The sequence below is a fragment of the Schistocerca serialis genome, chromosome 6 (assembly GCF_023864345.2).
Source record: "Schistocerca serialis cubense isolate TAMUIC-IGC-003099 chromosome 6, iqSchSeri2.2, whole genome shotgun sequence".
Classification (NCBI taxonomy): domain Eukaryota; kingdom Metazoa; phylum Arthropoda; class Insecta; order Orthoptera; family Acrididae; genus Schistocerca; species Schistocerca serialis.
The window spans coordinates 134491399-134598897 of record NC_064643.1 but is presented as its reverse complement, the minus strand read 5'-3'; the positions used below and the strand labels follow the sequence as shown (position 1 = coordinate 134598897).

General features: G+C 43.1%; 1 protein-coding gene across 1 annotated transcript; it reads right to left on the bottom strand.

The window, feature by feature from the left end:
• Positions 1-42280: 42280 nt before the first annotated feature.
• On the bottom strand, positions 42281-97783 carry LOC126484290 (B9 domain-containing protein 1). The gene is made up of 5 exons (XM_050107717.1): positions 97347-97783; positions 53147-53258; positions 52956-53064; positions 47233-47351; positions 42281-42450 (listed from the first exon to the last, which is right to left on the bottom strand). Exons 1-5 carry the CDS (start codon positions 97467-97469, stop codon positions 42347-42349), a joined length of 567 nt encoding a protein of 188 aa, XP_049963674.1. The 5' UTR covers positions 97470-97783; the 3' UTR covers positions 42281-42346.
• Positions 97784-107499: the final 9716 nt, after the last annotated feature.

The following is a 107499-nucleotide window of genomic DNA, read 5'->3' as shown; positions in this document are numbered from 1 at the left end:
GTAGGAGCTGCATACATCAGAGGTATAATCAATGTCATGTATATGGACCTCGACGCCTTCCTATTCAGGATACTTTCCTAGTTCAATATTGGGTAGACATCAAAGAGGTAACGTACATTATTAAGTGCTCTGCTTAATCACTTGCCAGCTATTAACTTTCGAATTGGTGAGTCATACTAAAGTAATTATTCTATGTACTTGTCACTTCATCTACAATAACTTTGGCACTTTGTCAAAGTTTTCTTTTTTTCTTTCCCCCAGTACACAAAACAAAAGGGGCTAAAATGGCCAAAACAATTGTGAGCGTGTGGATTGCTATTCTGTCATTCTGTGCAACGGATTAATGTAAGATGTATCCTTCACCCTATGGCTCCTGCAAGATGCAGTTTCCACCCCCCACACTACTACAGAAGTCAGACAGACGCTCCTAACGTTCTAAAGAGAAATGCCTGGAAAAACTTTCACCAATAAATATCTTCTGGAGTCGCCCGCTGTAAGGAAACGAACAAAAATTCACAATTTCTTACGTAACTAGTGGGATACTTGGGTACTGGATTAGTGCTAGTTAGTGTAAGAAAAAACATGAAACTAACAAATTATTTATTTTTGCAAAAGTTCTGAGGAATCGCAATAGAACTTTTAGTTATGAACTGAGCAAGTTATTTCCGGTTCTTTTACCAAAATGTGAAGCTGCCTTTTAAGGATAAGATTCACTAACAAAATTTCAATACAAAGTTTGAGATTGTTATTGACTTAGCAGAATGGCTGAAAGCCGTGCCTACTCAACTCGAATAATTCTCCTTTAGAATGTTGCTAGGTACAGTTGAGGCTGTCGAGTGTGAAATGCAGTGAACTGTACTGTTATGGACGAAATATGGGGCTCGCAACAGCTGTAACAGAACAATACCATGAGCTGTGATGACTGTCTGCGCAGCTTACTGCTGACAAACTAGGTAACTCTCGTTCTATCTGGATTGACCTTCGCCAATCACTCTCCCTACGCCTTGATGAAGTTGAGGACTCCTATTCGCCCCCTAGTCTAACTATTGGCCTGGTACACTGGTCAGATAACCAGTCCACCGCAATGCCACTTAAAATTCGCTCGCAGGCGTTTAACTATAACTGTCCGTTCACACCGCACAATGAGTGTGGTGGCCAACACAGTGAACAACGCTTAATCGCAAGGACTCGATATAGAGTCGCACTTTGATTCGCTCTCGACAGAGGTGCTCTCCCAGTGAAGTACTGAGGAGAGACTTGTCCCTCGCTCTTTGAGTACACGTACGAGCGCACACGCTCTCGTTACGTGTTCTCGCTCCAAGAGCGACAACGGAACGTCCCCTCCCCACGCCAGACGTGAAGGGGTACATATTTCGGTCTCTTCCATTACTCCTTCAGCTCAAGGTGTCAGAAATGTTGTCTGCCAACCAGAATTGCTCTTCTAAAACGGAAGAAACGCCTTTCGTTTAAGGCGACCAATCCGGAAATCTGTAGTATCGGCGTTTGGCGTTTGCTGTCTCCCTGAGAAAATCTCTGAAACTGCGTGCGATGTGTAAAGAATGCGTAGGCTGGCCGCTCCCACACAATGTAGCGGAATTTGCTATTAAGCCGAACATGGGGTCGTTCCTCCTTTCCCTTGGGCGAATGCTGTCTGCTCCACAGGCGTCCACCAGCCGACATAGATGGGTTGGGACTGGCCTCCTGTGAACTACAGCTCCTGTGACCGTTGTCTGAATGGTACGTGTGTACGCCAACCTCGAGTATTCAACCCCGGTGCGCACTTGTTATTTGCATATCGTTTACATGAATTCGTACATTGACTTTATCTTATCGAGTTTGGGTTCGAATGAAGCGTCTTGATTTGCGGAATATGATTGTGAGGGCGGAATATGTAAGCAATGAAGGTCAGGAGACCATTACGTCTTACACAATGTTTGCTTACCAAGTTGTTCAAAATGCAGCTGTCCTGGTAGTGGAAAAATTGCGAGGACGCTGCTTGCCAGGTTTCGCGTGACTCGGTGTGTCTCCTTTTTCAGGTACGGAGACAGCTGCGACGGAGACGTCGTCTTCTGCGGCACGGACCCAGACGACGACGACCACCACCGTCGCCAGCCCGACTCCTGCGCCCCCTGCGGGCCACTTGCGGCAGGCGCTGCGGCTGGGAGCTCGCGCCACCACGGCGCTGGCCGCCTTCCAGGTGGGAGCAGCCTTCTGGCTGCTGTCGCGGGCGCCGCTCGGGGGCCGCTTCTTCAGGGAGGCGCCGGCGACCGCACCTTCGCAGTCTTTGTCCTCCAGTGGCGCCTCATTCCCCAGACTCCCGACTCCAACGGCTTCAGAGGAGCAGCCTCCGTTGTCCACAGCTCCGTCCACCGACTCACTGCACACGCAGCAGTTAGTCTCATTGCCGCAACAGTGATCACCGCCAGATATCTTCCCGTAACTCGAAAATTTGCTTAATGTATGTAGTCCACAGAATTGATTTTAAGTTATTTATTGGTGAAATAAAACAAAATACTGGCATCCATGTGTACACTTCTTTCACTCGTATTACTGGAGTAATGGCATACTAATGCGCGCGTCATTTACGACGGCGGCCGAGTTTAGGTTCGTTCTGTGCATCTGACGTCACAACACAGTCAGTGAACAGAGAACAACGTTGCCAGAGCTCGACTGCAGTGCAGAGCACGGACGACTGTCTTCAGTCTTAGAAACGTTCCGTCGTAAATAAAGTAATTCAACAAAGCAATGTCTTGATAGCAGACTTTCTTTTACAGAAAGTTTGGAAAAAGCATTCTTTATACCAATTGCTTCGTATTCAATTAATTAAACCAAACAGGCAATAAGCCTCCTAAGGAAAGGTGTTAGTGAGAATGATACAAACAGCTTTTTCGCAATAAAGAACAGTTGTAATGGCTTATTTCCTATTGTACTTCGACGAAACGTAATTAATACCAACAGTGTTTGTCCGTATTTTGCGTAATATTTTAGTGCTGCAGGAGAACTATTGAACAAGCTGCATTGGCGTAATGGTTGGTGTTTGGCTGCTAAGTGAAAGGTTCTGAGTTCAAACCGTGTCCGGTGCTTAATATTTTATTTAAAAACAACGACGAAGTGTCTTACTTCATGAATTTTATTAGTTTGAATGTAATTTTTTGAAATTTCTAGTGGCAACTAAAATGGACCATACGGAAAGTATACGCTATGGACTTATGACCGGTTAGTAGGGCATGTTCTGAGGCACCAAAGGATCACAAATTTAGTATTGGAGGGCAGCGTGGAGGGTAAAAATCGTAGAGGGAGACCAAGAGATGAATACACTAAGCAGATTCAGGATGTGGGTTGCAGTAGGTACTAGGAGATGAAGCTTGCACAGGCTAGGGTAGCATAGAGAGCAGCATCAAACACGTCTCAGGACTGAAGACCACAACAACAACATGGACTTTTACCTCTGCAGACTCTTCAAAATTTCGAGCAATGGTTTACTACATCTAATGCTGCGCAATAACTGCGTTGAACATCGAAACAAAATTCATCTATGGGGGGAAGGTATCAGTCAAGATGTGTAAAAATCAAATTATTTGGGCCAAATAGTTTTCGTGAAATCGAATGATAGTGTCAAAGCAGTCGAAACACCATTGGTCTGGACAGGCGAGCAGTGCAGAGATGACAAAATCGCGCACAGCGCGGAATGCGGGGAGCACGTGTCTGTAGCAGCGAAAGGGTTAATGCGGCCGTGGTGGCTTTACTTCATAAATTGCGCCCTCCCCCTAAACGTAAGTTTGCGAACTATACTATGGCGCTGCTTCTGTTGGCGCGTACAACTGGTAACGTAGCAATCTCCCGCGTCTGAGCTGGCATTCGCGAACCGCCAAGATAAAAGAATTGAACTATAGAACGCTTTCAATATCGCTGGAAATTGAGCAAGCTAACGTGCCGTATTAAATCTGTGGGCAGTCAAGTTGTCATAAGAACTAAGGTAGAATTTGTTTTTACTTAGTACACAAAGCTTGCCTTCGCAACTAATATTCTGCTTTAACTAACAATGTTAATTGCGAAGTTGTCACAATCGAGTATCAAGTTTGCAAGCTATTAGACACAGAAGGAATTAAAATTAGTGGACGAACACGAAACTGTTAAATCATTCAGGATGTAATGCAGTTACTAAGATCCTCACTTGTTTAGAAAGTATTAATTTTTTACAATGTCAGTGTGTTTTGGCCAACAAATGAGGTTCATTTTATTTATTTCAGTTTGATAGTTTCTCCTGTGGGTCACTAACGCCGACATGCCGTCCGATCGGGAAAAATGGCCACACTACACGTCGGGAAATGTGGCTAAAGTTTTCACCCCAACAAGAGTTAAGTAGTACCAAAAACACGCATAACATAGCAGATAAAGCTGACTTTAAACTCTTTTACATTCAAAGCTATCATCCGCATTTTATCCCATTGTGACAATTTTAAATTAATTTACATTATTTAAAACCTTCTGTGTTCTTTTATATTTAGCCTAATACAAAAGTCCGACTGGAAGCGTTCTATTGCAGCCGCCTGGTATGGTCCCAGATATTAGGGTGTGAAGACGCATAGAAAATGTGCCTGGAAATGTGATTCTGATGCGATGGCATGGCCACAGTACCCTCACAGATACGGAAAAGCCTTCAAGAAATTCGTGTAGTTGCAATGTATTACTACCTGTTTCTTTTAAAAATATTTGGTGTGCTACGTATTATAATACGTAGATTCAATATGTGTAAAGTAGTAAGCGTCTATTACTAGGGCTGTTCAGTAAAGAATGATCATAATTTTCATGGTCATAATTTCTCGCGTTTAATATGATATTCTGTTAGCGAGAGGCAGGCAAGGAGAGACATGTTCAGTATCGCCTACCGCTGCAATGGAGGTAACACGCGAGGAACAATAAAGCGTCTTTGAAATTCTGATTACGTCTCAACAAATCTACAGCTGAAGCCTATACAATATTACAGGAGGCCTATTGAGAGTGTTCTTCCCTACAGCACAGCTCGAAGGTGGTTTAAAATGTTTAAAGGGGGGAGACAATCAATTTCAAAGGAAGGTGGGCCCGGTGCTCCAGTTACCGCTCTTACGGAAGAAAACATCAACACTGTTGCTGTCATTGTGAGAGAGGATCGACGAATTACCTTAAGATCACTTTCTGAAATAATGAACATTTCATTGGGTGCCACCCATACGTTGGCGACAGAAAAATTACACATGACACGTGTTTGTGCTCGATGCGTTCCAAGACTGTTTATTCCCGAACAAAAGTATGTTCGTGTGCAGGTCTGCATGCTGTTAAAGTTAGTGTTGGAGGAAGATCCGGAGTTTCTTTCAAATGTAATCACTGCAGATGAAACTTGGCTACATCATTTTGATTCTGAGAGCAAACAGCAAAGCTCAGTGCGGAAATCTCCTTCATCGCTAATCACCAAGAAAGCAAAAGTGGTTGCTTCTGCTAGGAAAGTTATGGTCATCTCATTCTTTGATATTCATGGAATGGTTTATCAGCATGTTGTACTGCACACACATCAGTAACTGGACAATACTACAGGGATGTCCTGAAAATATTGCCAAGTCCTTATCAGGCACAAAAGACCACGTTTCCGTGAAGCAGGCTGGATTCTGCACCACGATAATGCGCGGCCGCATATTGCCAATGTTGTTGCTGAATATCTTGCAAAAATCAACGTGATGTGCATCCCTCACCCTCCCTTTAGTCCGGATTTAGCCCGTGTGTCTTTTTTCTATTCCCTAGCATGAAGAAATGCTTTAGTGGGAGGCATTATCAACCATCAAAAGCAATGATAAAGGGCGCGGAGGCAATTTTGAAGGACCTCTCAAAATATGGTTTCCAGCATGTATTTGAAGACTGGCAGAAACTCTTGGACAAGTGCATCGCATTATGAGAGACTACCTTGAGAAGGATCATCAAAATTATGAGGATGAGTATAGGTATGTTGTCAAAAAAAATTATGATCATTCTTCATTGAACAGCCCTCGTAATTGCCATGGTTGGTGAAAGCTAAATTTCTCTTTGAGTGGTGACTTTCTGCCAGCATCCCCACTCCTTTTCCTGCGCGGCCTCAGGTGTAGCCCAACAATGTCAATATTGACTCTTAAGCACAAAAGTTTGACGATCACTGCCTAAATTCTTCTGAATCTCATTACTGTATTAATGTGTGGTCTCCCTCTACAATTTTTCCCCCCACGCTCCCCTCCAATACTAAATTGGTGATGTCTCAAAATGCGTCCTACCAACAGATCCCTTCTTTTGGACAAGTTCTGTCAGAAATTTCTGGTCTCTCCAATTCTATTCAGTACCTCCACATTAGTTACGTGATCTACCCATCTAATCTCAAACATTCTTCTGTAACACCACATACCCGATGTTAACAAATTTCTCTTCTTCAGAAACGCTTTCCTTGCCATTGCCAGTCTACGTTTTATACCCTCTCTACTTCGCCCGTCACCATTTATTTTGCTATCCAAACAGCAAAACTCATCTACTGCTTTAAGTGTCTCGTTTCCTAATATAATTTTCTTAGCATCACCTGATTTAGTTCGGTTGTGTTTCGTAATGCTCGTTTTGCTTTTGTTGATGTCCGTCTGACGTCTTCCCATCAAAACAATGTCCATTCCGTTCAACTGCTCTTGCAAGTCCTTTGCTGTCTCTGACTAGGTTACAATGTCATCGGCAAACCACAAGTTTTTATTCCAAACTTGATTTCCTATTCCAAATTTTCCTTTGGTTTCTTGTACTTCTTGTTCAATGTGCAGATTGTATAACATCAGGGATAGGCTGTCTCTTCTCAACCGCTGCTTCCCTTTCATCCCTCGACTCCTGAGCTACCTTCCTATTATATTCAGGTGCAAATCTTCTGGTACATAATTTAGATTTGCTCTTATCTGAAATGAAATGATTTTCCTGTTACGAGAAAGTTAAATTTTAAGTGTCGTATTTCGTGAATCGAGTGCGGAAATATGTGAGGAACAGTGGAAAAAACGGTGGAAAACTTAGCGAACAAATAAGGAAGAACATTTATAATCTTTTGAGGTCAGCACACTTTGGTTTATTTATACTGCCGTCATCTCAAAAGGTTAAAAATGGTCTTCCTTGTTTGTTGGATACATTATTCACTGACGAAATAAGTCTCGGGTGAATAGTCTGGTATGAGTGTGCATAGGACACACTATTTCGGCAATCGACCACGTTGCATCATCAGGCGCACCTGATGATGGCAACATGGTCGGTTGCCGAAATAGTGTGTCCTATGCACACTCATGCCAGGCTGTTCACCCGCGATTTATTTCGTCATAAAATACGCCTGGAGAAATTGTTTCTCACACATTTCAGCACGCGATTCACGAAATTCGAAATCTAACATCTAACTTTCTCTTAACAGGAAAACGAATTTCGCCTCAGTCAAGAGCAAATCTAAATCATATACTAAGGCGATTTTTATCTGAAGATGGGTCCACAAGTTCCGAAATGCATCGTGTGATTTAATAAAACACAGAAAAATTGTTACTGAAGGCAAACCGACCGTGTATAAATTAATTAAAAAAACATCATTATTTTATTTATATTTATTGTTTCTATGGTACAGTTTATACTTTTTCTCAAACGCGAATGCAATCATTTTAAACCGTGCGGCCGTCCGCTAACCTCCGCTTCCACATGGTGGCCCCCGAAACAAAACAATTGCTCAGCATTGGCCTACCTGTGGTTTCACGGTCCTTCAAATACTTTCCACATATGATCGCAATTGTAACACACGAACGGCCGACCGCCTTCGCCGTTTTCCAGATCCTCGTTCCCAGGCGCCGTACTATGACAATCCGCCCCTTGTTAAAAAGTCGTTTACGTTAACGGATTTCTCATTCTCCTCTGCTCCTCCTCTATACTTTCCTTACCACGTAAAAGAGCCACAACGCCACTAGGTGACGTTCGATCTCGCGGTGGTCAGCGGTCACAATGTTTCGGCTCATCGGTGTATTCTGACCTCATCAGAAAAACGTAAATTCCGCTAGCCGATCTGAAGAGAATTCTCAGAATTGATCACGAGGTCGAGAGTAGTGAGTCTACGTACGCCGCTTGTAGAAGTCCGCATCACTTGTACATGCTGCCAGGCACAGTCCTAAAGCACCCACTTCACGACGCTCCGTAATAAACGTCGTGTTTCAGCGAGTAATTACCGCACGGTAAATCCGCTTTTACACTGCATGCTATCAGCTAGCTGCGGTCACCGCTTGCGGACATTCCACCCTAAGACAAAGTCATACATTTCCTTTCATTAACTCGCTTCACACATGTGTGTGTGTGGGGGGAGGGGGGGGCAGGGAGGCAATTACCGAGGCAGCGACATACACGAGCACTTGTCTTACAGCTATCTATAAAACAGATTTCGTTGTTCGTCTAGAAAGCTTCAATTTTTTTAAAATTAAATGAACCGATTTCACTTCACCTAAACTGTTCTCAGATTTGTAGATCTGAAACAAAATACCTTACCAACATACACTCTACGACATGCAACACTGCTGTTATACTTAAACCTGAAATCAAATGTTCCAGAACGAACCTGAGTCCGCAAGGCAACTGCCAGCAGGCGGAGCCTGACATGTGAACGACGTAAATTTTACCAACACACTATTTTGTCTTGCGACGTAGCATGTATAGTTTTTCTATTAAGTTCGACTGTTTACTCTTGCAACCGGTACAGACACTTTCTGGAACATTTCGTTTTAGATTTGGTATTGGCCCAACAGCGATGTTGTATATCGGATGTTGGTTAGTATACATCGTTTCTTTAAAAGAAGAAGACAGCAACCAGCCATGATTTACTTACGTAAATAGCGCCATAACCTGTTCGCACCGGCAAGTTCAGCTTCAGACGGCTGTTGGCATCAAGTTACACATCTGTTGAAGTTTACGTAAGTTTTTGGCTCTTTATTCCCCTTTGTGGTGAAAGATTCTTGGGATGGCGGTGCCACCAAAAATCCCACGTAATTTTGTTGGAATGTTGTTAGCTTGTATTTACGACATACTGTTAAGTATATGCAGAACTATTTTATTTAACCACATTGACTAAAGCACCACACACACACACACACACACACACACACACACACACACACCAAAAAAGAAGTTTTTGCCACATGGAAAATGAACACAAAGATGGTAGTATCACAAATACAACTGTGCAAAAGAAATTTTCTCACACAGCACACAGACACATTGATTTAACAGTGCAAAATTTACAAAGAATAAATGTTACATTACATGCATTTAACACTCAATGAGCATTAGTTACAAATAAAGTCAATAGATGTAGCAACCATATTTTCAGGAAGTGTTACTTAAATAATAATATGTAAATATTGTCATATACACAGGGAACAAAATAAGTGATGAGAAATAAATATTGCGACAGCATAAACTATATTAACATGTAATGGATAGTTGAAGGCTTAAATTCATTTAACAATTGTATTACTGTGTGACTGAAAAGGCTGCTATATTTCATTATACTGTTTGTATTGGATTACTGACCGCATGTTGTTGTCAAAAGTAGTGGTGTTTATGTTTTAAATTGGAAAGTAAGTGGTTGAAATTTTGTAGAAAGCCTGCATTGGCTATATTTGTCTGTTTATTGAGGAGATGATGTGGTGATTGGTGATTCACTTATATATATATATATCTTTGAGTAGGTCCATAAGGCTACCAATCTCAGCATAATGAAATATCTGGATTTAGCCTTCAATGGTTTTTACTTCATGTCTATTGAGAGTTGTATGCATTGCAAATGCAGATTTTGATGGGTTGTTCAAACATATGACATCTAAATGTTCTGTGAAGCTAATCTTGAAGCTTCTCCCAACTGAGTTTATAAATGTACCAAATCTTTCCTATGGGAGACTGTAATTCTTTAAGTTATGAATGGCTGGGTGCTGAAGTTTCTGGTTTCTGTGGAAGCTTATAATTAGGTTTCTGTTTTTATACAGATTACTTATTTTGTAGCATTTGCTTCCTAAAAAAGAAAGTCAGGCATATTTTCTGCAGTTTTCTGGTATCTTTTGTGTTAATTAGATATGTGTCTGATGTGAGACTTTGCTGTCCGATATTTTTTGTGATAGTTTATCAATCATGTGAGGGGTATATCCACTGTCTGAAACTATGGTTATGATGATTGTTCAGATGGTTCAGGTGGAATTTTATACAACCGATTCAATGTGGTCCTAAAATATGCCATCTTATGCTGTTGATGCACACATGGCTACATAAAATTCCACTTGAACCCAAACCAGAGGTGGCAGCATATACTAATGACCATCTAATTATATGACTACACTCAGAGGTAATGGTCTCTGAAAGAAAGGGAACCACTGATCTAGTAGGTTTTCTGATTTTCCTCTCAGTGGTAACTGTCTTTTTTTTATAATTCTAGATGTCCTACATGCAGCCTTACCATAATGTCTCTGTCAAAGGTACCTAATGCTACGAGAAGTGGTTACAATGCGGTAGTACTGAACGCACAAGTGAGCTGCATGACTTCCTGCTTGCAAAGTCTGCAAAGCCTGGATTACACCGGAGCAAATGAAATCGAACACAAGCAAATGTGCTTTCGGAGACAGTTTGCCAGTATTCACTACCATTTGCTTGTGTACAGACTTTGGCTCTGCCAAAACTATGGTTTGGTAGGTTTGGTACACTAGATAAACGACATAGTAAATGGTAGGACAACCAATAGTATTGATAAGGAAATGAACATACATAAATGTGTAACAGAAACTGGGAGTCGACGATCTCTCTTTGGTTATTTGTTTGTTTTTGCACAGAATTAGAACTGCACATCATTCAGTGTTAGTCTAGTGTGTATTTTATGTCCTTATATAATATAAATTGCATTTTATAGGTAATAAAAGTTAGTTGATCGTGTAATTTCTGCACTTTAATGTAACCAAAGCAATTACATTCGATACAAGTACAGTTTACATGTACATTTTGTAGTCAATAGAGCGTTCTTCATCATGATCAAAGCCAAGCATTTCCTATTACTGATAAATGCGAAAGTTGTTTATGAATAGCAGAAACGCGTTTTATAAAACTTTGAGAAAGTATTGAAGTGATGTTTGATATATTTTTGCTTTGCGTTTTTGTATTTTACCTCTTTGTTGAGCAAATGGCTTTTTCTAGCACTATATGATAAAGCCCTTGGTTTTCTCAATTTTTACTACAACAACCCTCTGTTTCACATTATAAATCAACAATTTTCGAATAAAACATGAATTAAAGATTGACAATTTCAATTTTGCCATAAATACTGTTTACTTTGAAACACCACACAGGTTGATAAATATGGAGAACAAAACTTTTGTGTAGGTTACCAGGCTCTTTATATATCCTCACTCAGTTTCTAAATGGTTCACCACTTCTGGTTTTTGGGGGAATCTAGTAAGGCACAGATCACAGATGTAAAGCAGGAGATTGTGATGAGGTAACGCCTGATAGATATGCAACACACCTAACTTCGAGGTAACGCATGTATGACATTAACTGACCAAAGCTACCACAGTCTATGCTTACTTCTAATAGTCTATGGTATCCTACGGTAGTTTTACGACTGTACTTGTATATATGAACGAGTGTTTACACTAGAGGGTACAAAGAGAAGACGAGATAACGTGGGTAGCACATGAAGGCTGCACTGTTGTTTTCTGACAGTAATAGTCGGCACACAGGATACATTATATAGGGTGTAACTAAATTCCCTTAACAGACTTCGAGGACTTGTAGTGGGGACAAAGACGGTTAAGAATGAAATTTTCACTCTACAGCGGAGTGTGCGCTGATATGAAACTTCCTGGCAGATTAAAACTGTGTGCCAGACTGAGACTCGAACTCGAGACCTTTGCCTTTCGCGGGGAAGTTCGAGTTCGAGTCTCGGTCCGGCACACAGTTTTAATCTGCCAGGAAGTAAGTTCCAAAGACGGTTAAGTTTGGCATAGGAACTCGTGTCGTAATCTGGCTTCATTGAGAATGTATAGCAAGTGGGTACAGCAGTCCATCCACACTATCTGATCAAAAGTATCCAGACACGCATTAGTAGATACTAATATGGGGTGCCCGCCCTTCATCTTTATGACGACTTTAATTCCGCTAGAAAGACTTCCTGTCAGGTGTTTTATATCTCCCTTTCCTGTTCCAGTCGCGAGTGATTCGTGGGAAGAATGACTGCCGGAAAGCCTCCGTGCGCGCTCGAATCCGTAACGCTATCACGCTTACCAAATAACCCTGTGACGAAACGCGCCGCTCTTCTTTGGATCTTCTCTATCTCCTCCGTCAACCCGACCTGGTACGGATTCCACACTGATGAGCAATACTCAAGTATAGGTCGAACGAGTGTCTTGTAAGCCACATCCTTTGTTGATGGACTACATATTCTAAGGACTCTTCCAATAAATCTCAACCTGGCACCCGCCTTACCAACAGTCAATTTTATATGATCATTCCACTTCAAATTGTTCCGTACGCATACTCCCAGATATTTTACAGAAGTAACTGCTATCAGTGTTTGTTCCGCTATCATATAATCATACAATAAAGGATCCTTCTTTCTATGTATTCGCAATACATTACATTCGTCTATGTTAAGGGTCAGTTTCCACTCCCTGCGCCAAGTGCCTATCCGCTGCAGATCTTCCTGCATTTCGCTGCAATTTTCTAATGCTGCAACTTCTCTGTATACTACAGCATCATCCGCAAAGAGCCGCGTGGAACTTCCGACGCTATCTACTAGGTCAGTTATATATGTTGTGAAAAGCAATGGTTCCATAACACTCCCCTGTGGCACGCCAGAGGTTACTTTAACGTCTGTAGACGTCTCTCCATTGAGAACAACATGCTGTGTTCTGTTTGCTAAAAACTCTTCAATCCAGCCACACAGGTGGTCTGATATTCCGTAGGCTCTCACTTTGTTTATCAGGCGACAGTGCGGAACTATATCGAATGCCTTCCGAAAGTCAAGGAAAATGGCATCTAGCCGGGAGCCTGTATCTAATATTTTCTGGGTCTCATGAACAAATAAAGAGAGTTGGGCCTCACAGGATCGCTGTTTCCGGGATCCATGTTGATTCCTAAAGAGTAGATTCTGGGTTTCCAGAAATGACACGATACGTGAGCAAAAAACATGTTCTAAAATTCTACAACAGATCGATGTCAGAGTTATAGGCCTATAGTTTTGCGTATCTGCTCGACGACCCTTCTTGAAAACTGGAACTACCTGTGCTCTTTTCCAATCATTTGAAACCTTCTGTTCCTCTAGAGACTTGCGGTACACGGCTGTTAGAAGGGGGGCAAGTTCTTTCGCGTACTCTGTGTAGAATGGAATTGGTATCCCGTCAGTTCCAGTGGACTTTTCTCTGGTGAGTGATTTCAGTTGCTTTTCTATTCCTTGGACACTTATTTCGATGTAGCCATATTTCGTTCGTGCGAGGATTTAGAGAAGGAACTGCAGTGCGGTCTTCCTCTGTGAAACAGCTTTGGAAAAAGGTGTATAGTATTTCAGCTTTACGCGTGTCATCCTCTGTTTCAATGCCATTATCATCCCAGAGTGCCTGGATATGCTGTTTCGATCCAATTACTGATTTAACGAAAGACCAGAACTTCCTAGGATTTTCTGTCAAGTCTGTACATAGAATTTTACTTTCGAATTCACTGAACGCTTCACGCATAGCCCTCCTAACTCATCCCAAACGTGTCCCACAGGGTTCAGGTCGCGACTCAGGGAAGGCCAATCCACTTCGGGTATGACATTGTGCACAAACAATTGTCTCACAGACGCTGATTTACGACAGGATGCACTGTCCTGCTGATACCAACAATCTTCATCCCTGAACCGTTCCTGTACTGTACATAGAACACAGTGTTGTAAAATGTGTTGTTCACATCTTTAAAGATTTAGTATATTCTTAGGTGTATTAAGAGGACCAAACCCTAACCACAAAAAGCGCTTCCATAGCACCACCTCATCCATACTTCACAGTCAACATTGCATATGATGGCAGGTAATGTTCTCTAGGCATTCACCAAACCCTAATGCCTCCACCACGTAGCCACATGGTATAACGTGATTCATCACTCTTGGCCAGTCATCTACTATCCAGTTGTGTCACTCTTTACGCCACCTCAAGAGCCATTTAGCTCTGGCTCATGAGAAGCTGCACAACCTTTGTACCCCATTATTTTTAACTCCTTGCTCATAGCTATTGTGTTAGCTGGCCCTGTCTGTCAGCACATTAGGTCTGCCTGGCCTTGTATTGTGTACTGTGTATTGAACTGGGGACCTAGAAATGATGGAGAGGCTTGGTCCCGCTCTAGCCCTCAGTGGTTCACAACCCCACAACAGGCCAAAGCAGTCCACCCACGCCACCGCCGCCTCACACTGAATCCAAGGTTATCGTGCGCATTGGTGCCGGGGACCTGCACGCCTTCCCGCTCGGGAAGCAGCGCGTTAGATCGCGTGGCTAGCCCGGGGGGGGGGGGGGGGGGGGGCGGCATCTGCCTGGTGTTAGTTCAGCTGTGATTGTTCCTGCGAGTTTCCATTTCACAATCAGAGCACCAAAAGTCGAGTTGGACAGCTTTAGAGATGTTATAATGCCCCCGATGCGTTCGTTACTCAGGTGACATCCAGTGACTAGTCCACGTTAAAAAGTCACTCTGCTATCCTGACCGACCCATTCTACTGTTACTGCGTCTCTGCTATCAACGCTGTACTCTCCGCCTCCTTTTATACTGGCGGGTCCGCCTCAAGAGACTTCTAGTGGACGACCCCGCATTACATAGGAGTGTCCAGATATTTTTAATCATATGATGTATGTACCCAGCACACTCCATAGTAGTTTACGGTGTTGTATAGCCTGAGGGCGCATTCCAGAGCGTTAGGCATATGTTTCTTTCCTCCTGTTGGTGCTGTTTATAATATTCCCGTGACGGAATAGAACTGTCTGTGTAGGTAATTTAAAACCAACAGCAACAATAGCTAAAATATTTGTACATAGTTTATAGAACTTTCAAGCAGTAAAACCGAGACCTTAAAATGGGTAAAACTGGTAAACAATATAGCCCAATGAAAGTTCGTTAATACTCTATAGCTGCATTGATTGAAGTCGTTGTAGAGTCATACTACCAGCTATGCATCATGTTTAGTTCCATCTTCTGGCGAATCTCACTATAAAAATTACCAATACTATTGTAAAATCGAATAAGTAATTACATAGCAGGAATAAATTATTTATGGATTGACTAATTAAAAAACATACGAAATTAGACATGGAAAAGTGTACCAATCTGCTTAATGTTAAATGTAAAGTTGTTGCATTATGAACCCCTTTATACGGTCTAGTTTCACCTATTGATTTTTAACGTATATTGGCCTGTTGCGGACTTAACCTACATTGCTGTTACCTGTAGCTGTTGTAGTTTACGGCTGATGAGGTGTAATGGTCGACGCTGAGCCGCAATTGCTGAGAGCAGTTGTGAAAATTAAGACTTGAGTGACCAGCTTTCCTGTGTATCGTATCGCAGGAATGCATACGAAAGATAAAACTGACTTACGCTGAGGTAAAAACGTACGGCTTATTCGCCCGAAAATTAGTTAAACTAACCTTAAAACCAAATCCATTGAATAACGGTGTGCAGATGCCCTGTGCAAACAAGAGCATTACTGGTGCAGCGTGTAAATGTTTAGTCTGCATAACGTGAGTGGCCCTATAATAAAACTTCCATTCTGAGATGGTAACTATAGCGGGTACTCTGTTATTCAAGAGTTGGAAAAGGATTAATATCGCAACCAGCATAAACATACAGAATTGAACTTATTAATTTTAATTGCTGGTGCTGTGGTAACCTCCTTAATTGATGAGAACGGTTGCGACAGCTGTTCCATAATATCAGTATGCGGTGTGCTGAAGCGTGTCGGTGACGACGTGAACCATTAAACCCAGTTTCTCGTATTACACGTTAGATTAAGTAACTAAACTAAATATAGTATAATTAAAGCAACTAAACATGCCTCGTAATTTATAATCAAATAAGCTCACCGTAGCTTATGCCGTGAACTATTAATGTTTTTTACATTGAAATTACATTTGTCATTAAAAATTCTAAAAAAATTCATAATGAACGTGATAGTATTATAATCAAAAAGCTTAAGCTATAGGGCCTCCTAATTTGCTAAGTAAGCTTGCTAATAATCCGTTGTGCTTTAGCTCCATCTGACTGTTTAACGCGTCATCTGGAGAAGGTGCGATGGACCTTTTTATGTACACTCGTGTCCAAAATCAAAGCAGCAAATGGAAATTTTTGCAAGATTGCGTTTATTTTGCCACAAAACAGAATAAGCAGGTGACAGCAAAGTAGAAACAATGCAAAGAATTCAGAACTTAAACCACTGCAACATGCATAATGGTAGACAAAAATGTTCTTCGCTTTTTCCAACTTAGCGGATTTTCACGTACGAGGAGCTTTTGAAAAGTCTGTGCAAAAATAAAAACTACTTACGTGTTTGGGGTAAACGTTTTTTTTTATTTTTTGACGTAGTCTCCTTTTAGGCATATACACTTCGTTCAACGCTGTTATAATTTATTGATCTCTTCCGAATAATAGGAATTGTCCAAGTCTGCAAAATAGCTATTAGTTGCAGCACTCACCTCCTCATTTGAATAAAATCTTTGTCCTGCCAGCCAATTCTTCAAATTGGGGAACAAACAGTAGTCCAAGGGAGCCAAGTCTGGAGAATAGGGGGGATGTAAAACGACTTGGAATCCTATTTCCATTAATTTTGCGACCACAACTGCTGAGGTATGTACTGGTGCATTCTCGTGATGGAAAAGGACCTTTCTGCGGTCCAATCGCCGGGGTTTTTCTTGCAGTTCGGTTTTCAAACGGTCCAATAACGATGAATAACATGGACCTGTAATAGTCCTACCCTTTTCCAGATAGTCGATAAGGATTATCCCTTACGAATCCCAAAAGAAAGCCGCCATAACCTTTCCGGATGAAGGAATGGTCTTCACCTTTTTTGGTGCAGATTCTCCCTTCGTAGCCCATTGTTTAAATTGTTATTTGGTCTCAGGGGTATAGTAATGTATCCGTGTTTCATAGACAGAGACGCAACGACGCTTAAAGTCCTGTGAATTCTTCCTGAACAGCTGCAAACCACCCTTGCAACACTTCACACGATTCCGTTTTTGGTCAAGCGTGAGCATACGCGGAACCCATCTTGCGGATAGCTTTCTCATGTCCAAATGTTTATGCAAACTATTATGTACCCATTCATTCGAGATGCCCACAGCACTAGCAATCTCACGCACCTTAACTGTTCTGTCATCCTTCACCATATCATGGATTTTATCAATGATTTCTGGTGTCGTAACCTCCACAGGGCGTCCAGAATGTTCAGCTTCACTTGTGCCTATATGGCCACTCCGAAAATTGTGAAACCACTTATAAACTGTTCTAATCGAAGGTGCAGAGTCACCATAATGTTTATCAAGCTCCTCTTTAGTCTCCTGAGGCGTTTTGCTTTTCATAAAGTAATGGTTAATCGCCACACGACACTCTTTTTCGTCCATTCTTGACAGTCACTCGACTTCCTTGATTCACACGAATGCCAAACACAAAGAAATAGACCAATATGGCTGAAACTTGGTATGCGTTCTTTCCAAACATGCTACTAATCAAACATGACCTCGATACGCGCCGGTGGTGCCATCTCTCGGACTTTTCAAACGCCCCTCGTAGATTACGACAACCGATTAATGGGCTTAGTATGGGGTGTAACCCCGCTGGCATCAATACAGGCCTGACAACGACATGGCATGCTGTGGATGCTGTCATCAGCCTTATTTTGAGGCAATAAGGTTCAAATGGTTCAAATGGCTCTGAGCACTATGGGACTTAACATCTAAGGTCATCAGTCCCCTAGAACTTAGAACTAGTTAAACCTAACTAACCTAAGGACATCACACACATCCATGCCCGGGGCAGGATTCGAACCTGCGACCGTAGCGGTTGCGCGGATCCAGATTGAAGCGGCTAGAACCGCTCGGCTACAACGGCCGGCCAGGCAATAAGGCCCATTCTTTCAGCAGAGCTGGTCGCAGTCTTGGAGAGTGTTTGGTGGAAACTGACGTAATGGAAGTCATCTCCCTAGTGCATCCCAGATATTCTCTAGGGGATTCGAATTGGGAGAGCGAGCAGGCCACGCCATGCGTGCAGTATCTACCATTTTCAGGAAAACATCAACCACACGTGCTCTATAAGGTCGAGTATTATCGTCCATCACTACGAAGTCTGGTCCCACAGCAGCTCGCAACAACTGCAGATGAGGTCCCAAGATCTCGATATCCGACAGCAGTTAAACCTTGTCGATTCACCCTACATTTTCATGAATAGGGGATCGAGTGGTAAACATAATCCCTGCACACACCATTTCACAATGTTTGCTTCCAGAAATCGTGTTCCACGTTCCCTCCAGATGCGAATCCAACGAGAATCACTCTCCAGACTAAATCGGGACTTATCTGTGAAAACAACATTGGCCCACTGTTCGACTGTTCAGGTGGGATGATGACGACTGGAATCTATACGTTCCTTTCTGTGAAGACACATCAGAGGTAGACACACACCAGGGTCTCCGACAATAGACACTCTACCGAAACCTTCTGCACACCGTTTGCCTCTATGCAACACGTCTAGTGCTGCACTAAGGCGGTACTGTCGTGCCCTTACAACCAAATGACGGTCCACCTTCTGAAGTCAAACGTGGTCGGTGCTGCCCTGGTCTTCAGGATACAGTTTTAGAGTCTATAAGCTTTCATCACATCCGAGAAACCAAAGAACGATTCACACTAAGCCACCGGGCTACATCAGTTTGTGATGTTCTGCTTCCATTGTTCCTATGGCCCTCTAACGTTGAGTGTCTGGTAGGCATCTTCTCTGTGCCATATTGCACCGTCTGTGGCTGTGTGCACAGCGATTATGGACGTGCGACTAGCCGACAAACACTACCTCTTTTCATAGGTGCCCTGACGTCTTCGTGGCCACGATTGTCCGTCGGCCGGAACGGCATCGTCCGTGCAGAACAAGATCGTACGAACATTTGGGTGACAATTCGTATGATTATATCGTGAATTAGACACAGGTCAGGGAAATAGCGGTTTGTTGCTTTAATTTTGGACACCAATGTATATTTCTTCCAGTGCAATGAAAACGTTAACCTTGCCCTCTTTATGACGTACTTTTAAGTCATTCTCTGAGCTTGTAATAGAATGTTGGTTGTCCCGCAGGTGTGTAGTCAAAGCAGATCTGGCAGCTATTTGCTTTAAGGTTTTCTTTCAGTCTTATATAAAACGCTGTAGCCGTTCGTCCTGTCTTTTGTTTTGGACAGTCGTAGGTGGTTGAGTGTAAGTGGTGTCTGTATCTCGTTCCTACGTTCTGTGGAATAGAGAAAGCTGTAGTTATATTGTTCTTTTTGCAATTGTTTATCCAGCTTTTCAGAGGAGGAGCCGTAGTACGGAAAACGATTAAAATTCTTGTTATTTTTGTCGTGTTGTATTGCTGTTAACGAAGCCAAAAAACGTTGTCGAATGGAGAATGCGTTCTCCCTGTTCACTATTTCCGCAATTTTTTTGTGTACGAAATCCAAGTCATTACCATTTGAAAGCGCGATACATTGTATTACTTTATATTGACGATCAAACGCTTGGGTTGATAGGGGAACAGTATGAAGGCCCTGAAGCAAGTGTTTTTATTGGGTGGGGATGAATTTGCCATTTGGATATCCATTCTGGCGAACTGCCCTTAAATACTTTCAGTACTGTGACACTACCTCGTATACTTTGGTATCATGAAAATAAACCTGACGTAAACAAACACAAACGCGATGATTGGTCAGAAGCCTTAGCATACGTACACTTGTGTTGTAACGCTCTTCCAAGTAGGTCCTACTGATGTACTAGTTATCTTATTACTAAGTTACTTCAACTGAAACGTTAAGATATTCTAATGTATTAACAACCATCAACGTTTTTCTCTTAGTCAAGCTTTAGCTGTGTAGTTTTTATTTACAAAATCATGTACAGTCACAGTCTCTGTACTGTTGTGCTCTGATTGTCGTACCGTTAATATGCAGTATGAACATTGCTGACGCTGCTTCCCCTACGTAGTGAAACACGCGTGTCGAACACAGTTAAAACGTGCCGAGAAATGAGTTGTTCTTCATGTTTTTCGTAAATTAACGGAAAAATTGGCTCTGAACTATTCTGGAGGACTGTATTTGATACAGCTGAGATAGTCACATAAACCGCATGTATAGTGGAATCGGTAGAGTAGCGGGTTCATAGTCTGGCGCTGTTCATGGATAGCTGGTTTAAGTCTCGCCTTGATCTTCCCTGTTTAGGTTCAATTTTAAATACCTGCATTTAATAATTGTAAAATTTATCACCATTTTTAATGAATAATGCACGTCTTCTTGTTCCTAATTACATACTACACGTGAAATTCCTGGTTTCATTTCAAATATACATTCTTAATTATCGATATTTTATGATAGGTTGTTAAGAAAGGTTGCTTAAATTAAGAAAACATAACAATTTAATTTTTAGGACAAAATTGAAAAACCAAATAGTTCTTATTGTTTTATACCACAGATGTAGTATCTAAAGAACCAGAGTGATACGTGTCGTAGAAACATCAAAACCAATCATTCTCACAACTTCGATCGCCATACTGTGTTTTTACAGTTGTCATTGTACCATTATAATGTGAACCCAACAGAATTGATATGGGGCCAAGTTACGGGATGTTTTGCGAGAAATAACAAGACAGTTAAACTGGCAGACGTACTGTAACTTAACACACAGCTTTTTCACATGCCCCTGCCGAACGCTGGCGGTATATAGACTGGCAGGTCATAAAAGAAGAGGAAATGCGGCGCCTGGGTTGCTTCGTGGATTCTGTTGTTGATCGACTCGTTATAAACGTAGCACATGCCAGTTCTAGAACTGAAATGTATTTCTCCGATTCGGATAAGGAAGGAGGTAAGAGATTACAAAACAACTGACTGTAATTAATACCTTCAATAGCTTCAGTATTCAAAAACACGGTGGATCCCTGCAGTACGCTTTTGCATCACACACAGCTCTCTCAGAAAAATTACGTTATGTTTAAGTTAGGAATCTTCATCACTCTTGTTTATAATTAGAATACTATGTTAGGAAAGAACGAGAGCATTTTATGCTTTCTGTCTGGTCATCGTGCGGTAGTGCTGAAGTTTTGCCCAATACTGTTTCATTCTCTCGAAGCTATATTGTTTGTGTGTTCTCTTTTTACGTCGGAACTGCAACTGCTCACATCATTGCAGGTTGGTTGGGCCGCTGGCTGGCCAGTGCTGTCCAAGTTAAATGCGCCGTAGAGCTGTTGTTTCGCATTATCCCGCAGTGTATGTGCGTGTAACACATCTTAAAACGTATCCTTATCCCCCCAGGGGCTCAGCATTCATTTGCTGAGTACGGGCTTGGCGACCCCGGGGTCCTGAGCTGGGGACTGGTCAGCTCCGCGTCTCCTGTCACCGTAAACCCCGGACATGCTTCAGCGACCACCGCATGGCGCAGCGGTGGAATGTTGTGTGCTGCAGGGAATGGTAATCTTGGCTTGACCGCCTGGATTGCGAGGAAGGTAAACGTCTATAAAAACCCCTCAATCTTACGGCGTGCTGCGCGCCTATAAGATGCATGGCTGTTGGGGTGGAACGGTCGCAAGCGGGCAACCTCTGGGGCACCTGCCGCACCCCAGTTGTATAAGGCTTACTCAGGCACGCAGGGCTCTGTCTGAGTGGACCTTTAGATCCCTAGCTGCTCATGGGACCACAATGGACCCTTCGACCTCTACGTTTCCCCCTACCAGTGGATTGGGTGGGCCACTGGTAGGAAAACGCACCCAATCGAAAAAGCGACTTCGTGCTGGGAGTCCTCCAGCACCTGGTGTTACTAGAGATTTATCAGACTGTCGTAACAGAGCACATGCTGATATCCAGAATGTGTTTTTGATTGTCAAACGGAAGGAAGGTAAATTTGAGAGAGTTTCTCCCTTTTACATCCACAAGGGTCTTGAGGGAATTGCAGGAACACTGAAATCTGTGAAGCGTCTGCGCAATGGGACTCTGTTAGTTGAAACTTCTAGCTCCCGTCAAGTCACTTCTCTTAGGAAAGCAACCTGTCTCGGAGAGTACGCTATCGAGACCGAGCTCCACTCCACTTTGAACTATAGTAAGGGTGTTGTGACATGTAGGGACTTGGTGGATATCCCCAAGGACGAGTTGAAATCTGAGTGGGCTGACGAAGGTATTGTCGACGTGCAGCATATTATGAAACGAGTCGATGGGGACCTAGTCAAATCCGACTCATTTATTCTCACGTTCAATTGCCCAAGACTCCCAGAGCATGTTAAAGCGGGTTTCTTACGTTTGCCAGTATGGCCATATTTCCCCAACCCAATGCGCTGTTTTAAATGTCAGCGCTTTGGGCATACTACGTTGGGGTGCAATGGGATAGCCACTTGTGGTAAATGTGGTCAGCCTGCCCATGAAGGAGCCGATTGTTCATCGCCTGTGAAGTGCGTGAATTGCTCTGGGAGTCACCCTGTCTGTAGCCGGGTCTGCCCCATCTATCTCAAGGAACGGAAGATACAGGAGATCAAAACATCTAAGCGCATCCCCTATGGTGAGGCCAAGAAGCTATTTAAGGCCATGCAGCCTCCTGTGTTTACAACATCTTTCGCTTCCACTCTGCAGAAACCGGTACAGTTGGCCACTGTTGCTACACAAACGGAGGTTGCTAGTGTCAGCACTAATACCTGAATCTGCCAGTGCACTTGTGCTGCTGCGGTTGTTTTGCAACCTGCAGCTCTCCCCACAACGTCGGACAAGGCCGTGGTTGCTGACATTGGGGTACTTCCTGCCCCTCCCCATATGGCACCTTCTGCCCAGGCGAGTAAAGCTCCAACTGTTGACAAGGTTCTGCATTCTAAGCCCCCCAAGACGAAGACGCCGAAGGTGAAGGTTTTGCCACCTGAGGAGACTAGTCAGGGTCAGTCCGATGACGATGCCATCATACTATCTGACATCTCCCTTGGGTCGCCATCGGAGCTGATGGACATTGATGTCGACCGGAGGCAATCTTCTCTCCCCAGGAATAAATCTCCAGCCAGTATGGGCTCTCCCCCAAAGCACAGGGGCAGGGTGAAAATTCAGCTACCTTGATCACTGGCTCCCATATTACAGTGGAACCTGAATGGGTTCAGGATGCATGTGGCCGAATTACAACTCCTTGTACGAGAGCACCCCTTGGGCTTATGTCTCCAAGAGACACATTTCCGGGCCACTGATGCTCCTTCTTTACAAGGCTATACCGTGTATCAAAAAGATGATCTGATGGGGAAAGGGCAAAGGGTGGTGTTGCGGTTTTTGTCCATGACATGCACCACTCATCTGAGCTCCCTCTCGTTACGGACTTGCAAGCAGTTGCAGTTGACCTTCTTGTGGGGCGGAGGCTCACAATCTGTTCCGTTTACTTACCGCCTCAGGATGCAATAGACCCTGAGGCTCTCACAGACCTTATTACCCAGCTCCCCCGCCCATTTCTCCTTCTGGGGGACTTCAATGCTCATAATGTCTTATGGGGCTCTACAACTACTTGCCCCAGGGGTCGCATTCTGGAAAGCCTCATGGCATCCGAAGAACTGTGCACCCTCAACTCTGGTGCTCCCACTCATTTCTGTACTGCTTCTGGGTCGTCGTCAGCTATTGACCTTTCCTTTTGCTCTCCAGCACTCGCAGATTCTGCTCTGTGGGAAGTTGCCGCTGACCTCCATTCTAGTGACCACTTCCCCCTTTGGATTCGTCTCCTGGATGAGACTGTGGCATTACCAGTGCCGCCCAGGTGGCACCTCTGCAGAGCTGACTGGACACTTTTCAGCCATTTAGCTGTTTTGGAACACCATGCCAGCATCCACGAATGGGTCGACCATGTTACAGCCATGATCTCCCATGCTGCTGAATTCTCGATCCCACGGTCCTCAAGTCATCCCAAGAGGCGTCCTGTCCCTTGGTGGACCACTGAGTGCCGCTCAGCGATCCGAGCCCGCCGGGCAGCTCTGCGCCTTCAAGTGCCATCCCTCAGCTGACAATCTTGCGGTCTTTCGGGTGGCAAGGGCCAAGGCGCGGCGAGTGATTAAAGAGAGCAAACGACGGTCATGGCAATCGTTCCTGAACTCCATCTCCCGCTCCACTAGTTCTACAAAAGTATGGGAAGCCATCAGGAGGATTTCCGGGAAACGCAGCCAACTACCCGTCGCGGCATTGCTGCATCGGGGTTGTCTACTCACGGCGCCGAGAGACGTTGCCCAGACACTGGCCATGTATTTTGCCGAATCTACTGCCACTATTAACTGTGATCCAGATTTCTGCCGCTACTGCACTGCCATCGAGAGGGATCACTTGGACTTCCGGTCTCCAAATTCTGAACCCTACAACTGCCCCTTCACAATGTGGAAACTGGATTCGGCGCTGTCTGTGGCTCATGATACTGCGCCAGGTGATGATCAAATCCTGTACAGCATTCTGCAGCACTTGTTGCTGCCATCCAAGGAAGTTCTCCTGAATTATTTTAATATGATATGGTCATCCGGCACGTTCCCTGACTCGTGGAGGGAGGCAATTTTGGTTCCCCTCCTCAAACCGGGAAAAGACCGAATGCATCCCAGTAGTTATCGGAGTATTGCCTTGACGAGCTGTGTCGGGAAGACATTGGAATGCATGGTCAACCGTCACCTAGTTTGGCTGCTCGAGACCAGGCAGCTCCTTAGCCACTCTCAGTGTGGCTTTCGGAGATGTCATTCAACTATAGACAACTTGACCCTGCTTGAGGTGGCCATCCAGCAGGCCTTCCTACGTAACCAGTATTGTCTAGGTGTATTCTTTGACATTAATAAGACGTATGACACTACTTGGCGCCACCTTATTCTCAGTCAGCTCCATGAGTGGGGCTTTCGTGGCCATCTCCCCATCTTCATTCGGTCCTTTCTTTCCTGCCGCCTCTTTCGATATCGGGTTGGTAATGTGCTATCTGATTTGTACGTGCAGGAGAATGGTGTTCCTCAGGGAAGCGTTTTAAGTGTCACCCTCTTTGCCGTCGCCATTAACAGTATCACATCCACTATCCGGAGTCCTGCCCAGTGCTCCTTGTTTGTGGACGATTTTGCTGTTTTCTGTTCTTCCTCCAGTCTTGTCACTGCTAGTCTGCAGCTGCAGCTTACGATAAAGCGATTAGAGGCATGGACTGTGAAGACAGGCTTTACCTTTTCTGCAGACAAATGTGTGTGTGTTCATTTTAATCGTTCTCGACGTGCTTTTACCTCCCCTGAATTGCGTTTGAGGGACACCATTCTTCCTTTTAGAGACACTGTGAGGTTCCTGGGCCTCACTTTTGATTCCAAGTTGTCATGGTTCCCGCACCTTAAAGACCTCAAGGTGCAGGCCCTGAAGGCGCTGAATATTTTGAAGTGTCTGAGCCATCGGTCCTGGGGAGCAGATCGGGCGCGTCTGCTGCAGCTTTATAGGGCTTCCGTCCAGTCGCGTCTTGACTATGGATGCACTGTGTATGGGTCAGCGAGGCCTTCGTATCTGAAGATTCTTGACGCAGTACACCATGAGGGTATCAGGCTGGCTACTGGTGCCTTCCGTACCAGTCCCATCCCCAGCCTGTGTGCTGAGGCAGGGGAACTGCCGCTCGCCATCCGGCGGAAACTCCTCATGGTGCGACGGGTGTGTCAATTCCTTGCCTGTCCTACATCCCCTGCGTACCCTGCTGTTGCCCAACTGCCAATGGAATGTCTCTTTTCCAGTCGTCCAAGGGCAATGAGACCATTTGGGATTCGTGCCAAGCATTTGCTTGAGTCCCTTGGTGTGGAGCGTGTGGCACCCCAACTCCAGGGTTTTACCCGCCTGCCTCCCTGGTTGCTCCAGAGGCCCAGCGTCCTTTTAGACTTGTCAGAGTACCGGAGGAGCTGCATTCCTGCATTTGTTTTTACCTCCTTATTTTACGATATTCTAAACCAGCATGCCGACCATGTACCAGTATTTACGGATGGCTCTAAACAGGGGGACTCTGTTGGTTGTGCTGTTGTTTTCCCTGATCGAGTCGTCAAGTTACGGCTTCCTGCGGCGTTTACCATCTTTGATGCCGAATTGTTTGCGATCTTGCGGGCATTGGAGCAGATGAGATGTGTTCCTAGTCTTAAGTTTCTCATCTGTTCTGACTCCCTGAGTGCCCTTCAGACCATGCAACACTTGTACCCAGCGGATACGGTCGTCCAGAACATCCATGATGCCCTACTCAACCTGCAACGGCAGGGGAAGGATGTTTCTTTCTGCTGGGTGCCGTGGCACGTGGGTATTAGGGGAAACGAACTGGCGGATGTGGCTGCCAAAGATGCATGTTTCCTCCCTCACGTTGTTGAATGTGCCGTCCCCCTCCATGCTGTTACCTCCCTTTTGCGTTTTCGTGTTATGCGTCAATGGGAAGAGGAGTGGCTGGCAGTTGGTGAAAATAAGCTGCGTCTGGTCAAGGCCACCACGCGGCCATGGCATACGTCCTACCAGTCATGCAGGCGGGATGAGGATCTCCTCACTCGCCTCCGCATCGGGCACAGTCCCTTAACGCACGGTTTTTTACTCCGGCGGGAGGACCCCCCAATCTGCAGTGCTTGTGGCATCCAGATATCTGTCCGCCACATTTTACTTGACTGTCCTTTATTCTCTGACCAGAGGGCGGTGGTTTCCTTGCCACCGGATTTGCCCTCTATTTTGCAAGACGACGCAACGACTGTGGTTAAGATCTTACGGTTTTGTGTCCTGTCCAATTTGTTGCCTCTGATTTTAGGGAGAGGATTTTAGTGTGCTGCTGGGTGCCTGGCTCACCCAGGCTTTAGGTAAGAGGTCCGCCAGTCACGATTACCTACTTGTTTCACTTCGATTGCTGTTCTCTTTTCCTTGTGTTTCCTTTCCTTTTTTAGTGCATTTCTTCTCCTCTTGTTTTGCCTCTGTATGTGAGGATTTGTAACTGCGTCAGGTCTGTGTCTTTTAGCCATTCTCCTTGTTCGCTGTCCGTCTTTGTCCCTTCACTGCATGTGTTCCTGTTTCTATGCGTTTGGGCGCTGATGACCACGCTGTTTAGCGCCCAAAAACCTCAAACCACACACACACACACACACACACACACACACACACACACACGTATCCTTATGATCGTAATTGACTGTACTGGACAAAGCTTGGCTTCTGCTCCAGGTGAAACGAAATCCAATGAGATTCAAGCAAACGCGGAAGAATACATGGTACAACGTTTACATCAAAAAAATGTTCAAATGTGTATGAAATCTTATGGGACTTAAATGCTAAGGTCCTCAGTCCCTGAGCTTACACACTACTTAACCTAAATATCCTAAGGACAAACACACACACCCATGCCTGAAGGAGGACTCGAACCTCCGCCGGGCCAGCCACCGTTTACATCAGGTTTATTCTTATGATGAACACAGTATAGATGATGTGGAACAGTTATAGCACTTCGCCGACCAGTATCTCAAAGCGGAGAGGATGGCCACTGAGGGCAGCGGCCACACTTCGAAGACCAAACCACACAGACGCTGAGGGCCGTGCTCGACTTCCTGTTAACACCTCGTAAAGCCGTCAGCCCCCTCTTCATATGATCATATTCACCATGTCCAGCAGTCTCACTAAGCTTTGTAAGCCCCTCCCCCCCCCCCCCCTCGCACAAGAAAGAACGGAAGAGAACGCGAGATAACGAATATAGCCTACGAACGCTGTGTTATTGTTTTTTGACACTCATAATCGGCACACAGGATACAACTTGTGATCTACCCTTTCCATTGAAGCATTTTTTACTGTTATTCGTAATAAGTAAAGGAAATAAACTGAGAATGGGCAACCTGACTGCCTGATGGCAGTGGAAAAAACCAGCGAAATTTGTGGTGGTTGTTTCGTCGTTAATGAAGCGATGCAGGACCATGAAAAGACAATTAAGAATTTCGATGTCTGTATTGATTTTGTAGAGAAATGACTCTTCAGAATAATATCGGACTTCATAGAAAAATATCTAACTCATGGCCGGTTCTGACACCTATCTTGCGATTATGGCAGCTGATGAGTGGCATCAATGTATTAAGACGCCCGACCTGATTCACGCTCTCCAACATTAGTTGCTGTAAAATATTTAGAAAAAATAGTCAGGACAAGGAAATGTTTAAAGTATACATAAGAGCTATATGCATCTCACCAAATTTGTAATCAGCATAAAGTGTACAACAAACGATGAAACTAGCCCATCTGGCTAGCCGTGCGGTCTAAGACACTGCTTCCTGAGCGGGAAGGCGTGCCGGTCCCTGGAACGGATCCGCCCGGTGGTTTAGTGTCGAGGTCCGGTGTGCCGGCCAGTCTGTGGACGGTTTTTAAGGCGGTTCTCCATCTGCCTCAGCGAATGCGGGCTGGTTCCCCTTATTCCGCCTCAGTTGCACTGTGTCGGCGATTGCTGCGCAAACACTGTCTCCATGTACGCGTACACCATAATTACTCAACCACACAAACATCTGGAGTCACACTCGTCTGGTATGAGACGCTTCCAGGAGGGTTCACTGGGGGCCTAACTGCACGATGACCCTGGATTCGGTGTGGGGCGGCGGTGAGGTGAGTGGACTGCTGTAGCCTGTTATGGAGTTGTGAAACTACCTCCTGCCCAGCTTGCAGTCGAGGGGAGCGCTAAGAGAAGAAAGACAATAGCAGATCCTGCCGCCCCAGCATTTACTCTTAAAGAAAAATACTGCTGAAAAGCTATCTCAAAATAATTTTAAACTACATAGACATTCGGTCATACGAGGGTCACTCCAAAAGAAATGCACACAATTTTTGTAAAAATACAGTTTTCATTCTGCATGTGTGAAATCCTTCCCGCTTGTTTTCAAACTTAGTTCAACCTGTTCCCGTGAGTCACGCCGTCACAGCATGTCTTCAAGATGGCTGCTACACTTGACGTTCGTCAGAAGCAACGTGCTGTCATAGAATTCCTGTGCTGTGAAAACGAGACAGTGGGAAACACCCACAAAAGGTTGAAGGTTGAAAAAGGTGTATGGAGATGCTGCTGTCGATCGCAGTACAGTTAGTCAGTGGGCAAGCGGGTTACATGATGAAAGCGGGCACGGCAATATTGAGGATTGTCCTCGCAGCGGCATGCCTCATACTGCACACACTCCAGACAATGTGCAGAGAGTTAACGAATTGCTGATTGCTGGCAGACGCATCACAGTGAACGAATTGTCACGCTACGTTGGGATAGGGGAAGGAAGTGTTTGCACAATACTGAAACTGTTGGCGTTAAAAAAGTTTGTGCCAGGTGGGTTCCCAGTGTTGACAGTGGTTCACAAAGAAACAAGAAAAACGGTATGCAGCGAACTTTTGGAACAGTACAAGAATGGTGGAAATGAATTTCTTGGAAGAATTGTGACAGGTGATGAAACATGGCTCTACCATTTTTCACCAGAGATGAAGAGGCAATCAATGGAGTGGCATCATGGAAATTCACCCAATAAAAAAAATTCAAAACCATATCTTCTCCTGGAAAAGTTATGGCTACAGTGTTTTTCGATTCCGAAGGACTCTTGCTTGTGGACATCATGCCAAATGGAACCACCAGAAATTCTGATGCGTATGTGACGGCACTGAAGAAACTTCAAGCTCGACTGAGTCATGTTCGACCACATCAGCAAAAGCAGGATGTTTTGCTGTTGCACGACAATGAACGGCCACATGTCAGTCAAACAACTATGGAAGCGATCACAAAACTTGGACGGCCAACACTGAAACACGCGCCTTACAGTCCAGACCTGGCTCCATGTGACTGTCATTTTTTTGGGAAATTGAAAGACTCTCTTCGTTGAACAAGGTTTGAAGATGATGACTCCCTTGTGCACGCTGCCTAACAGTGGCTCCAACAGGTTGGTCCAGAATTTTACCGTGCAGGTATACAGGCGTTGGTTCCAAGATAGCGTAAGGCAGTTGAGAGGGATGGAAATTATGTGGAGAAATGAAAATATTGTTCCTAAAGGATATATCTACACATTGTAAAACTTTCCGACATGTAGAATAAAAGACGGATTAAAAAAAAAAAAAAAAAAAAAAAAAAAAAAAAAAAAAAAAGTGTCCATTTCTTTTGGAGTGACCCTCGTATAATCTCTGGATTTGAGAAGCTGCCAATCTTTCTATAAATATTTTATTATGAATGCTATTTAGTTCGAGATACTATGCAAAATTTTGATATTCAAACAGATTTATTTTGAATAAAGAGCGCACTGTTTTTGACGAAGTAAGCAAAACGGCGTACGAAAAGGAAGAAGACTTTAGATATCTCGATTTGTACGTGAACTGCGTGGAGGTATTACACTTAACGCAGAATTTCAGCTTTCCTTGGTATTATTACAGAACTTTGCATGTCGCATGACGCTTTTCGCTGGTTTCTCATTACAATTGAAAAACGCAACACTAATTACCGACGACCAACGTAACCTGAAGAAAGGCTAGTATTTACACTTCGCTGTTGTTAGCAACTGGAGACATTTACATTACTGCAGTGATTGCTTCGCATTTCAATAGCTGCTACTACTTTGTGTGTGTGTGTGTGTGTGTGTGTGTGTGTGTGTGTGTGTGTGTGTGCGCGCGCGCGCGCGCGCGCGTGCGTGCGTGTGTTCCTTCATTTTCATTTCTGAAGAAGGCTTTGGCCGAAAGCTAAGAGCGTTTTAGTTGTGTCTGTCTTTGCTCAACGTGTCGTGTTTATGGTAAGTAGCAAACCATCCTTTTCATAATACTGTTGGTATTCCAGTCAGGACTTTTTATTGTTTGGATATAGCTATCGTACGTGGCTCTGAGATCTAAGAAAGTTACAACACAAATGCCAAGGGAAAAGAAATATGACTGGCACAATATTGGCGAATCACTCAAAGGTCCAATAGCGGATGTGAGAAAGACGATAAATTCATTAGATCAGGCGGGAACGGACTGAATGGGAACAAACCTTCTTTTTTTAAATTGCAAATCAAAAGCACAAATTTCCTTAAACGTAAACAAGTGCGGATATATGTGTGTTTCGTTGATTAAGATATATGAAAGACCTGACCGTTTCCGTTTCTTAAATTGGTAGCTATAATAATGTGGCTAATGTGTCACTATTATGTTAGGGTTTTCAATGATAAATAAAAATGATTTACAGTGAAACCTCTTTATAACGTTCCTACATATAATGTTTTCTTCTATGTTACGTCCGTTGTTTTTTTTTTTTTTTTTTTTTTTTACTGTCTCGACTAAAAGCCCATATAAACAATGTTAAGTTTTCCTCTTTACTGCGTTTCCTCTATATTACAATTTCCTCCATGTAACGCTCATATTTTTGGAACCCTGGTCAATTATTTACTTCTTTATAACGTTTAAGTGACTGGATATAGGCGCATCGTTTCCGTTCTGTGGATTCACAGTTTGCACCAGCTCGGAAAGCCCGCTCTCAGCGTGTTTCATATGTCAGCGGCAGAACCCGGTCATGTGACATGTGACGCACATTCTGCTTGCGATCATTTTGGCGCTATTTCAGTCAATGCTTTGTATTCGTAGCGTGTTGTGTGAGCTGAGCAGCTAACAGTTCGTGTGTCTAGTGAGAGTGTGTCTTCGATATAACGATAACCGGGAAGCCAGCAGAACTCACAATTGAAGGTGAATATTTTACAGGCAATATGTACCCATGGAGGGAAGTCAGTGCTGAAACTATTAAAAACTGTTTCACAAAAGCGGGATTCTGTGAGAATGAGATGGCAGCTCCTGTGGAAGATGTTGCAAGTGATTTGCAAGAGTTTCAGGAATTAACAGGCAGTGATTCTGTCACTTTTGAGGACTTTGTGGCTGTGGATGATAACGTGGTAACCACAGGATTACAAAGTATTGAGGAGCTGAATGCAAAGAGAAGCTTGGAGAATAGTAGTGGTAGTGAAAGTGACAGTGACAAGGAAGATGACCCTGCGCCCTCATATACTAAAGCAGCTGAAGCCTTTGAAACATTCAGGTGATATATGATGGCCCATAGGCTTGAGGACAGAACAGTAGTTCAACTTGCTCATTTGGAGCAAGAAATGATTGCCATAGAGTCTAGGAGAAATAGAAAACAAACATGTTTGCTTGAATATTTAAAAAAAATCATAGGTGTGTGATTTTCAGATTGCATAGGTTCCTAGAGTTTTGTGCAAATTTATGTTCCGTTTCATAATTTAACTATTAAAGTTAATTTTTTTGTAACCAATTCTTTTTTTAAATCTGTACCATTTACTGTCTTTTTATGTAATATGTTCAGTATGTCACAAACAAAATTTGGCTCATATTCTATAATTGGGTCAACTGAAGAACGGGACACCACCTGTCAGCTCTGGACAATGATGTCGTATCTTAAGAATCTGTTATAACTTTTTACAGTACAAACTGATCCATTTACTTTCATCCATCCACCTACCGGGCCCCATGTTTTAATTACAAAAAGCTAATCATTTGATACATTGATCATTTGCAATGAGTATCATATTACAGTGTTGTGAAAATTTAAAATGTCATCTATGGCACCATTTGTCAAAGATGATCAGTGGTATCCCGATCTTCAGTAATGCCCTATAATTATTATTTGGAAGCCTTCCTCCTTATAGTGTTTTCCTTTATATAGTGTCAAGAATTTGTGGTTCCTTGAAAAACGTTATATAGAGGTTCCACTGTACTTGGAATGTGCTGTCTGCCCGGTAACGAACTGTACAGGGTGAACATTAATAGAACCGACTAATTGCAGGGACGGATTCATGGCTAGATATAGGGTCCAATGAACAAGTGTCCGGAAATGCATCGTTACCACAGGAGATCGCGCTGACGAATAACAGTTCCTCTGACCACGTGCCGTGTGTTCCTTGAGTGTTGCAGGCTTTGTGATTGACGCAGCGTGCTGTAGGCAGCAGAATGGTCTGGTAAGCACCTTCACAGACACCAACCACGTTACACAACACTTTAAGCCCTTTTTGGGCGTTTATGTGATCACGGGTCCTTTCAGACAGACGAACGTACAGGGAGGCGGCGGACTGTGCGTACACCACATTTGGAAGACCAGGTTCTACCCGATATTGAGACAAACCCTAGTGCAAGCTCCAAAACTGCTGTAAGGACGATCCGCCAACCCCCTGCACGTTCGTCTGTCTGAAAGGACCGTGATCATACAGACTAGCAAAAAAGGATTGAAATGTTGTGTGATGTGGTTGTTGTATGTGAGGGTACTTGTTCCGGTATAGCCGTGCTACCTCTCAACCACTTCCGTCTGTTTGGCCGTACACAAACACCATCTCAGCTTGTTTCCGACATCATCGTCATGATAAACTAAAGGCTATTCCTTGTCGATTTAGCCACGTCCCTCTCTCCATTCTCATCCTCTTCAATTCTTCATACGATTTTATCCCCATATCTTCTTTGATGTAATTTAAATACGTTGCTCTTGGCCTGCCTGTTGGTTTTTTCCCTAAAACTTTTCCTTCAGATACATTCTTTAGGAACTGGTTGTGTCTCATTATGTGCCCTATAATTTTTGATTTTCTTCTTCCTATATAATTTAGCAGTGTTCTGTTCTCATTCACTTCTCTTAAGACCTGTTCATTACTTTTTCTATCTACCCAGCTTGTTTTGTCATTCTTCTCCATATCCACATTTTTTTCTCTGCCTTTCCCAGAGTCCACGCTTCACATCCGTATGTTAAGACACTCCAGACAAAAGTTTTGGCAAACTTTTTCCTACTTTCTAGGCTTATATGATTGTCTGTTAGTAAATTCCTTTTATTTTGGAAAGATTGCTTTGCCAAGGCTATTCTCTTTATATTTGTGATACATTTATTGTCATCAGTGATTGTGCTCCCCAAATAACAGAAGTTCTCAACCTGCTCTACATCATCATCTTCTAGTTTAATATTAACTTTACAATTTTCTTTTTTCTCCCCTACTACCATAGTTTTTGTTTTCTTCTTCTTTTTTTTTAGATAAAATTTTCTTAGGATTTCGGCAAATTTTAGCAACATAAACTCCATTTCCTTTACTGAATCGGCAAGTACTACTAAATCATCTGCAAAACGGATACAGTGTATTCGTTCCCCGTTAATTTTAATTCCTTTGGTTATTCTTTTCAGTTTTTCAATGGTTTTTTCAATAAATAAGTTGAACAAATATGGTGATAATAGGCATTCTTGCTTTACTCCCCTCGTTATTTTTGTTCTCGACATGAATACCGATATTCTGCTGCTTACAGTGCGCTGCGTCAATCACACAGCCTGCAACACAAACACGTGGTGCATGGTCAGATAAACTGTCATTCATCGGCGCGATCTACTGTGACAAGGATGCATTTCTGGACAAATGTTCGTTGCACCCTACATTCAGTCATGAATCCGTCCCTGCAGTCTGTCGGTTCTATTAATGTTCACCTGCATATTTTGTTCACGGACAGGCAGCACATCCCAGGTAAATCATTTTTATGTATCAGTAAAAGAAACTCTAATATAACAGTGACACATTAGCAATATAATTACAGCTAATGTGAACTTAAGAAATGAAAATGATCAGGCTTTTCGTATATTTTTAATTTTAATCCAGTCATATTTCTTTTCCTTTGGCTTTTGTGTTGTGGATCTCTTAGATATCAGAGCCATGTTGTAGTTTTACTTTCTAGTTAGTAGTATTTATTTTGCTTTTAAAATTATTTCAGGCATTTACGGAGTCAGAGATTCCGTATTATATCCTGCCTTGTAGTTTCAGATGTGTGTACTTATCGATGTATCTGCTGATGTACAACCTCTGCTTAATTTCGTTAGTCATTTTTATATTTAATTCTTTTGTCTAGCGTCCGCTGGTTTTCTTCTGTTCTGTTCCCGCTCTGATTAGGTAAGGACGCATTGTCATGACATTCTATATGAATCTATGTTAAAATGTACCTTTATAATATAGTCAAAGTTAACTTTACTATGATTTTCATTTCTAAATTTCAACCCTCCATGTCACTTTGTTATTAATATTTTATGATTTATGATTTTTTCAGACGATCACGGCAGGAAAAGAGGCGCCGATGGCCCATTGTTAGTGGACGTATATGGCAGAACACTTCTCGTGTTCAGTCATTAATTTCAAACCACGTATATCGCTCCACGTTTCTGAGATCGGTGCACCACTCATTTCATTTGCATCTTGCCACAGTTTTCACGCGAGCGACGGAAAGAATGATTCGGCCCGTCGTCCACTAACAGTGAGGTCGTTGTGCTCAAAAATGGCTCTGAGCACTATGGGACTCAACTGCTGTGGTGATCAGTCCCCTAGAACTTAGACCTACTTAAACCTAACTAACCTAAGGACATCACACACACCCATGCCCGAGGCAGGATTCGAACCTGCGACCGCAGCAGCAGCACGGCTCCGGACTGGAGCGCCTAGAACCGCACGGCCACCGCGGCCGGCCGTCGTTGTGCGACCTACACCAGTCAGACACAGGCCCCGCTTCGTTCAAATTATTGATGGCGGTCCATGTTTTATTTTTTAATTTACCGCTTCACGCCGAACTCGGCACGGAGCGTTGCAGTTTCAACGCGCTGCGTCGTTCGTATTGGGGGCGACGATACGCGCGCGACCGCCATGTAATGGCACTTTCCTCATCCTCTATTAATTTGGAATGCTAAGTTACATTTTTGATTCCCCTTTAGGGCTAGCAAACGTGTCAACGTACGATAGTTATATTCAAACAATGAAAAGTCCAGAATAGAATATCAACCATATTATGAAAAGGATAGATTGCTGCTCACCGTAGAGACGACACACGGAGTACAGCCAGGCACAACTAAAAGACTGTTACACTCTTATCTTTCGGCCAAAGCCTTCTTCAGAATAGAAAAAATCTCTCTCTCTCTCTCTCTCTCTCTCTCTCTCTCTCTCACACACACACACACACACACACACACACACACACACACACACACAAAGTAGGCACACTTACCACACACATTACCGGTATTTCCAGCTGTGGCTTTGGCGAATGGTTCATCTTCGGACCACTCCCTGATCGTGCAGCTCATGCGAACAACAGAAGTATAAGACAGCAGACTAGTAAGCCTTCTGTACTGTTAACACCGAAGCGGACAGAACATGAACTTCCTTTGATGGCTCGCGAAAAGACCAATAACCTACAGAACACAAGCGAATGCGACCAGAACATGGCCGAATATACAGTAGTTCTCTCGCGCTCGCCTACCACTTATCTCAGAGATAACAACAGTCAGATTCCCCTGCATCGCTCGATGACTGTAGTGTGGTAATTCTCTCCCCCTCTGATCCTGGGCAAAATGATCGTCGCCCCACTACCATCTTTGCTGGAGCAGCGTGATGCGGAGATAAGATTATCTTTGGCAAAAGATACTGTATAATCTGCAAATTGAATGCGTAGCTGGTTGGGACTTTTTGTTGTAGGGTCTAGCAGCGTCTACCTCGCCCAGCATGCAGAGTCACAGAATAAGTGGGGCTGGCACGTATAGTCCACAGAACTAATGCAGCTTGTTCGTTTTGTTGCTTCAAATGGTTCTGTCACCATCTAGAACTCATCCGGATGGAATTTCTAAGCAGTGTTCAATCGAACGACCATGTATTATAAATTGGCGGGTTTGCAATGATCAACCCCCACCATTGTGTAAGAGTGGGAGAATCCATGTGGACTAATACTTTACGGGGCCTAAGGCAGGGGCGTAATGAGGGTGGTATAACCTAGAGCTTTGTATATGGAATGTAAGATCAACTAGCTGGCGGCGTCCATATTGGGCCTGATATCCCGCTGCTGCTTATCCCTTGCTTGCTGTCTGGTGTCCTAGACTCAAAGGCTCTTAAATACAAATAAACAGTTTCAATGTGGACACAGAATTCTCATGCTCCAGATATGCTTTTTGTGTTCTTTTTATTATAACTGGGCAAAATATTTATGGTCATATCATGTTACTAATACAATAATTTGAATTTTTTTTCAGTGGGGTCAGAAAATACTCCAGATATATAGTGTGATTTTCAGTGTTATATTTAAACTTTATTACGAAAATAAAAACTTAGCAATACTGCACCTTATCAACCAGCATTTATATATCCACTGTTGTAACCAATTTGTAGAAAATAAATACATGCGCATGGTTGGAACTAGTTCACAGTCAAGAATTGCGTTTGTTGAAGTAACGCGCGGTATCACATTTTATTCATTATGGATCGCGATATATGATTTGAAAGCTGTTACAGGCTCAAGCAGATTTTAGCAGATATATGTAAGAGTGATAATGATAATGAGTCAATTTTTGGAAACAGGAATGAGAGAGACGCTAACGTAGATGTGGCAGGAGGATATACAGGTCAAAGATGAGGTGAACGTAAATAAATGTGAAGATGATAAAGGTATTTAAGAAACTAGTGCGCCTACTCTTGTACCTAGAAGTGGACAGATAACGTAAGACATAGAACCAACAGATATGTGCAAGCAGCCCTCCAGTAGTACAGGGTATTTCAAAATGAATATACGGGTTTTAAGGCTTTGTAGCACATATTACATTCAACTTACAATACACCAAATGAAAGAGAAACACAAACAGTTTTTCTTACAATTATTCAGTGTGAACACCGATCACACATTGAGTCGATAGGCGAGTTGTTCTGAAACATTGATCAATGTGTCAGAGTAACTGTTGCAATAACACTGTTGCTAAAGTCGAATAGATCAGCCGGTATCGGAGGTACATACACATGATCGCGTCAGATCGTGTGTGAAGGTGGTCATGCATAAAATACCATGTCAACCGGTCCCTTGCGCCCAATCCACCGGGCGGATACAACGCCGTTTAACCAGTCGCGTACTGATTTCTGCCAGTGAGGTGGCGCACCATCTTGCTTCCCAAATAAATATGTGTTGTTCAGCTTCTTTCCATTGAGGCACGGGCCGTAGCTGTAGCACATCACAATAAGAAACATCAGTTACAGTTGATTCACCGAAAAAGAAAGGCCCATAAACTTTCTGCGGAGATATTGCTTGGGCTAAATGTGAAAGATTCGCACTCGTTCAACACGTTTTTCAGTCACTCTTTGTCATTCCATACTCTTCCCATTGCGCACAGGTATACAAACAAAACCGTAAGTTGAACGTAGTAAATGCTACAACGCCTTAAAACCGGTATGTTCATTTTGAAACACCCTGTAGAATACATGGAACTGCACATATTCCACATCACCTTAGATCACAAATGCAGACAACGGCAGATTATCTCAGACTTTTAATCAGCAGTCACATGCAAAGTATACTAGTAATGCATACCAATAATCATGCAGGAGACATTAAAATTCTACACCCATACCTTGAGTACTGGATTGAACTTGATTCTACAGAACCACAGACATTCTTTGGTCTCCTAATAATAGCTGGTTTACATAAGGCAGGGCGGAAACCTCTGAGCAAATTTCGATCAGATGAGTATGGCTTGCCCATTTTTCGAGTCATGATGAGCTTTTCATGACTTCCTGATTTTCTGATGCATCTCCAGTTCGATTATAAACTTACAAGAGAAGAGAGAAAAGCGGTTTCTGGATCAATAGCTGAAACTATACGGGCTGTGTTTGAAATTTTCATTGATACATGCATTTCGTCTTATATCCCTGGGCCTTATATTACAGCTGATGAGCACGTACGTACTTTCTGGGGATGATGTCCACTCAAGTTGCACATTCCCTCAAAACCTGGACATCAGAGGATAAAAGTGTGCATTGCTGTAGATTTTAAGACCAATTACCTCATAAACACACAACTACATACAGGGAAATCTGCTGAATGAAGGGGAATAGAGCTGGGGAAACAAGTGGCACGTTATATAGTTGGTCACCTGAGGGGAAGTGGTAGGAACATTTCCACTGATAGTTTTTTATAAGGTTGAAACTTAATTATGGCTTGCAACATTGGAGTTTTAATTTCAATAATGCGCATGGGTCTCACAATAAGTCATTGTTATTTTTGTAGAAATATTTTACATTTTGTCTCCATAGAGTTAGTAGAATCGCTTTGGTGTCAAATAAGACCCCATACATATGTTTTCCCAGAGATGATGCAATGCTAGGGGACAAACAAGAGCTATGTATAGGGAAAGTACGACCAGGTAGCTGTCGGTGGCCACAATGAGCATACTAGCGCGCTGCTGTTTACACGTTGGCTGCTACAGCCTACTTAGTTATTTATGTTAAAGAAGTGATCTCAGGGACCTCACGCATTAATAAGGTAGAGTACAAGTTTTAAACTGGAAGTCTCGAATTTTCAGCAACAAAAACCGGAAGCATAATTGGTCAAAGAAGTATACTATGTGATTAGGCCAAACTTAAGTTTTCGTCCTGGTAACATTCATCAACGGCGAAAGCGATGATAGATTTCCTTGTGCCTGTTTCAGCAGCAAGCTAAAATACTTAGTGTTGCCATAAGTATCTGTAGCTTTCAACTGAGTCATCTTGAATCCTCAGAAGCAGAAAAGGGTATCAATGTTAGATACCGAACCATTGTTTTTACGAGGAAAATTTAAAGCTGTAGCACATACACCAGAATTCTGAAGCAGTTGGCAGTATATTAAACTTGTTACCTTTGGCAGCTTTATGAATATTATTCATACTACGGCGTATGTCAACTACTTTATATTTAGATGTGCAAAAATGGTCCCCAAAGGTAGTTATGATACGTACGCTTGTGTGTTCTCTGAAGCGGGTGAAAAATGATCTCCCTGTCCGGCCAACATAAAAGCCTTCGCACTCATCACTGTGCAGTTTGTACACACCAGCACTTCTGTACCCATCGTGCTGATTTCCTATTCAGTTTAGAGCGTAAAGTATTAGTTGTATTAAAGACAAGGGCTGTATTAAAATTACGAAACTGTTGCCGAGTTTTGTCAGAGGGGGGCCATTGTAGGCCATAGAATGTACTTTTTCTCCTTTACCTTAGTACAAGGGTAATTCCAAAAGTAAGGTCTCCTATTTTTTATGAGTACATAGACCTGTTTATTTCTACAATGGTTTACATCAGTTTACATCTTGAACATTTAGCGATTTTTCGACATAATCACCATTTCTGTCAATGCATATTTGTAGACGCTGTGGCAGTTTTTGTATGCGCATGTCATACCAGCTCGCTGCCATGCTGTTCAGAAAGTTATGAACCTCTTATTTCACTTCGTCGTTGGAGCTGAATCGCTGGAACCACAATTAACGCTGAAAGGTACTGTGAGAGTCTGAAAAAACTCAAATGGGCAGCAATTCAGAGCAGCAGAAGAGGAATGTTGAGCAAGCCCGTACACATTCTCCATGACAACTCTCACCCACGCATCGCTCGCCAAACCATTGCTCTCCTGCAACAGTTTCAGTGGAACATAATCACCCACCCACCCTATAGTCCTGCCTTGGTGCCCAGTTCCCTAGGTTAAAAGAACATTTGGCCAGAGAGGGATTCAGCTCCAACAACGAGGTGAAAGACGAGGTTCATAACTTTCTGAACAACATGGCGGCGAGCCGGTATGACATGGGCATACAAAAACTGCCACAGCATCTACAAAAATGCATCAACAGAAATGGTGATTATGTCGAAAAATAGCTAAATGTTCAAGATGTAAACTGATGTAAACCATTGTAGAAATAAACAGGTCTATGTACTTATAAAAAATACGAGACCTTACTTTTGGGAACACCCTCGTAGCAGTTTTATTCCTGTCTTTCTTGTTTTTCGCTTGTTTATAGATGTCATCGACTATAGGTGGATCATACCCAATTCTATAAGCAATATTTTTATACATTTCCTTCTGAGGGGAGGGATGAAAATCAGCAGAGTAACTGGCGGCTTACAAAAGAAGCTCCATGGTGTGCACCAAGCATAACTATCACACATTAACATAAATTATAAGATTAAGATTACTGTCGAGTGCATCACATCGCTAAGACCTGCAGTGTTTTAGTGTGAACAAATATGCGATGAAAATTGTTGCGTAACCTTGCAGGAGAAAAATCTACACTCTCCTCTCTTTTAAATCTTGCTGGCGCAGGAGCACAGCTACTGTACTACCTAATACTTCATATTGAAACATGGATACAGAACTCACGTCCGTGTTGTAATACAAATGAGAAAATCCTATCATTGACAATTTTTTAACTGAATCACATGAAATATGTATTGTGATGAAAAGTACACCCAGAATTAATAAGAAATAAATTATTGATACAGCACCTACTGATCACACACACACACACACACACAGGGATAATTTGACTAGTATTGTTCCAAAAGTGTCAGTGCACTAAAGAAGAGAGACAATTATACATATTTACATAATTTGATCCTCATCAAATCAGTCATAGTGTTTATGTACTTGCAAAATGTTTTTAGAACAGTGCATACTCTAGAGTACGTGACAATGCACAGCAGAATCACTCACACTTTCCTGTCATGCACATTCTTCTCACCAAGCCAGTAGTTGTTCTGTGCTTGCTTTCTCCCCCCCCCCCCCCCACCTCTCTCTTACTCTCAGAGATGGTTTCCGTGTGTATTTACAGTGATCCAGTAAGTTACGCAATGCATACGGAGCCATCTTGACAAGTTAGCTAACCATAGCACACTAGTGGCTTTGTGTGGTGGTGTCCTAATATTTTTTCTGTAGTTACATAGTTGTACACTGTAGAAAATAAATAACTTTGTAGTGCTTACATTTCCTCATGGCATGACAGATGCTCCAAAGGTACAAATCAACTAATAACTCCAAAATTTTCTTTGCTCTGAGATATACTGTTCATTGTAACTTAATGAATACTGCACGAAGAACAATGACATTTATAGGATACCAAGTTTTGACAAAATGTGTATATTTTGGGCAAAAATTGCAATAATAATAAGAAATATCTGAAATAATGAAGAGAAACATGTTATATACCTTATTGCCACTATCTTCTAATGCATACGTAGGGATTCTGTAGGTTTCTTGTGAACTGCATATTCATATAATTTATTTTCTCAAGTCTGTTTATTAAAAACAAAATTATGTATTTACAATAATAAATTAAATTTCTTCTACTGGTGTACATTTACATGATTTGAGTACCCAGATGCAGAGAAGTTGTGCATCATTACACTAAACTCGATCTGGACATTCCCTCGAGACTGAACATGGGTCACTGAAAATATGGAAACAATAATAAAATACCAGAGGGAAGAAAAGTAGCAGAAGAAAGCAAAACAATAACAAAATATTACAGTATAAGGTGATGACCTTCTTCTTCTTCTTCTTCTTCTCCTCCTCCTCCTCCTCCTCCTCCTCCTCCGAGATGAATATAAACTTAAAATTATGCAGGTTTGACTGGTTTAGAAGATTTTAGTGGAACTGCAGTGTGTGCTAAACACCCTAACAAAGGAAGACTTCCTGTGTGCGTTTCAAAAGTAGCAGAAACACTGGGATCAGTGCAATCACACTCACGGAGTGATTGAAAGTGACTGTATGACAGAATTTTAATCAGTATATTTTGGTAGCTTTTGGATATCATCTCATACCACACACACACACACACACACACACACACACACACACACACCAATGCAACAAACAAACAAAAAAAAAGATGTTAGCAAAATGTCCTTCATATAACAAAGAGGTTTCAGTGTAAGTCACACATGAAAACTAACATTTTAGTAACCTGTTTTGACGAAAGCAGAACATGTCAATTAATTAATGAACTGCAAGAATTTTATTTCATAAATTATCTTTTTCTTGCTACTCTGTATCATTGGATTTTAGAATTTTATGTTTTGACGATTTTGTTGTTATTGCCTTCAGCCTGAAGAGCCTGAAGACAGGTTTGATACAGCTCGCCATGCTAGCCAATCCTATGCAAATCTCTTCATCTCCACTTAACTATTGCAATCTACATACACTTGAAATTAAGTCTCCCACTTCAATTATTATCCCCCCCCCCCCCACATACACATACACACACACCCTGTGAACATGCATGCAAGCATACACGCAGGACATTACCAAAGTAACTATTCATCACGATACGCCCCACCATTTTACCCTTTCTTTTCGTCATTTTGTACCACAAATTTCTATTCTCCACAATTTGATTTCTGTAGCACCATGTTTCAAAGATTTCTACTTTATTCTTGTCATTTTGTTTATCTCCCACATTTTGCTTCTGTATAATGCTACACTCCAAATACTTTCGGAAAAGACTTCCTAACACTTAATTACAAGTTAACAGATTTATCTTTATCATAAAAGATTTTTCTTATTACTGCCAGTCTACATTTTATATTATTCTCAGTTCTGCCATTGTCAATTACTTTGCTGCCCACATGGCAAAACTCATCTATTACTTTTAGTGTCTCATTTCCCAAACTAGTTTCCTCAGTGTTACTCGATTTAATTCAACTACCCTTCATTATCCTTGTTTTGCCTTTGTTCTTACAACCAATTTTCAAGAAATTATCTATTCTGCTCAAATGATCATCCATGTCCTTTGCTGCTTCTGATAAACTCACAATATCATTGGCCAACCTCAAACTCTGCATTTCTTTTTCATGGCCCTTCCTACATATTCCTTGGTTCTTATAAATGCAACTTGGTGTCTGTAAAAGTTGCAGATAACTATTCTCTTCATGCATTGTATCCCTGCTACCTAAAATTCAAAGACTGCTCTCCTGTCTACAGTACCAAAATCTTGTTCTAAATATACTAAACCTGCAAATGTGAGTTTCCTTTCTTCACTCTTATCTTCTGTTATATAGTCAGTATTGCCTCACATGGTCCTAAATTTATACAAAAATGGAAGTGATCAGCCCTCAGGTTGGGTTCTACCACTCATCCCACTCTTCTGTACATAATTCATGTTACTATTTTAAAACTATGATTTTTTACCCTGGCAATTCAATAAGATGTGCCTTGTCAGCACCTGTCTTCTTTGACCATGGGATTATTACATTCTTTTTGAAGACCAAAACTATTTTTTCTGTTTCATGTCCCACATACCAGGTGAAATTGCTTTATCATGATTAGCTAACCCCAAAGAGTGCCTGTTATCTGCTCCAGATTCTTTGTTTCGGATTAAGTCTTTCAGTACACTGCCAAATTCTTCTTGGAGCACAATATCTCTCATACGGACCTCATCTACTTCCTCTTACTTTTCTGTAATACTGTCTCCAAGTTCATTTCCTTTGCATAGCCCTTTCAATTATTCTTTCCTCCTTTCAGTCTTCCCAACCTTCCCTCATACTCATTTCTTGATATTCATATAGTTCTACACCTACATACATACTCTGCAAACTGCCATATGGCAGAGGGTATACAGCACATTTCCTTTCCCATTCCACTCGCAAATTGAGCAAGAGAGAAACAACTTTCTATATGCTTCAATACAATCCCTAATTTCTCATATCTGATCTTCATTGTCCTTATGTAAAATGTATGTTGGTGGCAGGAGCACTATTCTGCAATCAGCCTCAAATGCCTGTTCTCTAAATTTTCTCAATAGATCTCCTCGAAAACAATGTCGCCTTCTGTCCAGTGATTACCAAAGCATCTCTGTAATACTTACGTGTTGCTCAAACCTATCAGTAACAAATCTAGCAGCAGCCTATCTCTGAATTGCTTCAATGTCTTCCTTCAATCCCATCTGGTACAGATCCCAGCCACTCGAACAGTACTTAACAATGGGTTGCACTAGTGTCCTATATTTGGTCTCATTTACAGATGCACCACTCTTTCCTAAAATTCTCCCAATAAATCCAAGTCCACCATTCATCTTCCTTACTACAATCCATATATGCTCATTCCATTTCATATTGCTTTGCAATGTTGTGCCTAAATACCTGGTAACCTCCCACAGTCACTCAATGATGCCACCTTCCCATACACCACAGCATCATCAGCAATCAGCCGCAGAACTACTGATGTCCACCAGATCATTTATGTATACAGCAAATAACTGCTCTCCAATTGCAGTTCCCTTGGGCACTCCTGACGATAACCTTGTCTCTGATGAAGACTTACATCAAGTACAACATACTGGATTCCATTACTTAAGCAGTCTTCAAGCCACTCACATACCTGGGAATCCATTCCGTATGTTTGTACCTTTGTAATAGTTTGCTGTGTGGCACCGTGTCAAAGGCTTCACGTAAATCTAAGAATATGTGCTCCGCCTGTTTCCCTTCATTCATGGATCGCAGGATTTCATGTGAGAAAAGGGAAAAGTGAGTTTCTACTACAGCTCTGCTATTTTCCTCTAGCCATTCCAGTTTTGCCACTTTTCATTTACTGTCAATCTCATTTTTAGGCATATGTATTTCCTTCTGCCTGTATTTTACATTATTTGCATTCATCAATTAAATTCAATATCTAACAATAGAAAGTCCAAGTTCGAACATAAACAATTATGAAAAGGATAGATTGCTATCACTATAAAGACAACACTCTGAGTTGCAGACAGGCATGACGAAAAAACTGTTTGTTCTTCCATCTGTGATTTTCAGAGAAGCTGATGGTGGAGTGTAGGATCCAGATGGTTCGGCTTGTGAAACAGCCATTGAAATCGAGCATGCTTATGTTCAGCTTCATGATGTGCGACAGGATGGTCCACTTTGCTCTTGGCCACACTTCGGCCATGGCAATTTATCCTGACTGACAGCTGGCTGGTAGTCATACTAATATAAAAATCTGGGAGTGGCATAGGGATGGACTATGATGTCATGGAGGTTGGGTGGACAACAGAACACCCCTTTAGAAGGGGTGCACTACCACTTTATTTCCAAAATATAAGCACAGTTTTGTATTCCAAACTTTTTCACACTGTTCACTATGTTTCTCCTCTTTTTTGTGCTATACTAATATTCTTTTGCCACTAGATACAGTGATTTGGTGTACTATTACTATTTTGCCACTAGATATAGCTATTTGTTTGAACACTGTGCTTTTGATAACGTAAATATTGTAACTTCATTATGTGTTTCCTCCTCTTTGGTTTGTTTATCTACATCTACATACTGCCAACCTAACAAAGTATATGTTCAAAACCAACTTCTATTCATGGTGTTTGTATCCCTGTGTGTGTGTGAGAGAGAGAGAGAGAGAGAGAGAGAGAGAGAGAGAGAGAGAGAGAGAGCTGAAGAGTTTGTATATAAGTCTTTTTTTTTGTGAATGTAATAGCTGTTAGAGAGTGGTTGAAAGCTTTGGTGACAGCTGATTTGACTTTTGGTTTCAAAGTTCTGTGGATAAGTGAGTGAAAAGATGTTGGGTGGTATTCTTATTATATTGGGTGGTGGTATTATTATTATTATTATTTGACATGTGTACTATATCATTCAACAGGTTTTCCTTTCTGCTTTGTTTTTCTGTATTTGGTAATCTTTTTGCAGGGTTAGGTGGTGTTTTTTATTGTTGACTCTAATTATTTTCATGTCTTCTTCTCTAGTGGTTGGTTTGTGGTTATGTTCTCTTAGGTGTTCTGCAAATGTGGAGTGGTTTGTCCCACACTTCCATGCTCTCATGTGTTCTTTGTATCTAACATCAAATGTTCTACCTGTTTGTATCTAACATCAAATGTTCTACCTGTTTGTCCTATGTATCTGCATTCACAAGTGTTACACTGTAGTTGATGTATACCTGGTTTCTGGTGTATGTGTCTGTTTTTTGTCAGTTTTGGGATGTATTTTTGTACTGAATTGTCTGTTGTGTATTTTGAAAATGTTGGTGATTTTTTGCATGAGTCTGTGTTTGTATGACATTGTGTACCATCTTGTGTTTTCTTTCATCTTTTTCTAATTATTCTACATATCTGTTATAGTACTGCATGTTTGTGTTTGGTTCTGTCGGGTTGTAGTCTCTGTTTTGGTGCTTTCTGCTTTATTTTACTTTTAATTTTGTTGTTTAGCTTTGTGGCTACAACACAAAATGTGAAAGTTACCTTCTCGACCTTCACCTTGGGCAAGCACTCTGGGGTCAACATACTCAGGTCGCCTTCCAGTCAGCCAACATGTAAATTTCTGCAGAAGTGATGCTGATTCTGGAATGAACAATGGCACACTAAAAGGCAATTAGTCTGCTCATACATGAATGCACAATATAAACTTATTTCTTAAAGCAATGAGATTTCAGTGTCAATATAACATTTGGACACTAGCTTCTACATATTATAGAGATATCTAGTACAATGATATAAGACAAATGAACAATAGATTTTTACCAGAATGAGGGTGAAGTCAATATGTTAAAAAAATTCTACAAAAGATAATATGTATTCCTGGTGTACATTCTAGTAGAGGAGAATCAAATTATACCAGCTGCCTCCTCTTAGTCCTTGTTACTAGCACGGATATGACACTGAAATTCTCTCTCTTAACATTAACAGAACTGAATAACATCTCCAGTTTCAAAAGACAGTTAATGACATACTTACAAAAACAATACTGTCTACTTTGTCCTGTATGCACCACTTACCCAATTACAACTAAATACCGTTATTTCCCACTAGACCTTCATTATTCCCCAAAGCCTTAGCTTGTGCACTATGTCTACATTTCTCTCCCTCTGAGCTTGCTATGTCAAAAATATCACTTTTGTACACTCAAAAATATCACTATTATTATTATTATTATTATTATTATTGTTATTGTTATTACACTCAGATGACAAAAGCTATAAGACATCTCCTAATATCACTCGGACCTCCTTTTGCCCAACGTAGTTCAGCAATTCAATGTTGCATGGACTCAACAAATTGTTAGAAGTTCCCTGCAAACATACTGATCCCTCCTGCTGCTATAGCCGTTCATGACAGCGAAAGTGTTGACAGTGCAGGATTTTGTTCATTAACTGACCTCTCAATTATGTCCCAAAAGTGTTCGACAGGATTTACGTTAGGCAATCCAGGTGGCCAAATCATTCACTCTAATTATCCAGAACATTCTTCAAACCAATCACAAACAGTTATGGCCCAGTGACATGGCGCTTCGTCATCCTTAAAAATTACATTGTTGCTTGGGAACATGAAGTCCATGAAGGGCTGCAAATTGTCTCCAAGCAGTCAAATATAACCATTTCCAGTACTTCCATCAGTTCTTCATCAATACTGTTATTTAAACTGTCATCAGACATTACAAAATAGATGAAAATTCACTTGGTAACTTCCTAAAAGATAGTCTCCATTCCTTCCATATTAACTATGTAGGCATCAACCAAATGTGGTTTAAATTCAAAGACTTTGTGTTGACAGCAATGAAAACTTTTATACCAAGTAAATTAATATGAAACAGAACAGATCCCCCATGGTACACAAAGCAGGTCAGGATACTGTTGGAAAAAAATTATGCGTGCCGATTTTAAAAAACACAAAATCTCTGATATTGGTAATGATTTTCAGATGCACGAAACTTAGTGCAATACACAGGTAATCAAAACATTCAGATCACCTAAAATAGACAAAATATTTTTACTGGAAACTGCTGTTCACTGTATTTACAGAACATGCTACATGTCACATTAGAAAGCCCACTGCATTACTCAAAAAACACTTTTAGCAATTAAATACAACTGCTCCCTCTTCAACAGATCCATACCTAAAGATATGAAAGTTCCACAGGTCAAATCAGTGAACTAAAAAGAGTAACAGATGTATGTGTTGAATTATAGAAATTATCTGTTAATACATAACCAGCAGAAATTCATACAATATCATTCTTGTGAAACACAACTGGCTTTTTATTCACAAATGTAATGAGTGCTATCAATGGTGGATCTCCAGTTAATTCCTTATATCTGTATTTTCAGTAGGTTTTTGACCATGTTCTTCACAAGCGGCTTCTATCAACTTGTATGTCTGCGGAGTATCATCACAGTTGCGTGACTGGATTTGTGATTTCCTATCAGAAAGGACACAGCTTGTAGTAACTGACAGGAAGTCATATAGTAAAACCGAAGTGATACATGCAGTTCTCAAAGTAAGTGTTATAGACTCCACACTGTTCTTAATCTACATTTCATGGGGAACCAATATTTTTCTTAATTTATGTCCAATTTTGAGCTTGACAACATGATAAGTGTCCTGCAATATACGTCTACGTGATTAGTCTGCTATCCACAATAAAGTGCCTGGCAGATGGTTCAATGGACCACCTGCATGCTGTATCTCTACCGTTCCACTCTTGAACGGCACGCAGGAAAAACAAGCACTTAAATTTTTCTGCGTGAGCCCTGATTTCTCTTATTTCATCGTGATGATCATTTCTCCCTATGTAGGTGGGTGGCAACAGAATGTTTTTGCAATCGGAGGAGAAAACTGGTGAATGAAATTTCATGAGAAGATCCCGTTTCAATGAAAAATGCCTTTGTTTTAATGATCACCACTCCAATAAACGTATCATGTCTGTGACAATATCTCCCCCATTTCGCGATAATACAAAATGAGCTGCCCTTCTTTGTACTTTTTCGATGACTGCTCCAGAACAGGGCGGACAAGCGTTGTGTAAGCAGTCTGTTTAGTAGACCTGTTGCACCTTCTAAATGTCCTGCCAATGAATAACAGTCTTTGGTTTGCCCTACCCACAATATTATCTATGTGATTGTTCCACCTCAGGTTATTTGTAATTGTAATCCCTAAGTATTTACCTGAATTTACAGCCTTCAGATTTGTGTGACTTACGTGTAATCGAAATTTAGCTGATTTCTTTTAGTACTCATGTTAATAACTTCACACTTTTGTTTATTCAGGGTCAATTGGCACTTTTCGCACCATACAGATATCTTATCTAAATAATTTTGCTAGTCGTTTTGATCATCTGATTTCTTTACAGATGGTAAATGACAGCATCATCTGCAAACAATCTAAGACGGCTACTCAGGTTGCCTCCTATGTCGTTAATACAGATCAGGAACAGCAAAGGGCCTAAAACACTTCCTTGGGGAACGCCAGATATTGCTTCTGTTTTACTCGATGACTTTCTGTCTATTACTACAAACTGTGACCTTTCTGACAGGAAATCACAAATCCAGGCACAACTTAGGTGATACTCTGTAGGCACGCAGTTTGGTTAGAAGACACTTGTGAGGAACAGTGTCGAAAGCCTTCTGGAAATCTAAAAATATGGAATCATGATTATAAAGAGCTAGTTGTGTTTCACAGGAATGATATTTTCTGAAACCGTGCTGAATATGTGTCAATAAATCATTTTCTTCGAGGTACTTCATAATGTTCGAATACAGTATATGTTCCAAAACCCTACTGCAAATCGACGTCAGTGATATAGGCCTGTAATTCAACGGATTACTCCTACTTCCCTTTTTGGGTATTGGTGTGACTTGAGCAATTTTCCAGTCTTTAGGTGTGGATCTTTCTGTGATCGAGTGGTCGTATAAAGTTGCTAAATATGGAGCTATTTTATCAGTATACTCTGACAGAAACCAGACTGGTATAAAATCTGGACCGAGGGCCTTGCCTTTATTAAGTGATTTAAGCTGCTTTGTTGCACCGAGGATATCAACTTCTATTTTTCTCATCTTGGCAGTTGTTCTTGATTGGAATTCAGGAATATTTACTTCATCTTCTTTGATGAAGGAGTTTCGGAAAACCACGTTTAATAACTATTCTTTAGTGGCACTGTCATAAGTGATTTAATCATTGTTATCACGCAGTGAAGGTGTTGATTGCGTCTTGCCACGGGTGTGCTTTATGTATGACCAGAATCTCTTTGGGTTTTCTGCCAGATTTTGAGACAGAATTTCGTTGTGGAAATTATTAAAAGCATCTTGCACTGAAGTACGAGCCATATTTCGAACTTCTGTAAAACTTTGCCAATCTTGGGGATTTTGCGTTCTTTTTAATTTGGCATGTTTTTTTCTTTGCTTCTGCAGAAACGATCTGACCCGTTTTGTGTACCATGGTGGATCAGTACCATCACTTATTAATTTATGTGGTATATATATCTCAATTGCTGTCAATACTATCTCTTTGAAAACATTCCACAAATTTTCTACACTTACATGATCAGATCATGATATGTTAAAGACGTAAAATCAAATACTTGAAAATAGCACAAAAGGCCAAAACTTGGGTTGTACTTAAATAAACAATAAAACAGTCATATGGGGGTGTGTTCCTTTTTAAAAAAAATTAAATTGTGTAAAAGTACCGCATTTCCTATACTGTTATAAATGTTAATATTCTTTGAAGATTGTAACTCAATAGAAACTCTTAATTTGTTGATTGATGTTGGTGTGTAATGAATGTCTGACGTGCTTCCATTTATTGTCATACTTTGATGTTGGTGTGTAATGGATGTCTGATGTCCTTTCATTTGTTGTTATACTTGTTATGCTTAAAACTAAAGGTTTGTTTTGTTGCTCAATGTGAAGCTTTTGCTATGCATAGGTGAATGCCTAACTGTTAAAGATATTTCGGACAAACTGTGAAAAATAAATGATGTTCACTCGTCGAAAACATCAATTTGCTCCAACACAAATTTCATAATATTGTATGGGAAGTATCCAATGTTGCGCAGTCAGCTAGCAAAAGTTTACAAAATACAAACTCAACTATATTTGTTAAACAAGCCAATCAACAACAGCGATCTTTGTGCACGAGATTGTGCACAATTCTGCAAACTTTGCATAAAGAGTTATTTTATATTTATATTACATGGTATGACTCCACTTGCTGATAAGTTACAACGACAATGATTAAATTATGAGTTGAGAATAACAGAGTGACGATTAAAGTCTGGCGATGTGTAGGCAGTGCATCTGCAGTGACTAGAATTCCCTTGTCCAGTGTGCCGACAGTCTCACTAAGGCCTCCACAGACAGGCACTACCTCCACACCTAGACCAGAGACTTCCCATGCCATTTCCTTGTAAACCCCTAATCCCCCAACAACCAGATGCAAAGGACTCATCACCTAGTATCATCCTGGACCAGACCAATTGAATCAAATCCCTCGCCAGGCTTTCAACTATTTACCATTGTGCCCAGAAATGAGGAACATCCTATCCACGACACTTCCCACCTTTTCTAAATTAGTATTCCACCGACACCTAATCCTTGTCTATCCTTATGCCACAACCACTCCCAATGCTTTGCCACATAGATCATACACCTGTGGAAGACCCAGGTGCAAGACCTGTCCAATACACTCACGCAGCACAACCTACTCCTATCCCATTACAGACTCATCCTATCCCATCAGAGGCAGGACCAACCCTTCCTCTTGCCTCCTTTCTTCCCTCGTTCTCTCCACCAGGCACAACCCCTAGCCACAGTCAAGATGCAGAACTGCAATCCTGGCGCAGTGTATTGAACACCTCTACTAATCTGTGAGTTGTCACCTTTACTCCTAAATTATTTATGTTCTGCCAGAAACTTCTGTTATCAAAAATATGATCTAATACTTCAACAACTGGCAAATATATAATTTGATTACAGTGAATTCCCTCATTTTTCATACTTCATGACTTGCCATCAGTTTTTTGTTGTTGGTTCCTCCTTTTAGCAAAAGCCAAAATTTGATACTCAATTTTAGGTTCTGAGTCAGGGCTTCTTTGCAGTACTGTTTCTCACAATGGTCATAATTTGTCAAAACTGTATAATAAAGATATAAAATAATATAATCCTGGGAGAAATATGAATGTGAATACATACACTTTCTTGTAATGTCCTGGAGCTATAGGTAGATGGCAAAGACCATACCCTCTCACAATATCATTTCCAAACAGGTCAAGTCCATAAACACTAATAACTAATTGTGGCCCTGCAAAAAATATGCAATTACACAGCATTTGGCAATGGAAACTCTGTAGCAATCAATCATAAAAAAGTAATTAGTTACCCACAGCCAAAGGGATTCGTGCTTTTAAAAGTAATTTCTAGAGGAAAATTCCAGGTACATGTTTGTCTTTCATCGTTGCTTCGTTTTGATAACTGTGAAATACCTTCTTCAGTTCCCTGGGGCAAAAACAAAAAAAAAAGTGCATCATTGCAACAACATAACATTGCATTTAAAATTTAACAGTGCTTCAGCTAATGCTAGACTTAAGCAGTTAATATAATGCAAAACTAATGAAATAACCAAATATAATAGCTGCTGCCAAAGATATGCTATGAGAAATAAATTGTAACATCAGAAGGGGTGATTTTAGATGATGTTCCAAGCAGCTATATTAGGAATTGAACAAATTTGAAAATATATAATGATTTCACAAAGTATGCTAATGTTACTGCCATTTAAGTGATGAGAATGATAGGGACTGTTAAGATATAAAATATGTTCAATATAAAAATCTAGAGACAGGAGAAAGATGATTATAAAGCATTAATACAAAACCTGTAAGTGCCCCACAATTCTGTTTGTTTGTAACATGATTTTCTGTGGTAATGTTGATGAAGAACAATGTCCATATTACACAGTGATGAATACCTTATTTCATAAAGATTTCAACTGCAGTGTAATGCAAGTGGTGTAACATCCAGCAACATTAATAACATTAACAGTAGCTGCAAAAGACATAACACAACACAAAAAGCCATTCATAAGAATGATGTTCTGAACAATGCTCTCACAAGCATAAAAGAAAGTAGTAAACCACCTGGTGAACTTACTCCTTAGACAAGGTGCTTTGTTATCAAGATAGGTGACACGTCAACTTGTAAAGTACGCCTCATGACTCAGTACAATATCTGCAGATACTGTCCAGCAACACAAAGTCAGATTCAAGAAAACCACAAAAGCTTTCAGACTTCAGTAGTAAACACAATGATTTGGAACCCATTGCAAGGATTGGCACACATGATGTTTGCTTTTAGCTAAGCACAGAATTCCGTTGTTTCTTTTCATGACAACATGTCTACCTTTGTAAAGCTGTCCTACTACTGAATGAAGATTACTGCCAGTGTCATGTGGTGATTTCAGAAGTTCTAAGCTCCACTATATTGCGAAATCTGCATCAGTCCCACAAGGGCATTTCCAGAAAGCAGACTCTGACCTGGTGACATGTGTACTGGACACAGGTCAGTGAGGATATTGTATGCGTCTTAACAGTACCAAGCTTGGCCGTTGCAGTGAGTTGCACTGCCCCCAACCCTACCAGCTGTGGGCTACACCTACCTAGCTATGGGGTCAAGTGTATGCGGACTACACAGGTCCATTTCATGTGGGCATGTAGTTCAGTTTAATAAACACATACTCTCATTTGCTATATATAATCAAAATTCAACAGACTATGGTAGAGAATGCCACTAAAGACCATGCCCAGTGTTTTTTCTTCTGAGGGGGACCAATGAACTCTGCTCACTGATAACTAACTGCAGTTGTTTCCACTGGTTTTCAACAGTTTTGCACCCAAAATGCAATCAAACATATTACTGCACCTCCACTTCACCCTCCCTCTGAACAGATGGAAAAACTATTGACATCCAAATCCAATGATTCTGCACTGCTTTCCTTTTTATCCTTTTACAGTAAACAGTGATCCACAACTGAAGCCAAGCAGAACTATTGTATGGATGCCCTGCTATCATCATTCCTTGCTAGATCTATTGCTGCCACTACAACTGCAGGATGTAGTTACACCTCTTAGAGAGGGCAACCTTGTCTGGGCATGCATTTTCAGACATATGCCTGGCTGGATACATGGCTCCATTACTGCCCAGTAGGGGCACCAACTGGTCCTGGTAGCCACATCTCAAGGGATCCTTCATCAGCATCAGAATCAGCTCTGTTTGCACTGATCCGGGGCAAGATCTGCAACTGGATCTGTCACACTGGCACGGACAGCCTGCCTCACCCACCTTCAAGGCTATTAACAGCTTATGTGGGGCTTATTTACAAGACAACAACTCCAGCAACAGCTTTCAGGCTTCTCCAACTGTCAGATCTGAACCCAGACAATATGCAGGAGGCCCCACAGTCTGTGCCAGGTCACTTATCGGACCACACCCGCCTCCTAACCAGCAGCAATTTGGGAGTCTGCACCTCTGTTGCCTCCTACCTCTCTGGTGCCAAGTCCAAGGAAGCCGAAGTCACACACCACCCATTGTAGCAGGCCACACCTACTTCATCATCCCTCCACACCAGATAAGATGGTTCTGACCCTATGGCTTGATTCGAGAAGGGAAATCTTGTAATCCCATTAGATGTATAAATGAATCAGTCATCATAATTATGCTTACATCCAGTGAGGTCACTAGGTGAGGCATGAAAGGATACAGCTGCTGGGTCACTTAGCAGCAGCTGCAAACTGCCATGGTCTCACATGTTTAGAGCAAGCTCTGCTGTGTGCCTACTAATGACAACACTGTCCCCCCCCCCCCCCCGGACTGTGATTTGGATTTTATTGTCACCTACCGACAATGTTTGGTTAATGTATGGATCTGCATGCCTAACTAGGGAGTGTCTTCGCTCACTGTTCAACTGACCTTTGTGTTTCCAGTGAACAAATGGTAGCATATGGATGCACCAAGATCACTGTTCATGTCTGATTTTTCCCCATTTGAACTTACATACAAACAGTTTTCTCTAGTACTGACATGTCAGTTATTCAACAAACATTTAGAGAATGTATTGATCATGAGGTATCTGTGCCATTAAGTCTTTTGTTTTGTGTATTTCCAGAAGAGTCAAGTACTGTTACTTTTTGTGATTCAGTTGTAATTTGTGTTTAGTAAAACCTGTGTTGGTGAAGAAGCAAATTTATAGCAGTCACAGATGAGGGGAAAAAAATATTTCACTAGTTTTTAATGTTATACACCAGACAATCACAGTTTTTCAAAATAAGAATAAGGATCACCTGTTTTACATGATCTAAGGAAAAAACCTTTTGATTGTATACCTAATGAAATATTGCTCGAGAAGCTTAAATTTTATGAGGCACAAAACACACCAATAAAGTAATTGCTTCATACTTAAGAAACAGAGAACAATATGTCTTGTTGAGTAACAAACATTCTCTGATGGTAGTAGTCGAGACTGTTATTAGTTCTTGGACCATTCTTTTTCATAACTGCAGTCGATGATCTCCCACGTCATGTTCCCTATTTTGTATTCTACTATGCAAACGACAGAAAGATAATTACCACCATCAAGACACACTGGTATTACCAGTAAAACAGATGCCACTGGAATCATTAGATGCTATTGTGAAATGGTTCTCCTTCAACAAACTTCTGTGTAAACCACATTAGATCATCAGCTCCTGTTATGGCTATATAATGTTATAGAGAATTAATCAGACAAACTTTTAGAATTTCATGTGGACCCAAAGTTGACATCTGAGAACATATCAATCACATTTGCCACATAATATCAAAGGTAACATACCTAATTTGGAAATTAGTCAGTTCTGAATATCCAAGACTGACAATTTTGGACTGTCCAGTTTCACATTTCTTAGGGACTGACAGTACGGGGTCACTCTTCACATATTAATTATTTGGGGAAGAATAAAAAAAGAACACGATAAATGTGTGTGGTTGGCCAAGAGATCACTGTCAACTTCTGTTTAGAACATTTGAAACACTCACAAGTGTGAGCTTGTGCAACATATGTATCTTTACTATATGTTAAACTGAACGTAAAAGAATTTCATTTAAGAGAAGATATCAGTCACCAACGCTACATGAGAGACAAAACTAAAATCCATATTCCAAGACACAGATTGGTAAAAACAGCCCACTCACCCAGAGTGAGCTTCCTAAAAATCTTTAATAAATTATCACCCTTAGCATGGTCCATGTCTTGGAAATTATTTAAAAGAAAATTCTATAGCTAGTTGGCTGAAAACCTATTTTATAATATAACAGAATTCTCTGATGTAAGCACTGTGAACATATGTTCAGGTGGGATGTAATGGATTTTGGCCCAAATAATCGATTTTCAAAAATATTATTTTCTTAATCTACACAGTTTAATCTATGTTGTGTGAGAATTTTATCATGATAACAGCTTCAGAAATGCTTTTAAATTGTTAAACTGATTAACTCCGCACTGGCGGCCGCCCCCACTTTTTCCGACATTTTGGAAACTGCTTGCTTCAGTGGAATTTTTGTCAGTGTGAAGGCTTTCTTTAGATATCTTTGCCTGACATCTATATCTCTGGCTGAAAACTTCCTTGCATGTGGTTTTATTTACGTTTTGACAACACTAACACACATTACTAGGTGGAAGGTTGAATTCGCAAACCTTTACGTGGAAGTCAAGATTTATGAATAATGGGTCGTGGAAAACCTGTTTAGGAAACAGAGGTTTTATGGAAATCGGTTTAACAACAAAAAAGAGAAAGCAGCTTGTAATGAAGAACATAAGCTTTCAGCTTCAGCATTGAAACTTGGGACAGGAGAATTGTACAGGTGCGTGAATGATGTGATATGGATTACACTGGATTCAGACCTACTGATTTAGAGCTTCTCTGCCAGGCTATAAAGTTTTCATGTTCATGTGTTAGTTGTAAAAATACAGAATGCATGATTGTTGTTGAAGAAAGAAGAGTGGGAATAGGTTGGGATTTTAAATTAATTTGTAATTCGTGTGGCTATGAATTTTCATTTTCTTCCTCCACAAAACACTGACACTGGTACCTAGGAAAGCAATTTTAGATTAGCATATGCTCTGAGATGCTGTGGACAGGGCAGGAAAGGAGGTAATTTAATGTGTGGTTTTCTGAACATGCCTCCACCCCATGCAAGGTTTGAAAAAATAAATAAAGAAATATCTGATGCTGTATGTGATACTGCCAAAGTTTCTAAGAAGAAACTAGTAGATGGAAATAAACCCAACAGAAATAGATTCTGGGGTAGATATTCATGACTGTGAATCTCCTACAAATGTTACTGACCTGTGTGTGTCTGAAGATGGGACCTGGATGAAAAGGGGCCACACATATCTGTCTGGAGTTGCATCTCTTATTGGTATTGACTCAGGTAAAGTTTTAGATGTAGAAATTATGTCTAAACACTGCCACCAGTGTGCAACAAGGAAAATGTCACAGAATGAAGGCAGTGAAAAACTGCTGTAAGAAAATCATGCAGTAGCATGCTCTAAAAATTATAGTGGTTCAAGTGGGGGCATGGAGGCTGCTGCAGTTGTGCAGATGTTCTCCGGTCTGAGGACCAGTATGGTGTTAGATATACTAAATACCTTGGCGATGGGGACTCCTCTTCGTTCAAAGCTGTAACAGATAAAAATCTGTACAATACAATAGAAAAGTTGGAAGGTGTTGGCTACATCCAAAAGAAGCTTGGTGGTAGGTTTCATTGTTTGCTGAACGACAAGAAAGGTGAAGTACTTGACGATGGAAAACCACTAGGAGGAAAAGGCAGGCTTATTCTAAAAGAAACTGATTCTCTTCCATTATTTTATGGGAGAGCTATCAGGAAAACACACATAATTCAGAGGCAATGAAGTGTGCTGTGTGGGTAATCTTTTTCCACAAACTATCCACTTCTCAAACACCAATGCACAATCTGTGTCCAAAAGACAATTCGTGTAAGTTCGACAACAGAAATTAGACACATTCACATAAACACTCATTACCAAAACCTGTTATAAATGCAACTAACCTCACATTCTGGTTTCTTGCAAACCCTGATCTATTGAGGAAGTGTCTTCATGGAAAGACACAAAATGCAAATGAAAGCCTCAGTAATTTAATTTGAATCAGATGCTCAAAAGGACATTCTGTGGACTTTAAGTAGTCAAATATGTGTCTATGATGCAGTTTTACGTTACAATAATGGAAATAATGGCAGAATTGAAGTGCTCAAGAGAGCTGGTATAGATCCTGGTGTGTTTACAAGAAAAGCATTTCACACCATTGACGAGAGTAGGGTCAAGACAGCTAACAGATCAGTGTCTCATCTGCAAATACAAGCCAGGAAGATTCGAAGAGGAGAGAAGAGTGACCTGGAGGATGAGGAGTATTAGTATGGAGGATTTTAAAATTGAGGTAAGATTATTACATGTAGAAGTATGAGAAGAAAATCTAACTGTTTGCAATGTGTAGCTCTTTCCTTGGAACTAAAAAAATACGAGATCCTGCAATTACATTCTGATTTTTAGATGGTTGTATGCAGAAAAAAAAGGTTAATTTTGGGTGTGGAAATTAAAAACTCTGTTAATGATACAATTTGCACCAACAACTGTAGTTCAGTGGTCTTATAACCTTCTCAGGACATAGCTCTTTTTCCTTTACACATGCAAAATTTTAGATTTGTATATTAATAAATATGTCTGTAATGATTTTTTAAACAAATGTTTACATTTTCTGTTACATCCAGCCTTAACATTCAAAACACATGTTTAAATGCCTGTAATTATGTACATTTGTAATTAAGTAGGTCAGTAACTATATATGTCTGTATTTATGTACGAGATGAATCCTACCCTAAAATTTAAAGTCCAGGATGAAATAGCAACAATATAACAAAAACGATAGATTGCTACTCACCACACTGTAGTGCACCAACCATATTCGATCAAAAATGTGCAGGGTAAGACGTGGATTGTTGCAGCGCCAGCCACAGGCAGCTACAGGAGTTATGCCTTACAAAACACAACACAGCCATGACAATGCTGTGAACCGAGCCAGTCTGGCGAGGTATGAAGACAGCTGATACAGCAGTACCTACACAGGCAGCCACGGAAGAGTTTAGCATATGTGCTGCAAGGCACAAAAAAGCCTGAGCAAGTGCAGCCTGAAAGCATATTGTCTGATTAAAATTACTTGATAGTCGACGTCTATCGCTTGCTGCTACAGCGTTGCCCCATTGGCTGCTGGCTACTGCTCTGTTACTGGTGACACACAAACACTGCAGGTCACTTCGTAACTGCTGTTAATGCATAACGCGGAGCAATGTGGAAGTGGGCATTGTGAGATGCTCTGTCGAGAGGTGATTTTAAGTGACCAATGACTCTAATGTAGCAGAAACCCATCTTGTAACCCTGAATGTAAACTCATGTTTTAACCTAACCACAACCTCGTGATGTGCAATGTATCTGAGAGAACAGCAGAACTAAAATCATGATTGATTTGTTCACAGCAATTAAAGCTAACCTTACGAGCAAACTCAATACAGGAAAAAATTCAGGTTCAGCACTAAAAGCAAACTGTAATTTCTCGCCATCACTGGTTACCAAGAACTGCCACAATACTACACGAAGAGCAGTCATTGTTGGCAGTTGGTTGCGGATTATAGGTGATACAGACAGATTTCAAATGAAAAAAAGGATGATAAGATGAAATATAAGAGCAAATAAAAAAGTCAATACAATGATGAACATGAGACAGCAAAGCATCAGAAATAAAAAAATATATATATTTAGACCAATTAATTCAATAAAAAATAATAATCTAACTCTTTTGATTATATTTACAAATAAAAAGATTTGCTACATTTGAGCGTGATTCGAACTTACGACCTTCTACACATCAAAACAAGATGATGTAATAAATTGCTGAAACTGATAACCCACGAAAATAATGGCTTGAAAATTAGACTGTTAAAAGGTGTTTGATTTGACAAACATACAGAGTTCGACAGTGCAGGTTTATACGCTAACGATTGCACTAAGTCATAACACTACATTAAGTAGTTATATTTATGACTGTGGTGACTGGTGACCCAGTCACAAATACAAATTGAGGCCTTAAAAAAATTGGTTTCACGCAATGTCGTGCAAAGCTTGTCTAATGTTAGCCGATCTCTATGATTATGATAACTGTATGTGTGACACTGAATCGTGTCTTGTGTGAAAGCATCCAGTAGTGTTTGGTTAATGCTGATGTGTATTTCATTAGCATCATTGTGTGTGTGGTTTTTATTGTGGTTATCATGTGTGATGAAATACAAAATAAAGGTGCCGGAGGCACGATTCGGGATCCAAACACTTCAAGAAAGAATGCCGGACAAGGAATTGGAAATGATCTAGCCAATTATTGTGTCAGTTTGGCAATGGCGAACAGTTTGAGTGTGACGCTGAGTGCTCCAATTGGAGGAAATCAGCTCCAAAACGTGAAGTGCCAGCTATCAAGTAATTTTAATCTGACTATAGCCATTTTGTACTAAAGTCACTTGTGCTTTTATCACAGCTCTCCTATCAAAGGCCTGTGACACCCTGACTGCCATCCAGAATGCTGTTCGTAGACTGCAGTTTGACCGTGTGACAGAGCAATCCGATCTGAAACTATGCGAACTGGAGGCGCCACCACATTGAGCCAGCACCAGCCTGGGAAAGCAGTTTGCTGCCCATCAATATGGGGCAGTGGGTCACACGTATTACATCACCTGCTTGCAACATGCTGGACAGCACTGGGAGCACAAGCTGTGCCACGGCACTTGAGAATGAAGCACGGAGGCTGCCAGGACAAGAGTTGTCAAAGTCAGAGACAGTTGCATCAGGTGCCACCACTCAGCCAACACTCTGTCTATCAGCACTGCTGGATGACATTACACTGGAGGCCACTGAATGTCTCAGCCATGCCACTGCTTCCTGCATAAAACCATGGCGGGTAACTGTAGTAAAGCAATTTGGGGACTTTCTGCTGTTTGACTGGCACCGCATTGTGTCCCCTGCACCCTATCAACTCCAGATCACTTCACTGGTGTCAGAGTATTGCCTTTTCAGTACAACGTCTGAACCTACAGCCCATGATGCAGTGAGTCAAGAAACTTAATTGTTGTTGTTGTCAAAGTATCTTGGTCATGGAAAATAAGCTTGACTACCATGCTCTTTGTAAGGTGAATTTTGTTAAAAGTAAGGAGCCAGTGAAACTGATACACTTCACAGGTAATAGGGGTCACAACTGTCTAGCAGCTGTCAGATGTATGAAATGTAACTTGGAAGGATTATTCAGCACTGTGTGCAGAACCAGTATCAGTAGTGTCTTTCACGTGTAATTGTTACGGGCATATGACTATACAGTGGCAAGAATCAAACAGCTCATAATTAAGACATACAAATTATGCTTAGGTATTCTTTTGTGTGTGTTTAGTAATTGTTTGTGTTTCAAAACAAGTGTCAAGCTGGGCAAGGCTTTGGCAGAGTCAAGAATGCAAGGAGTATCAGAAGCAGACACAGTATCTCAGACACTAACAGGCAAATACCTGAAACGCTCAGGGAATAAACATAACAGGACACGAAGATTATGCCACTGGCAATCCCTAACAATGGAGGTTGAGCATTTGGTACAGTTGGCTGCCATGCACTTCTCGGGATATCGCTGGAAAGTCGTAGGTCCTGCTGTGGTGGCTTCCAACCGAGCTCTGACTGATGGGCTGATAAGAGCCAGCACACGAATAGGCCTAGAGCTTTGGTGGAGTGAACTGCTGACATGTTGGCTTGCATTGCCCTACACAGCAGGGGTGCAGAGAAATTTGTGCGAATCCAGTTCCTCACACAGAGGACTTCCGGTGGCGTTTGTCCTGCTGTCTGTCGTCCATGTTGTGATTGACACAGTCCGGAGAGGCAACGCTTTGTACATGTGCAACCCCATCATGCTTCAGTGTCTGAGGGGTCGCCGATCCCTTTAGGCGAACAGTGTGTACGTGGTGGCAGTAGCACAACAGACAGTAGCTAATACCGAGTTATGTAGTCTGGTAAAAGCGCAGTTGCCACAGTGATATACAGATTTGGCAGATGCAAGTTCAGTTGCTCCTTTCTCTGTTAAATCAATTGAGGATGTGGACCTTAGGAATTTGGCAAACATGGAAGGGTGGCCTGATGCAGAACTTTTGACAGTAGCAAAACTGAGATTAGTGAGAGCTTATGTGGATTATACAGAGGCTCTCGCGGGAGCCAGAACATTTGAGGAATTTAGAAAGGGTTTGGTTCAAAAGTATACAATGTAAAACAGTGTTACATTTTAGGGAACAGTGGGACACGGTGACAAAGAGGCATGTAGAATCACTAAAAGAATTTGTACACAGAATAAGGAAGACCAATGGCTGTACATACAATTTGGGGCAGAGTGTTATGATGAATCAAGTAATTTTACGAGAGGTTGAGCAGAGTGCATTGGACACATTTTCAAGAGGGTTGCCTGCAGAACCATCAGGAAGACTACGGGCAGGGGTTCCAATTGATTTACACACAGCTGTCAGATCAACAGTAGAATGCGAGGAAACTGACATGTCAGCCAGACTGCAAGCTGGTCGAACAATTTTTTAAGCCAATAGAAAATGTTATACATGTGGACAGATGGGGCATGTGCGGAAGCAACGTCACCAACCATGGGACAGTGGAAGTAGAGGCAGAGGTCAGCATAATGATAATGGTAGTTTCAGAGGTAGGGGACCAGGAAAGAGGCAGACATTAAGTGCCAACGGGGACCCAGGCTCACTTATGGGATTTCCAGCACAGTAAGATTGGACTGTGTGGTTAGAGGAATGGTAGGGAAAAAGAACTGCAAGATGTTGTTGGACACAGGGTGAATGTATCAGCTGCAAGTGGGGGATCTATTGGAACATAAGCAATGGAACCACCATGGTACAGATTGCATGAAGCAGGGGATAGAGACGTCACATCACTGGGATCGGTCGACACAGATCTTTGTTTGGGCACTGTCCATTTCAGACAAGGTGTTGAGATTGTGCCAAATGTGAGTTAGGGCTAGGGCATGGACTCTGGGTTTGGATTCCTTGCATCAGCACTGTGCCAAAATCAATATTCATCAACATATGGTAGAGCTTAATGAAAAAATGTTTAACTTGGTTGAAACCACTGCTGCTGTAGCAATGTTGCAAGGTGATTCTATTGAGTATTATGAAATACTTTAACTGCAAAAATTCACGCTAAAACTTGATTCACACAAATGAATACCTAAGGATACCGAGAAATCGCTTTTGGATAATATTAAGTCTAAACCTCCCGGTAGGGATGAAGTATTGCCTGAGGAGTGTTACTTATGGGAAAGTAGTGTTGTAGGTGTACAGAAGGTAAATGGTGAAAAAATGGTACCTGGATTAATGGATGACTTCAGTGCCGAGGATATGACGTTAACTAAAGGGTTGTTGATCGCTAACATGGATATGCAGGAGGAGGAACAGTGAGACACGACGGAGTGTCAGCCATGGAAAAATCACCAAATGTCAATGAAACTGCATTACAAGGGAATGTGAAGCACTTAAGTAGAGTGATAAAGAACACATAGGACAATTACCACTGGAATTTAGGGATTTGTTTTTTCCAAAAGGGCCATTGCCAGTGATGCATATTATGCAGCACCAAATACCACTGAGCGAGGTGGCACAGCGGTTAGCACAATGGACTCGCATTCGGGAGGCCAACGGTTCAAACCCGTGTCTTCAAACCCACGTCCGGCTATCCTGATTTAGGTTTTCGTGATTTCTCTAAATCACTTTGGATAAATGCTGGAACGGTTCATCTGAAAGGGCATGGACGACTTTGTTCCCCATCCTTCCCTGCTCCAATGGGACTAATGGCCTCACTGTTTGGTTCCCTCTCTCGAATCAACTAACCAACCACACACCAACAGGAAATGAATCACCGATTTCCCGTAAACCATACAGAGTTCTGAGGTCCTTGCATCCAATTCTGGAGGAACTAATCAATCACCAGCTGAACAATGGAATCACTGAAAAAAGAAATACCCCATGGGAGGGGGGGGGGGGGCAGAATTTTCATTGTGCCCAAGGAATCATTGGATGGATTAAAAAGATATACGCTTTGTTGTGACTGTAGACACCTGAATGCCAAGGCTATAACCAATGACTACCCTTTGCCAAACATTCCGGAAACCATAGACTATTTAGGCCAGTGCAATTATTTTTCAAGGATGGATCATCAGTTAGAAGTCACTTCAGAGGACCAACCAAATACAGCATTTTCTTCGCCATTCAGGAGGATGCCTTTTGGCTTGAAGAACACAGCTGCAACATTACAGAGATTGTTGGGCAGAGTTCTCAGGGGACTGAAACCACTTCCATTCATGGTGTATCTTCATGATACGATCATCTTTGCAAGTGATACGGAGCAGCACATAAGATGCCCAAGTAAAGTATGCCTGAGATTGAGAGCCGTCAGGTTCACATTGTGTACAGAGAGGCGCAATTTTTTGTTGAAAGAGGTGGCATATTTTGGTCATATAATTAGTAATAACAAGGTTAGGTCAGACCTGAGGTTGGTTAATGCCGTATTTGAATTTTCCATACCTGAATCAGTGAAGGAACTACAATCATTCCTTGAAGTTGTGAACTGTTACTGCAGATTCAAAAAAGGATTCGCAGATGTTGCCAGACCATTGACACAATTACAAAAGAAAGGTTCAGACTTTTTTGTTTCATCCGAGGATTGTCAACATGCTTTTGAGAAACTGAAGTTAGCTTTAACAGCGAGTCTGAACTTGGTATTTCCAAGGAGTTACTCCACGATGGAAAAAGATTGTTGAGCTTTATCTGCGGAATCGCCTATTTCAAGTGCTGTCTCTACGGAAAAAAAGTTTTGAGTGATAATGGATCAAGCAGCACTGAAATGGTTGATGGAGTTGAAGGACCCATCTAGTAGGCTGACACGAATGCCAGTACTAGCTATTGAGTGAGTTTGATTTTTGAGGGCATACATGAACCTGGGAAAAAATGTATGTAGGAAAGCAGTAGTGTTATGAATAAGTGGTAATGAGCTTAAGGAATGGCAGAGCGTACAAAAGAAGGATGGCGAACGCAAGCAGTTCAGTAAGCGGTCTCAGTTTTGTATACACAATGGGTTGCGGTGCAGAGAAACTAAGCTGGGACCATGAGTGATGGTGCCAGCAAAGCTGACAGATAAAGTACTACAGGAGATGCATGATCACATGTTACCAGGTCATGGGGGATGTACATCCACCAAAAAGAGAGTGGCGGAGTGATACTGGTGGAAGAATAGAAATTCGGACATGGACCAATATGTAGGGATTGCGTACACATGGTCTAGAACTCTCCAAAGTCTTTGCTATATGTAGAGGACTTGTACATCCATTTGTGCAAGCCATGTTAGCAAAGCCTTTGCTACTGCGGTTTCCAACCTTGAGGGACAAGTGCAGATGGAGAAATTTGGAGGTGCGGATTTGTTGAGATGTATGTGGTGTTTCACCTAGTGAAAATGACATATAATTATAGCTCCACTCATGACAGTGCTGCCATACCACGTGTTGCTGGATGAGTTTCAGCTGTTTCTTTAATTCTGTCCACGTCCACTTCTGTTAAAATGAATGATATACGTCGTTTGATTCATAAGCACTTTCCTGTCGGACATTATATGAGCAAGTGGAAAATAAATGCTTGGAAGACTGACCAACTCAAAAGACTGGAAAGTATGGCTTCAACCAGCAGAAAGTAATAACTATAAAACAAGGTTTATTTTGTGCGACTGTGACTTTGACATTAGTGCCAGTAGCATTTCACGTGTAAAACACATGAAAGAAAAAAGAGACATACAGCATTGGTTCATTCATTAGTTTCAAAGCGACAAAACAAATTACCTTTTGCTGTAGTAAAAGCAGTGCCAGCAAAGTCACAAGTTTCTTCTGAAAAGAATTTGAATGACAGTAAAGAACTGCCATCACTTGCTCCTCACACAAATGATAGAACTTCAGTTGAAGAGAATTCCAAAACAAACTCATTGAAAATGTTTTTAGTTATTGATGAATAGTAAAATCTAAAATTATGTACGCTATGAATAAAGTCATGCCTCATCTTCAGTAAGAAGTTCTGGAAATATGACACAGATATTCTAAATTATAAACCAGTTACCCAAGAATAAGTTGTCACATGTAATTAGTTATGGACTTGGCTCTCATTTTCAGAATCTCCCAGCTAACAAAGTCAAAGGAGTTGGATTGTTGTGTGTGTTACATGATGAGAGTTGGAACAAAATTGTCCAAAAGGGGCAGATGGATTTGACGTTTGTTTCTGGGATGAACAAACTCAGTCTGTATCTACAAGATATTTAACACTATGTTTTTTAATTGTCACATCCTCTGATATACAGTCAAGTTTCCTGGAGGGTCTGAATAGTTTGAATTTGTCAGCTAAGAATGTAACTCACATTTCAAAGGGTGGGCCAAATGTGAACTTGAAAATATTGTATGATTTGCCAGCAGGTCTAAATAATGAAGAAAATAATCAACCACAAATGTTTCATTGCGACACTTGCTCACTTCATGCATTGAATGGAGCTTTAAAAACAGTTCATAATAGAAGTACTGGACTGTCCATGAATTTCTTAGGGAGGTCTACAATGTAGGAAAAGATAGATGTTACTTACCATAAAGATAACACGTCAAGTTGCAGACAGGCACAATTAAAAGGCACTTACAGACAATCTTTCAGCCACAGCCTTCGTTGGAAAAACAGAAACAGAGAAACAAACACCATTCATTCACATAAGCACACAGACCTCATGCACACAACTGCCAATTCTGGCAGCTCGGGCCACAATGCAACTATCACATGGGGTGGTAGCACCCATCTGGAGGGGATGATGAAGGGGAAGAAGTAATAGCAGTGTACAGGTGGGGGAAGAGGTGCACTGTCCGGTGGAGTGTGCCAAGACTAGAATGCCAACAGATGCAGCGACAGAAGTTGAGGGGATGGAAAGTGGAGTGAAAAAGGAGAGGAGCAAGGAAAGATGGGCGGGTGCATTGGCAGAGGGTGGCTAACGAAGACTGTAGGAGACAGGAATGGGAAAGAGGTGATAGGACAAAGAAGGTGTAAACTGTTGGGTAGAGGATTTGGGGACAGTATGTTCCCATAGGACGAGATTGGGATAATTACAGGAGCAGAGAATGTGTTGTAAGAATAATTTCCATCTGCACAGCTCAGAAAATCTGCTGGTGGAGGAAAGTATCCAGATGGCTTGGGCAGTGAAGCAGCCATTGAAATCAAGGGTGTTATGTTCAGCTACATGTTGTGCCACAGGATGATCTACTTTTCTCTTGGCTACAGTTTGGCTGTAGCCGTTTATTATGGTAGACATCTGGTAGGTAGTCATACCAATATAAAAAGCTGTGCAATGATTGCAGCAAAGCTGGTAAATAACATGGCAGCTCTCACAGGTGGCCCGGCACCTGGTGGGGTAGGATAAACCTGTGACAGGACTGAAATAGAAAGAGCTGGGTGGATGATTGGTTGATTGGGGGGGGGGGGGGGGGAGACCAAACTGCGAGGTCATCGGTCTCATCGGATTAGGGAAGGATGGGGAAGGAAGTCAGCCGTGCCCTTTCAAAGGAACCATCCCGGCATTTGCCTGAAGCGATTTAGGGAAATCACCACGGGATTGATCCATCGTCCTCCCGAATGCGAGTCCAGTGTGCTGGGTGGGTGGATTGGGCAGGTCTTGCACCTAGGTCTTCCACAAGGATATGATCCTTGTGGCAAGGTGAGATTGGGAGTGGCACAGGAATGGACTAGATGTGGTTCAGTTGTTCCAGTTTGGGATGGTATGAGGTGATGAAGAGGGTACTTCTTTGTGATTGGTTGTTAGTGGTGGTGGTGGTGGTGGTGGTGGTGGTGGCGGTGGTGGGAGGATTGGTGGTGTGAGGGAAATGGCATGGGAGACCTGTTTGAAGACTAGGCCTGGGGATAGTGCCTTTCTATAAAGGCCTTGGTGAGACACTCAGCATACTGGGCAAGGGAGTTCTTGTAACTGCGGATCAGCTGTCCCCGGATAGCCAGGCCATTTGGGAGGGATTTTTTGGTGTGAAAGGAATGACAGCTGTCAAAATGCAGGTACTGTTGGTGTTTCGTGGATTTAATGTGGACAGAGATATGGATGGAGTCTTCAGGAGGAGGTGGTCAACATGTAGGAATATGGCACTGCTCCCATAATTATCCTAGTGTCAAGCTACGGTAACATACTGTCCCCACACCCTCCACCCAACAGTTTCCACCCCCACTGTTCTATCACCTCCTCCCCATTCCCATCCTCTACACTCTTTGTCACCATTTGCCAACACACCCGCCCATCTTTCCCTGTTCCTCTCCTTTTTCACTCTGTTTTCCTTACCTCCTTGCCTCACAACCTCCTGATTACTGTGCCTGTTGGCATTCTAGGCCTTGCACACTCCACCAGACAGTGCTCCTCTTCTATCACCTATACACTGGTATCCCTTCCTCTTCCCTGCCCTCTCCAGATAGTGGCAGATTGCTGCTACCATCCCATGTGATAGCTGCACTGTGGTCTGAATTGCCTGAGTTGGCGGTCATGTGTGCGTGTGGTGTGCTTGCTAGTGTAAATGAAGTGTGTGCTTTTCTTTGTTTACGTGTTTTTCAATGAAGGCCATTCCAATGAAGGCCATGGCCGTACACTTATATGTAACTCTCTTTTAATTGTACCGGTCTGCAACTTTTCTTTACAGTAAGTAGAAATCTATCTTTTCCTACATTGTTGATATTCCTACCTGGAGTTTCCGTTGTTTGATTTTCCCCCCCACCCTACTACCCTGGGATGACGTTCTTTGTTACTGTTCTCTACAAAATTAGTCTTATCACTGCCCATTCTTTCTTTCCTTTCCTGTCCCCCCCCCCCCCCCCCCCACCAACCTCCAAACCACACCTACTGCTAAACCACAACCACACCATATCAATGATCATCTGCATACAACACAGACTTCATGACTGCCTGGATTGTTGATGCAGCATTTGATGCCCCATCCCCATCCTGACGTATTTCAGCATTTATTTCCCACACCTGCTCATGCCAAATGAACTTGGATCCTCGACTTAACCCATCCTCCTCAACCTCTCTTTCCTTATCACAACACACACACACACACACACACACACACACACACACACACACACACACACCCATATCTCATCCATTCCTTTTGTCCCACGTTTCTGTACGTTTTTAATATATTTGTCCACATTTTTATGTAGTTTCACATGCATTTTTTTATGTACCGGTGCATGTTTTTGCCTGTCTATACATATTTTTATATGTCTTTTCTTTATCCAGCTCCTCCCACAACCATCAACTATTTTGCCCATTTCCGTATCATTCCTGTTTCCTTTACACATTCCTGCCACAATGAACCCCTGCTCCATCTTTCTGCACCATTTAAGAAAAGTACCCCTTTCTCTGGCTGAAATCCAATCCCACACCCATTTCCTAAATACTGCTTAAGTCGTGGAATCCCCACAAATAGCCTAACCGTAAAATTTCCTTTCCCTGGATCCCACCCCTCCTTTCACAAAGCCCCCCCCCCCCCTCCCTCTGTCTCTGTCTCTGTCTCTGTCTCTCTCTCTCTCTCTCTCTCTCTCTCTCTCTCTCTCTTTCTTTTTTTCCCTCCATCAAGCCTTGGCCCTCACTGCCATGGTACTGCAATAACATGTTTCCATGGCACAGGCATTCCAGAACTATCTCTGTTCCCTGCGCAAGATACTGCTACTGTGCAATCCCTGCAATACAACACATCTCTGACATTTAATCCCTTGCTCTCCAGCACCTGGACAAGCATTCCAGACACCACTTCCATAAGTTATCCAACCTATTGGCATCCTATTGCCGCCTCGGGGGACAACTCTTCAACCCCTATCCTACCCACAGTGTTCCCACTCATCCACCGATTATAGCACCTAAACACTGCCTAGCTCATCTTTTAACTTGCCGATCCCCCAAAACTCCTTATCAACACTCCCTCAAATCCAGAAAGGAAACATTCCAGTAACACACCTTTCCACCACAACCCTCAGCTCCACAGAAGTTTTAGTCCTCTCCAAAGGCCACACCTTTAGTCCCACACCCAAATTTAACCACACTGGACTTGTCAAAGATCTACTCTCCTTCTCCTGATCCCTGCAGTGGAAATCCTTCTTTGCTGCCTAGCCCTCCAACCAAAGGGAACTTTATTCCAACACTGAACCCTGCCTCTCCCAGTTCATACCACCATCCAACCGTGATCTTGCCCCCCTCCCACCTAAACACCCACTGGTCACCTTCCAGGAATTCCTTCCCCAGGTCCCTTCCTCAGAACACCAACTACTCAGCTATTGAACGCTACTTTACCGACATCCTTCTGAATCTTAACCTACTACTTCGTTCCTCATACATCTTACTAACTTTATCCTAATCCACAACTAGTTCTCCTTTGAAGGGAAAGTATACAAACAAACCCACTGCACAGCAATGGTTCCTCTCTGATGGCTACATCTACATCTCTGTCCACATTCAACCCACCAACCACCAACAGTCAACCTTTCACACCCAAAAATCTCCCCCATTGGGCCTGGCTACCTGGGGACAGAGTATCTGCAGTGACAACAACTCCCTTGCCCAGTATGCTGAGGATCTCAACAAAGCCTTCACAGACTGGCACCATCGCCAGCCCTAGTCCGCAAACAGATCTCCCATGTCAAGTCCCCTCATACCCCCAATCCTCCCAAGCCCCCCCAAAAAATAGTGAAAAAGGAGTCCCCCCCCCCCCCCTTAGTCACCCAATATCACCCCGGACTGGAACTGAACCACATTCTTTGATTATCTATCATAGGGCCCTGAAATGAGGGACATCTTACCCCAGGTCCTTCCCATTCCTCCTAAAGTGGTGGTCCGTCACCCATCCAACCTGCACATCATCCTAGTTCATCCCTACACCACTCCCAATCCCTGTCCAATCCGCCTACCCAGCACTTACTATTCAAGTCCTGTCACAGGTTTATCCTACCTCATTTGGGGTGGGGGCACCTGTGAAAGCAGCCACGTCACTTATCAGCTCTGTTGCAATCATTGTACAGCTTTTTATATTCGTATGACTACCAACAAGCTGTCTGTCAGGACGAATGCCACCGCCAAACTTGGTGACGATAGGCTGGAGCAGGGAGGGGGGGTGATAGTAAGGGAGGGGTGGCAGACAGTGAAGTGCTGCAGGTTATACAGAGGGTAGGGGAGAGGTGGGGAGTTGGGGGTAGCGGAAAAGGAAAGAAGTAATAAGACTGGGTGCAATGGTGGAATGAGGGCTGTGTAGTGCTGGAATGGGAACAGTCCCCCCACTTCCCCACCTCTCCTCTGCCCTCTGTCTAACCTGCAGCAGTTCACTGTCCTCCACCCCTACCCTACTATTCCTCCCCCTCCCCACCCCAGCCTCCTCCTTACCCCAACCAAGTCGCCACTCTCATCATGCACTGGTGCTGCAGCTCACATTGTGGCTACAGTCACCAGAGACTGCAGTTGTGTGGTGGGGGGGGGGGGGGGGGGGGGGGTCAATTTTTGACGAAGGCCTTACTGGCCAAAATCGTTATTTGTGACAGTCCTTTTGTTGTGCCTATCTGTGACTCAGCATCTTCGCTATATGATGAGTAGCAACTTTTCTTTTCATAATATTGTAATCATAAAACAAGTCTTATGTAGATACTGGATTCAGTGCCACTGCTGCTACCAAAAACTACACAGAAAAAGATATTTTTATTTTCAAAAATGAGAGCACGGGGATTTTCATAAGTCTGTATCTAAAAACTGCTTAGAAGTGATACTGACAGTTGCACACCAGAGCGAAATGCTGGAGTTGGCGGTCAAGTGTGCATGAGGTGTAGTTGCGTGTGTGAATGAATAGTGTTTGTCTCTCTTTTACTGATGAAGGCTGTGGCTGAAAGCCATATGTAGGTGTCATTTAATTTTGCCTGTCTGTAACTTAGCTTGTCTTATTTATGGTAAGCAGCAATCTGTCTTTTCCTACATTACTGATATTCTTACCTGGAGTTTCCACTGTTTAGTTGCTGAAAAGAATTGAGAAGTTCTCGAGTGACAATTGCATTGGAAGATTTGTGTGTGTGTGTGTGAGGGGGGGGGGGGGGGGGGGGAAGAAACATGACTCCATCAATAGCTGACATAGAGCAGAGAAAGTAGTTTATAGTTTAAATTTTGTGAATATTCTGAAAAATAACTGAAACAATTCAATTCCAAGAAGGACAAACATGATCACTTTCAATGAATTCACTGCAAAATGTGAACCATGATTTCGTCAGGTTCGTGTAGAAGGTGTTCTGCATGTTCCATGGAAGTTCTGCAGTTGAAAGAAGTTTCAGCTGAAAACTAAGTAGTAGAGAAAATCACTGCAGAAACGCATGTTTACAATGCAATGCAACTGTTACGTGGTTCACTTAACAGCGAGAAACAACTGATGTGGACATCACAAAATCAGTGGTACTAGCTGTGAAGAATGCTTCATTAAAAAGAGTAGAAGCCTTAAAGAAGAAGAAATTTGATGAAAATGTATAAAAGAAGAACAGTTCAAACATAAAAAGAGAGTGATTATGGAAGAGACAAAAGAAGAAGCTAAAGTTTCAGATGTTGAAATTTCAAGTTTAGCTAGGAAAAACGTAAATACTGAATCTTTTACTGTGAAGTTTAACATTTGACATAAATTCTGTATCTTCAAAATTGTTATTATTTTAAGCAAAATTGTTAAGTTTTCAATACACTGCTGTGTTAATACAATTTGTATTTTAATTGATGTTATGATAAATATATCTGAAAATAGCCATATCCCTTCCTATGTGAGAGTTGCATGTTTTTATAACATTTGATGAATGGTATGGCACAAAAGTTATAGATAAAGTAGTTACATTATTCATGCTGACATACAGTTTAAGTGATATAAGAATTATTACATTCAGGTTTCATTTCTGCAGTAGCCAGCAGAAAGATTGCGGGAGGTGCACATTGGCACGGCGCAACACGGACAGTAGTTGCCACAAGTAAAGTCCAGTCCACCAGAGGGCACGCGAGAATTTGGCCATGCCCTCTGCCGGCGGAACAACAACAACTCAGGCAGCATGGGTCGTGCCGAGTCAGTTCACATCGGGCATGCCTAGCAGACAGTTCCCGGTCTACACTATGTGAAGTGCGACAGAAAACGTGAATCGTGATACAACACAATTGGCGACAAGTAGGGTCGTTCTTTCACGTGTTGCGTCGTCGTTCCGGTTTCGCAGCTTATCCACGGCATGGAGGATTTAGTGCGGGTTTTGGTTGAGCAGCAGACGGAGCTCATAGCAACCATGAAACAAGTGCTTCCGGCATTGCTCTCCACGCAGTCTGCTCCAGCGCCGTTCCCTCCTCCATTTCCCCCGTATGATGAGACGGCGAAGGATTGGGACGCATATGAACATCGCCTTCGGCAGCATTTTCAGGCGTTTCATGTTGCTGATGCAGAGGCATGTCGTCTTTTCTTGTCTTGGATATCTCCCTCACTGTATCAAGTTTTGCGGCAGCTAGCGCCGTTGCAGGAACCCTCGTCCATGTCTTTTGACGCATTGTGTTCATTGATGTCTTCATATTATCGCCACCGCACGCATGTTGTGGCAGCTAGGGTCGAGTTCTATCAATGCAAGAAACAGCCCCTTCAGCCTTACCGGGCGTGGGCCGCTACCCTGCACGGTCTTAGTCCCAAGTGCCAATATTTTTCGAAAATTGATCTTTCGGAGGCTTATCATCAGATACCACTGGCAGTCGTCAACACCACGTTTGGCCTTTACCAATACCAGCGGTTGGCCTTCGGAATATCCATTACCCCGGCCATATTTCAGGATTATCTTGAGCACGTCACGTCGACAATCCCTCATTGTATTAATTACCTGGACGACATAATTATCACAGGCCACAGCACGAAGGAACACTTGCACAACCTTCGAACCCTCTTTCTCAAATTCAGGTCCATGGGCCTGCGTTGCAACCTGCATAAGTCGAACTTCTTCCAACCGTCCATTGAGTATGTGGGCTACATCATCTCTCGGCACGGCGTCCAGCCGCTAGGAAGTTTAGTCCAAGGTATCGTCGACCTTCCGCGGCCCACTTCACTGAAGGAGTTACAAGCTTTTTTAGGTAAGATTTCCTATTACCACCAGTTCATTCCCAGGGCTTCCACCATAGCCTGCTCCCTGTACTGCCTTCTGCGCAAGGGTTCCTTTTGATTGGTCGCCTGCATGCGAGTGAGCATTCACCTCATTGAAGGGCCTCCTCACATCAGCGCCTTGTTTGGCTACTTTTGACCCCAATAAGCCATTGGTCCTGGCCACAGATGCTTCGCAGTATGGGGTGGGGGCGGTCCTGGCCCATCACAAAGCAGATGGCTCCGAGCAGCCACTGGCGTTTGCGTCTAAAACTCTCAATCCCGCACAGGCCCATTACTCCCAGGTGGAAAAAGAGGCTTTGGCCATTGTCTATGCTGTTACCAAGTTTCACCCTTTCTTGTATGGCACGAAGTTTCAGTTAATCACTGACCATAAGCCATTAATACTGTTATTTGGCCCCGACTCTCAAATACCGGATAGGGCGGCCCACAGACTGCAGCGCTGGGCCTTGTTTCTCTGTAAGTACCATTATGACATTCATTTTCGTTCTACCGGACAGCATGCCAACGCCGACACTCTTTCCCGTCTTCCGGTGGGCCCGGATCCTAAGTTCGATCGGGAGGAGATTATGTGTTTTCATTTGGATGTGGCGTCCCGCCAAGCAGTTGGTGGCTACCCAATCACTAGTTCTAGAGTCGCCAGGGAAACGGCAACTGACCCGGTTCTCCTGCAAGTAGTTCACCTCGTTCAGCAGGGGTTGTCGTTCCGAACTCCTGGCTGGACCTCGGGCCCTCTTCGTAATTATTTTGTTCTACGAGACCGCCTCTTAGTCTTGGAAGGAGTTCTCCTTCTGGATACCGATGATAGAGCTTCTCGCATGGTTGTTCCTGCCAGTTTGCGAAGGGGGGTCCTCACGTTATTACATGAGGGGCACTGGGGTGTTTCCCATACTAAAACCTTGGCTCGCAGACATGTGTACTGGCCCGGTATTGACAGAGAAATTGAGCACTTGGTAGCCGCCTGTTCCCAGTGTGCGAGCCGACAGGCGTCTCCCAGGTCAGCGTTCTCTTCATGGCCGCCTGCAACCCAGGCATGGGAACGTGTTCACATAGATTTTGCGGGCCCCTTTCTCAATGGCTTTTGGCTCATTGTCATTGATGCTTATTCCTTCCAGGATTTTTGTAGGAGCTTCGGTATTCGGCACATTTGCTCTCCCTCCTTTCATCCACAATCGAATGGGGAAGCCGAGTGCATGGTGCGCACATTTAAGACACACATGAAAAAGTACGTGCACGAATTTCCTGCGGAGGAGGAGTTGAATTTTTCCTGACGGCATACCGGACCACACCGATGGGAGAACGCAGCCCCACAGAGCTCCTCCACGGGCAAAACCTAGGACTCTGCTGCACCTCCTCAGGCCTGGTTCTCGCCAGTCTTCACAAAACGAGGTACCCGGCTTTCCACCAGGTATGTCGGTCTGGGCACATGGGTTTGGTCACAATCCACGTTGGATACCGGCGGTGGTCCTGCGCCGCAATGGCCGCCGGCTCTATACCTTGCAGGCGGGGGACTGAGAGGTACGTCGTCACCAAAATCAGCTATGTGCACGTTTGGGCACCCACCCTCCGACCCCTCGGGCGCCGTCTTCCCCATTGCTGGCACCTATGTTGTTTTCTCAGGAGACGCTACCACCCCTCCCACCTGTGACTCTGCCACACTGTGATGGTTCTCAGCCTTGGCGGCCTCCAGTAGCTCCAGCACCGGCATCGCCATCGTTAGAGATGCCCCGGCGAGAGCCGGTCCCCCTCGCAGGCCCGGTTTCTCAGGAGGCTGGTTCACCTGTGGTTGTCCCTTCCCCATTGTCCCCGCCACTGGGTCTTGCCCCTCCCGAGGTGGATCGGGATCCGGATTTCGACAGCTTGTCGCCCGTTCTGTCCCGGGCTCCAGTGGTGGGACGACGGGAGCCTCTTCGTGTGAGTCACATCCAACCGTATTCGAAGGTTCCGGCTCGAGGGTTGGCAGATCCCCCCCGACTCCAGCCTTCCAATGGACGTGGAGGTCATCACTACTGCACGACGCTCCACCTTCCGACGCAGTGGATCACTGTGGCTTCACCCCCCGAAGGACAACTCAGGCAGCATGGGCCGTGCGCAGTCAGTTCACATTGGGCATGCCTACCAGACAGTTCCAGGTCTACACTATGTAAAGTGCGACGGAAAATGTGAATCATGTTACAACAATTTCAATCAGCTTTCAGTTTCATAAAAAATGTGTTTTTCCCATTCTATAAGGTAATGAAAAAATCGTGAATTTGATCCTCTGAAAATCTGTAGGTACGCTGATAAAGTGTGCACAGAGAGCGGATCTGTGTCAGACAAGAGTAACAATGGAGAGGTTGCCTGAAACATTAGCACCATTTCAGCTGCTCAAGACTAATGTATTAGGTACTTCCAACAAAACATCTGTAATAACACGATTCACGTTGTCCATCGCACTTCACATAGTGTACACCGGGGACTGTCTGCTAGGCATGCCCGATGTAAAAACTGACTGGGCACGGCCCATGCTGTCTGAGTTGTTGTTGTTCCACCGGCAGAGGGCGCGGCCGAATTCTCGCGTGCCCTCTGGTGGATGGGACTTTACTTGCGGCAACTACTGTCCGTGACGCGCCGTGCCAATGTGCGCCTACCGCGATCTTTCTGGTGGCTACTGCAACATCTACAGGGAATAAATCTAAATTCACATTTACTGACCATTTTTCGATATATGTGAAGATGGCCACAATGCCCAACCAACAGGCAGCAGCAGCTGGTTGGTTTAAAAGAGGGGCGGGAAGGGACCAAACTACGAGGTCATCGGTTCCTTGTTCCTAATAAAACAATGCCACAAATGTGAGAATAAAACAGGCATGACATATAACACAAAACTGAAAGAAAGGAAAAACCGCAAGAACGAAGGAAAGGCAAAGAGCACTACAAGGAACAAAAGAGGACAAGAAAACAACAGAGAGACGCTAGAAACAGAAGAGAGTAAAACAAGAAAGCAGGTTACAGTTGCTGGCCAACCACGAGAATAAAAAGGAAAAGCCAGCCACTCTGCAACACATGAAAACCTCCATCCTAAAAGAACTAAGGTGGAGGACACAGAGGGACAAAGGACACACACTAAAACTTAGATCAAATGATAAAACTCACCCTCACAAATAAAGCATAAAACTAAATCAGCCAATGAGGTGTTGTCAGATAGAATGAGCAGCAACGAGTCTGGTAACCCAAGATTTCATTGCTGGGCAGTCAAAGTGGGACAGTGCACCAGAATATGGGCCACTGTCAACCGGGCGCCGCACCGACACTGAGGCGGGTCTTCACGCCGCAAGAGGTAACCATGGGTCACCGAAGCATGGCCAATGTGGAGCCAGCAGAGGACAGCTGATTCCCTGTGAGAGGCCTGCATGGAAGACTTCCACACATTCGTAGTCTCCTTAATGACATGCAGTTTGTTGTGCATACTGTTATGCCATTCCATCTCCCAAAGCCGAAAAACCTTGAGGCATAAGTCAGAACACAGGTCAGGTTCAAAGATGCCCATCTCCAGAAGCAGTTTCCGCGTAGCTTGTTTGTCCAGCCTGTCAGCAAGTTCATTGCCTGGTGTCCACAAAAACACCACTGAATGACGGGACCGGTCCAGGGCCTAGATGGACTCCTGGATGGATGCCACCAAAGGATGGTGAGGGTAGCACTGGTCGATAGCTTGCAGACTGCTCAAGGAGTCAGTACACAGAAAAAACGATTCCCTGGGGCATGAACGGATATACTGAAGAGCACAAGATATGGCCACCAGTTCTGCAGTGAATACATTGCAGCCATCAGGCAAGGAATGCTGTTCAATATGGCCTCTGTGGACAAAGGCAAAGCCAACATTACCATCAGCCATAGAGCCATCGGTGTAAACCACTTCAGAGCCCTAGAACACTTCAAAAACCAAGAGGAAGTGACAGCTGAGAGCCGCAGGGTTAACGGAGTCCTTAGGGCCATGCGAAAGGTCCAGGCAAAGGTTCAGCCTACAACTAAACCACGGAGGTGTACGTGAATGGACCCCGAGGAGTGTTGGTGAAGGGAAGGACTACAGTTCAGGCAGACGCGATTGCATGCGAAACGCAATCGTTAGCCCTGACCTGGGCCACCTACGCGGGAGGTGAACCGCCATGGTTGGGAAAAGATGATGGTAATTAGGATTTCAGGAGAGCTATGAATGTGTGCAATGTAACAGGCAAGCAGTTGTGCACATCTGATCTTCAATGGAGGGACTCCAGTCTCCTCCAGTACGCTTGTCACCGGACTCGTCCTAACAGATCCTATCGCTATTCGAACTCCGCAATGGTGCAACGGGTCGAGCAAATGCAATGCTGAGGGTGCTGCCGAACCATAAATCACACTCCCATAGTCAAGGCAGAATTGAACAAGGGCTCTGTAGAGCTGCAGCAGTGTGGAGCAATCTGCACCCCAGTTGGTGTTGCTCTGGCAGCGGAGGGCATTGAGGTGCTGACAACACTTCTGTTTAAGCTGACGAAGATGAGGAAGCCAAGTCAAACAAGTGTCGAAAACCAGACCTAAGAATTGATATGTCTCCACTACAGTGAGCGGATTGTCATTAAGGTAAAGTGCTGGTTCCAGATGAACAGTATGATATTGACAGAAATGCATGACACACGTCTTCATGGCGGAAAACTGGAAGCCATGGGCTAGAGCCCATGACTGTGCCTTGTGGATGGCTCCCTCAGCAACACCAGAGATGAAGCAGCAGTACGAAATGCAGAAGTCATCTGCATACAGATATGGTGAGACAGAAGGACCCACAGCTGCTGCTATACCGTTAATGGCCACTAAAAATACACACACACACAATACAGAGCCCTGCAGGACTCCATTCTCCTGGATATGGATGAAACTATGGAAGGCACCAACTTGGACACGGAAGGTACAAAGCGACAGGAAGTTTTGGATAAAAATCGGGAACAGACTCCGGAGACCCCACTCACACAATGTGGCAAGGATATGATGCCGCTAGGTCGTATCATATACTTTACGTAAGTCAAAACAGATGGCAACCAGGCGCTGGCGTCTGGAAAAGCCTGTTTGGATGGCAGACTCGAGGGACCCAAGATTATTAGTGGTAGAGTGACCCTGGCAGAAGCCGCCCTCACATGGGGCCAGTAGGCCACGTGACTCCAGGACCCCACTCAACTTCCGACACACCGTACGTTCCAGCAGCATACAAAGAACGTTGGTGAGGCTGACAGCTATCAACATCAAGTGGGGTTTTACTGGGTTTGAGCACCAAAATGAAGGTGCTCTTCTGCCATTGCAATGGAAAGATGCCATCGCACCAGATCCAGTTGAAGATGACAAGGATATGTCACTTGTAGTCAGATAAGAGATGTTTAATCATCCGGCTGTGGATCCGATCAGATGACAATGTGCAAGGGCACTGAGGAGCTCCCACTCTATAAATGGGGCATTATAGGATTCACTGTGGTGTGTAGTGAATGAGAGGACTTTCCCTTCCAGCTGCCGTTTGAGAATGCGAAAGGCCTTTTTTTTTTTTTTTTTTTTTTTTTTTTTTTTTTTTTTTTTTTTTTTTTTTTTTTTTTTTTGTGTGGTATTAGGGCGCACAACTTCAATGGTCATTAGCGCCCTGACTACTCTAAGAATGCACCGCGAGGCACAAGTTGACCACAACAACTAAAAGGGAAAACACGATAAAAGACAGACTGACAGGCATAGGATTAAAAAACAGCATCATCAAATGTCCTTAGCGAGGTTTGTCAAATTGATAAAACGAAGAACACGAGCAGCTGCTCGTGGGTCATCCGCTAAAATGGCATCGAAAGTATTTGGCAGGTTAAGATCGAGGCGCAGTGTGTTAAGATCTGGACAGGACATTAAAATGTGTCTAACCGTCAGCAAGTGCCCACATGGGCAGAACGGCGCCGGCGCAGCCGTCAGCAGATGGCGATGGCTGAACCGGCAGTGTCCAATTCTTAACCGGGCTAAAACGACCTCCTCCCGCCGAGAAGGGCGTGAGGAGGACGTCCAAGCCACGGGAAGAGGTTTTAAGGCCCGAAGCTTGTTGTCGGTAAGTGCAGCCCAATCGGCATGCCACAGCGATAAGATGCGCCGACAAATGACCCTGCTAAAATCGGACGAAGGGACACAACAAGAAGCTGTCCGAGGCTGGAGGACCGCAGCCTTGGCCGCGGCATCTGCAGCTTCGTTCCCAGGAATACCGACATGGCCAGGAACCCACATAAAGCTAAGTGGAGAACCGACGTCCACAAGCTGCTGAAGAGAGCGTTGGATCCGGTGTACGAAAGGGTGAACCGGGTACGGATCACTGAGGCTCTGGATGGCGCTCAGGGAATCTGAGCAGATGACATAAGCAGAATGTCGGTGGCGGCAGATGTAAAGAACAGCCTGGTAGAGGGCAAAGAGCTCAGCTGTGAAGACCGAACAATGGCCATGGAGCCGGTATTTGAAACTTTGTGCCTCGACAATAAAGGAACACCCGACCCCGTCATTGGTCTTAGAGCCATCTGTATAAATGAAAGTCATGTTGATGAACATCGAACGAAGTTCCAAAAAACGGGAGTGGTAGACCGAACCGGGGGTGACCTCTTTTGGGAGCGAGCTGAGGTGAAGATGAACGCGGACCTGAGCCTGGAGCCAAGGTGGCGTGCGGCTCTCGCCCACTCGAAAGGTTGCAGGGAGTGAAAAATTAAGGCGTTGAAGGAGGCGACGAAAGCGAACTCCAGGGGGTAGCAGGGCAGAGACATACAACCCGTATTGACGGTCAAGAGAGTCGTCAAAAAAGGAACGATAAGACGGATGGTCGGGCATTGACAGTAGCCGACAGGCATACCGACAAAGCAGTATATCGCGCCGGTAGGTGAGTGGCAATTCGCCAGCGTCAGCATAAAGACTCTCTATGGGACTGGTATAAAATGCTCCGATCGCAAGTCGTAAACCCCGATGTTGTATGGAGTTGAGGCGGCGTAAGATGGATGGCCGTGCAGAGGAGTATATGAAGCTCCCATAATCCAGCTTGGAGCGGACGATCGACCGATATAGACGAAGTAGGACGGTTCGATCCGCTCCCCACGACATACCACTGAGAACACGGAGGACATTTAAAGAACGGGTACAACGGGCGGCCAAATATGACACATGTGGAGACCAGCTAAGTTTCCTGTCAAATGTAAGGCCTAAAAATTTGGTTGTCTCCACGATTGGGAGAGCAACGGGACCGAGTCGTAAGGACGGTGGGAGAAACTCTTTGTAGCGCCAGAAGTTAATACAGACCGTCTTCTCGGCAGAAAAACGGAAGCCATTGGCGACACTCCAGGAGTAAAGACGGTCAAGAGAATGCTGAAGACAGCGCTCCAGGACACGTGTACACTGCGCGCTGCAATAGATGGTAAAATCGTCCACGAAAAGGGAGCCTGATACATCAGCTGGGAGGCAATCCATTATTGGATTGATCGCGATGGCGAAGAGAGCGACGCTCAAAACTGAGCCCTGTGGCACCCCATTCTCCTGGCGAAAGGTGTCGGACAGGACAGAACCCACACGTACCCTGAACTGTCGATCCATTAAAAAGGAACGAATAAAAAGAGGGAGGCGACTGCGAAGGCCCCATGTATGCATGGTGCGGAGAATGCCCGCCCTCCAACAGGTGTCGTAAGCCTTCTCCAAATCAAAGAACACAGCCGCGGTCGGGCGCTTCCGCAAGAAGTTATTCATAATGAAGGTCGACAAGGTAACCAGACGGTCAACAGCAGAGCGGTGCCTACGAAATCCACATTGTACATTGGTAAGTAGGCGTCGAGACTCAAGCAGCCAAACCAATCGAGAGTTAACCATTCGCTCCATCACTTTACAGACACAGCTGGTAAGCGAGATAGGTCGATAACTGGAAGGCAAGTGCTTGTCCTTCCCCGGCTTAGGAATCGGGACAACAATAGACTCGCGCCAGCATGCGGGAACATGTCCCTCAATCCAGATGCGATTGTATGTACGAAGAAGAAAACCTTTACCCGCAGGAGAAAGGTTCTTCAGCATCTGAATATGAATAGAATCTGGCCCTGGAGCGGAGGACCGTGATCGGCCAAGTGCGTTTTCGAGTTCCCGCATGGTGAATGGGGCATTATAACTTTCACAATTCGAGGAGCGGAAGTTAGGTGGCCTAGCCTCCTCTGCCTGTTTGCGGGGGAGGAAGGCAGGGTGGTAATGAGCGGAGCTCGAAACCTCTGCGAAAAAGCGGCCGAAGACATTGGAGACAGCCTCAGGGGCCACAAGGACGTCATTCGCGACCTTCAAGCCAGAAACTGGTGAGTGGATCTTAGTGCCAGATAGCCGGCGCAGGCTACCCCAGACAACAGAAGAAGGAGTAAAACTGTTGAAGGTGCTTGTGAAAGCAGCCCAGCTGGCTTTCTTGCTTTCTTTGATAATACGACAACACTGAGCACGTAATCGTTTATAATTGATACAATTCGCCACTGTAGGGTGGCGTTTAAATGTGCGTAAAGCACGTCGACGAGCACGTAAAGCATCTCTACATGCTGCGGTCCACCAGGGGACCGGTACGCGACGTGGAGAAGAAGGAGGGTGAGGGATGGAATATTCAGCAGCAGCGAGAATGACTTCCGTGAGGTGTGCGACCTGACGATCGCAGCTTGTAAAGGTTTGATCCTGAAAGGTCGCCCTGGAAGAGAAGAGCCCCCAGTCTGCCTTGGAGATGGTCCAATTAGAGAAGCACGGAGAGGGGGTATGCTGCAGGAGATGGATAACACACGGGAAGTGGTCGCTCGAATATGTATCAGAAAGTGCATACCACTCAAACCGGCGTGCAAGTTGGGGAGTACATATAGAGAGGTCTAAATGGGAATAGGTGTGAGATGTGTCCGAAAGAAAAGTAGGCGCGCCAGTATTGAGGCAGACAAGTTCGAGCTGGTTGAAAAGGTCTGCTAACAAGGAGCCCCTCAGGCAGGATGCTGGAGAGCCCCAAAGGGGATGGTGGGCATTGAAGTCTCCAGTTAACAAAAATGGTGCAGGTAGCTGAGCAATAAGTTGCATCACGTCTGCCCTGGTAACGGCAGATGACGATGGAGTGTAAACGGTACAGAAGGAAAATGTAAAAGTGGGGAGAGTAATGCGGATGGCAACTGCCTGCAGGCCGGTGTGCAACGTGATGGGATCGTAGTAAATATCATCCCGGACCAGCAACATAACCCCTCCATGAGCTGGGATACCTACCACAGGGGGTAGGTCAAAACGCACGGAGGTGTAGTGTGCCAAGGCAATTTGATCGCATGGGCGTAGCTTCGTTTCCTGGAGGGCTACGACGAGCGGACGGTGCAAGCGGAGCAGCAACTTCAAGTCCTCTCGGTTGGAGCGAATGCTGCGAATATTACAGTGAATAAGTGCCATCGTAAGAAATGGAAGATGAGAGAAGTGGTCACCTCGAAGGCCGCTTAGGGCCTGGCTTCGAGCGAGCACTGGCGCCGCTATCAGTAGGCGGACAGTCATCGTCCATTGGGTCTATAGGGTGATCGGCCATCTCGGGAGGATGGCCGGGAGGGGGAGCTTCCTCCGCCGGTGAACGGCCAGATGTACGGCTACCAGCGGTGCGGCCAGGCGAAACGGATGACGGCCTGGGGCGGCAACCGCTGGGTGGCGCAGGAGAAGAAATGCGCCGTGGCGGAGAAGGAGAACTGTGCTTCCTATGCGCCTTTTTGGAAGGACGTTGAGTGGAAGTACCGGTCGAAGGCTGGGAGGTCGAGGTACGGAGGAAGTCTGCACGGGATGGTTCCTTCTTGAAGGCCCGTGCATCTGACTTCGATGTCTTCGTCTTAGCAGAAGCTGAGGAAGAGGCTGGTGTCTGTGGGGTGATGGGAGGAAGAGGAGACGTCGACCGCGCGATCTTAGCACTGGCCGAACGGACGACCGTGGTGCTGAAGGTCAGATCGCATGTCTGGGTTGCCACCTCCCTGGTAGTCCGAGGAGAGGCGAGGACAGTACTGTATTTCCCCGCTCGGAGCAGCGTGGGCTTCCTACTAGCCAATAGCTTGCGAGCAGCCGAGGTGGACACTTTCTCTTTGACCCGAATTTCTTGGATACAGCGTTCTTCCTTATAGACAGGACAGTCGCGGGAGGATGCGGCATGGTCACCCTGACAGTTCACACAACGAGGAGATGGAGGTGGACAGTCACCCTCATGGGCATCCCTGCCACAAGTGACACATTTAGCCGCATTGGAACAAGACTGTCAAGTGTGATTGAAACGCTGACACTGGTAGCAGCGCGTAGGTGTCGGGACATAGGGGCGAACAGAAATAACCTCGTAGCCCGCCTTGATGCGCGATGGCAACTTAACACTATCGAAGGTCAAGAAAGGTGTCCGGGTCGGTACAAGGTCATTGTTGACCTTTTTCATGACCCTATGGACAGCCGTCACGCCCTGCTCAGCGAGGAAAGATTGAAGCTCCTCGTCAGTCAATCCGTCGAGGGAGCTAGTAGAGACTACACCACGAGACGAATTCAAAGTTCGGTGGGCCTCCACCCGGACAGGGAACGTGTACAGGAGGGTGGCCCGAAGCAGTTTTTGTGCCTGAAAGGCACTCTCAGTTTCTAGTAATAAGGTGCCGTTACGCAACCTGGTACAAGATTTGACAGATCCGGCTATGGCATCTACGCCCTTCTGAATAACGAAAGGGTTGACAGAGGAAAAATCCTTTCCGTCCTCAGATCGAGAAACTACGAGGAACTGTGGGGCAGGCGGTAGTACTTTTGTCACTGTTGGCTGGTCACGTTTCCGTTTTTGGGTCGAAGTCGAGAGAGATGGAGTAGAATCCATTGCGGAGGAATCCCCCATGATTGCCAGCGTCTCCGATGGCGCGCTCCTTCCTTGTGGGGACCCTCTCAGAGGGCACTCCCGCCTTAGGTGAATGTTTACACCTCAGGTCACACCTCCCGAGAAACAGACGGAGGGACCAATCGGCATGGTCAGAAGGTATCAGCTCAGGCAATCACCCCTCCCCGGGCCTGGCCTTTACCAGGGGGTACGCGCGTGCCTTACATGTCTACCCAGGGCGGGGACTTACGCGTTACCCCGTCACCGGCTACGCGTGCGAACGCGTGGGTCGGCCTTCAGGCACGCACAGGGAGGAAGGAAGAAGAGGAAAAAGAAGAGAGAGAGGGAGAAAGAGGACAGACTGTCTCAAACGCCGAGGCGGAGACCAGAGAAGGCAAGGAGAAGAAGGCAATGAGAAGGCAAGGAGAAAAAGGCAATGAGAAGGCAAGGAGAAAAAGGCAATGAGAAGGCAAGGAGAAAAAGGCAATGAGAAGGCAAGGAGAAAAAGGCAATGAGAAGGCAAGGAGAAAAAGGCAATGAGAAGGCAAGGAGAAAAAGGCAATGAGAAGGCAAGGAGAAAAAGGCAATGAGAAGGCAAGGAGAAAAAGGCAATGAGAAGGCAAGGGAGAAAAAGGCAATGAGAAGGCAAGGAGAAGTCAAGGGAAAGAGTAAGGAAGACAGTGAGGTGGAGAAGAGCAAAGAAAGGAACCAACAAAAGGAAGGAAGAAACGAGAAGTGAAAAACCAAAAAGACCACGATTATAGGTCGTGGAACCGTCCGTCTCCGGACGCAGGCGCTAACTACCCCCGTGAGGGGGATGGACTCCTTTTAGTCGCCTCTTACGACAGGCAGGAATACCGCGGGCCTATTCTAATCCCCGGACCCGCAGGGGGTGTGCGAAAGGCTGGGGGAGCGGGGGGGGGGTAATTCTCCGATGCAGAGGCTCTAGCAAAGTGCTCAGCAATTGCATTTGTGTCGGTAAATAACGCGCCATTTATGGTAACACCGGTTGGGATCTGGTACCCTAAAACACATTTGATCTTTGCCCAGACTTGGGAAGGTGATGTATGCACCCAATGGTCAAGATGTATCTCTCCCAACACTCCTGCTTCCGTTGTCTGACAACAAATGCGGGCATGGAGCCGTTTAAAGGCTACGAGGTGCTCCAGTGAAGGGTGCTGCTTATGTCGCTGTAGAGCTCGCTGATGCTCCATAATTGCTTCAGCGACTTCTGGCGACCACCAAGGGACTGCCTTACACCTGGGGCACCCTAAAGAGCGAGGGATTGCGTTTTCTGCCACAGAAACAATTGTTGTAGTCACCTGCTCAACCATCTCATCAATGTTATCACGTGGGATAGGTTCAACTGTGACAGCAGAGGTGAAAGTTTCCCAGTCCTCCTTGTTTAAAGCCCATCTGGACAGGCGTCCGTGGGCCTGATGCTGGGGCAGTGGCAGGAAGATGGGGAAATGGTCACTATCACACATGTCGTCATGTGCTCTCCAGTGGATAGATGGGAGAAGTCCTGGGTGATAAATCAATGGCCGCGTAACTACGATGAGCCACACTGAAATATGTGGTGGCCCCTGTATTTAAGAGGCAGAGGTCGAACTGAGACAGCAAAGTTTCGACATCCCTGCCTTGGCCAGTAAGCACGATGCCACCCCACAAGGGTTATGGGCGTTAAAATCTCCCAAAAATGTAAAAGGTTTAGGGAGTTGTTCAATCAGTGCACCTAATACATTCAGGAGTACTGCACCATCTGGAGGAAGATAGACATTGTAGGCAGTTATTTCCTGTGTTGTCCTTGTTCTGACAGCCACAGCTTCAAGAGGGGTTTGATGGACCCACAGTGTCACTACAGACTGAGTTTAGGGCATAAACGCAAACTTCACCTGACACTCAATTATAGTCGTTATGGTTCCTGTAATATCCCTTATAGCCGCCGAAGGCAGGGGTCCGCATTGCCAAGAACGAGGTTTCCTGGAGGGCAATGCAGATAGCAGGTGTAAAGCTTAACAGTTGCTGTAGCTCAGCCAGGCAGTGGGGAAAACTGCCGCAATTCAACTGGATGTTGACATCATCGTGAGACTGGGAAGGCATGGAACATTCAATAGGGCAGTTTACACCTCAGAGTCACCTGCTGCCACCGACTTATTGCCTGAGCAGTCTATATCCACTGTGTCTGATGGTCTGGCAAGATCTAAGTTGTCAGTGGATGCCAGAATCTCCACCCCACCCTCAGACACAGAGCTTGTAGGTAGCAGTGGTGCGGGTGCCACTGCAATTTCCTTGGTCTTAGGGGTCTTCGTTTTGGATTCTGTGGCTGGGAGGACTTCACTGTCTCAGTCTCCGGGACTGAGGATGAGTGTGAAGCCCTACAACCAGCTGCTTTTGAGCTCTTCAGCCACTGACGGGTGTCATCTTTCCCACTAGCAGAAACCTGGAAAGGGAGTGACCCAAGGGACCTCTTCCTAGCGAGAGAAGCCAAAGAAGACTTATGCTTCTCCGGCTTAGAAGTGGAGACAGACGTCCCCTATGGTTAGTGGGATGTTGCTCCCAAAGTAGGTGGTGTGGGAGCAACAGGGAGGGAAATGCCCCCACCATCAAGGGGGCAGGTGTAGTCTTCCGGCTCTGAGAGGTGACCTGGGTTGGCGGAGCTGATGGTGCCAGAACTGTTGTAGCGGGGGCGTAAAACGATGTCATACGCACAGGATATAGGAGTTCAAATTTTCTCTTAGCCTTAGTGTAGGTCAGTCTGTCCAGGGTCTTGTACTCCACGATTTTCCTTTCTTTCTGGAGAATCCTGCAGTCAGGCGAGCAAGGCAAATGGTGCTCTCCACAGTTGACACAGATGGGAGGTGGGGCACATGGAGTATTGGGATGTGATAGGCATCTGCAATCTTGGCATGTAATGCTGGAAGTACGGTGGGAAGACATATGGCCGAACTTCCAGCACTTATAGCACCGCATCCGGGGAGGTATATAGGGCTTTACATCACACCGGTAGACCATCTCACCTTGACCTTCTCAGGCAATGTATCCAAAGTATCACCCTCGAAGGCAAAGATGAAGGTACCGGTGGCAGCATGATTATCCCTCGGACCCCAGTAGACACGCCAGACGAAATGTACACCTTGCCGCTCTGAACTGGCACGCAGCTCGTCGTCAGACTGCAAAAGAAGGTCCCTGTGAAATATAATACCCTGGACCATATTTAAGCTCTTTTGGGTGTGGTGGTTACAGAAACATCCCCCAGCTTGTCACAAGCAAATAACTCCCGTGACTGTGCAGAGAACGCTGTTTTGGTCAAGACTGACCTAGATCTCATTTTGGACAATCCCCCCACCTCCCCAAACTTGTCCTCTAAATGCTCAACAAAAACCTGGGGCTTCATCGTCATGAAAGATTCCCCATCAAATCTCGAACATACAAGGTACCGGGGCAAATAAGATCCGCTGCCATCCTTAGCCTGACATTCCTCCCATCGTGTGGCCAGGGAGGGGAACGATTTGGGGTCGTACTTCTGTGCGTTGAATTGAGCTCGTGAACGCTTAGAGACTGCTGGTGTTTCACCACCAGCAAGAGATAGTGGACTACGCTTCATCATGTGCCATCCACCCTGATGCCACCCTCCAACTAGAGGCCTTCCCCACAGGTGCCACCCAACTGCAGCAAAGGCCACCTGGCAGGATGGCCACTGCTGGGAGTCCCGATGTTCCAGGAGGATGGGCATCTACCCTTTAGCTTAAATGGGGAGTTAACAGCGCAGGCATCAGCAGAGCGATCCCTGTGTGGTCAGGGGGCTACAGCCCAACAGTGTACATGGCGGCCCCACCACAATGGGCCGGCTACCGTGCTGGATATCAGGTGCAAAGAAGTCCATGGTCTTCGTCGACACAGAAGGCGACACTGCACAGTGCGTGGTGGAAAATGCACCCTGGAAGGTGCCCTCACCCAAGAGAAGGAGAATGAGTGGGACTGAAATGTGATGACGAGAAAGTGGGCTAAAGACCTCAATGCACAATGGACATGATGCACCATGCAAGGCACACTTCCCCAATTGGCTAACTCTTCGGAAAAATTTTGAAGAAAGGAGGTCAAACCCCAGGGTACCATCATGTAAAGGCCGAAACATGTGAGACTCCTTTTAGTCACCTCTTATGACAGGCAGGAATACCTCAGGCCTATTCTTACCCCAGAACCCACAGGGGAAGGCAGCAGCAGTACACAAGCACTAGCAAACAACTGGATACTGGAGTTTGGGGTATGTGAGATGATAGTGATGGATCAGGGAGCCAACTTTATGTAGGATTTGTTCAAGGAATTGTGACTTAGCCATTTCTGTGTGAAAAAAAATGATGGTTAGTCCTTTACATCCTCAAACTAAAGGAAAAACAGAAAGAGTGCATAGAACTACAGAGAAGATGCTACGATATCACACATCAAATTTGGATGTTTATTTATGGGGTTGGGTTGTTTTGGGGAAGGAGACCAGACAGTGAGGTCATCGGTCGCATCGGATTAGGGAAGGACGGGGAAGGAAGTCGGCCGTGCCCTTTGAAAGGAACCATCCCGGCATTTGCCTGGAGCGATTTAGGGAAATCACGGAAAACCTAAATCAGGATGGCCGGATGTGGAATTGAACCGTCGTCCTCCCGAATGCAAGTCTAGTGTTTGACCACTGCGCCACCTCGCTCGGTGTTTATTTATGATATGTGGTCTCAGGGTACAATTCAAAGTAGCACACAAATACAGTATTGTTAACTTATGAGGTAGTATATAGCCATAAAATACCATCGCCATTTGACATGTTCAAAAACAAGAAGTGTAAGACAGGAGAATCTGTTAAAGAGTTTGTGAGAATAATAAAGGAAATACGGATCAGGGTGCGTAAGTCTAACACCAGGGCCCTACAAAGGCAAGAAGAAGCAGTGAGCCACAGAGCAAGAATACTACAATACACAGTTAACCAATGGGCAATGTTATCAACATCTTATACTTCAAAGTGGAAGATGAAAAAAAGTATTGCAAAGCATCAAGGGTCATATCAACTTCTATACACTATGTCTCCCATGAGCGTAAAGATTCAATTACCAATAAAGATGACAATTTTACGTGTGAGAGACATTGAAACTGTTTTGAGGGTGCCAGGAGTTATTCCAGGAATTATGGATTTGGACCAGAAGGGAAAAGTGAAAAAGAAGGTACAAAGGAGTGAGTGAGAAGTTTTGAATGAACCAATGAGACATAGCCGGTATGTATTAAGACCTAGAAAAGAAGTACAGATTTATGTTTTGTGTTTGTTAGTAGTATGGACAAGATAAACTGTTGCGGGGCAGCAGGTGACTTCAGTGGGAAGAAAGGGTAATTCGTATCCCCGACCTCAGCTATTGATTGTCATCAGTACAGAGGCTTTGCGGAAGTAATGCTTTGAAATGAGAGATACTGAATGAATTTGTCAGGGTAAAAGTGCAGTGGCTGTTATTAGTTGCAGAGGAGCTAGATGGAGGTGGATTATTAATAAACTGGACATTTTATGAAACCGCAATTTCAGGAATAATCATCTAAGCATTTTGCAGCCTTGACCGTAGTCGCCATGAGAACTTAGAGAGGTGTTACACCTACCTTGGCTCAGCTGCTGTTCAAATCCTGATGGACTGGATTCTCAGAGCCTAGAAGGCACCAGAGGGAACTGTAAGTTAAGCTAAAAGGAACTGACAGAGCTTAGGATAAGTAGTGCATAAAAGAACGCAATGACAAAAGTAATCTTGAGTAAGTAACAGACCAGAGCCAACTGGGCCAGCTGCCAGAGAAATTGTCACTATAATTTTCCATAAGGATGATCTGGTTTAAGGCAACACGAGGGAATGGATCTTAAAGAGGCGGGCAATGTGGTGCAACAACCCATATCTGGTCAAAAAAGTGCAGATTGTGGGGTAGATGGCAGCAGTGACAGCTGCAGGCAAGAATGGGTGTCATGCCTTACAATATACAACACAGCCATTACAGCATTGCAAGGCAAGCCAGCCTGGCAAGTCGTCGACACAGCTGACTCATCTGTACACGAGGGAAAGAAAGCAGAAGCCCCTTCGACACTTACAATCATGGAAGTGTTTAGCATATGTGGTGTAAGGCACAGCAAATCCCAAGCAAGCACAGCCCAAAAACATACAAATACCTAAGCGTTTTGCACTAAAGTCACTTGTGTTACTATCACAATACTGCTATCATGGAATGCCGTTCTTGGACCACAATTCTACTCCGTGACAGGGCAGTCTGCCTTAAAACCACAGGAGCTGAAGCCACCACCGCATCAGGCCAGCACTGGCCCTGGGAAGCCGTTTTCTGGTTATCAACACAAGGCAGTGGGTCACAGGCATTACATCAACTACCTGCCAAATGCTCAACAGAGTTGGGAACATGATCCTTGCCATAGCTCTCACGGCCATAGATTGGAGGCTGTTGGGACCAGAGTCAGCTGATGACATGCTCTGTCAATAATGCTGGGCAGCAACACAGAAGAGGTTGTTGGATGTCTCAGCCGAGCCATTACAGTGTGGAGCTGTACTAAAGCAACTTGGGAACCTGGTTGCACAACATCCCACTTCAATGCAGAGTAAGTGTTGCAACACACACAGGCCCACTGAAAAAGACAACTAAATATTTAAGCTTACAATCAAAAGGCCTTCTTCACAAATAGAAAACACACACGTGTGCGCGCACGCATGCACACACACACGGCTGCTGTCTCTGGCCGCTGTGGCCTGAGCCAAGCCACATGTGTGTGAATTGTGCTTGTATGAATGTGTGCGCGCTTTCTATTTCTGAAGAAGGCCCTATGGCCAAGAGCTTAAATGTTTAGCAGTCTTTTCGTTGTGCTTGGCTGTGACTCTACTATCCTTTTCATAATACTGTCATCGATCCCATTCTGTTGTATATATGATTATTGGGAAGAAAAGGCAAATTGATTTTATTTCTACTGATTAAGAACAAAAGTCTTTATCATATATCAGATGCTCTGTTACCCCATCCAAAGCTTTGTTTCATCTCTGTAACGTAGTCTGTCAACGACACACTCCGCTTTCTGTTACTAAGCTATCTATAGACTCCACTCATGCAAGAGGTGATACAATTAATGCGTAACACTTTAATCCACCCAAAAGTGTTTTGCTATCCACACAATCAAAGGTTTTGGCAAGGTCACAAAATAAGCAACAGGATTTTTTTCTTGTTTGGCTTTTCCAATATTTCATTTATGAAGTCTTGTATTGTTTTCTCTGTGAAGTATACCCAACAAAAGATAAACTGAGAGGTAGTTCACAACAGCTTTCCTAAAACTGAAGTTTACCACTTCTTCTCACAAGTTAACTTTCAAATAAACGACCCACATGCCACATACAATATAATGTATTTGATGATGATAGATTATTACATGGATACGACAATGTGGTACAAAATTTCCAGATGAGCACTGTTATTTTGCATAATTAAATACTCTGCAATTTGGTGTCTTTTGGCATGTAGCCTACTAGTACCCAAACCTAGTGGTTACACTGACTATAAACTTTTCATTGTGAATATTTCAGTGGTAGTTGTCTTTTCCCCTTTTAATTTCGAAATGCAAAATGCAAACAAAAATGTCCATACAGTTGTCTGTGGCAGTTCTTGAAAATCCCATTAATACTGATATTAGCCTCCTGAGTAACACACTTGGAAGCATACATGCTAATAGTTCTGAGAGCCTACAGGAATACAAAAGGAAATGTTTTACATTTCATAAGGCAGTTACAGAGTACATATAACTGGGAAGTATTTGTATGTGGAGAGTTCAGTATATATTTTGTCTCAGAACACTGAGAGTTATTGATGTCCAGCTTTGTTTCGACTCCAACAGCAACTTTTCCATCAAGATTAGGACACTGTGCAGCAGTGACTGACAATACATTTCTAAATCCAACTATTTTGAATGAAATAGGTGTGAATTCCAATAAATTGTTTATGTGATCATGATGGTCAAATGGCAGCAATAAAGCATTCACATCTGTGACAGAATTGTAAACGCTGACTCAATTACAATATTTAGAGAGAATTTACAGGATGAAAAATGGGAAGAAGCTTAAATGAAACAACAAGTTTACTGTTACCAGTCACTCTTTATTTATCTCCACGATGCATTTCAAAGGTTTAAACCTCCATCATTAGGTGGATTTACATTTGTGTGTGTGTGTGTGTGTGTGTGTGTGTGTGTGTGTGTGTGTGTGTGTGTGTGTGCATTGTGTTACGAATTTTTGAAGGACCTTGTGGCACCATCTCCAGTGGTCTCAGGTTCCTTTCACTGTTGTAACACATAACATGTATACTGTCATATGACAGTATACATGTTATGTGTTACGACAGTAAAAGGAAACTGTGACCACTGGAGATGGTGCCACAAGTTCCTCCAAAAAATCGTAACACAACACACACACACAAATGTCATACTAACAAATGTAAATCCAGCTTATGATGGAAGTTTAAACCTTTGAAACGCATTATAAACAGTGACTGGTAACAGTAAACTTGCTGTTTCATTTAATGTCAATAACAGTCATGGTAAAGCCTAGCCTAAAATGTTCGCATTTAAAGGGAAGAAGTTTAAAAAAGACACAATAGATGTGATGTGTAATTATTTCCTAAAAATATTCTCAGAACATCAGTTTTCCTTTAGAACAGATGAGGGACATTTACAGTAGACACTCAGAAGACGGATATCTTGTACTACGATGAGAGAGCTTTATTTAATGCATTGGACTAGCTCAAATCAACACTTAAGCATGTCATAAAAAAAGGGGAAAACATTAAACTATTCACAAAAATAAAAATTCTGAGAACAATGAAATAATAATATGGAGTGTTATTAGACATAAAATGATTAAACTCTGCAAGGCAAATGATTCTGAACTTCCAGATGACAGAACTAATGAGGATGATGATAAAAAATTAAAATCATCAGCCACAGCATTCAACCAATTCTTCCAACAGTACATAAAACAAAGAAAAAATGGTCCACCAAAAGCTCAGCCAACAAACTTATTTAGAAACACAATGCATATCAACCACCAGACATCAGTTTTACCAACCAATCTGTTAAAGAGGTCACAAAAATCTTTAGGTCACTAAGTCTTCTGGCTATGGTGGTATCTCAGCCAAACTACTAAAATCTTGTGCTGACTTCTTGTTAGAGCCATCCTTGAGTTAGTCTGATGACTAGTCAGTGAGTCAGGATGTATTTCTTGAAATATCGAAGTATGCAGCAGTTGCACAACTACACACATGTAAAGATAAGAATCTGGCCTCTAATTATACACTCCTCAGTTTAGTTTCTGCAGAGGCTTCTCTACTACACATAAGCTCTAAAATCCAGTTCTAGTATCACTGGCCAATAAAAATTACCCTGCTGACATTTTCTACAATTATCCTGATGCATATGAATTTGTGGGTCATAGCATTCTGCCAAAGAAACAGAAGAGGTATAGCATTAAAGGTCTTCCCTAACATGCATACATCACATTAGCAAATGACATGACAGGTATGAGGATAAAGTCTGAGTGGAGAAAACATTAAATTGTGGTGCACCAAATGGTTGAGTGTATGGCCTGCTCCTGTTCCTGGTCTACATACATGACTTACATGGGACACTAGAGGACTCTTCAAAAACTATAATGTTTGCTGATGATCACAAGTATGTTTAGCTGGCCGAAGTGGCCATGTGGTTCTAGGCGCTGCCGTCTGGAACCGCGAGACCGATACGGTCACAGGTTCGAATCCTGCCACGGGCATGAATGTGTGTGATGTCCTTAGGTTAGTTAGGTTTAGCTAGTTCTAAGTTCTAGGGGACTAATGACCTCAGAAGTTGAGTCCCATAGCGCTCAGAGCCATTTGAACAAGTATGTCTATAAAAGATCCAAACATGGCTACACCAAACAACCCAGGAGAATAATGAAACATCTTTACAACTGGTTCACTGACAACAGCTCAACCTTTATCCCTACATGGACACTCATTTCATGCAATTACAAACAAATAAAATAATTTACAGTACATGACAGAGATCAATGGGCAAAAACTGAATGAGGCTACTTATGTTTAGTTTTTGGCCACCCAGATTGATAATAAGCTTACATACAAGTTAAGCAAACAGTTCAGTTCTGCCTGATCTGCACTCAGAAATCACTTACACGTGTTGACCTGCAGAGAGGATTGCTAGTGTACTTTGACTCAATTCTGTTCTATGGCGTAATCTTCTGAAACACTGTTATTAGGGTGAAAAAGTGCAATAGAAGATTGTGTAATGCTGACAATTGATTACGCCTACCATGCACAAGCTTCGTCACGGACTTTGGGAGTCTTATACTTACATGCCAATAGATGTACTCCCTAATGGTATATTTTATTAATAGTGTGAATTTTGGTTGAAATCTATGTAAACAACATAATTATAAGTTTGAGTAGATTAGTGCTAGCCATAATCTGTTGGCAGATTCTACCTTCTAATGTAAATTTGACACGTTATACATCCCTGAAATCTCTCCTTCACTATGAGATTTACAGAATACAATCTAGGAATGAATAAATGAATGAATTAAACCACCTCCGACCGTTGTGGAACGGAAAAAAAGTCGTTTGGCACGACGACCTGGAAACAGACGAATGTTCAATACGAGACGTCGGCTTTGACCAGTGACACAAGAAACATGCGACAAACTCCGTAAACAATACGATTATAACGTGATGATATTTATTTTTCAAAGGGGCCAAGATATACCACAATCAGGGTTTTTTTCCGTGTCAGATTCGTTGGCCTCCCAACAACAAAACTATGAATATTTATGTACCGAAATGAGACGTGACAGCAGCCACTAACAATAAGTCACTGACTACAGGCAGTGAACTTCCCTCTTGACCCAGAGAGTAGGAATAAATTCTTTTGTTTTACCGTCATACTCGTTATTCACTTCCACCTCTCTTAGCTCAAAGTGATCACTTCTCTTTTATTCCTAATCCCCGTCTCGCTACTCTACCCTCCAGCCTCCATTTAGCCTAACAGTTGAGTTTCACAGAAAATGGTTCAAATGGCTCTGAGCACATCTAAGGTCATCAGTCCCCTGGAACTTAGAACTACTTAAACCTAACTAACCTACGGACATCAGGCACGATTCGAACCTGCGACCGTAGCGATCGCGCGGTTCCTGACTGAAGCGTCTAGAACCGCCGGCGAGTTTAATACAAAATTTGACGTAGGCTGGAAATAAATGTATACAAGAAAGAAATAATATAGAAGGGCATTTTGTTACAAACTGTTGCACTCACCGATGTTACAACCCAATCAGGTCCAAAAGAAAAACAATGTTTACAATACAAATCATCTACATCTGGGATAGTTGCAGATTCAATTTGTCCGTTTACAGAAACCAAGAAAACACCACTTGACATTATCAGTGACACACACACATTGTCATTGGGAATAAACAAATTTCTTCCTATAGTTAATGATACACGTCCTTTGAATAATCACAATAAAATTTTATAACACTGTTTCGCTGAAGTTTCCGATTCAGTACTAACTACTCGTAGACGATAGACTCCTAACACTAACAGATATTGTGTGACATCATGATAACATTGATTTGTAAACACTGTATCGAAAACGTTGGAGACGCCAAACTGCGGTTGCAAAATCAAAGATCTTGAGCGCAATGGTCAATTCTCCGACGAGTGTTTTAGTGCATATTGTGGATGAATATCGAATATAAGTCTCGAGAAATGCAAGATGGATCCAATACTTTAACTGAGTGTTTCACTTGTTACTAACATTTTAATGTTGTGGCAGCTTGCGCATAAAATGCGGTAAATAAATCCTAGACACAGAATGGAATATATACCGCAAGGATAGGATAAACGCCAATGGTGGAGGAGTATTTATAGCAGTAAAGAATTCAATAATATCCAGTGAAGTTATTAGCGAATGCGAATGTGAAATAATCTGGGTTAAGTTAAGTATCAAAGGTGGGTCAGATATGATAGTCGGATGCTTCTATAGACCACCTGCATCAGCAACCGTAGTAGTTGAGCGCCTCAGAGAGAACCTGCAGAACGTCGTGAAGAAGTTTCGTGATCATACTATTGTAATAGGGGGAGACTTCAATCTACCAGGTATAGAATGGGATAGTCACACAATCAGAACTGGAGCCAGGGACAGAGACTCTTGTGACATTATCCTGACTGCCTTGTCCGAGAATTACTTCGAGCAGATAGTTAGAGAACCAACTCGTGAAGCTAACGTTTTAGACCTCATAGCAACAAATAGACCGGAACTTTTCGACTCCGTGAATGTAGAAGAGGGTATCAGTGATCATAAGTCAGTGGTTGCATCAATGACTACAAGTGTAATAAGAAATGCCAAGAAAGGAAGGAAAATATATTTGCTTAACAAGAGTGATAGGGCACAAATCGCAGAATATCTGAGTGACCACCATCAAACGTTCATTTCTGAGGAAGAGGATGTGGAACAAAAATGGAAAAAATTCAGAAACATCGTCCAGTACGCCTTAGATAAGTTCGTACCGACTAAGGTCCAAAGCGAGGGGAAAGATCCACCGTGGTATAACAATCATGTACGAAAGGTACTACGGAAACAAAGAAAGCTTCATCATAGGTTTAAGAGTAGTCGAATCATAGCTGATAAGGAAAAGCTGAACGAAGCGAAAAAGAGCGTAAAGAGAGCAATGAGAGAAGCATTCAACGAATTCGAACATAAAACATTGGCAAACAATCTAAACAAGAACCCTAAAAAGTTTTGGTCATATGTAAAATCGGTAAGCGGATCTAAATCCCCTATTCAGTCACTCGTTGACCACGATGGCACCGAAACAGAGGACGACCGAAGAAAGGCAGAAATACTGAATTCAGTGTTCCGAAACTGTTTCACTGCGGAAAATCGTAACACGGTCCCTGACTTCAGCCGTCGCACGGACGCCAAAATGGAAAATATTGAAATAAACGATATCGGAATTGAAAAGCAACTGCTATCACTTAGTAGCGGAAAAGCATCCGGACCAGACGAGATACCCTTAAGATTCTACAGTGATTATGCTAAAGAACTTGCCCCCTTTCTATCAGCAATTTATCGTAGATCGCTGGAAGAACGTAAAGTACCTAGCGACTGGAAGAAAGCGCAGGTCGTTCCCATTTTCAAGAAGGGTCATAAATCAGATGCGAATAATTATAGGCCTATTTCGCTTACGTCAATCTGTTGTAGAATAATGGAACATGTTTTGTGTTCTCGTATTATGACGTTCTTAGATAATACAAATCTCCTTCATCATAACCAACATGGATTCCGCAAACAGAGATCATGTGAAACTCAGCTCGCCCTATTTGCCCAAGAAATTCACAGTGCCGTAGACACTGGCGAGCAGATTGATGCCGTATTCCTGGACTTCAGGAAGGCATTTGATACGGTTCCGCACTTACGTTTAGTGAAAAAAATACGAGCTTACGGAATATCGGACCAGGTTTGTGATTGGATTCAGGATTTCCTAGAAGAAAGAACACAACATGTCATTCTTAACGGTTCAAAATCTGCAGATGTAGAGGTAATTTCGGGAGTACCGCAGGGATGCGTGATAGGACCTTTATTGTTTACAATATACATAAATGACTTAGTTGACAACATTGGTAGCTCCGTGAGGCTATTTGCAGATGACACGGTTGTCTACAAGAAAGTAGCAACATCAGAAGACTCGTACGTACTCCAGGAGGACCTGCAGAGGATTAATGCATGGTGCGACAGCTGGCAGCTTTCCCTAAACGTAGATAAATGTAATATAATGCGCATACATAGGGGCAGAAATCCATTCCAGTACGATTATGCCATAGGTGGTAAATCATTGGAAGCGGTAACGACCGTAAAATACTTAGGAGTTACTATCCGGAGCGATCTGAAGTGGAATGATCACATAAAACAAATAGTGGGAAAAGCAGGCGCCAGGTTGAGATTCATAGGAAGAATTCTAAGAAAATGTGACTCATCGACGAAAGAAGTAGCTTACAAAACGCTTGTTCGTCCGATTCTTGAGTATTGCTCATCAGTATGGGACCCTTACCAGGTTGGATTAATAGAAGAGATAGACATGATCCAGCGAAAAGCAGCGCGATTCGTCATGGGGACATTTAGTCAGCGCGAGAGCGTTACGGAGATGCTGAACAAGCTCCAGTGGCGGACACTTCAAGAAAGGCGTTACGCAATACGGAGAGGTTTATTATCGAAATTACGAGAGAGCACATTCCGGGAAGAGATGGGCAACATATTACTACCGCCCACATATATCTCGCGTAATGATCACAACGAAAAGATCCGAGAAATTAGAGCAAATACGGAGACTTACAAGCAGTCGTTCTTCCCACGCACAATTCGTGAATGGAACAGGGAAGGGGGGATCAGATAGTGGTACAATAAGTACCCTCCGCCACACACCGTAAGGTGGCTCGCGGAGTATAGATGTAGATGTAGATGTAGAAATAAATATGTCCAGTGAACAAAATTATGTGATCGCCTGCAAAAACAAAATGAAATAAAAAGTAGAAAGTGATATAATCACTAGGGTTCAGCAAATTTCCGGGCAGTTTCAAAGACAGTGGGTTACTAGTGAGTAGTGACATTTGCAGCAAAGAAACTAAAACCTATTTACACGAGCCTTAGATGTTCGTTTGCTAAGTTGCCAGAGACAGAGAGTGAGACAATAGGTCGTACTGCGCATGGGCGCGGCGCATTTGCGCAACTCGTCGGTGAAACTAAGCACTGTCGGCGTGTTCCAACTTTGCCGACAACAGTTGCATGAGTTTTGAGGTTATGTGTGTCCGTAGAGTGTAGACAAACTGAAATATGAAGTGGGGAACGGAGAATACTGTTCGCTTTTAGGATATCTATGCTTTGCATAGGTGTTAGTGGGATTTCAGGGATGCCGATTGCAAAAATAAGCAACATATTGCTGCTCCTGAGACCTTCACGTATGATCAGACCATAGATAGGCTGACAAAATCTGAGCATCAGGGCAAAATTTATTGAATTAGAAGCACATATACAACTGAATTAAGAAAAATACAGGCAAATGAAATTCTAGCTGTGGAAATGCTTCCGTCTACAAGACTAAAATCCCATCATTCGAGTTGGCCTGCATCCTTTATTCAATATTCATCTATCTAAAACGTCACAGCAGCGCTCCCCATTCACATATGTTTGAATTTTAAAAATGCACCAAACAGTGGCAGTATAGATCTCAATGCCCTTTGTGATGAAATGCATTTTGAAACATCAGGTCTAGTAATTGAAATCCTTAAGCTAATGGTGGTAGTAGTGTACAGGCCATCTAGTGGTGACCCCCAAATCTTTCTGGAGAAACTTGAGGAACTCTTAATGTACATATATATACCGAAATGGAAAAAATACAATATTGTCATTGGAGGGGATATCAATTCAAGTTTTGATGTCCTGCAGGACAGAAAAACTGTGACAGAGCTCCAAAATGTGCTTCAACAATTTAACCTGTACTATGTTAACTGCAAACCTACCAGAGACTCATCCTGTCTAGACAATACATTTACAAGTATTAAGAGAACTTGTATGTCCACTGATGTAATTAGTTTCCCTTTCTCAAACCATGATCCAGTATAAATGAAAACAAAACCAGACACTTTACTTTACCCTCAAAGAGATTCCTAACTACCAAGAATTAGAAACTGTTAAATTTTTAGGTGTTACTATTGACAATAAATTGATATGGGAACCACACATTAAAAATATATTGTCTAGGCTTTCAAGAGTTATTTATCTAATTAGAAATTTAAGAAGACATTTTCCCAAAGACTATGTGAGATCAGCATATTTTGCCTTCTTCCAAAGCATCATCTCTTATAGAATCTTACTGTGGGGTAGTAGCTGTCATGTAAATGACATTTTACTTTTACAAAAGAAAGTAATAAGAATAGTAATTATGATAAAACAGAACATTGTAAACCTCTGTTTATTAAACTGCAGTGTCTTACAGGTGTAAACTTATTCATCTACAATGTTTTATTGTACATTAGAAACAATGTCTCTAATTTTGTGTTGAGAAGTGATATTCATAGCCATAATACTAGAAACAGAACATCTGTAGACGTGCCATATTATAGATTATCAAAATCGCAGAGCTCCTGCCTAGTTCTTGGACTATGGATGTTTAATAGACTAAGTGCTGACTTTAAAGAACTGTCTGTAAATATTTTTAAAGCTGAATTGTATAAGCAAGTAGTGAACAATCCGTTTTACACCATTCATGAACTTTTTGAAGATGAAAATACTGTATTCTAACGTGTACCTGTTTTATGTAAACCAATTTACATCGATATAGTAGTGTACGTAGAAATATATGCTCTTGACTTTGTCTATTGCTGTAATCAGCGGAATGACAATAAAATTTTTATTATTACATGCAGATCTATCTTCAAGAGAGTGGTTTGCAAACCATTCTCTTCTCAATGTGGCATGCTTCGAGTAATTACTGCTGTTAATAATTATTACTGTTAATCTTAATAATAATTGGTGTTAATGAAAAAGCGTCATCACCAACTAAAACCGCATATGTAATGCACGCAATGTGATATGTAATTTCAGTTTTGGTGACAGTGCTTCATGCATTACCGTATCTTTATTCCTTACCGCATAATTAACTCTATTTAGAAGAAACGTGAAGCGCTCTGGCGACATTCTAAGATAATTAAAAGAACTTCTTGGTCTTCCATTACAAATTATTTCAGCAAGGATGCTGGGCAACCGAGCTGACATCTTTCCTTCATCCAGTCACGAATCGAAACACGTTTCTTATTATTTTTTTCCTTATGCAGCGATTCCACGCAACAAGCTTTAACTCCATCACAACTCATTTGAGGTGCAGCTGCCAAAACTTTCGTTTCAGACACGACTCAGGAAACTACAAAACGACGAAACTGAAGTGTATACTGGTTTCGTCATATTTACAGTCAAATATGAAACAATTTACCTGCAAATACGAAGATTTACACATGACTATATATCAGGAGGAAATGAGCTTGGGGTCACATGATCAACAATGGATGAATGACATCAACCATCAAAACCTTCTTGAGAAACCTTGATGGTGCCATGACATGACGTGCGTGATGGGATGGCCAGTGTGGATGCCACCATTTTAAATGCATTGCAGAATGTTTTGATGGACATGACATGACATGTGGTAATGGCCAGTGTGAAGTGACCTTAAATGTCCCTTCATTTTGCTCTTCAAAACTAAGAGCTTACTTTTTTCCGGTTTCAAATGCAAATTGTTGTAGTGTCTACGAAACGTCCATACCAAATACACAGCAACTACAAAGGAAATCCATTTGTACTACCTACCTATTTAATATTCTAAAAGCCAATTCTCACTGGCCATCACATGATGTCAAGTCACATCCAGTAAAAACATTCTGAAATGCATTTCAAATTATTGCATCCACACTGGCCATTCCATCCCGTCATATCACGTCATGGCACCATCAAGGTTTCTTGAGATTTTGGCGGTTGATGTCATTCATCCATCGCTGATCATGTGACCCCAAGCTCATTTCTTCCTGATACATAGTCTTGTGTAAATCTTCGTATTTCGTTTTGTCATAGCTTTCTTTGTTGATATCAGTTGTTTGTTGGTCATTGCTTGTTATAAATTGTTTCATTTCGTTACTTCTTTCAATATAATTTATAAGGAATGACAAAAGATTAACTGAAACAGTGATGTAACAGTCTGAATTGTATGGCATTGCCGTCTATTACATTTATAAAGTGGATTTTTATACATACTGGTACCATATTTAATATTTTACAATGAAATGGATTGCAATATGGGTGCACCTTGGAGTGAAAAAAGTATTGTGTGTAGAATCAGATTGATTAATTGGCGGAGTTTATTTTAATGTTGCCATGCATTTGTTGTGTTTCGTGAAGAAATGGAATGAAACCTTCAGACACTGCAAGTTGTTTATTTAAAAATGTGTTTGTGACAGTCCCATTTAATGTTAAGTATCTCTCTGGATTGGATATGAAACAGTTTTTCAAGCATCAGTTATCAATATTTATGTGGTTTCACTAGCTAACCCCAGAACAAATAAGGCATTTGAACTATTGAAAGCCAAATACAAGGTGTAAAGAAAACCTACAGATCTTGAATAAAAATGTATAGAGGGAAGTGTGAGTACTGCACAAAAATTTGCACTGGATAAGCAACCAAACTTAACCTCAAGCAAACCGATAGCAGCTCGTAACACTGGGTTCGTTTTAGTAATTCTGGGTGTAATTTAATGCAATAAATGAAAAAGCTGTTGCTTCGACATTCTAAAATATAAAATCCAGATTCCTCTTCTTTGAATCCTTATATAGTGTGTGAAATTCCCCTTATATCCAATCTAATTACATGATTCTGATCCACACTCTTTTTTTCGTTGTTTTGCTCTTCTGCCTTCCTTCTCTAATATAAAAGGTATGTCTGCAACCTGCAAACAATTTGAATCCAATAACTGTCAGTTTCATATAAATATGCACTTCAACATCAATATGTATAAGCTACCACATACTGTGTGTGCACTTCATGTGTACAAATAGTTTAAAATCATCTTGCAAAGATTTCAGTTCCCTAGGAGGGGGGGGGGGGGGGAAATTGTTGAGGCAAGCCATTCAAGTTGAGATCACACGACATGAAGTAACTTGACGGACCATGACGTGATGTGACGGACATTGTGAATTTGATGACCAGTTGAATTTGCCTTGTTCATAATGGCACAGAACCGTCATGTCAAGGTGTTTTCACACTATCACATCATGACATGTCAAGTCAGTTCAAGTCTCATGATCTCGACTTTTTTGTTTGCAGAAACTTCTTTGCAATTTGGTTCTCAACTGTTTTTACGTGTGAAGAGCACATACACAACATGGTAGTTCATGTATGTGGATGCTAGAGTCCACATTTATCTTAAATTGACATTTATGGACACAAATGATTTACAGCTTGTAGGAAGACAGAAGTGAAAAAAAAACACAAAAAAAGGAGTGCTGGTCCAAAAAATGTCATTAAGTGAAATTTCACATATTATACAAGGAGTCTGAGGAAGAGGTATCTACATTTTAATTTTAGGAAATTGCAGCATCAGGTTTTTTTTATTTGCTACATCAAATTGCACTCAGAATTACTAACAGGAACACAGTGTTACGAGCTGCCATCACATGCCACGAAAAACTGGTTTGTTTGAGGTTAAGTAGTCATATCTCGCTCAATTCCGTTCTCTTCATTATTTACAGGTTACATTTCCGTCTTGTATTTGGCTTTTAGTAGTTTAAGTACCTTATTTGTTCAGGAGTTAGGTAGTGAAACCACATAAATACAGTATGTGATCAAAAGTATCCGGACACCACCAAAAACATACGTCTTTCATATTAGGTGCATTGTGCTGCCACCTGCTGCCAGGTACTCCATATCAGCGACCTCACTAGTCATTAGACATCGTGAGAGACCAGAATGCTGCACTTTGTGGAACTCATGGACTTCGAACGTGGTCAGGTAATTGGGTGTCACTTGTGTAATACATCTGTACATGAGATTTCCACACTCCTAAACATCGCTAGATCGACTTTTTCCGATGTGATAGTGAAGTGGAAACGTGAAGGGACACGTACGGCACAAAAGCGTACAGGACGACCACATCTGTTGGCAGACAGAGACCACCAACAGTTGAAGAGGGTCATAATGTGGAATCCAGACCATCACACAGGAATTCTAAACTGCGTCAGGATCCACTGCAAGTACTATGACAGTTAGGTGGGAGGTGAGAAAATTTGGATTTTATGGTGGAGTGGTTCCTCATAAGCCACACATCACGCCAGTAAATGCCAAACAATTCCTCGCTTGGTGTAAGGAGCGTAAACATTTGATGATTAAACGGTAGAAAAACGTTGTGTGGACTGACGAATCACGGTACACAATGTGGGGATCCGATGGCTGGGTGTGGGTATGGGAAATGCCCAGCGATCGTCTTCTGCCTGTGTGTGTGTAGTGCCAACAGCGAAATTCGGATGTGGTTGTGTTTCTCATGGAGGGGTCTTGCACCCCTTGTTGTTTTGCGTGGCACTGTCACAGCACAGCCCTACATTGTGAGCATCAGTGTTCAATATTTATGTGGTTTCACTAGATAACACCAGTACAAATAAGGCACTTGAACTACTAAAAACAAAATACAACATTTAAAGAAAAGGAAACGTACTGAGGGAGATATGAGTAATTCACAAAAATTTGCACTGGACCAATAACTTAAGGCCCATCCACACGCAACGATCTGTCTGCGCAAATGTCTGCGCACATCACTGCTGCGCAGACAGATCGTTGCATGTGGACAGAAGATTTGCACCAACATGAGGTGTGTGCAAACCTGGAAGTTGGAGTTGGAGGTTTGAGCGAAACGTCTCAAATCTGTGGGTTCAAACCACATCTGCGTAGACAAGTTGGAGCGTGTGGACAGGAGATCGCCGCAAATCTGGCGCGAAACAGCTGTTTGCTCAGTCTAGTGTTTGTATTTGTGCGCACAGGGCATTAAAATGGCTGATACTCTTTAGTGTTCTAGAGAGGTTGTAAGTGAGTTCATTGAAATATATAGAAACCACCCATGTTTGTGGAAGATTAAAACTAAAGAATATAGTGACTGAGACAAAAAGACAGCAGCATACAATGCTTTAATTGAAAAATTGCGGGCAGTTGACGCCTCGGCAAACAGAGAAACAGTAATATATGAAAAAAATTCGTTGCGAACTGGTTACCGAAAAGAGTTATCCAAAGTTCAGAAATCTAGAAGATCTGGTGTAGGAGTAGATCAAGTATACCAGCCAACGCTATGATATTTTGATCTGCTTTGCAGCCGTTCATGAGGAGAAATTGTTCTTCTCATACAAGTATTTTTTCTCATCTTATGAGGGGTTACAAGCTGTAAGAGATAATTATAAGTTTCGACATCCATCCGCAAATAATTTCGCCAGTCGTTAGGTTCGCCCAGCAGCTCTCGCAGTAAATTTACGTGAGCTTTCGCTTTAGCAGCCACTGTCTATACCATTTTGACCACTTTCTCTGTTTCCTGCGGTTGGTCTGAATGTTTTTTCCAACACAAGTTGCGAACACAGACCACAACAGAACTCTCCATCTCTATATTTCAAAATAACTGAATTAAATTTTTGACGTTAACGGGGAGCGTAGTCGCTTGCCACTGATATTTCTTTTCTACACCGACAGATGGCGGGCGAGTGGTAGATTGGGGTTTGTGTCGTGTGAACACACCACATTTGCAGCGATCTTTTGCATGTACAGACATCTGCGCCGATGTCTGCGCAGACAGATCGTTGCGTGTGGACCGGGGTTTAAGTTAACCTAAAACC

What these genes read in the sequence shown, in the direction of transcription:
- LOC126484290 (XM_050107717.1), bottom strand. Translation starts at nt 97,469, where the DNA reads ATGTCAAGTGGTGTTTTCTTGGTTTCTGTAAACGGACAAATTGAATCT. An exon ending in AAGCACGAATCCCTTTGGCT is followed by an intron (nt 53,065 to 53,146) that starts GTGGGTAACTAA and finishes TATTTTTTGCAG; the next exon opens with GGCCACAATTAGTTATTAGT. An exon ending in CCAGGACATTACAAGAAAGT is followed by an intron (nt 47,352 to 52,955) that starts GTATGTATTCAC and finishes ATTGCCTTTTAG; the next exon opens with TGTGCCATTGTTCATTCCAG.